This window comes from Argopecten irradians, chromosome 9, assembly GCF_041381155.1.
Source record: "Argopecten irradians isolate NY chromosome 9, Ai_NY, whole genome shotgun sequence".
Lineage (NCBI taxonomy): Eukaryota > Metazoa > Mollusca > Bivalvia > Pectinida > Pectinidae > Argopecten > Argopecten irradians.
Genome location: NC_091142.1, coordinates 34,025,023 through 34,148,842, shown reverse-complemented (window position 1 = coordinate 34,148,842; position 123,820 = coordinate 34,025,023). Strand labels below are relative to the sequence as shown.

Sequence of the window (123,820 nt, the reverse complement as noted above, 5' to 3'; positions counted from 1 at the left end):
TGATTTAGGGTTTTACTATCAAAAATACAGGAAAACACCTATCAGGCCGAAAATACCCGAAGGCTCTACAGTAGTTTTTCGAAACATCCTAATCGTCATGGCTGGTCCAGTCTCGCCGTCTATTTGAAATTGTCCTTTGTAATTTTTTTATCCGATATGAACGGTACGAAAATACACAAGTCATCCAGTGTCTGTAATTTAAAAATATAACAGATACGGTAAGTCTTGTCATCACTCTGGAAACTATATTTTTCAGCAGATTTCGTTAAAACATACATAATGTTTGCCTCAAGTGACAATAGATTGGAGAAAGTCAAATCTTACTGCGGTTGTTTAAAGGTCAAGGTCACAGTTATTTAAAATAGAATTTTCCTAAATATTGATTCTGGTCATTTATTCTGTTATCTGCAAATAAGCCCCCTACTCACAAATAACCCCCCCCCCCCCCCCCACTGTTTTGAAAAGTAATCAATCTTATGATATTAATATTAGTGTGGTTCACAAATAAGCCCCCTCAAACTTAAAGAGATCGATCACCTTGCATTTTCTTTTCCAGTGAATTGAGCAACGTACGCTTGCCCTACTTAAGACAACCTAAGACAAACTTGAGAAACTTGGAAGGACAGTTTATACCCGGTGGAAGTGTATCAGGATTCTCTTGGGCCAGATGACACCATCAGAGTCCATTACATTGGTAATTATTAATTATAAATATCATTATATGACTGTAGCCCGAGATTCGCTGGCCCTGACACCAGACTTAGACATTATGACAGATAGATGTCTGGTGTAGCCTACACCAGACATCTATCTGTCACAATGTCTAAATCTGGTGTCAGGGTCTGAGTGTCTCGGGCTATATATGACTGGTGTTATTATGATTGACAACTTCTTCGACTCTAATGGTATTAGAGTGCTAACTTAGACATTGGCTATCAATTTTAAGGTTGGTCTATGAATGTTAAAATTATTGAAGACCAAATTGTCTATAATTATACCCTTGCAACATCGTTGCCAGGGAGATATTGCAATGCGACCCTCTGTGTGTCCATAATCAAACGATGCGTACACAATAACAAGAGAACCGTTTGATGGATCTTCACCAAACTTGGTAGGATGATGCACTATGACTTAAAGATGATACCTATTAAAATTCTAGGTCGATGTAAAAGGTCAAGGTAATAACTTTTAATACATTATGTCATAATAAATTGTAAAAAATGTAATTCTAATTGTAGTTTATTTATTTTCAGGTTGGGACAAGAAATACGATAACTACGTTAAGCCGTGTGACCTTGTTAGAACTCCTTCACATGTGCCAAATGATGGGATCCTCAAACTGCTTGCAATTAATATAAAAGAACAGTTGACTGGTGGAAGCAAGGTGGACAGCTGTATAACTATCCGCGTACCCATCCACAAAGACACAGATTTGCAAGATGTAGAAGCATTTGTAAAGTGAGGAACTCACTACAAAACCTACAAGGACACGACAGTTTATAGAATTGAAAACAGAAATTCATTATGCCCTACCCTGGGTGAATCTTGGGATTATCGTGTTGTAAACAGCGCCTGCGATAACTATGATGTTAAAACAGAAACTGTTCGTTTCTACGTTAGAAACAAACGGCCGTTGGTAGACTTGATGTTTCCAGACCATACGGAGGGTCACTTCCTCCAAAGAGGAAAGGTGTTGACACATTCGTCAGATGCCCAGGTAACAAAGACTTGGTTCCGACCCTGTTGAGTGGGAATGTTATGTAGGAAGACAATGACGTGTGTAAAATGTAGGATGAACTCTCATGTCTTTACACACTTCAAAAGATAGAACATCATGTAATTTGTTGTGATCCTTATTACAATTTCGAATTCAGTGTTTGGTCAAGATGATTATTATACCAAATGTAGAGCTTTTAGATATTTTATGTGAACATTTCTGACACGATGCACTGACAAAAGAAACTGTTCTAAAGTATATTAATGTTCTGGAAGATAGACTTGGTATTTCTAATCTTATTGTTGATGATAGGTCATTGAATAGTCTGAGAGCGGCATTGTTTCGTCTCAAAAAGCAAGGTCTTCAGGCATAAGTGAAAGGGGTTATGCAATTTAAAACATATAAGGCAAAGCTAACAGAATCAAAATATAGTTGGGATGTACCACAGGGACAAGTGTTGGAGCACTGTTATGAGAAAAGTGTTGAAATGAAAAAAAATGGTATCGAATGTAAAACAAATAGAAAGTAATGTTCTCAAGTATGCCTTTTGTTTGTTTGTTTGTTTGCCTAATTATTTTAACGTCCTATTAACACCCAGGGTCATGTAAGGACGGCCTCCCATGTATGCAGTGTTGTGTCTTCTTGTATAGGGGAACTTTTGCCCTTTTTTATAGTGCTATATCACCGAAGCATGTCGCCGAAGACACCAAACAACAAGTATGCCAAACTGAAAGAAAATGAGGAACAAGCTCTCCGTAAAGAAAACAAAAACTTGAAGCTTAAGCTTAAAAAAGTGAAATAATAAAGAAAACATGCTTGGCAAGTTGTCTGTGGAGCAAACCCGAAAAGCAAGCGCAGGAAAAAGGAAAAAGAAATGTGTAAAACAATTTTGGGTTGTATTGAAAAAATGCCCTGCAGGTAGGGCGTTAGAATTGTACCTGCTGCCCCTATTACATGATCGTGAAAGGCGACTAAATTTAGGATCTTATCTTTTCTCTTCTTCCTAACTGACTTAACCCTTCCTAATGCCTCCGAGTTGAACGTTCGCCCCTGTGAGGAAGGCTCTGGGTTCTGTCCCCTGGCCGAGACACACCAAAGTCTATGAAAGTGGTAGTTTCTGCTCCTGCTTAGCGCTCAGCATACAGGGAGTGGGACGACTGGTGCGCCCGTTGTCAGTATAATGTGACTGGGTGGGGTGTGTTACTTTGTGTCTTCGGCGGCATGTTTCAGTGATATAGCACTATAAAAAGGGCAACAGTTCCACTATACAAGAAGACACAACATGAATATACCGCAGTCTCAAACACGCACCTCCAACAACATACACGCAACACACCACATACATGGGAGGCCGTCCTTACACGACCTTAGCTGTTAATAGGACGTTGATTAATCAAACAAACAAGTATTGAAAATGAAACCTGTAAAAGTAATTTTAGCAATTTAAAAATGAAAGTATTATCCATATTCCATATAGACTTATCAAGTCATTCATTCAAGTTATTCATGTTGACTTTGAAGACCCGATCAAAAGTGACGATAGGAATTTACAGGAAGTTCCTTAATTCTTCACGTGAAAAATGTTGTTCTTTGCACTTACTAAATCAGTTAAAGTACATTGTTACTCACTGGATAAGCTTTAGTTTGTTTTAGAGCATGTAGTATGAGGTCATGTTTATTCAATGTTGTTGTTAACACTCTGTATTACAGGTAATACAGATTGTGTTACAAGGTGACGGTGTAAACAAACAGAGATCAATACAAAGAGTCTTAGTGGAATGCCCATAAATGTTTGCTCGGACTACCTCAACAATAATGTGACAGTTTTATTCACAGAAAGAATACTGAAAATTCCAGTAAATTCATACTTTCACTTTTGACAATCATTATTAATACCGTAACCTGATAAATCTATGCTATATGGATCATACTTTAATATTAAATGTAAAGTGTTATACGCCCCAAGTTACAAAAAATTACAGGCAATGGTGTGTACATTTTGGAAGAAAAAACATACTTTACAAAAACCTCACTATTTTTCGGTCACTTGACCATAGATCATGGTGACCTATTGCGATAGCCTTTTGTCCGTCATCGTCCGCCGTGCGTTAATTTTTTGTTGTGAACACGATAACTTGAGTAAATGTGAACCGAGATTGATGAAACTTTGTATGTAGCTTAATATTAACAAGATCTCGGACGAGTTCGAGTTTCAGGGTTGCTGGGTCAAGTTCAAGGTCACTGCTACTATTTTTAGAAAATCCCAATCAACACTCTAGCGGCTTCATTCCTTGAGTTATTTTTTACACACTTCACACATAGACAAAGGATCATTATATCTCGGACAAGTTTGAGTGTGAAGATTGCCAGACTAAGGTCAAGGTCACTATTACTATTTTTAGATAATTTCTTTGTCAGCAATCTAGCGGCGTCATTCCTTGAGTGATTTTGATCAAACTGCACACAAATACAAAGGACTGAAAAAGTTTGAGTTTCAAGGTTGCAGGGTCAAGGTCAAGGTCACCGTTACTATTTTTAGAAAATCCTTTTCAGTGCTCTAGCGGCTGATTTGATCAAACTTCACACAAATTTAAAGCACCATAATATTTTCGACAAGATACAGTTTTAGGATTGCCAGGTCAAGGTCACTGTCATTATTTTTAGGTCACCTGACCATACGTCATAGTGACGTACTGCAATAGCCTATTGTCCATCGTGCGTTAACTTTAATTTGTGAGCATGATGACTTGAGTAAATGTTAACCAAGGTTGATGAAACTTTGTATGTAGCCTTATATCAGCAAGATTTCGAACAAGTTCAAAAATGAGAATTATTCGACAGTAACATACCAGTAATTGCCCTTTGTTCTAAATTTATCATTGTGCTTGTGAACAAGATAACTTTGGTAAATGTGAACTGATTTTGATGAAACTCTGTATGTAGCCTTATATCAACAAGATCTATGATGAGTTTGAAAAAGGGAATTTTTCGACGGGAACTATATTATAGAGTTCATGTCCTTTGTAATAATGCTATTATTGGACCTTGTGTTCTAAAGATATTGTAGTGCTTTATCAGAATTGTGAATTTTATAACCTTTGGCCTCTTTGTTTGCCCCTGGGGAGGAGGCTAAGTTTGCTATAGTTTATATTGAATACTTATGGGTATATTTTGTTTATTTTCTAATGGAAATTGTTCAAACTTTTGATTCACATTATAACCATAAGTGGACATTTTGCTATTATGTCATTTTGACCCTGTCTCATCCCCAAAGGCTGAGGGGTGGAGCCCAGTGGGGTCCAAATGGCTTAAATATTTAGGTCACCTGACCATAGGATGATAAAATTAGAAAGAAAAATAACTACCATATGTCAGTTATGATAAATTGTTCCAGTATGCAAATTCATCCAAGACCTCATTGCATACAGAATTTCATCAACATCAGTTCATATTTACTTCAGCTTCTGTGTTGAATACAGGAGGGAAAAAATTAACACACCATGTGTTAAAGTCCCTCATAGCTATTATGTTGGCCCTTAAATGACAAATTACTATTGGATGTCAGGTGACCGTTAAGGCCCATGGGCCTCTTGTTTATTTTTGTATAGTTTACATGCTCATTTTAAGGCATGTTTTTGTTGAAGTTTTTTTTACGTCGCTACATGTATTTTACTGTTTTAATTCAGGTAAATTGAAACAAATTAAATTGTGATACTCTTGTTCTAATGTCATTCCGTCCATGTTAAACATTGTTGAAATTGTCGGAAACTTTGTGCCAAGTACCAAGTGCCAGATAGGCAATTATATGCTTGTTTCTATTTGTTCCCTTTTCAGGTCACCTGACCAAATAAAGGTCATAGTGACCAATTACGATCAGCCTTCGTAGTACGAGTTGAATCTGTGCGATGATTAATTCTGTGTTATATCTTCTTTTTTTTGTCACAATCACTGCGTATTGTAGGCCCTTTTTGTTTATTTGTTTTATTTTCAATAAAAATAAACATTTAAATATATATTGTTGTGTGTACATAGATCTTCAGTAAGTTAACAGGAGAGAAAACAAATAGACAGAAATGTAACATGGCTTCAACATGCAACTTGCAATTATAATTACTAGTCTGGACAACTGATAAAAAATACAAGGTATAAAAACGAGTATTTAGAGTTGTTACGATCCGTAACAGCGAATATTTACTCAGGAATGTAAATTCATGACATCGTCATATATCCTATGAGAACAATGGAGGTCTAGCCCCGATCTGAGAATGGTTATAAACTCGGCTACACTCAATGTGATATACGTGAATATTTACAGTCAGTGGTGAATTGATAGTATAAACCCCGTTTATTTCTACCAAAGGCTACTCAACTTTATTTCACGATAGATTGAGTATGTCACGCGCAATTTGGAGCCGCGTGGATGAATTTATGATGGTCCAAATCAGAAACTTCTGGTGTTTTCAGTACCGAACGTACGTTCGATGAACATGTACGACTAGGTATCAAAATAGGTTTCAACACATATACATGTACGTGTGTAAATACAAATGTAGAAAAGTTACATTGTTTATGTCACTACCGTGCCTCTTTGAGCAATGCTTCCGTGCGTAAGCTAAATAAACAATGTTGTACAATGTACAGTTTTGCACATTCCGATGACGTCGCAATGTTTACATGTTGTGTGTCGGTGAGTCTGTGTTGTTCGCTACAACATGTAGATCTACATCCTATTTATATTTTGTTTACATCTTTGGTTGTACGCAAATGGATAATATGTCAGGATAACATCAGTCTTTGAGTTGGATAAGTTTAACCAAAACGACCTAGTACGAAAATGCATTTTTGTTCACCTCGCGGGACAGACAAGTCCTGTACGTTATCTACTCGAACTGTGAATCGGCGATAGTAGGCCCTCCTTACTTATACCTACACAATGTACGTTTGGGTGATTCGAAATATCAATGAAACGGAATCCTACAATTGTAGCTTTACAGTACTTGTAATAGATATCTCTAATATTTATTGAAGTGTTTGAAACAACAATATATAAATATAAGCTAACATTTTGAGAGCGGTAAACGTTTACAGTAGTGGGCCTACCTGTGTTTCTTCTCCGTAAAGGGAACTTAACGTTCCAAGGGGAATAACTCTTATAAAGTTTAGTTACAAAGCTCTCAGAATATGAGTGTTGTCCGTTGGCGAAAACGGGGAAACGTCTCCGTATTCGGAACACTATTTGTAGACGGAAGCACCTCTGTCTATAGATTCATTACATATTCTTAAGCTAATAATTAATGTTTATTATAACAGTTTTATATATTATCTATTTATTTCTCCATATTCGGAGCATTATACCAGTATAGATGGAAGCACCTCTATTTATGGAAATGTCCATATTCCAATAATATATTCAAGCATCTAGATCAGTATTTAGTGTAGAATGTTTGTATAACCTTGGTCAATCTCCATGTATCCAGTACCTGTACTTTGATGATTTGTGATTATAATAAATCATAAGTTGATTTTTATTCCTGACTTTTTTCTTTTATGGAGTAGTGCTAGGCTGGAACCGAATCCCTTATATATTTCTTTTACTATGCTATTGCTGAAATACGCAACCCGACTCGAAAAGTTACATTGGTGTCAGAAGTGGGATAAACTGAGTTCCAGTGTCTAGTGAATCCATAAAAAGACATTAAAATTACCATAGTTTTTGGTATATAAAAAAAATCACAAATTGAATCTGAGATATTGAGTTAAGCTTTACTGAAATCATAAAAATCTGTAGAGATGTCCGATTCAGATTCTGAAGTAACATTCCGGATAAGGAATGATGGTCTGGATACCGAGAATGAAGAGGTTGATAATAGAGCTTCTCCAGAAATGATTCAAAGTTCTGAAAATACACAAAATAGCAAAGATTTAGCTAATATTCTGATGGAGAATATAAACAAACAGTTTGATAGTTTTAGAGAAGACAATAGAAGGAATTTATGGGAACTCAATAGAGAGCTTATAGACAAGAAATTAATAGTATACATGAACATGTAGAATCTTTAGAAAATAGAATTAATCATAGTCATAGGGAAAGAAATCCTCATGAACACCAGAGTGCTAATGTTTGTAGTTCACCAGTGGCTGACATAAATGACAATAGTCGTGGATCACCTCCTTTGAACACACGAAACACTGCATACTATACAAGACAGAGTTTAAAACCTCAACAATATTCTGGTGGAGAAAATCTAGAAGGATATCTGTCCCAATTTGAAATAGTAGCAAAAATAAATGATTTTGATACCCTAGTTAGGTTACGTAATGTAAGGTTTGGGTCATTGGAACGCTCTGAAATTTACGGAGCTAGACTCCAAACAAGAGTTAAAGGAAAGGATGAGACACTTTCTGAGATGGCTCAGTCTATCCGAAAAATGACTCGCCAAGCATACTCTATGGCTGATGCATCAATGATAGATATCCTAGCATTGGATTACTTTATCGATGCTATACCAGACTCTGATACCCGGTTACGGATCAGGGAACTGAGACCAAAGAACCTTAATGAAGTCGAAACGCATGCCATCAGGCTCGAGGCTCATAGGTTAGCTGAGAAGCAAAGGAGTAAGGCAATACACATGATCTCTGAGGAAGATCGCACTGTGTGCCACACCCAAATGCTATATCCTTCTAAAATGGCAGATCAAGAGGGCATTGATATTGCGACATTAAATAAGTCCATACAAGCCCTACACAAAACTACCAAAAATTTGGTAGATCAAAGAAACTCAAGTTTCACTTCAAATGGACAAAATCCTAAACCTAGGAATAGGTGAAATGGGAATGGAAATGGTAACAACCAAGTGTTTAATCCATATTATGGAAAACAAACACAAAATGGTCAATTTACCCAAAACACAAATCAAAATAGAGTTCCAAATGTTGGTAACCAAAGATTTGATTCCCAAAATAGGAAAAATTCCAGATTTGACACACATGAATATTGTACCAGTACTGGTTCAAATTGGAACCAAACACAGAGGTCAAGGTCAAATGTCACACAAAGGTCACACAAAGTTCAAACTTCAACAACCCCTCCCACACTTCCCAGTCTAATGGTGGTAACTTTCAGTCACCTCCGATTCAGGGAAACTACTAGATACTGACTACGAGGGTCGGAATTCAGTAGAAGAGGTGGAGAGACCCACAGATATTGTTGTGAGCAGCATAAATAATGATCACACCGGTTTGTTTGTGCACAAATCAAAGACTTTGCACTTCCGCTACTAGTGGATACAGGTGCAACTGTAACCATTCTAAGCAATAACTGCTTCCAAAAATTGGATATAAAGAACTCCAATGAAGAACCGGTCAAATTAAATTTGATAACCGCTACTGGAGATAAAACACCATTTATTGGAAAATGTAAGCTTGCTATTGGCTTAGGGAAACAGAAGTTGTTACAAGAAGTCTTGATAGCAGACATTAAACAACAGGGGATCATAGGTTTAGATTTTCTGACCACGCATTCTATTGATATCTTATTAAACAAGAATTGCTTGAAAATGGGTGGAGACGAAATTCAATGTTTCCGATATCAAGCTGAAGCAGGAAAGCCAGCTTGTTGTAGAGTATCATTATCAGAGAATATTATAATACCTCCAAATTGTGAGATGATTGTTACTGGAAAATTTAATGATCCAATTTGTAGACAAAATACAGCTGTTATAGAGCCTTCACCAGGATTCATGTCAAAACATGAGGTGTTAGTGGCCAAAGCTGTTGTAAACCCTAGTATGGATTATGTCCCTTTAAGAATTCTGAACTTAGCGATAATGAACGCAGAGTGTATAAGAATTCTGTGGTGGCGACTATAGATACTATTGATGAAATTGTGGATCAAAAGCACGAGAATGTGCAAGTTAATGAAGTCACTGTGGGAAAACCACAAACTCATATTATTCCGGAACATTCAATGAGCGATCTTGTGAATATCTGAATGAGAATCAAAGTGGTCAATTAAAAGAATTACTTTTAAAGTACAAAGATAGTTTCTCAAAATCATCCCGTGATTTGGGTATGACAGATCTTGCTGGACACAAAATAAATTCTGATACCCGGTTACGGATCAGGGAACTGAGACCAAAGAACCTTAATGAAGTCGAAACGCATGCCATCAGGCTCGAGGCTCATAGGTTAGCTGAGAAGCAAAGGAGTAAGGCAATACACATGATCTCTGAGGAAGATCGCACTGTGTGCCACACCCAAATGCTATATCCTTCTAAAATGGCAGATCAAGAGGGCATTGATATTGCGACATTAAATAAGTCCATACAAGCCCTACACAAAACTACCAAAAATTTGGTAGATCAAAGAAACTCAAGTTTCACTTCAAATGGACAAAATCCTAAACCTAGGAATAGGTGAAATGGGAATGGAAATGGTAACAACCAAGTGTTTAATCCATATTATGGAAAACAAACACAAAATGGTCAATTTACCCAAAACACAAATCAAAATAGAGTTCCAAATGTTGGTAACCAAAGATTTGATTCCCAAAATAGGAAAAATTCCAGATTTGACACACATGAATATTGTACCAGTACTGGTTCAAATTGGAACCAAACACAGAGGTCAAGGTCAAATGTCACACAAAGGTCACACAAAGTTCAAACTTCAACAACCCCTCCCACACTTCCCAATCTAATGGTGGTAAACTTCAGTCACCCTCCGATTCAAGGGAAACTACTAAGTAACTGACTTCGAAGGTCGGAATACAGTAGAAGAGGTGGAGAGACCTACGCATATTAGCTGTTGCTGTGTAGACAGCCATGCTAACTGCAAATGATGATGCAACTCCAACAGTTCTGAGATGCCTGAGCCCCAGCTCAACCTCATCAAAAGACTTTCCGCACGTCCGCTACTATAATGGCATACATGTGCAACTGTTAACCACTCCTACACAATTATCTGCCTTCCAAAAGTGGATATATAGATACTCAAATGTAGAAAACCGGTCCAAAGTAAATTTGATTAACCGCTACTGGAGATAATACACAATGGTATTGTGGAATATGTTAGCGTTGACTCTATTGGCTTAGCGAATAGAGAAGTTGTTACAATAATTCCTGAGATAGACATATACAAGTAAAACAACAGGGGGATCAGAGGTTTAGATTGTTCGGAACCACGCGAGTCTATATGAAACTCATTATTATACATGTATTGATTGAAGAAATGGATTGGAGAACGAAATTCAAATGTTTTCGGATATAAATAGTTGAAGCAGGAAAGCCCGCTTTGTTTTTAGAGTCTCAATTATCAGAGGATAATTTTAATATCCTTCCAAAATGTGTGTTAATGATTACTGAAAAATATATTAGATACCAATGTGTGCACAAAAATTACCAGCTGCTTTATAAAGCCTACACCAGGATCAATGATCAAACAACATGAGTGGTTAGTTAGTCAAAGCGGTTTGTTAAACCCTAGTATGGGTTGATGTCCCTTTAAGACATTTCTGAACATTTATCGATTAGTGAACGCAACGTTGTACAAAAAATCTGTGGTGGCGACTTTAGTTGCTCTTGATGAAAATTGCGAGATCAAAAGCACTTAAGAATGTGAAAGATTTGAATTCCACTCGTTCTAGGCAAAATTCATAACTCAAATCTATATCGGACATTTGAATTCCCTCTTTGAGCAATCATTGTGTAATAAGCTCGGAATGAGAGATTCATAGTGGTTTTAAATTATACTATGAAATTATTTATAAAAAGTATCAATTTGTTAGTTTTTCTCACGATTCAGCCACTGTGAGTTGGGACATGAATGCATCATGACAGGGACACGATTAGAAATATAATAGGCTCAATCTCCATACCTAGTCCGAAAAACACCTCAGGCGTGTGTTCCTCTATCTTTGGTTAAGGAGGATGAGGATCAGTCGATTAGAAAAATGGCCCAGAAAAAGGGTAATCGAACCGATCCGATAGGTCCCCATGGAGAACAACAGTGGTCTTAATTATCGGAAAAAGGATTCCGAGCCACAAAATTTGCCTAGGAATCGTATAGGAAATTTGAATGGATGCAACGACAAAGATATGAGTCATCCAATTCCTAGGATTTGATAAGTACTCTTGACTCACTATCAGTTCACAACTGGATTTTCAACCATTTGAGCCTCAAAAGTGGCTACTGGCAAGTTAAGGTAGCATCTGAAGATAGACCCAAAACCAGCATTTTCCATAAGATACAGGGGGATGACTTTGGCAATTTGTATACAATGCCATCGTTGGTCCTTTGTAATGCCCCGGCAACCTTTGGCAAGATGTTAATGGAAAAAGTACTTATTCCACCTTTCCCACGTATATTTGCATGGTGTATTTGGATGATATAAATAGTACTAGCCAAGATATTTGATGAACACATCAATAACCTTCATAAAGTGTTTTTGGGAGGCTTCAGGAAGCTAATCTTAAAATGCATGCTAAGAAATGTTTTCCTATGTAAGAAACAGGTTTCATTTTTGGGCCACATTGTTAGTGAAGAGGGGTATCTCTACCGATCTTAGAAAAGAAATAGAGTCAGTCAAAAATTGGCCTATTCCTAATTCTGTTAAAGAGGTGAGACAATTCTTAGGGCTATGCTCCTACTATAGGAAGTTTGTCCAAGGATTTGCTTGACCATAGCTAAACCACTACATAAGTTGACGGAGCAGTACCAAAGGTTTAACCTGGTCCTTGGGATTGGTCAAAGTGCCTTTTACACATTGAAACGGGCATTGACAAAGCTCGCCGAAACTGCATCCATCCATGGTCTGAAGGTGAATTCATAATGGATAACCAGATGCTTCTGACTCAGGTTTAGGTGCAAGTCCTCTCTCAGCAGCTACAAGATGGGAAAGAGAAGGTCATATGTTACTATAGTAAAATGTTTCAGCAGATCTGAGAGAAAATATTGTGTGACACAAGGTAGAGAATTACTGGCAATAGTAAACTCTATTAAACAATTTCACCACTATCTTTATGGGCAATATTTCTTGGTCAGAAGTGATTCATGGTGATCAAATTACTTTCAAAAACCGTTGATCAATTTTAAAAACTAGATGGGACAAATGGCTAAAGATGGTTTGAATTATTATCTGCTTATCATTTATAAAATTGAATATTAGAGCAGGTAAAGCTCATGGCAATGCTGATGCCTTATCTAGGAGTCCTTGTTTAGAGGTCGAAATTGGTTAGTCATTGTGATAAAGCAGAACAAAGGTTTGATAATAAAACCTGTATTCTGATGAGACTACAGATACAATTTGTAGAGTTTACAACAAGATATATAAAACAAACCATGCCAGTGTGACTCTAGGGGAGACAAACTCCTCCAATGTCAAGTATCCAGGGGTTCTGATCCAAACCAAGATATGTCTGATATACCCAAGGCTAGCAGCTAAGGGTTCCACACCGGGACATCCGGATGTATCTGAAACAGAGATAAAAGACTATTAATCTCCTTACAAATTAAAGATAGTCAGAAAATGAGTCCAGTCCTTTAAAATTGTATGGAACTGGGTTAAAACGTGGGAAAGACCTAAATGGCCTGATATATCTTTCATTTAGAGTGAGAGCACCAAGTTTTGATTGGATGCGATTTGATTTCCCTCGCTTATAAGAGATGACACATTATGTCACAAATGGAAAACCATCCAAGGAAGACACCCTTGTAATCAAATGGTTATACCCAAATCGCCAAACAGACTTATGTGAGGAAGCAGGATACACAATAGTGTGTGACCTGGGAGGTCATTGTAGGGAGTAAGAAAACACTCATCCAAAGTGATAGAAGCGATATTTCTGGGACAGAATGTCGAGATATCAAACAGTGGATTAAAAAGCTGTGACAAATGTGCAGCTAGAAAAACACCACCAAAATGGCCCGAAGGGTCGATTACATACATACAATGTGGGTCTCCCTATGAGAGATGGGCCATTGATGTATTGCGACCTTTGCCTTTCAGCAATAAGGGGGAATTTATTTATAAACTCCTAGTAGTAGCAGATTACTTTTAACTAAATGGATTGAGGCAATACCCATGCGTAAATCAGAAAGCTAACAACAGTTGCACAAAAATTCATAGATAAGAATTGTCACCATTTTTGTGTATGCCTCAAAGCAACTTCTTGAGTTGGGTGCCTTGCTAGAGATTAATTTTTACCACTCTCGATCAACAAAATGGGAAACCATGAATCCATGACCAGAAAATAACTCAAACTCTCAATTCAATTCAAAAGAGGTGAATCTAATTTGGCATTACAATTCCTCCTAAAAAAGTGGTATTGGGCTCCTAATTACTCGGTGCTCATGGATAGGTCCATATGTCGTTATTACAGAAAATAAATGAATGTTGTGAATAAAATCCAAAAATCTCAAAAGTCAAAACCTAAGGTAGTTCATCACAATTACTTAGAAATTATATTGAAGGGGTGATGAAAAACCAAATATAGCTCAAGAATTATAGAATAGTCCTTTAAATAAATTTAGGACTATTGTCTTACGTAATTCCAATTTTTGTTTAGGTCTCATGAGCATGTCTGAACAATATAATTGCACTTTCTCTGCAATATGGATTTTGGAATGAAGTCGTAAAACCGTATACCAGTGTACCACCTATAAAAATACCTCCGGATGACGGGATACAAGCACCAGATCTAGCACCAGATGATAGGAACTCGATGGACGTGACCAGAAGACGAGGAAATTCCAATATGAGAAGTGAAATGAGGGTAAACATGAACAATTATTCCAATAATTATTGAATTAAATGAGAAGAGAATTAAAATGTTAAGTTCTGTAAAATTAATTTAATAATCGAATTATAGAGTATTATATTAATATATTTTTTTTCTCATAAATTTCTGGAGAAATTATAAGTTAATTATAACTATATTATTGATAAATATAGATACTTAGGAAGTGATATTCCTCATGTGAATTATTCATGTAAAGTATGTGTTGAATGTTAAGAGTTATTTGGTGTATATATATTGAACATTATTATTTTTTTAAAATGTATTGCCATCAGTCTGTTTATAAATTCACAGCGTGTACTATCACATTGGAATAATATGTGTGAGCAAATTATGGCTGCAAAGACTTACCAAAGTACTCACCATACATTCATTATAAATGACTAACTGGTTGTTTCTGATTCGAAACTAAACTGACGATTTGAATCTATAGCGTTAACGTCAAGTATTGAGATTCGACAAATATCGAAAATGGCACAAAGTATATATATTTTTATCAGGAAACATGTATAAATATGTTCTGTTATGTTCATGGAAGTCACCCGAACATGCTGCGAGATTGGTATGTCATAAAACGTCGTATTCTAGCCAAATCACGTCTCTGTAAACGACAGCCTGCTTTCCTGTGCATTTCGCCATTTGTTATGGTTGGATTTCGCGGATTCCGCACGCACTATGTAACAAGCGTTTTGATTGGCTCGGACTCGTCGGTATGATCACCAGCGCAGCGCTATAAAAAGGGGTGAAATCGGACGGAAAGTCAGAACTCATTTGAGCTTCCAAAACGAGTGGTCGCCTCTTCTGGCCCTAAACTTTGGAAAGCCTTGAGTCTCCTCAAACCAATGACCTGATAGTGGTTCAAGATGTTTGAGATCTTCTCCGTAAAGGGAACTTAACGTTCCAAGGGGAATAACTCTTATAAAGTTTAAGTTACAAAGCTCTCAGAATATGAGTGTTGTCCGTTGGCGAAAACGGGGAAACGTCTCCGTATTCGGAAAAACTTATTTGTAGACGGAAGCACCTTGTGAGGTTGTTTTGTTTGATTAATTAACGTCCTATTAACAGCTATGGTCATGTAAGGACGGCCTCCCATGTATGCGGTTTGTGCGTGTATGTTTTGCGAGTGTGCGTGTTTTGGGGAGACTGCGGTACTAATTCATGATTAGTGTCTTCTTGTATGTAGATGGAAGCTGTTGCCCATTTTTTATAAGGTGCTATATATCACTGAAACATGTTCACCGAAGACACAAAGCAACACTGTGTCCACCCTCACATTATAACTGACAACGAAGCCAACCAGTTTTGACGACCCACTCCCTGTATTGCTGACGCAGCAGAGCAAGAAACTAACCACTTTTAAAGACTTTGGTGTGTTCTCGGCTAGGAGGACAGACACCCAGAGGCCTTCCTCACAGGGCGCGAACGCCTCAGAACTTCAAAGGCCAAATGTGAGTTGGTGCCAAGGGAGGCATTAGGGAATAGATAAAGTGCAGATGAGGAAGAAGAGAAAAGTATAAGATCCCAAAAATGAGTCTGCCTTTTACGATCATGCAATAGGGGCAGTCAGTGTTTGTACAATTCTAATGCCCTACCTGCAGGGCCTTGGATTCATTACATATTCTTTAGCTAAGAATTAATGTTTATTATAACAGTTTTATATATTAGTTATTTATTTCTCCATATTCGGAGCATTGTACCAGTATAGATGGAAGCACCTCCATCTATGGAAATGTTCCATATTCCAATAATGTATTCAAGAATCTAGATCAGTATTTAGTGTAGAATATTTGTATAACCTTGGTAAATCTTCATGTATCCAGTACCTGTATTTTGATGATTTGTGATTATAATAAATCATAAGTTGATTTTTATTCCTGACCTTGTTATTTTATGGAGTAGTATATTCCCATAAATTACGGCGTTTATTTTTAGAAATGATCCTCCATATTTAATTAGCTGTGTATGACATCATAGCAAATGTAATAGATGATTAGTTGGCTCAGAAATTGGAAATCACCGGAAAATCCATTTGCTTCCTCGCTTGAACGGCTTTCTACTATGGTGAAATCGCTCCATACGCCTCGGATTTAACTTGAATTACGGAATTTTTAATTCTTAAATATTACTGATCGATGGTTTAAATGTTTGAATACTAATATTGGAATATGTGTTTTCTTGTAATAGGGGGTCTATGATTAGACATCAACTAAGAATAACGAATAACACCGCAGAAATTGAAGGATTTTACAGTGTGGTGTTGTGGGCATGACCGATAATCAAGGACGATAACTCTTGCGGAACATCAATTACTTTTAAAATATTATCACCATCATAATTTGTGACATCAAAGGCCATAAGATATTATCCTAAATTTAGTCGCCTTTTCATACAAAGCTTGGACAAAAGGTGAATTCTACCTTTTGTTTGTTTGTTTGTTTGATTTATTAACGTCCTATTAACAGTTATGGTCATGTAAGGGACGGCCTCCATGTATGCGGTGTGTGCGTGTATTTTGTGCGAGGTGAGTTGTACAGGGAAGACTGCGGTAATGTTCATGTTGTGTCTTCTTGTATATAGTGGAAACTGTTTGCCCTTTTTATAGTTCTACCTAACCATGGAGTATTCGGTAATAAATAAAGTTTAAAATGAAAAATGACATTTGCAACAATACTAGGTAGGATCTCCCATGCTGTATGTACGATCAGTGTAGTGCTTCAATGCCTCCTGCCGTGCGTGTGTTGCCCAACAATTGGTGACATAACCCGACCAGGTTGTGTACGATGGGATAGTTTCCCACTCCATATATAAGATTGGTCCGTACAGCCATGAGATCATCGAGTATTGTCTGGGACTGGTCAAGATTACCGAGTCTGAATGTGGACAATACAAGGAGAAAGAGAGCGTACGGTAGCGGCGGAAGTTCGAACGTTGTCATGTCTGTTTGAACCTCGACATTTAACTCCGGAGGACACAGTTTTAGTGTGGTTCGATTTATTATATAGTCATGCACAAAAGAGCGTTTGGCTTTCTGTAGAATTGTATGTCCTTTACCACACATATCCGTCATGTATTCAGCATCATCGCCTTTTTCCTGTAATAACTCTCTCTGTTGACAGGCGTACACGATATGTGTTGCCACTTCCGAAGCTTTGTTGTAGCAACCAACATTGTAATAAAAGGTGGCCAATGATAATAAACCATTAAACTCCCGTTAATGGCAGACGACAAGTGTGGAATCCGTTTGTGCCTTCTGATTTGTCGATAGGCAGTTTTATTACTGTTATCATGAGTTTTAGTTAGATCAGTAATAACGTTGTTAGATAGGTTCGTGATGCTTTTTAAATACTGTAACAACCCAATATCAAGTAATCTGTCAGTATGTTTTAGGTATACTTGGTATATTAGAGCTGTTGAAACATTGAATTAATAAGATGATTGTAGTAACACATGATACCATACAGATTGGTCCTGAATGAATTCCTGTACAATATCATTATCTGACGATGCAGGTATTGCACTACTTTCCTGTATGGTGCAAGGTAAAGTCTGAAGAGTTGGACACTCAAACAGATAGGTGTAACCCATATTCTGATATCTACTCAGCATACGGAGTAGTCTTGTCCTGTTGTCACCGGTTACTTTAGAACGAAACATGTTGTTGGTAAGTATGAAATAGTTCGGGAGGTATCCGGTTTGTACACATTCTAGGAGTATGGTAAAACAATGCCCTTCGGGCCAGGTGACCAAAAACACTGAATGATATTCTCATCCACCCACATGGATGGTCTGGAATGTTCTATAGCGTGAAACACTATTGTCTTCATGAAGTAGGAGTTGAGCAGATCTGCAACAGGCTTATAGCGTTCGCCCCTGTGAGGAAGGCTCTGGGTTCTGTCCCCTGGCCGAGACACACCAAAGTCTATAAAAGTGGTAGTTTCTGCTCCTGCTTAGCGTTCAGTATACAGGGAGTGGGACGACTGGTTCGCCCGTTGTCAGTATAATGTGACCGGGGGGGGGGTGTTGCTTGGTGTCTTCGGCGGCATGCTTCAGTATAATAGCACTATAAAAAGGGCAACAGTTCCACTATACAAGAAGACACACACGAACATTCTCCCACTACACTCACCTCGCACAACATACACCAACACTCCGCATACATGGGAGGCCGTCCTTACATGACCATAGCTGTTAAATAGGACGTTAATAAATCAAACAAACAAACAAACAAAGCTTATAGCGTTCTATGTTCTCTTTCAAGAAAATTTTCATCAATGCATATGTTTTTAGTAGTTGCACATGACTGAATGAAGCGACAAGAGTTTGTTCAGCTACTGCAAAAGAAATCCGCCATTGCAGGGCAAACATGTCAGAATATTTGTCGCCAATGGCAGCAACGTGACAGCCCTTTTTGATGATACGGTTAACAAGATGCTTCGGTGGCCATACAAAGTATTTGGTACGGCTACTAAAGTCGCTTATTTCAGTTGGCCAGGACGAGCAACGAAAACAAAGTGCATAATCAGCCTTCTTTCCGTATCTTGTAATTTTTGTTACACAAGGTCCGTGATGATAACGATTTTCTGTTATCAAATTACTAATGTAGAAAAGACCCGACAAATAATTGGATCCGTTGAAATCTGTGAGTGAATCGTTTATGTCTCCGATTGGATATATACCTACATGTAGAAGCCTAAGTAAGGTATACCCAGGTCTACAATCAGTGTTGTCCATGACTAGAATAGTTTTATTGGCATCTCTCTCTGATATCTCATCGTTTGGTTGAATCACTATCACTTTACAGCCTACCATCATTTAGTCGTCATCTGAACTAGCAAAGTTTAAACCTTCTACTTTAGAACCAGTATTAATGACAGTAAATGTTTCATGATTTCTAAGCAGTTCACCATTCAAATATTTTACGAACATATACGTCTAACATTAACTGTTTCCTCTGAACCGACGCTAGGATCACAGTCAAAATTGCCATGACACTTTCTATGTATCCATAAGGTCCAAATCAAGGAGATGACGTCGACTTCGTTCTGTCGTTGAGTCAATGTCACTCTGATAATCTGTAAACATGGATAAATGAATGCATTAAAAACTCAATATTTATATGTCAGAATGAGAACTCCAATCACATATATAAGTATATTATGTTTTGTTTTTCAAATGGTGAAACGAGGGTCTATATACAAACAAAATATGTCACGCCAACACAGCTAATAACATAACATACAAGAGTATTTATTTACATTACCCAAGATATCGGTTTCAGAAAAATAAAAATTCTTCATCAAAATCAAGCATATTATGAGCGTAAGGACTAAGTGTTTTAATCATGTTTTAGTAGTGTATACACTGATAATAATTTACCTTGCAATCCGTGTAAAATCAGATAAACAACCGGTAAAGTAAAAACTCATAATCTAATGGATTTATTTGTCCACCATCATCAGAAAGTTCTGAAGGGATCTGTCTCAAAATTCATATGTAGGTTCCCCTAGGGCCCTTGTTGTGCATATTGCATTTTCGGACCGATCGGTGAACAAGATGGCCGCCAGGCAGCCATCTTGGATTTTGATAGTTAAAGTTTGTTATCGCTATTTCTCAGAAAGTACTGAAGGGATCTGCGTCAAATTTCATATGTAGGTTCCCCTAGGAACCTGGTTGTGCATATTGTAGTAGATATACAAGGATTTAATTTAGATTTGGTATGACATATTTTTGAGGAACAAAAACGTATTTCACCATGGAGAACATTTGATTTGTATACACTGTGAACAATTCTAGAGGAAGAATATACGTACTGGATTATCGCGGGATATCATAGCTTCGTGTTTAACTTACCTTTCATACCAAACCGCCATCGATAACTTATTTATGTATCATTGATTACCAGCGAATGTGAAGCTGCCTGTAAACCGGAAGTGAGTTGCCGACTGGAATGTTATACAGAGCTAGCAAATTGTAAAGTATTTCTTTATCCATTTATAACTTAGAGGATTATATTATAAGATTTATATCAGAATTCTAGTATTAATTACTTGTTCTATTATACAATAGATTTCATCAGTAGTATGTTTTAATGATAATTTACGGAACTATATCGTTCTGACCAATTTGCTATGTTTACTAGTTTCATTACACACGTCGTCTGCTATTACTACGAGACGGCTCAGGATTTAAATACTTGTCCTTTTTATGGATATAGTAGTTTAACTTGTCCTTTATAGCTAAATGGTTTTTAAATATGTAATTATGACTAAGGACAGTCACAGGACATAATGTTAGGGTTCTCAATAGTATAAATCACTAGATTTATAATATGGAACGAGAGGAACTTTTTGTGAGAGTGAATGTAAGGCGAGTTTTGATTGGACGAGAGGGATCATGTGATCCAGTGAGAAAAGTAGAAAAGGGAGCGCGAAACAAGTTCATGTCAGACAATCCCTGTGCTCGCACGGTGTTCACGCTATACTAGTGAGCTCATATCCCGTATAACAGCATCTCTACCAAGGGAGATAATTGATTAATTTAGGTATGCTAAATTCTAGCAACATATCACTTATTTATCATAAATTATAGAAAGTGTTATTAGTATTATAGTAATCGTATTATCAGTTAGTAAATGTAGTAGAAACGTATAGTAATATGCCTAGTTCTAAATAGCTTATTTAGAACTTTATAATATTTGAAGGTTAGAGTTTTAATATAAAGTAATTTATATATTTTTCTCAACTACACTATTTGTATATTATTATTTATAATAATAGCGGCACATTATTGTCTCCCACCACCCTGACTTCTGACAGTATGAGAGTGAAACGATAGTTGATGAGTGGCAGTACCTTTGTAAAAATGAAAATGATGACGAATGTTAATAAAAACTCCATTTGAACTGTGTTTACGATGTTTGTCAACTATCTATATGAAGACCATATGATGACCAACGAGGATTGAGGCCAGGCCTGCTACAATATTGTGTCCGTGGTCCGTCGTTTGTCCGTTAACAATTTTCATTTTCCACATCTTCAAATCTGCTGAAGCAAATTCAATAAAATTTTGCACTAACCTTCTAGGGCATAAGACCAATCAAACTTGAGAACTATATGGGCCCCTACCCTCAGGGGGCCATAAGGTGTATACTTGACTAACATTATGTCTTGGCTATGTCAAAGCTCGTTTGAAACAATATACAATCACCAGATCCGTTTTTAATTCATAAACGAACAACGACGTCCAACCAGTCAACCCTCACAAACAAGAACGGCCAATGAAACGTTCGTCTCGAGAGTAAAGTATTCAACTGACAGTTTGACGATACTATAAATAACCCTACTCGAACACGAGAGTTGCGACTCGAAGGCAGCCATAGTGATTTAAAGATAATACCTCTTTTTCTCCCTATTGGTCCCCGTCAATCGTGCACAAGGGGAGTTTAAAGCCAGGATTTATAACAACATAGTTCCCCTTCCAGCAGGGATGTATCTGATCAAATTTGATCATAATTTATGTAGAACTCGCATGCTATTTGTTTAGTAATCTGACTGAGCCCAGTGGTGTATGAATGTATGCACTGTAAAAAGTTCTTGTTTCTTTGCCGTATAAGTCTTTAGATAAAAACATTCCTACAAATGTCATGATGATCATTCCAAATTAATATAACCACGGTTAAAATCTAAATGAAATTGTAGACCACAACTTAATATTAGCATGACCTGTAGTTTTGCCCTAAATGACCTTAGTTGTCGATGGGCCGTAACACTCAACCATAAAAAACAATGTACATGAAATGATTTAGGTGAGGACACCGTTTATTTTCAGTTTAGAATGAACGCACGCTCGGAAACGAGATTTTAGCATCATACTTATCATTTTGTCCAAAATAACACTTGCATTGTCACCTTTCAGGGAAATGTACGCGAAATCGCAAAAAGTCAATGTTTAATTCAGATGGAAATTAGTTTAAAACCAGGACATTTCAACAAAATTGACCGGATCCATATTGTATAATTCTTTATGACAGTCATTTGTAAAGTACTTGCCATCACCATCCTCGTCGTCAGAGACGTGATTGTCCTGATTCTGACTCGGAACATTGCAGTAGTCCAGTGTACGGGCGTCAGAGCATCCTCTATGACCCCCTAGAGAATGGCCAAGCTCTACAATCCTAAGTAGAGCCGCTTTGTTAGGACATTGGCTGTATGACTCCAAAAACGCTTTGAAAGCCTGTCGTGTGTTACCCAACAGTTGATGACATATCCCGACCAGGTTGTGTACGATGGGATAGTTATCCACTCCATATGTAGAATTGGCCCGTACAGCCATGAGATCATCGAGGATTGTCTGGGACTGGTTAATGTTACCGAGTCTAAATGTGGACAAAACAAGGAGAAAGAGAGCGTACGGTAGCGGCGGAAGATAAATAGTTTGTTCGTTAGTTTGAACCTCGTAAAATAATTCCAGCAGATACAGTTGGTGATTATATTTATGAATCATAAACGGATATACAAAAGAACGTTTTGATTTCTCAAGTAATGTGTAACCTTTACCACACATTTCCAAAAAGTATTCGTTATTCCAACTACACTCCTGTAAGAGTCCGCTTTTCTGACAAGCTAACACCACACGTGTTGCTACTTCAGAAGCTTTGTTGTAACAACCAACATTGTAGAAATAGGTGCCCAATGATAACAGTCCGTGATTAACAGTAGTAGCAGACGACACGTGAAGTACCTGTTTATGTCTTCTGATCCGTCTGTATGCAGTCTTATTGCAAAGGCAATGACTCCGAGTCATGTCAGCAATACTCTTGTTGGAAATGTTTGTAAAGACATTGATATAAAAGAGCAATGCTATATCTATTAGGTTGTCAGAATCTTTCAGAACTATGCTATCAATAAGTTTAAAAGCTTTTGCATGGTTTACATTCGCCGAATTTGTCTCCGGTATACTTCTTAACACTTCTATGTCCTGATAGAATTCTTGTAACTCACCATCTAGTGATGATGGAAATATTGAACCACTTTCTTGTATTATGGGGAGTAAAGAATGAAAAGTTGGACACTCAAACAGACAGGTGTAACCCATATTATGATATCTACTCAGCACACGGAGTAGTCTTATCCTGTTGTCACCGGTTACTTTAGAACGAAACATGTTGTTGGTAAGTATGAAATAGTTCGGGAGGTATCCGGTCTGTACACATTCCAGGAGTAAGGTAAAACAGTACCAAAAACACTGAATGATATTCTCATCCACCCACATGGATGGTCGGGAATGTTCTATAGCGTGAAACACTATTGTCTTCATGAAGTAGGAGCTGAGTAATTCCCTTACAGATGAATCACGTTCAATGCACTCTTTCAAGAAAATTTTTAGTAAGGCATACGTTTTCAGTTGCAAATGACTAAATGAAGCGACAAGGGTTTTTTCGGCCAATGCGAAAGAAATCCTCCACTGCATGGCAAACATATCCGAGCCTTTGTCGCCAATGGCAGCAACATGACAGCCTCGTCTGATGATATGATTAACCAGGTGTCTGGGTGGCCAGACACAATATTTTGTACGATTATTAAAATCGCTTTCATTTGGCCAGGTCGAACAATGAAAACAGGTTGCAGAATCCACGTCCATCTTGCCCCTTAGTGCAGTTGCTGCGCAAGGTCCATGAAGATGATAACCTTTAGACACCATTTGACTCATGAATTCCGAACTAGACAAATACTTCGATCCATTGATATCTTTCATTGCATCGAAAAATTTTCTATCAGGAACTGACCCTATATGTAGAAGCCTGAGTAAGGTATACCCAGGCCAACAGCCGGTGTTGTCCATGGCCAGAATAGGTTTATTGACGACATCTCTCTCTGATATAGCATCATTTTCCTGAACTACAATCAAATCGCGTAGTATTATCATTAAATCATCATCTGAGCCTTTCAAAACTAAACCTTCAGCCTTAGAACCAGTTAATATGATTTTACTGATACTGCTTGCAAACATTTCACCTATTAGATCCTTCATGAAACGTTTTACACAAACGTTCTCCTGAAAACCCACTCCGGGATGACAATCAAGATATCTCGATAGATACCTGGAAACCGTCGGAGTATCCAATACATCCATGCTGAGACGTTGCAGTATAGAGGACTTTCCTCCGTCGTAATTCAGTGTAAATATCAATCAGCTGTTTCGAAAACAAAAAACAAGAGTATTGTTGTGAATGGTCAAACGAAATATCATCACTTTGAGAATAATTTAATTATTGGTGCATCAGAATGTATAAGGTAAATCTGCTACTACTGTTAATCACTGGGCCTATATCGCTCACTTGGTTAATTCGGTAAATATCCCATATTCCTAGTCTTACTATTTGAATCGTCCATAGCATAGGGATGCTACTAATCAGATATTTAATAAGTGATATATTTGCTCCGTGTCAGAGACGTTCCTGTCGGGACAAATAGCTAAACTAGTCTGTTTGGCCCCGCTCAACAGGTCCCTAGGGGGTTTAAACAAATAGGAATTCTAACAGACAACAAGAGGCCCAGAGGGCCTGTATCGCTCACCTGTTTTTTTGTTAGTAATTATCACAAGAATCTGACAATTAGAAAAATAAGTAAAATTGACTCCCAAAGTTTAATTTTGAATCACAACCATACAATGATGCTATTGATACCATACAAATATGCTATCCAATACAAAGGTTCAGAGACAAAGTAATTTATATGAAAATAGTAGCCTAATTGACCTTTTTGACCTCGCATCTATTGCCGTTTAAGGCTCCGGGGGTCAGCCCTATCATTTGTACAATTTCAAATCCCAACCCTATAAGGATGCTACCATTGCATTATAAGTGCTCTTCCATTCTTAGTTGCAGAGAAGAAGTCGTTTATATGGAAATAGCTAAATTGACCCCTTTTGACCCCACCCTTCAGGCTCCCGGGGGGGTCAGCCCCATCATTTGCAAAATTTTAATTCCAAACCCTATAAGGATATAACCATTGCATTATGAGCGCAATCCCATGCTAAGTTGCATAGAAAAAGTCATTTATATGGAAATTGACCACTTTTGACCCCGCCCCTCAGGCCCCCAGGGGTCAGCCCTATCATTTGCTCAATTTGGAATCCCCAGCCTACAAGGATGCTACCATTGCATTATGGGTGCTATACCATGCTTACTTGCAGAGAAGAAGTCATTTATATGGAAATAACCAAATTGACCTCTTTTGACCCCGCCCCTCAGGCCCCCGGGGGTCAGCCCTATCATTTGCACAATTTTGAATCCCCACCCTATAAGGATGCTACCATTGCATTATGGGTGCTATACCATACTTAGTTTCAGAGAAGAAGTCGTTTATATGGAAATAGCCAAATTGGCCCCTTTTGACCCCGCCCCTCAGGCCCCCGGGGGGTCAGCCCCATTATTTGTACAATTTTGAATCCCCACCCTGTAACGATACTTCAATTGCATTATGAGTGCTATCCCATGCTTGGTTTCAGAGAAGAAGTCGTTTATATGGAAATAGCCAAATTGACCCCTTTTGACCACACCCCTCAGCCCCCCGGGGGTCAGCCCCATCATTTGTACAATTTTGAATCCCCACTCTATAACAATACTACAATTGCATTATGAGTGCTATCTCATGTTTAGTTTCTGAGAAGAAGTTGTTTATATGGAAATAGCCAAATTGACCCCATTTGACCCCGCCCCTCAGGCCCCCGGGGGGTCAGCCCCATCATTTGTACAATTTTCAGTTAGTAGCCCATAAGGATGCTACCAGTCAAATTTTATTGAAATCCGACAAGCGGTTATGGAGAAGAAGTCGATTGTTGACGGACGCCGACGCCGGACGCCGGCCGGACGCCGGACGCTGCGGTATCCTTTGGACCAGGTGAGCTAAAAAGTTGGTGCCAGACTGTCGGACAGCCGGTCGCTCAAAAGATGGCATACTATACCGAATAAGGGGGGGGGGGGGGGTGGCTATCACATTGTACATAAAAAACGTTTTGATTAAATCTATGGTATTAAAAATTAATTACATAACAAATATAATCTATGTTAAAAAAAACTTTAAAATCAGTTTACTTATCAAACATGTAATTTAAGTAGTAAAACTATATAAGGGTGATATAACCAGTTAGATATGTTCATGCGCAGCAATTGTTGCTGCAGCCTTCAGAATAGCATTGGGACCATTTTCAGAGAATGCGATAATTTTTATGGGGACTTTAAGTGAAGGAGTTTCATAACAAGAGGCCCTTGGGCCTTAACGGTCACCAGAGAAATGATTATATAGATGAAAACAATAATGAAACAAATTAAAGACATTTAAACACTTTATGCTGGGCCTTGATGTTGTTCATTGGATTTATAAAATTGTAATTTTAGACTATAAAGAGTATTTGCTTCCATCAAACCTGTGAACTTAGAGGTATTTTTTGAAATTTTAATCATTTTGACCCTGTTTGGTCCCTGCCCCTCTGGTCCCCTAAGGGGTCATCGAGGACGGATATGGATGTTAAGATGCTATATCTTAGGCTAATAATTCTAATCAAGTTTGACTAATTTCCTTTGAAAATTGGGCAAATAATGTTCACAAATATGTTTTTCCTATATAAACTAAAGTAAACTTGACCCCCTCCCAGGGGGGTAACGTGAGACCCCCAAGGTCTCATATAATTCACAATTTTATATAAAACACCTGAAGACCTTTCCATCTATAATTATTTGTTTTTGTTTCTACTATTTCCAGAATTTTAGAAGATTTTTGAAGTTTTAGCCTAATTTGACCCTTTTCTTAGCCCCCGCCCCTCTGCCGCCAGGGGTTTGGCCATGACCAATGTGGATGTGATGTGATATTAAAAATGCTAATCACGATGCAAATAAATTCAAACACAGTTTTGACTTCAATTTCCAATAGAAAAAATTAGCAAGAAAAAATAATACAACATGCTCATTTAATGGATTTATTCCGTATATAAACTAAAGTAAAGCTTGACACCCCTCCGCCAGGTGGTAACGTGAGACCAAGTGTCCATATATTTCACAAATTTTTGTAAAAAACAGCCTGGAAGACCATTCCATCCAATAATTATTAGTATTTGTGTTGTCAACTCATATCCTGAATATTAGATGATTATGTTTGATGTATTTAGCCTAATTTTACCCACTTTCTTATCCCCCCGCCCCTCTGCCCCGCATTGGGTTGGCCTATTGACCAATGTGGATGTGATATTAAAATGCTATCTCAGGCTAATAATTCTAACCAAGTTTGACTCATTTCCTATGAAAATTGAGCAACAAGAGGCCCAGAGGGCCTGTATCGCTCACCTGGTTTGTAATGCCAAATAATTTTCTGAATACAGGTTCATTGTTTCTTTTCTGAAGGAATTTTAATATTAACCTCTAAATCCACTATTGGGCCCCACCCCTCCTGCCCCCTGGGGGTCAGAGCCAAAATTTATACAAGTTCTGTTCCCCTTCCACAAAGGATGTTTCTGGCCAAATTTGGTTACAATCCATGCAGAACTCTATGAGAAGTAGCGATTTAAAGGATTTACCTCTATTTCCCCTATTGGGCCCCACCTCTCCTACCCCCAGGGGATCAGAGCCAAAATTTATAACAAGTTCTGTTCCTCTTCCCCCAAGGATGTTTGTGGCCAAATTTGGTTACAATCCATGCAGAACTCTAGGACAAGTAGCGATTGATAGAATTTACCTCTATTTCCCCTATTGGGCCCCGCCCCTCCTGCCCCCTGAGGGTCAGAGCCAAAATTTATACAAGTTCTGTTCTCCTACCCCCAAGGATGTTTGTGGCCAAATTTAGTTACAATCCATACAAAACTCTAGGACAATTAAGTAGCAATTTATAGAATTTACCTATAATTCCCCTATTGGGCCCCGCCCCTCCTGCCCCGGGGACCAGAGCCAAAATTTATACAAACTCAGTTCTTATTCTCCCAAGGATATTTCTGGCCAAATTTGGTTACATTCCATGCAGAACTCTATGACTAGTAGCGAATTGAAGGATTTACCTCTATTTCCCCTATTGGGCCCCACCCCTCCAGCCCCCGGGGGGCCAGAGCCAAAATTTATACAAGTTCTGTTCCCCTTCCCCCAAGTATGTTTGTGGCCAAATTTGGTTACAATCCATGTAGAACTCTATGACAAGTAACGATTTAAAGGATTTACCTCTATTTCCCCTATTGGGCCCCGCCCCTCCTGCCCCCGGGGGGGTCAGAGCCAAAATTTATACAAGTTCTGTTCCCCTTCCCCCAAGGATGTTTGTGGCAAAAGTTAGTTACAATCCATGTAGAACTCTATGACTAGTAGCGATTTAAAGGATTTACCTCTATTTCCCCTATTGGGCCCCGCCCCTCCTGCCCCTGGGGGGTCAGAGCCAAAATTTATACAAGTTCTGTTCCCCTTCCCCCAAGGATGTTTGTGGCCAAATTTTGTTACATTCCATTCAGAACTCTATGACAAGTAGCGATTTAAAGGATTTACCTATATTTCCCCTATTGGGCCCCGTCCCTCCTGCCCCCGGGGGGGTCAGAGCAAATATTTATACAAGTTCTGTTCCCCTTCCCATAAGGATGTTTGTGGCAAAATTTAGTTACAATCTATGTAGAACTCTATGACTAGTAGCGATTTAAAGGATTTACCTCTATTTCCCCTATTGGGCCCCGCCCCTCCTGCCCCCGGGGGGTCAGAGAGAGCCAAAATTTATACAAGTTCTGTTACCTTCTCCCAAGGATGTTTGTGGCAAAATTTAGTTACAATCCATGTAGAACTCTATGACTAGTAGCGATTTAAAGGATTTATCTCTATTTCCCCTATTGGGCCCCGCCCCTCCTGCCCCCGGGGGATCAGAGCCAAAATTTATACAAGTTCTGTTCCCCTTCCCCCAAAGATGTTTGTGGCCAAATTTTGTTACATTCCATTCAGAACTCTATAACAAGTAGCGATTTAAAGGATTTACCTATATTTCCCCTATTGGGCCCCGCCCCTCCTGCCCCCGGGGTGTCAGAGCCAAAATTTATACAAGTTCTGTTCCCCTTCCCCCAAGGATGTTTGTGGCCAAATTTGGTTACAATCCATGTAGAACTCTATGACAAGTAGCGATTTAAAGGATTTACCTATATTTCCCCTATTGGGCCCCGCCCCTCCTGCCCCCGGGGTGTCAGAGCCAAAATTTATACAAGTTCTGTTCCCCCTCCCCCAAGGATGTTTGTGGCCAAATTTGGTTACAACCCATGCAGAACTCTATGACTAGTAGCGATTTAAAGGAAATGTTGACGGACAGACGGACGGACGGACGGACGACGGACGGACGGACGACGGACGACGGACGACGGACGCCGCGCCATGACATAAGCTCACCGGCCCTTCGGGCCAGGTGAGCTAAAAATGACAATTTTGCCTGTCTAATACAACACATAACGTCATTTGCATGTTGACAATATGCTCAAATTGACCTTTTGGGCCCGTCCCTCAACCAACCGGGGGTAAGCCTGATGATTTTCCGTCCTCGTACGCCATAAGAATGTTACTATTCCAATTTTGCTTTCCAATTCCGACCAGTTAGTATGAAGTTGAAGTAGTAGAGTCATTGTTTACGGACGGAGGCCAGACGCAGCGGTATTAGTTAAACAATTTTAATTGGCTCGTGGGCATTAACGGTCATCTGACTAATGACACAATACAACAAGGTCAAATCATATAACGGCGGGAATAAAGAGCTTTGATATAATTGTTCACATTTTCTTTGGGTAACACTGCGCTATAAACCCTTCAGTAGACATCGTATGTCGAGATCATTCAAGTTAACAAACATTCTACAAGCCCAATATCTGAGACATTTAACATATTGGACCTCTGTGACCTTATAAGTAAGGACATCCTTCATTCCAGCACACCCGGGAATGTTTACAGGTTTTAGCCTATTTGACATCATGTGAATATATGGCCTCTTAAATGTTATGGGATGTTTTCAGTGCCTCTATTAACCGGAGTGATCATAAGGATCTGTATTTTAAGCAGATGTTTTTATGACTGGTAATGATTTAAAGGAAATACCTCTATTAATTTCCCCCATTGGGTCCAGAGTTCCACTATATAAGAAGACACAACACGAACATACCGCAGTCTCCCAAAACCACACACTACATACACGCAGCACACCGCATACATGGGAGGCCGTCGTTACATGATCCTAGCTGTTAATAGGGTGTTAATTAATTAAACAAACAAACCATTGGGTCCCACCATTTCTGTTATAGGTGGCAAGCCAGAGCCAGAATGTATACAGACTTATGTTTCTATTCATCGTCAATATTGTTTCTGGCCAATTGTTGTGACGTGACAATTCGTACAAACTTAATGACTAGTAGCGATTTAAAGAAACCGTACCTATTTTCTGAATGGTTCCCACCCTTTTCTCTTCAATGAGGAGGGTCAGAACCAAGTTTAATATAAACTTTGTTTCCTTCTTCTATGGATTTATCTGGGTAAAATCTAGTACAGTCCATGTAGAACCTATTGACCTCCGAACCTTCTGCTCTAGGGGGTCAGGGTCAGTATTTATCCACGTTCTGTTCCCGTCTATTCAAAGAATATTAATGGTCATAGTTAATTAAAATCCATGCATATCTTTATCACAAGTAGCGATTTTTAAAAACATGTTGACGACTGATGGACAGATCGACAGACGGACGCATTGCCATGGCATTTTGGGCCAGCAGAACTCAATGGATGTATAATTAATCAGCTATATTAAACCACCATATTCAAGGAATCTGACATGACTCCGTACTTTGTATACAATGTTATTTTACAAGAAACATATTTAGTAAAATTATTTATCATTTTTCTTAAGGTTCCGCTATAGTTAACCAAGGGCCATCCAAAATCAAAGTTTTTTGTCAGAGCTGTCGCAATAAATAAGACAACCAATATACCAAAATGTTCGTATTTGTATATGGAAGATTAATAACAGAGTAATATAACAATTCCTTCAACCAATCTTAAAACATTTACCTTTAAACCAGGTCAACTTCTTAGAAATCATATGAAGTCAGCAAAGTACAAACGTCTGCAAAGAATAGATAATATTCATCTTAAAGACATTAATAAGGTGATGGGGGGTTGCTTTCCTAAAAATATCAGTGCTACAATACATAATCTTATTTACAAAACATAAGGTCACACTTGAAAAACATGGAAGCCATGAGGACAGAACTACTTTTTCTATGAAAGTATGGAAGCTGTGTGGTGGCAAATGTATAACATAGAAACAGAAATATATTAATTAGTGCATTTGTGTGAGCTTGTAATTTTTACCTAAAGCCACAATTAAAACTCTTTTTAAGCACTTTAAAATGTGATGTTTTCATTTTTATGCTTAATTTATACGTATTTTGGAATATCATAAAATTGGAATGCATGATTGAATGAAGATTTATGTTGCAATCTACAAGCACATAGAATAACTCTCTACTCACTTTTAAATATCCATGAACACTAATGCTGAAGACCTGTAATCTTCTAGCAGGTGATCCACTTCGTATGGGTCCTCTTCTCCCTCGTACTGAACCTCATATACTGCATCAGCAGCACCATCAACACCGGACACAACACTCAAAACTGTCCCCTTATACCATTCGCGTTGGTTTTTATTTTCATCGATAACCCATTGCTGTTTTATGGTTCTTCCCACAAACTTCACCTTTGATGTGCGGGCTCTTGATAACCTAGAAAACACAAATTAGGCAAAATATTCAAACACATGTTTTTTTAGTTTTAATGAGCTAATGATTATTGTTACTTCAATTATAATTATAATACATACTGTTGAATTGTTTGTAATAGAAATTTTGCTGAAATACATGTTCTTGTAACGAGAAATAAATAATAAATTATTATTCTTAATTCCTCTTGTTTCATTTTTTAAAACAAAACTTTCACTTGATGATACCTTTGTGAGGTAGATGCTGAACTGCCAGCTATAGCTTCATTGCAAGGAGGTGCTTTGGTCACTTCATGATTTTCACTGTAATATTTCAGACATTAAATTCAATAATATATTTTGAAATAACAGTAATATTGGTATCACTCATATGTGAAATGGTTTAATCTGTTATATCTTAATAATTTCAAACTATAAGTTATAGGGGCCGCCTGGTTAATATGTGGGGCAGGTTAATAGTTTTTTTGGGTACAGTTCAGTGATTTAAGGGAGTCGCCTAGATGAGTCCTGGACTCGTCATTTTCCTGTGGGACTCACCAAAATTTTGAGAACCTTCCATATTTCTTTGTACTGGGACCCATCAAAATTTGAAATTTAGTGTGATGGACTCGCCTTAAAAAATCCTACATAAATTGCTGAGTACTCTGATTTTCCTACACCATCTAAAATGGCATGTTCAATAAATATTATTGTATTATGTACACAATTTCAATTTACCTTGGCAAAGTTGATGTATGGGATGTGGGCGTTGGAACATTACTTTTGGCTGCGGTTGTCTTGGAATGTGTTCGTCTGCTTCTTCGGGTCACATTTTTCTTGGCCGATTCATTATACTGAAAAGACAAAAAGTGTCAGTGTTAAAATTTAATTCTGTACTTTTACCATTCAAAACTTAGATACTTACCACAGAATCATGTATCACACCCTTTCAATGATTTTTCCTGAATAAGCTAACTATATAATATAAAATATTAATTATGTCATATTTAATATTAATAAGCCTATCAATTCTTCATATTCTATACATGTCTTACCCAAATTCCCGGCTCTCTGATTCCTGGACTTTTCCCTTCTCGTGGTGAAGTTAACTCTGGAAGTAGAGCTTTGTAGTAAAAGCTTTCAAGCTTTGGCAACATTTTGTTTTCCCACAACTGAATATTTCTAAAAATGCGTTGAATGTACATTTGGTATGGCTGGCTTGTGCGCACTACAAGATCAATCCAGGGCTTATCACAAATGTTCATCAATCCATGGCATTGATAGAAATAGTCATGGTTTTCTCGCAGTGTTAATTTGCCCTCCTTCAATTCCAAACAAAAGTTTTTCTGAGTTTCAGCTGCTTGATACAAATTAAGTGGTTTATTGTACAGAACATTCTTCACTTCAACCAGGCCAACTTCCCCATTTCGAACAACAACTATTCCATCCGGACTGGCACCTAAAAATTTGTTGCATCTGTCAATGACAAGGCCACTCGATTGGATTTCCATATTGATATTATGCTCAGTCTTTTTCAGTTGGTATTCTTTCAGGCTATTTTCTTCTTGCAAGAGACCATGTGTGGTGTATCTATTTCCTCTGAATTTACTGTAGAGATGTTTGCGGACTAAACATAAGACAGGTATCGATGGATTTCTGCGTATAATAGGGCCAAAAGTAGATGCTGTGATTCTCTTTCGTCTCTCTGTATGCCAGATGGATGAATGTGATTGTTGGAGGGTTGATTTTTCAATTTGTAAGATTTTGCTTTCACTGATGTTAATCTCTCTCTTTAAATACTGGTCTTTCAATTCATCAAGTGTTTTTGGTGATACATCCTCTGAGAAATCTATGGCCTCTGGTCCATATGATAGTCTAGCTTTCTTGGAGTTTGCCTGAGTTGCGCTTACCATTTTTCTCTTCCATCTTTTTTTCTTTTGTCTTTGCTTGCCTTTATGTGTGGTGGTATTTAGGTGCATCTGGTGTCTTTGCCTGTACAGTTTAGAAAACAGGAACCCAGGCTCTGTAGCTGTAGCGGATTTCCACACCGTCGGAGACCATTGTGGTCCAAGATTCATTCTTAATGCCCCACCATAGCAACGACCATGCCAGGAACCACGATTACAAAGGTTGTAGACCTTTCCTCCGTCAAATTTAGATCGAATGTGCATCCAACTTTCAGCCAGGTTGGTAGTGAGGCATCCAATCAATCGACTGCTCTTCTCTGCCAGAGGTATTAATATGTTGGTGACATCTTTAATTATGCACTGATCTACCTGGTCAAAAACTGTATAAGTGCCTTGTCTTGCCTCTTCTTGAGCCTGTAATGAGGTGCCGTCTGTCCACATGTTAACCTGCTCAGTGATGACCTCATCAACATGGGTGTTGTTGGAATGTGAGTCTGCATTATCGTCACATGGTGGTAACGTAGGAGACGTTGATTTGGCTTTACAGAAATCTGAACAGTTGGTATGGTTTCCAAAGACATGATGCACAGATTGACGAATATCCCTGGATAGCTTCTGAGATGCCAGATGTCTGTTTCCATTCTCTTCAGCTTCCCTGCTTCGCATTCGAATGGCACAACGAATGGCACTTACAATCCGGATTCTGGCTGCTTTGGTTAGATGGTGTCTACCTTTATAAGAGGGATTATCCACTACCAACTTTTCTAACTTAGATCGGACACATTTGCAGGCATGATTGCAACACTCTAGTTTAACAACATCTTTGCCCCATATCGGCACTTCTTCCCTAATCTTTGCAAATGTAGAAGAGTCCCCATCACCGATGACTTTGGTGTACCGCAGGCCATGCTTTGTTTCTGCCTGATTGAAACCTTCAACGATTATGTCCGCCTCCATGGACTGGCTGCTATCTTCCCAGTTCTTAAAACACTTATGTGGTCTAGGTACCTCCTGTTTTTGTTGTGACATATTGCAAATGTAACAGTACTTGTTACGTACTCCTATGTGTAACAGGTTTCTTTGTTTCCTGGCCAATAATTATAGCTACCCCACCCAGAGCATTATATGTGTGTTTGTGTGTTCTCTTCGACCATCCTCCGTCCGTTATGACTGTTATGCATGGTACCTCTCCATGATAATTGCCTTTACTGATCGCGATCTCTCGTTCCTCAGCACCTGCCATCAATAGTTCCGTTTCTAGGGCATCTTTCCACCACTGGCCTATTTCCTGTTCAATGGCGGAAAAGGAGGTTTGGGTCATACCAGGCGAATCAAGGGTGGCGAGGAATTCGTTCAAATGGGCTGGACCATTACCTGTTACCATGCTTCCCCACACGGCTCTCACATTGATGTCGTACCGTTTGGAGTTAGGCAGCTTTGGACTTGTCTCAAATTTGAACATTTTTTTGCAGCCTTGACACTGAGACATGTAAATTGACGCTAATCCTAACGTACGCTCCTCTGATACAAGTTTTATGGGGGCTTCACCTTTCACCGAGAGTTTTACGGCTTCATCACATAAACATGCATGCATAGTTATCGTCGATACATATTTCTGAACACATTCTAAGTTTATTACACGAAAACCATTGCCAACAACATTGTTCACTCTTTTTATGCACAATTTGATGGTACTTGTGTCAGAAACATTACGCACACTGTAGATGGGCTTCACTTTTTGATGGCTAACCAAATGCCTCCGTGTTGTGAACATACCTTTGTTGGAAAAGTTTTTTTTTCTCAAAATTCTCATGTGAATACAACCAAATGTTTGAGGTGCATCTTGCAAAGAAACTTTGGCAATTGTGGGGGCTAAACAAAATTTGTATTTGGGTCTTCCAGGTCTCAAAGTTTGACGTTTCACAGAATTTATGCCGGATGATAATCCAAACCTTTTTTTGGTGTTTTTTCTCTTTGTTCCCATGTCGAAATGCTGTTTTCTATCCCTCTCTATATAGTCTAGCACTGACGACGTGTGTATGAGTTTCCGTAGTTTTACTGACATGACATAACTTTCTTGTACGCTTTTGTAAACACTTATTTAACACTACCGTGCATCTTAATTCCAAACATAACCAACCCAATAATGCAAACCAAATTTTAATAAAGTAAAAAAGAAGAAATAATAAAATGTTGTCACCGGATGTTTATACAGTCTACTGACAGTTAGCACGTAAACAAGACTGCAACATTAATGTTTGTACTTACCTTTAAAGTCCGATCGATATTTTGTAGTAAAAGCATTGAACAAATATGAAATGAGCAAAGATTGCCACGCTTACTTACCACAAATACCTTTTGTTTCTTCAGAATTCATCTATTCGTGGTTTGTTGAATGGACCGTATCACCAACCGGAAGTCCTGTCACGCAGAAGAGACCTTATTCATAATAAAAAAAAAAACAAATAATTACCGATCGGATTTAAAAAATATTATGTTAAAAATATGAAGTCGGGAATTGTTAAACCAACAACATTTTAAACAGACGTCTAATCGGTAAATTAAAATATTTTCATTTTGTGCGGATGAGTATCGGTACTTCCTGCAAGAAGCTGAGAGGGAAATTGGAATGAAGCCGTGGATTTCTGTCGTAATTGTTGTTTATAGGCTCGAGAGTATTTACAATTGAACGTTAATTTGACAATATGATATTTGTGGAACCCGCAAAAACCCGATTTACTGATATCAAGGCCTTCGATCTTTCATAAAATCATTTTACTTTTTGTGAACTGCTGCTGCTACTGAATCCAATATGGCGACGCCCATAAAAAGATATAGCCAGACAGTAAAACTTAAGATTTCGTTTAAAGAGAAGAGAAAATCTTAAACTCGCTATCCGGAGCATGTGCTATGGATAGTCTGTATCCTATATCGAGCATATTTAGAATTGAAAAATCTATAAGGAATATGCCACATTTCTTTAAAATTATACACGTGATTATTCATATAGAGTTATTTCAATAGGGCAATGCATAGGCTACATTAGTTCTATATAATTCAATACTACATTAACAGAATACCCTTTTCATTATTTTACTAGAAATGGAAATGAATAAACCATAATAGCACTCTTTATGATAGTAAAAGTTAAATTGTTTGGAAGTAGGGTTGTATGGCCAATTGGACTATAGTGGAACCTTAATATGGTATATTTTTTGGACTATTTTTTCACTGTTTTTCTTTTGTACGGTTAAAAACTTAGCTGTTGAGTTTGTTTTTTTTTCGGATGGAATCCTTTTCGCATGGTTTAACGTATATAGCTATAGTATAAACAAATAATATCAATACATACCCATTCAGATGACATCGTCATTTGTTTATGAAACTACTTTCGTAGATATAGTATATGGGCGAGGTGTTCCGAATGACTCTTCTTCCAAACAAGGATTGCCATCGCTGTAAATTCAATAAAAACATGTTTGTCCCTACAAATAGCCAATATAATACATCAGGCCATAGGCTAACAATAAACCATGTCGAACAATCATAACTGTGCTAAACAGTCTGGTAAAATATCTCTATTTTCATTTCGCCTATTTCCATCCATAACAAAAGTGAAATTTCCAAAACACGTATACGTCACAGGGTCCCGGTGACTTCCGTATCTTATTCGTATACATATCATACGTATATTATCCAATGAAACCTGTCATGCTCTAGTTAATTCGTGTGAAAATATAATGCAGTTATTATTTAACATTATGAATAATAAATGAGATCCATTTCAAAGAGAACTAAAAGTACATCTACCGAGATGTTCTTCTTACGATAATAACCGCTCCCCAACAATATTGACACTTTAGCTACATGTATATCAACATGTACATTTAAACGCTTATATAAATATATTACAAATGTATATAGGTCCTGCACACTTCTGATATGTTATTACCAATGAAGAAATGGTATAAATACTATATATTTACTATATATTTAATAACATTTACTAGGCTGTGTGTATTGAAATTGTTGCCAACACGTTACGGTTGCATACACACGCCGAGAACACTTTCTATATACTCTCTCTAAACATTGTTCAGTTACAATTAAAGCCCAGAACATACAAAATAGGATCAATATCTCTTTCGACTATTTAAAAACGGCTGTCGGGAATTTTCGTATCGTTGATTGTGTCTGTGTATTCGTATTGACAAAATATTAAGTATATCTACATATACATTTACAAATGCATGTGCACGCTTATACATGTTTTCTACCTATACAGTTTTATGTTAAGGATGCATACCTATGAGAAGATTTTCTTGTATTAAACTTTTTCATATATTTGTTTTGGAAATAGGAGTTCATTCCATAGATGGATATGGGAAAAAAACGTATGTCCGTGTGCTCGTTTTTGAACTAATGTTACTCAAAAAATTAAAAGCTGTTGGTTTTATGAGAATTTTGCCTTTTTGACCATGTACACGATAGATTAAAGCCATGATTTTCTTATGAGATGTTTGCAGAAAAATATAGCAGTTACATGTCCATTTTTGTATGATTGATAAGACTCTTATTTTTTCTCAGAATAACAACGTATGCTACCCTTTGTTTGTTTGATTATTTTAACGTCCTATTAACAGCCAGGGTCATGTAAGGACGGCCTCCCATGCATGCGGTGTGTTGCGTGTATGTTGTGCGAGTTGCGTGTTTTGGGAGACTGCGTATATTCATGTTATGTCTTCTTGTATAGTGGAACTGTTGCCCTTTTTAGGTCATCTGACCCGAAGGGTCAGGATGACCTATTGTCTTCATATTTCGTCCGTCGTCGTCCGCCGTGCGTAAACTTTTCACATTTTGAACTTCTTCTCCAGTTCTACAGGTGTGATTTGGCTGAAACTTGCCTGATATGATCCTGACATGGTCCCGACAAAGTAATCTTATTTTTCGGGTCGATCCCAAATCCAAGATGGCCGCCACAGCCGCCATCTTGAAAACACATTTTGAACTTCTTCTCAAGTTCTACCGGTGCGATTTGGCTGAAACTTGCCTGAAATGATCCTAACATGGTCCCGACCAAGTATTGTTATTTTTCGGGTCGATCCGAAATCCAAGATGGCCGCCACAGCCGCCATCTTGAAAACACATTTTGAACTTCTTCTCAAGTTCTACCGGTGCGATTTGGCTGAAACTTGAGAAAGTTTCGGTATTAAACTTATGGAAAGTTTTTGCGAATTTATAGTTGCTCCGCCTAAATCAGGCATGGAAATGGCGGGCCGTGCGCTTACTTGTTTTTCGCACTTAGATATTTGTTATTTTTCAATATTATAGAGTAAAAATAAAAGTTTTTAATTACTATAAAATGTAAAAATGAAGTGTATCATTTCACACATTAATGCTTAATTGTATGTGCCGTATTTTCCATACAGTTACGAATCGAGATGAGCTTCAAATATGTTATTCATCACCAAAATTAAATATAACAAGATATTAAGAATTACAGTGCTTTCAATGCATAGGTTTCAATTTGAAAAGTAAAGATAAAAGATGAAAATAATTTTCGGCAGGCAGTACTGCCACAAATCATTGTTAGTGAAGTGAAATGAGTACATATCCCTTGGGTGGCCGTATTAATGCGTAATTATGCGTTTGCTCCATTTTATGCACACAGAGTCCTACTGAGACCCTAGAAAACTAAATATTAGTTATATAATTACCTTTGAACATGTCCAAATAAGTCAAAAATTGAGGTCTGAAATCTGGATTTTGTAACATAATATGGAAATGTAAGTTCATGTACTAGTGTATTCATGAATATCCATTTTCTAAATTTGTACATAAAGTCAATTTCTAAACATTAACATTTTCATATTATGTTACATACGTGTCAATGTTATAAATTATAACAATTTAGTTATTAATTGGTATAATATATCATAAATTTTTGTTTGTTTGATTAATTAACGTCCTATTAACAGCTATGGTCATGTAAGGACGGCCTCCCATGTATGCGATGTGTTGCGTGTATATTGTGCGAGGTGTGTGTTTTAGGAGACTGCGGTATATTCATGTTGTGTCTTCTTGTATAGTGGAACTGTTGCTCTTTTTATAGTGCTATATCACTGAAGCATGCCGCCGAAGACACCGAGCAACACAACCCACCCGGTCACATTTTCTAAATTATAACATTATGTAACATAATATATAAATTGAGAAAATTGGCTTAATGTACAAATTTAGAAAATGGATATTCATGAATACACTAGTGCATGAAGTTATACATGTGTATTCATGAATATCCATTTTCTAAATTTTAACATTTCCATAGTATATTACACAGTGTGTACCCGGAAACCTTGCTCCTGCTTGGCGCTCAGCATACATGGAGTGGGACGACTGGTTCGCCCGTTGTCAGTATAATGTGACCGGGTGGGGTGTGTTGCTTGGTGTCTTCGGCGGCATGCTTCAGTGATATAGCACTTTAAAAAGGGCAACAGTTCCACTATACAAGAAGACACAACACGAACATACCGCAGACTCCCAAAACTCGCACTCCACACACGCTACACACTGCATACATAGGAGGCCGTCCATTCATGAACCTGGCTGTTAATAGGACGTTAAAATAATCAAACAAACAAACCTGTCATTTTGAGCTTCATTGTCAATATACAGATATGCAGATAGTCTCAAACGATAAAGCAGATATCAAAGTAAGAGAAAATAGCGAGAAAGGGAAAAGGAAGGAGAAAATAGCATGCACACCAATTTCCAAAACAAACCAAAAAAACAAGTCCCACGCGCAGATTTCTATATGCTACGATTCGTATCTTTCAAAGCTCAAAACTCGAATGTTTGCATTCAAACACCACTAACTTCCTTCAGCATTAATATACTGTGGGAATTAAGTTCTATCCTGCAAAAACATATACACAGAGCATGATGGTCATTCAGTTACTAGGTCTTACTGATCAATGCGAAGTTATTCGTTTTGGGTCCCCGTCAATCCATGTGTATTCCATATGATTGTTAAGCGACCATTGTGATTCTTGAAATTTTCTTCATGCATGTATCTTCAAAATTATACTATATTTACCGATTAGTACACAGTTCACATCTTTAGATTGGTGCACGTCAAGTAAACACTCGGAAAGCTGGCAGACGAAATATTTGCGGATTGTCTTCTCTGCGGTTTTTATTAGTAACTTTTCGAAGCTCGTGTCAAGCTTATTAATGAGTAAAATTGACATGTGGCTAAACGAACGCGGAAACCTGCTTACGGCTCTTGTTGAAGGTGTCGCCGACAAGCGAGAGGTTATATTAAGAAAGTTTTCGGATACCATATCAAATGAAAAGAAGAAAACAAGGGAGTGGGTAAACATTACAAAAAAAGGTAAACGCCGTAAGCATATCATGTCGCACTGTGGATGACACAAGGAAAAGAAGGCAAGACTGGGCAAGTGTTGTAAAAGGAAAAGAAGCCAAAATAAAACGTGAAAGATCAGAAACCGGGGGTGGTGAAAAAATAAAGGAATTCAATATTTTAGAGGAAAAAATAATAGCAATGTTAGGAGTTGTCGCTGGCGATAGTGCCCAAAATGTCGCTGTTACAGATCCGTTCAATATACTGTACAAATGAAGATGTATAGATAATTCAATGATGCTATTTAAATCTCTGACAAAGTTAAGTATATATATATTGTATGTGTGTCCGAAGAAAATCGTTAAACCATGAATTGTATCACTTTTGACAGAAATGATATAAACAGTAAACAGTGGCGTCATATATTCCCTTTGACATTATTTAAGGATTAACTTGAATAGATTTTTTATGTTATGGAGATATAACACAAAAATCAGAGTGTACTCTAAATAAACCGCGAAGCGGTTTATGATGAGAGTACACTCAGATTTTTGTGTTATATCTCCATAACATAAAAAATATATTCAAATTAATCCTTATAATTCAATTTACTAAAGATAATCTCTTCAATATTCAAAATTCATTATGGGACTCTTTTGTCTATGAAATCATTACGCCGTCATCTCAGCCAATCAGAAGCAACGTTATAAACGGCGACGCCATTTTTTCCTTTATGGGCTGATAAAGTAAATTTTTAAGCCAATGAAAATGCTCGTAACAAGCAAAATTGAATTATAGCCTAATAGGTCAGTCATCGTCAGCATCCGGGTTTACAACTATTGACGAGGGAGTTGTCTCTACGCACGATGACAATCCAAGGGTCGAACAAATATGGGAAAGAGCTATCAGAAATACCATTGATACAAAGTCCACAAACTATGACAGTGTCAATATAAGGGATGAAATTACAGCTTCTAATTAAGATCGAGATATATCAGCTTCCATGTCTGTATCTCCAACAACACCAACGCCGTCCTAATCCATCGTCAACGTATCAAAGCAAAAAGAGATCAATGTCGGTAAAAACATCATTAGTGACATCATTAAATTACACCAATTATAATTTGTATGTGGTTGAGAAAAGCAGGTTTAATGTGGAAACAGAGAGATTTGCTGTCGAAAAAAAAATGCTTGAAATAGAGAAATTTCGTCTTAGATGTGAAGAAAGTTTCCTAAAAATTGCAAAGCTCAAAGAATACTTAATACCATACAGTGTTGATATCCAACAGTCATGTAACTTCACTTCGGCTTCGGAGTACTCTACAGCTATGGAACAGAAGTAGAAAACGAGGAGGGAACACAACCGACATTTGCTTTGCTATGATAAGGATAATAAGTAACAGATAAATAACTGAATTAATAAAATTAAATAAGAAAATATGTAAGACTGTGCTGTGTAAGTTTTTTCTAAAGTTTACACAATACTTATAGCTATAAACTGGTATTGACACCATTGTCTGCTGTTTTCAAAGTTTTGAATGTTTACACTTTCCGTGATCCGTACTTGTTTTTAAAAAGTATATTTAAATAACCTTAGGATTCAAAATATGTATTAGAAACCGTAAAGAAAATTAGAAGCGATAATATCCTTGAAAGATCACTAAGGTAAATCATGCTTTATTTTGCAGACTTTTGAGAAAGCGTGAAAGAAGTCCATACAAATACGGCTGTAATCTTCAATGATATTACGAATGTCTTTAAAATAAAAAGAGTTCATTACAACAAAAAGGATAATTTCTTGGAAGAAGATTCTGACTTCAAAATATATGGTATCTTGTTCATCAACGCCCTTATCATCAGCATCAGTGAACTCTGTATATGCTCTTGGTACTGGCCTTATTCAAGTGTCACAGTCTACTTTTTTGAAGAGAAAAGAATTTGAGGAACAAGAACATCAATTTTTTAAATCATTTTCTTTTTAAGCATATTCAGGCAATATAATCTAAGTAGGTACAAGACATTTTCATAGATAATAACATTTCTAGTGATGTTAATTTTCCAACTTCTTCTTTTGCAAGCAAATTAAGGAATTATTTGCTCAAGTTTCATTGAAACATTTGATTTCAGTTTTAATTCTTTTCAAAGAAATAAAAAACACTTTAGTTAAACCGGTAAATATTTTTGTTAGACCTTCAACATTTTATTATAAGCCATGATAAGCAACCTTACATTTGCCATTGATGCTTATTAGAGTAACAACAAATTAAAACTTCAAACTTTCAATTTATTTTTTCATTACGCAGGGGTCTATAAAGGACTTTAATATTGTCACAATATCATTGAAGATTTTGAGTTCACTTTTATTGAATCAGCCAATGTTGAAATATTTTCTGAATTAAAAATTCTAGTCAAGAAAACACCCTGTTGATGATTTCTTTTCTTACATTGATTCCATTTGCAGTATCGTCGGGGTGGTATAAGGCGTTGGCGTTTCCATCACTATCCTCATCGTCATCGCTTTCGGGCAAATGGAGTTCTTTTCCTCACAAATATTGTGTAATATTGCTGTTGCAAACACTACATTTACTGCTCTCTTTTTGGTGCCAAATGAAGAGGTCTATAGATACAGCGAAATTTCTCATTTTTTTATAAACCAAGCGCAAGCTCTATTACATAACGTATCACTTTATGGTAGATATTATACTTCCTGTAGGAGTAGCCAACCATGGTCGCAGGCCTTGAGTTGAACGTTCGCCCCTGTGAGGAAGGCTCTGGATTCTGTCTTCTGGCCGAGACACACCAAAGTCAATAAAAGTGGTAGTTTCTGCTCCTGCTTAGCGCTCAGCATACAGGGAGTGGGACGACTGGTTCGTCCGTTGTCAGTATAATGTGACCGGGTGGGGTGTGTTGCTTGGTGTCTTCGGCGGCATGCTTCAGTGATATAGCACTATAAAAAGGGCAAAAGTTCCACTATACAAGAGGACACTACATGAATATACCGCAGTCTCCCAAAACACGCACCTCGCATAACATACACGCATCACACTGCATACATGGGAGGCCGTCCTTACATGACCCTGGCTGTTAATAGGACGTTAACTAATCAAACAAACAAACAAACAAACCGTAACCACTATTGCCCAATAACCATCCATCAGTTATTTCATTAGGTTCGAATGAGTTTTTGCTTGTTTGATTGATTAATTAACGTCCTATTACCAGCTATGGCCATGTAAGGACGGCCTCCCATGTATGCGTTGTGTTGCGTGTATGTTGTGTGAGGTGCGTGTTTTGGGAGACTGAGGTATATACATGTTGTGTCTTCTTGTATAGTGGAACTGTTGCCCTTTTTATAGTGCTATACAACTGAAGCATGCTGCCGAAGACACCACGCAACACACCCCACCCGGTCACATTATACTGACAACGGGCGAACCAGTCGTCCCACTCCCTGTATGCTGAGCGCTAAGCAGGAGCAGAAACTACCACTTTTAAAGACTTTGGTGTGTCTCGGCCAGGGGACAGAACCCAGAGCCTTCCTCAGAGGGGCGAAAGCTCAACTCAAGGCCAAAAGTGTGGCGGTGCCTGGCAAGGGAGGCATTAGGAAAGATAAAGTCAGTTAGGAAGAAGAAAAAAGATCATAAGATCCTAAATTTAGTCGCCTTTTACGATCATGCAATAGGGGCAGCAGGTATAATTCTAGTTACATGCCCCTGCTCCACAAGCGTCTGTTCAATGACAGTGACAGTGCTCTGCTGACGGTCCAGGTCCACTAGTAATTGACTGTCTCATTGCTTCTTTCCTGCTCACAAGTTGGTAGAGGGTGAAGTGTAAAGTAATCAAGTTCGCATCCAGTGGACAAAGTTCCTCAAGGGATGGTTATATTGGGCATCTGACCAAGGCAGTCATAGTCTTAAACGATGCACGAATTTATTGTGGAGGCAGAAATGTCAGAGCAAGGATCATCCTCAAAAAGTTTTGTGTAGCTCCCTGCTCTTCTAGATCTGTACTTTTTTCAGATTGACAAGGAGAAAGTATATACAAATGATAACCAACGAATATCAATATAAAAGATGGATTTTCACTCTTATTTTACCTTTTCACAATCTGTTTGGCAATGTCAACCTACATGTGTACCTATTGTACGCAATTTGAGAAGCATTTTTTCGGACTTTCTAAAGGTAATGGTGAACAAGAGGCCAATGGGCATTAACGGTCACCTGACTTTGGATACAGAATGAAACAAAGACATATAAACACTATATACTGGCACTTGAAGATGGTCAGTGATTTTATAAATGACTTTTTTAATCTTTGAAGAGTATTAATTTGCTTTCATCAAACCTGTGAACTCGGAACATGTTTTGAAATTTTAGTCATTTTGGTCTCGCCCCTCTGGTCCCCCAGGGAGGGGGGTTGGGGGTGTTCACCGTCAGTGAGGACCGATATGGATGTTAAAATGCTATATCTCAGGACAATAATTCAATCTGATTAAAATACAGATCCTTATTATCACTACATTTGATAAGAGGATCTGAGAAAATCCCATTAGGGGTCATGTCCAGGTGACCTTTGGAAATGGCCAATCAAATTGCTACTTGCAAAAATTTTGACAGTGAATTTCAGGGACGAAATAGTTTGAAAAAACTGTCCGAATTATTTCGGTTTACGTAGTCATCTCGCCCAAAGAGCACAATAAAGCTAATTGTTTATTCATACTGGGACGAAATATCGTTTTCAATGGGTGTGACATGTGTGGAAAATGTATCCTATATGAAGACGACGTGGTATAAAGGTCATCTGCTCGTGCCCCGAAACGTTATATTTAGCGTCACGGCACGTAAAACTCTTCATTCATTCAAAGGTCATCTGGACGTGACCTCCTATGGGATATTGTCAGATCCTTTATATAACGGAGTGGTTATAAGGATCTGTATTTTAATCAGATTGGACAATAATTCTAACCAAGTTTGACTCATTTCCTATAAAAATTGAGCAAAAGATGCTCAGAAATGTGTTTTTCCTATATAAACTAAAGACCCCCTCCCCAGGGGGAAACGCGAGACCCCAGGGTCAAATAATTCACAATTTTTGTAAAGGACATCATATTAAGCGATTGAAGTTCATAGTCTATATGACTGCCAACTACACTTGGCATGGTTACATAGTGGGACTGCAGTGAAAATGTAAATATAACATTAAACATTTTGTAGAAAATGATGTGAATTGCGCTCACAAATTAAAATAATGACTTAACAATAGATACATGTACCTACCCATAAGGGAGCTAACTCTCTAATATGCATAGACGGTATAAGAAAACAAAAACACAAACATACTACATATACATTTTATTTATATTATATCCGGTTATCATCGGATAAAACAAAAGTAATGAATAAAACGCTCACTATAATGAATTGTACAAAGAACAAGAATACATGTAAATGTACATCACTAACAGTTTTATATTCCTTTTTTAGTTTTGTAATGGTAGTTCAAATATTATAAACACTGGTATCAAACCAACTTTGACAATAGAGATTTGATGACATCAGTCGATATTTATGATGCTGATCATGACAATATTCATAATGGCATAAGCCTTTCCTTGGAAAAGGTTTCTAATCTGAAAATAAGTATGTTGACATAAATATAAGATCCATGTTACAAAACCAGTGAATATTGATGTAAATTGTGAAGGAATTCTGAACATTAAACATAATTGACAACCTGAAGAAAATGCTTTGAAATTTTTTGAAAACTTTTTGAGTGAAAAACATTCTACATTCTGTATATAAATACAGTAAATGTGATTGATACCTTGGTCAACAATGTAAACACTCCTTTTAAGTAGCATGTGGATGAAAGCTTGTAATTTGTAATTGATCTGAAAATCAACAAGCTTAAATTACGACAGCAAAATCTTGATTACTTATACTTTTTCTGTTTCAAATTCAATCTAAAGATTTATTTATAGAGATCTATCATAAAAATGTATTTAAGAAATTATTCTTGGTGTCAAATCTAATTCAAATGTATATAAAGTGTTATCGTAGAACTGTCATAAAAATGTATTTTAGAAATTATTCTCGGTTTCTAATTTAATTTAAATTAACGTATACGTATATAGTGTAATCCTAATGTATGTGTTAAAGGAGCAGTCATAAAATTGTAATTTTTAAAGATGTAGAAAAAAGTGTGAAGTGGAATAAATTAATATATATATATAATGATAATACACATGTATATGTTTAAAAAGTAGCATAATACTGTACTAGGGATAACTGGAGGTCTACATCTCTTACATTACATGGACATCAGGTTTATAACCAAACCTTCCTGGCCAGCTTCCTGTTTTACTCATCAACATAAGAGACTGTGTATGGTCATCACCTTCAATATTTATATTACATGTTCTTTAAAAAAACAACATACAAATTTAATTGATAAAAAATGGAAATAAAGAAGGTTACACAAATCAGACTGTGCTTGTCCGTTTCAATGAAAAAAATCAATATTTACCATAATGTTCTTCCTAAAACCAAAAACAGGCGTGCATCCACCAATTTTACATATAGTTAATTTGAAACACTTTTTATAAATTCTTCGCTTTTTCGTGTAATATGCCATTTAATACCCTCCAGCAACCCTGTATTTGAATTTGTACAAGTCTACATGAAATGAGTTCTACTGCCATTTTACTTAACTGAATCAACCATTAATCTGGATGAATTTTACCATCATGTGGCTGACAACATCAAATCAAAATAAAAATATAGACATCAAATAGGTACATACATACAGCTCTAATTTCCTTCCAATGAAAATATTGCACAATGTTCACATGACCTCACATTCAACAGCCAATTAAATTCATTTCAATTGACCTTGACATTTCAGTAAGATATAACAGACAAAACCAGACCTGTATGTGATACTTAAGTACTAAATAAACTTTCCAGCACTGAATTTATTTTCAAAATTTCATTCATGTGTAACATAATATAGATGTTTGAGCTTAAATCAATCCTAACATTCTTAAAATATTTTCATTTAAAATCCTTCAATTACAATGTAACTGATCAAGTTATCCATCAAAGTAAGATAGGATCTTCAACAATAAGTTAGATTTGGATGTTCAAATCAACAGGACATCTAGAGTTCCTAGTAGTACCCTGTAAGCTATCAAACATCTATCCCTCAAGGGAGATAACTAATGCCATATAACCAAAGCTGAAATGACCTTCTCTGTAACTCACAAAGGAGTTTTTAACTTACTGAAATAAACTTGCGAGTCGATACTCCATTTCGGTACTTCACAAACGATGATTCAGTTTATTCAGTCATCAAAGTTTTTTCAGCAACACAGCTTATTTTAGGAAATGAATTTCACATTTAAATGTTCATACTTTATGTATCTTCCATGCTCTCATTGTCCTCATTTTATAAATAGTCCGAGATGAGGACGTCAGTAACAGTTATCCAATTCCCACTCAGCTATTCACGTTAACTGTCGTATGATCAATCATCCTTACGATATCAATGTTGATGTGAAAATCCAGCTAACCATTGGCTACTTTCCCGTTAGCTGGTGACTGATTATTTTGTAGTTGGGCCTGCATTTTGGCCAGCATAGCTTGCATCCGTTGTATCTGGTGGGGAAAAGATTTTTAATATAGCACTATCAATTCTAAATTAAATTTTGAAGTACTTCTGCTTTCCTTCGCAAATTAAACTAAAATATTTTGGGAAAAACATACAAGAAATTATATAAGGTTACCTCCCCTTTACTTTAAATAAATATGGACCACACCACTATTCCAATTATTATAAATACTTTTTTATCAAAACGCTACCATTGAAAAGAATTGTCAACTTTTAAAACTAAGGGGAGATAATCTAGTATTAGATTTCAGTGATTCATGAAATACTGTCTTACTCTGTACAGCTAAAAACAATGCCTCAACACTTAATAATGAATAATAATAAACAACTAAACACAACAAACCTCAGCTTCTTTTTGTTGGAGTAGCCTGTCAGTCTCAGAAACTGCATCCAAGTTTACAATGGAGTCTCGCTTCAATTTGCTGAAATATTATCAAACCACACTTCTTCTATAACAGTCTATCAATACAAAACATGCAATCAATCCATTTTTTTCCAATTAATATTAAAACTTAATTCAATTTTTATTTGAATTTAAAGACAATTAATTTAAAAATATCTGTCAATACCAGTTGGTGACTTTACCAGTCCTCTTTCTGTCAAAATGCTTTATCACTACAGGGCTATTACCGTCAAAATCTCGATTATATTTGTAGACAGTTTATCATTATATGGAAATTACCGCCACCTAAATTATACAAATTATATAGGTATCATTACCTTCTCTCCCTTTGTGAACTCTTCATCTCCTCAGCGAGGTGTTCGGCGCGATAATTCTCATAATGTAAATCAGCTGTGATATCCTTCAGGTCCTGCATGTGGGTGCTGTTATAGAAACAGTAAAGCTATTAAAATTTCAATCTATTTCTAGGAAACACTTTTTTTAAGCGATAACAGTCTGGGAACAAAGCAAATCCTAATACTAGATAATACTAAATCTATTTCTTTCTTTTTTGTGTTTTTTCTTTTTTCTTTTTGCATTTTTCTGTTTTGCTTTCAAATCCAATTTTGACTATCATCTAAACTCAAAGATACCAGATTTATACATTTAAAGGAAAGACTCCCTAACACAACAGGGTATTATACACCAAGACACAGCTATTAGATTACATGAACCATTGTTAGTAAACTACAGTCTAACAAATATTTACCTAAGATTGATACCTACCTGATCAACATCTGACGAAGTTTTCCAAAGTCACAATGTTTAGGGTTATCAACTGTAAGTATAAACAGAACACTGTTTATAACAAAACATAAACAAAAGTATACGTTATTGAGATCCCAGGACAAATCTGCCTATAGATACTAAAATAAACAAGAGCCCATACAATTTGAAATTGGATACATTAACATACTTTTTTAATTTGAAATAGTTTGACATATTTGAAATGAAATGGAGTCAGATAGTCTCCATTGTCTGTGACTGAAATTAAGATAAGATGGAATTTGTCTTTTTTCGATGACATCAATAATACCAGGTTCCACTGCATCATTATAGAATTCTTCAGCGTTTTTCTAACTATATATGATCAATATTAGGGACCGGTGACTATCGCCTGCAATTTTAACTACATGTATTGCAATATTATTGCTATCAGTGAAAAAAACTATCGTGATAATTTACTAGTTCAACTACGTCATGTTGTGAATACTGTAATTAAACCTCATTTCCATGCTTGATTAAATTTCATTTATTTCATGGATGATTGAATGTCGCAAAAATTAATCGCTGAGGAAATGTATCGGTAAATCACACTGCTGTATTTAAACAAAAGTGAAAATTTAAGTATTCAGGCTAGCAGATAGGTTGGTGTACAGAATATATAAACAATAAAATATCCATCTAATCTCATCATGACACACAGAACCCCTTCGCATATGTTCCTGTTTCCGTCTTTCTTGCCTCCTTCCCTATCCCCAGGAATACATCTGATCTCAGATTCTTGCCTCCTACCCTATCCCCAGGAATACATCTGATCTCAGATTCTTGCCTCCTACCCTATCCCCAGGAATACATCTGATCTCAGATTCTTGCCTCCTACCCTATCCCCAGGAATACATCTGATCTCAGATTCTTGCCTCCTACCCTATCCCCAGAAATACATCTGATCTCAGATTCTTGCCTCCTACCCTATCCCCAGAAATACATCTTATCTCAGATTCTTGCCTCCTACCCTATCCCCAGGAATACATCTTATCTCAGATTCTTGCCTCCTACCCTATCCCCAGGAATACATCTGATCTCAGATTCTTGCCTCCTTCCCTATCCCCAGAAATACATCTTATCTCAGATTCTTGCCTCCTTCCCTATCCCCAGAAATACATCTTATCTCAGATTCTTGCCTCCTACCCTATCCCCAGGAATACATCTTATCTCAGATTCTTGCCTCCTACCCTATCCCCAGGAATACATCTTATCTCAGATTCTTGCCTCCTTCCCTATCCCCAGGAATACATCTGATCTCAGATTCTTGCCTCCTACCCTATCCCCAGGAATACATCTGATCTCAGATTCTTGCCTCCTACCCTATCCCCAGGAATACATCTTATCTCAGATTCTTGCCTCCTACCCTATCCCCAGGAATACATCTTATCTCAGATTCTTGCCTCCTTCCCTATCCCCAGGAATACATCTGATCTCAGATTCTTGCCTCCTACCCTATCCCCAGGAATACATCTGATCTCAGATTCTTGCCTCCTACCCTATCCCCAGGAATACATTTGACCACTGATGATCCGACCCTGGATTAATTTTGCCTCCCTCCCTACCCCCAGGGATAAATCCTACACCCGATTTCCTCGCCTTCTACCCTAACCCCAGGAATACATCCTACACCCGATTTCCTTGCCTTCTACCCTAACCCCAGGGATACCTCTAATTCCAGATTGTCTTGCTCCTTTCTTTACACACATGACCATTACCTTCTACGATTCCCCAAGGGTACATCCGACCCCGGATTTTTTTGCCTCCTGCCTCCACTACTGTATTACTGCCTACTACAGCAAATGGAATGGCTGCCTATAAAAAAGTAGAAGAAAACATCAAAACTTGTCTAGGTTTAAACAGGTATAAACCTACAATGCTACAAAAATATTTTGACCTTTTGAGAACTAGATCTCATTCAGGTTTAAGACAGCTATTGTGAACTTTAGATCTTGTAGTTGACAAACCTTTGGGGATGGTAGGTTTAACTTATACATTTTATAAGGGAGATAACCTTCAATAAAAGTGTATCTTCAGAAAGGGAGGTAACCTCCCCGATACAGTCATAGTAAAGGGAGATAACTCACCTTTAAGGCTTTGTCCTGTTGTTTAAACTCTTCATCCTCGTCACTGTCACATTCAGGGAACTGGTAAATTTGTATGTGGTTCTCCTTGATTTCATCTAATATCTACAACACACCACACAAAGTTATAAATCTGTATTTTGTTCTCCTTGATTTCATCTAATATCTACAACACACCACACAAAGTTATAAATCTGTATTTTGTTCTCCTTGATTTCATCTAATATCTACAAACAATACACAAAGTTATAAATCTGTATTTTGTTCTCCTTGATACAGTACATACAATATTACAACAACTTAATGAAAAAATGTTTTGTTTAAATAATTCCTTTATTCATCAAATTTTCTCAAAAACTTCACTTCATTTGTTTCAAGTATGAAATTAATACGAATGATGTCAAAAATAATTATCTCCCTTGTATAAGCACACTTTTTAATGTTTGAACATACCTTGGCTTTTAACTTTTTGACCTCCTTTGGCGTGAGGATGTCAGACTTAGCTAGGAGAGGGACAATGTTCACTTTGGTATGGAGTCTCTTCATCACAGCTATGTCTACTGGTTTCAGACTAAAAATAGAAGAAGTCCTGGTATTGTTATCTGTGACCAATTTCAATTTCAACAAATTTTATTTCAAATAACGAAAAAGGATCAAACAACAGGCATTGCCTATATAAGTATCTGTGAACAATCAATAATAATTAAGTTGTTGATAATTTAAAGACAACCTGTATAATAGGGTCACCTATGTAAAAAGTTCATGTGTCGGTACAAAATACTTGTGTCTAGATTTATAAAGGTCATAATTAACACTTTAGAAAGGCCATCACATTCTATAAAGGTCATATAAAGGTCATCACACTCTATAAAGGTCATATAAAGGTCATCACACTCTATAAAGGTCATATAAAGTTCATCACACTCTATAAAGGTCATCATACTCTATATAGGTCATCACACGCTATAAAGGTCATATAAGGTCATTACACTGTATAAAGGTCATCACATTCTATAAAGGTCATATAAAGGTCATCACATTCTATAAAGGTCATATAAAGGTCATATAAAGGTCATATAAAGGTCATCACACTCTATAAAGGTCATATAAAGGTCATCACACTCTATAAAGGTTTATATAAAGGTCATCACACACTATAAAGGTCATCACACTCTATAAAGGTCATCACACTATAAAGGTCATCACACTCTATAAAGGTTTATATAAAGGTCATCACACTCTATAAAGGTCACATACTCTATAAAGATCAATTTAAAATGTCACCTGTCCATAATGACCATATATGTCCAGTTATAAAAAATATATAAATTATAAGATATAAAATACAGACAGCAGTGGACACGAGTGTCCAGTTACTTACCCGTGTCCAAATGGAAATATAAATTACAGACATCAGTGGACACGAGTGTCCAGTTACTTACCCGTGTCCATACGGAGATATAAAATATAGACAGCAGTGGACACGAGTGTCCTGGATATTTTTACGATTGAGTCCACTTTCAGCCTGGTAGTACTGATCAAACTGATTGTCAATATAATCTATGATGGGCGTCCAACTGGAAACAGATATATACAAATATACTTAATTACATATCCAATTAAAAAGAATTCAACTGGCACAACTTTTCACGTTATCTAGTTATATTCCAGTATTGTTCTTGGCATTTTTTTCATTAACATTTACCATCTACATGAGTAAAGGACTCCAGATGTGCACATAGGTTTATCACTTTTAAAATACTTTCTCTTAGATCAGCTGAATCCATATTAAACATTTTGTATGAACTTTAAATTGGAAATGTAAATTAGTTCAGAACTTACTTCTTTTCCCCGTTAACGGAGTCGTTGAAGCCTGGTGTGTCTACAATGGTGAGACGGAGTTTTACTCCACGTTCTTCTATCTCAAGTTGTTTCTTCTCAATCTGTACTGTCTTCTTAACAGTATCTATGATTGGTGTAAAGATATATGGTTTTATATGCGAGTTAATTAATCTAGACAATGAAACAATAACCACATCACTTAATAACACAAAACAAATATACTGATGAAATACCAAGGGAACAAATTACTTAAGGGAGATAACTGTATCTCAAATGTTGGAAATAGAAATTCTGTTGAAATAACTGTTGTGTGTTCCTAGAAAACATCCTATTTAACAGAATATGACAAAGACTAGAGATAATCCCCTGGTGTATGAGTAATGTCTTACCTTCTACGTTTGGTATCGTCCTATCCTTGTACAGGTCGGTCAGGAAGAGGCTGTTGATCAGGGTGGACTTCCCCAGCCCTGTCTCACCTGTAACGAGATACAAACAATACAGGTGATAAAGGACAGAATGATTGCTTTGGTTGTAATATAAATCACATTTATTTTACAAAAACAAATCACTTTCAATGGCCCAGATGAAAGTGTGCAAGGGGTCTTTCAGTGGAAGGAAAACTAAGTGCTTAAGAGAAAGCTGATGTGATTGGACAGGTGACCCTGACCTTTTTAACGTCCGTGCCGTGATTCGAACCCCTGCCAGCTAGTTGAAAGGCAAGTGATTGGACCACTACACCACCTGATCACCTCTAATTTGGTTTAATTTGTTGTATTTGGTTATTTTGTACTGATCGTTCCTGTTACATATGAACCAACATTTGTCTGTGACAGGGCGTGGCTAAAACTAGCTAGTAGAGGCTTTTTTAAATAAGAGTCCCAAAGGGCTTGTATTACTGGACACTTAAGCAAATATGCTAAACCTCCTTTCTAAGATGTATTACAAACACTTCCTCAGTTTTGAGAAGACATTAAAGTTAGGACTGGGTAGAAGATTATAAACCCGTCTACATGGACCTTTGGTATTTTTAACCAATTAACGACATCTATATCTTAATTTCTGATCAGTTGGGTTTTTTTTTATTTATAGAGTATTGAACCCTCTTCAGTCCTGCCCTTGTGACACCTGTGGGGATCAAGTTTGACCATTTGTACAATTTTGATTCCAAACCTTTTTGGAATGTCCAATTTTTAGTGATGTTGCTTTAATGGTTTCATAGAAGGAGTGGTTTGTATTTATTGATATAGCCAAGATGACCCTTTTTGACCCTACCCTTAGGTGAATGCTAGCTGTTATTGAATCTCAGGCTTGTGACCAGCACATAACACATGTAAACATCATATCATGTTTCTCAACAGACATCTTAAACTTAGAAATGAACTATACTCACTTCTATTACTTTAAAGTTTAATTATATATATCATTTTAGTCTCATACAAATCTCATTGCAGTCTAAGGTCGTGAACTCTGACATGGATAGAGGTCGAATTGGATCAAAGGAAGTTACATCCTCCATATACTGATAAGACTATCAGTTTTAGGTACCATTACATTTTACATTGATATATGTCAAAGTGAACAGCCATACAAATTGTGGAGTATTGTAATGGTAGCGGTTATAACAAGCTTTGTATACATACAAATGGACAGTGAGAGAGAGAGACATCTGATTATACCTACCGACCACCATAAGTCCGAACTCAAAACCGCGCTTGACTGCTTTTCTATGGACCTGGTCGGGCAGCGTGGCAAATCCGATAAACTCATCATCATCCTGAAAAATAGTAAAAAGTTGGTCAGTGGAAATTAGGTCAGAACTCTGATCTGTCTCAAATATGGTAATAGCCCGTCACTTGTCACCGAAAATGTTAATAACCACACATATCTAAGAAAAGTTGGTCAATCTTCAGTTGAAAAAATTGTTCTTCATGAGTTCAATATACTTCAGAACCTGGTGAGGGAGAAGTCTGCTTTGGTGTTGGCTATTTGCAAATCTTCTAAATACTTATTTCCTAATTCTTGTCTATTCCTTTCATTAGAAAATCGTAGAGACTTTGTAAGAGAAAAATTATTACAGGTTGCCTCTCATAATGTCAAGCTTTATTTTTCCTAATGAGAAAATCCAAAGACTCAACTTTCTTCCTTTATCCAGCCTGCAAAAATTACTTTTTCTTACAAATCTTACTAACAATATCAAAAAAAAATTTCCAGTGTGATTACTTGGGTACTTTAACAACCGGTGATAAAAGCAAGAAAATAATTTAAATTGTAAATACAAATGCACATATGTATGAAAGGAAGTTCATATAAAAATAATTTTCAACACTTCTAAAGCTCAAATCAAAATAATCTATAACCACCTATTTCTTAAAATCTAGACAGTTCTCCACCAAATAGACTTTAAAAATTGTAAAATGTTTTTTTCAAAAGTGAATATATAAATAAATAAGAAATCAAGGTCTTCACCTCATAAATAACTCCCATTTCCTCCATTATACAGACCTGTAATACTAATCTATACAGGAACACTGAACTACACTCAAAAAAACTTCCTGAGTAATGTTGTATATAGCACGAAAACCTGTCTACATGAGTGTGAAACAGGAAGATTTTAATACAAATAAATTCATTGTTCTGACTTTTTTGTGCCATTAATGAAATATTTTATTTGTTCTAAGATGTAAAGGTTTATAACCAGATAGTGCGGTACTGATTTTTCATATTTCATATGACAACTAAAACATTATATGGGGTTTACCTAGATGTGTTCACCTTGACAGTCATCAGCCCAATTCAAATCATAAAGAAAAGAAAATATTAAATAAGAAATTTTTCTTAACTTCTCTTTCTACAGAAAATCTTAAACCTTGTTTTATTCTTAGAAACTACTACACTGTATATCAGCTAGACTGTACTACTCATTTCATTCTTTCAGAATAATTTTGTCTTAAATCAATAAAACCATAAAATCATAGGTCCAGCCGAAAGGATTCGTGGTCATCCACTTTTTATGGTACCATTTACAGATGCCAGGATCATTTTGGCCTTATTGATTTCCATCAGCATCCTCTCTTGCCAAATTGGCACCAAACCATCAAACTGTCACTATAGAACCGTTGAGCCATTCACTATAGAATATCAGCTGTAGATATATTGGGCCCAAAAGACTTCTCGTATAGTTTATTCTAGGCTGATTTGCACAGTCAGTATTTATTTTTTTTGTGGGTCAATAAAAACCTAGTCATTCTCATATGTAACACTGACCAATACTAAGTATACAGTTCAGTAAGGAGTTGGTGGTGAGGCTCATATTTATGACCTGCAATTTTATAGATAACATCCCAATAACTGTAGAATATCCAGGGGAAAACCACAGACCACTGGTCAGTAACGTTGGATTTAAACTCTAAACACAGAGGTGGAGGACTGTAGTGGCACTAGTATATGTCAGAATACCTAACCATTTAGTGATGTGGCCCCTTATATCAATATACACACATAACAATGTACTTTACACATCATGCAATGTACATCATACAATGTACATCATACAGTGTACAAAGTAATTTACATAATGTAAATGTACTTAATACAATTACAATGCACTACATCATACAATGTACAGTACATCGTACAATGTACACTGTTCATCATACAATGTACATCATAAAATGTACAACACACAATTTAAATGTACATAATACGATGTACACCACAAAATATACAATGTACAAAGTATTTTACACAATGTAAATGTAGTAATGTACACAAAACAATGTAAATATATATGTAATACAATGTACACTTATACCTTACTCAAACTCTACATACACAAATTATAAACTCTAACAATACCACAAGTTACATATGTATATATATACCTGAAGCCATTATAGGTGTATTACTCACTCTAACGAGATAAAAAGCCTTTGCCAGTGATAACCATCTCCCCTTATAGATAAGTATCTACAACCCAACTTTTAGATTTCACTATTGTTAACACACTAATAAATATCCATTAACATAGAAATCATTAACAATTAAATTTTAACTTGACAAACGGTTAATGGCTACATTCTGATTTTTCTGTAACTAAAAATCTTTTAATCTAGTAAGATTTACATTATTGCTGTAACTAAATCCAAACGGACCCCTCAGAAATAATGGGCGAGTTCTCGTTAATATTACAGGTATGTTATTTACCCGACATTTCTGAAAATAGACAGATTATGAATGTTTAGTCTATATCTGTTTTTAAAGTTTTTAAGCTTTTTTACTTGAATTTTGACACCCCTCTAAAGTGGTTTTAGACTCTTCTATCAATGAATCTGGATAATGCTACTTCAAATTTAAGGGTGTAAAGAGTATCATTATTTACAAAAGAATTATCACTGTTATGAAGATGAAGGGGAATATTTACCTGTGTGATTCTCGTTTACTACACCTGTCCACCCAAGTACAGATGATAGGTAGTTCTGGTCTTTTGTAACAAAATATTCAGTAGGGCACCTTGAATATTCTCAATGACACCACACTAACAATCTACCTGCTAAGGTGGAAACTGGCCAACTTATATGTAAACTAGCTCAAATATGTAAACTAGCTCAAATCTATTTATAGGATTTTGTTCCTAGTTTGTTCACCTGGAAATATTTTAATAATTCTATGTATGTATTAAGAACTATGAAATAGTTTAATATACTACTCAAAATTTGCTATGGATCACTTTTATATTTCAGTATATCAAATTCATGTAATTGTACAATATTCATAAAAATGATTTAATGATGTCTTTAAGATGTCTAAACACAAGTTCCAACAGAAAAACTATGGATTTTTCACGAGTGCTCGATACATTACTTGTGAAACAGAGCTACCCCCCAAAATCACAAAAACGCGGCAATGGGAGCGAAAATGAAATTCGCATTAAAACAGTTTTCTCATGTAATTTTCATTTCAGCATATTGTGTGACGTCCCCTAGCTTCAACAACACTGCGACATCGCCGACGCTTGCTCGCAATTAAGTCCCGTTTCCGGTTTTGCTGGATGGATGCCCATTCCTCTTGCAGAGCCGTTCCAAGTTCTTGCGGTGACCTTGGCTGGTAAACGCGGGAAGAATTCCTGTAGCATGACCCACACGTGCTCTAACGGATTTGGATCCGGAGAATGAGCAAGCCAGTCCATACATTCTATAGTTTTCCTCTGAAGATAGGCGACAGAGACTCGAGCTCTATGTGGATGAGCGTTATCATCCATTAGAATGAATTCCGGACCGATAGCACCAGCATATGGTCTAATGTAGACATCGAGGACTTCATCGCAGTACCTCTGGGCTATCAAATTGTTGTTTGAGAAGACATGGGAGATCTGTTTTTCTTTGGATACTTATACCGCCCCAGACCATTACAGACCTGACGCCATGTCGGTCGTGTTCGGAGACGTTGGCTGTAGGAAATCGTTCATTTGGTAGTCTCCACATTCTAGCACGCCTGTCTGTGAAGTCGAGACAGAATCTGGACTTGTCTGTGAACAGAACAAGGCTCAAGTCTCTGATAGTCCATCTCGCATGATCGTGGGCCCATGTAAGTGTAGCCTGAGTATGCCTCCCAGTCAAGGGAATCCTCTCTGCAGGTCTACGGAACCTCAGTCTGTATGATTATGTACATATTGCGTAGATATTCGAGTTCCAGTGGCGTTTATGAAGTCATTTTGTAGTGACGTAGCGTTACTAAACCTCCGGCGACGAACTTCAGAGGGAAACTATCGAACGCATGGACTGGCCTGCTTGTTCCCCGGATCTAAATCCGATAGAGCACGTGTAGGACATGCTACAGTAATCCATTTCTTCCCGCGTTTACCATCAAAGGTCACTGCAAAAACATGGAACAGGCCCTGCAAGAGGAATGGGCATCTACCCAGCAAAACCGGAAACGGGACTTAATTGCGAGCATGCATCTTCGAAGTCTTAATGAAGCTAGGGGACGTCACACAATATAATGAAATGAAAATTACATGAGAAAACTGATTTAACGCGAATTTCATTTTCGCTCCCATTGCTGTGTTTTTGTGATTTTTGGGGGTAGCTCTGTTTCGCAAGTAATGTATCGAGCACCTGTGTTTCCATAGTTTTCCTTTTCCCATAGTTGGAACCTGTGTTTAGACATCTTAAAGACATCATTAAAGTATTTTAATGAACTTGTACAATTAAATGAATTTGATATACTACAAAATAAAAGTGATCCTTAGCAAATTTCGAGTAGTATAATATTTTAATAATTCTATGTATGTATTATGATTTATGAAGTAGTTTAATAATTATGTATATATGTATTAATATTCATAGATGAAGTCACAAATTAGTTCATGAATTCCAGGATTAGTGTAGTTTGATTTATTTTGCTTAGCTTCGTATCAATATCTAAGGTTATTATGGGTTGTCTCCCCTGGATATGCCTTGTGGAACTTCTGCCTGTTTATAGTGCTATCTCACCAAAGCATACTGCTGATGTCATCAAACATAACATCACCATCTCTCAGATCTTATTCTAATGATTAGTGATAAGACCTTTTAGGCTAACAATTAAAAAGCATCAGTAAATATGACCTTTATAGCTATAATGGTGTCTCGGCCACGGGACAGAACAAAGACCTTCCTCATAGGAGCAAACGCTCAACTCAATGTTAACAAAAATTGTTAAGGGAGACATTTGGAAGAAATTTAGTTAAAAAATAATATCTCTTATTCAGTCTCCTTAGTCAATCATTCACTGAGGGCATCAGGTACAAATTTAGCGACCTATCTCCCAGGCAGGGAATTCCAGGTGAAACAAAAATATAATATATCCACAACAAAAGTTAAAACAAACTAAAACACTCAACGTCATTATAGTTATGTCACATAACAAAGATGACAGCAGAATTGCCAAGTGTCATTGCTTAAACAGCTTCACCACTTAATGGCAAACCTAAAATGTTATAATTTTAGAAACATTTATTGAGCATATTGTTTCACTTAAATCAAACGAAAATGACTTAATTTAAAAAGCAATGATAAAGTTTATATATAGACAGGCAGTATTTGGTATCTTTAAAATTTCTGAAGACTCAAGTTTTCAAAAAATTAAAGCCCCATACTTATATATTCATACTCAATTAATTATAATGTGAGTAGCTCAAGATTTAAACTTGAGACATCATCTCAGACAAAAAAATGCAAAGTAATTTATGCAGGTAATTGATAGCACACGCAGTAACTGAAATATATGTATCAGAACACACAGATATGTAAATAAGTTACCAGTGCGCCTCAATTCTAAAGCTTTTAGACACTTCAGTTTCTTGATTATACTCAAATAACACATTAAAATGCACATACCAGGTATGTTAGCAAGATCCAGAAATCCTTGGAAATTTGGGGTATTTGTACTAGTAATGATTGCCAGTCTCGGTTATCAGGGGCCATATGTTTACAAGGGGCTGTATACGTATTTACCAAAAGGCTGGCTGGTCACCATTCTTTACAATATAAAAATCATAAAAATATTCTGAGTTAAAAACTAGGGGGAGATAATCCAGTGGTATGTATAAAAGTTAACGATTTGGGACTATAGTCATCTAATCAAGGTATCGAAACACATTAGCACTTATAGTCCTTCAGCTCTGGGTCAGGAGTTGGAAACCCTCAGTTACCAGATACAGGCAGTATGTCAATAGTGTTTCTACAGGAACTCTACTACTTAAGTGACCTTGGCAACCTATAATGTTTTCAAACTCAATTTTGTTTTATTGAGTTCAAGGCTCTGTCAACAAGTTTATTTTGAGGACACGTATGTCTCTTAGAGCTCAAAATATTCAACATTGTAAATAAAACTGATATGATTGCGATCTGAATAATTAAACTTCAATTATAAGAAAAGAACTTAAAAATGCCCTAAAAATATGATATAACTGAAAAATTCAATATAACTAAATCTACTTGACGATATAAACGAATGAATGAAATAGACAAGTTACCATGCGTATAAGCTTCTGGGATGTGCGTCGAGAAACTCTGGGTTTCCTACGAGGACTTGGTGTCGGCAAAGACAAGGCTTCAGCTAATGGGGTTCCTGATGAAAACGACAGCGATTTTGTTACATTTGGAGATTTTAATTCTGCTTTAGAATCTTTCTGTCTATAAGAGTTTGTCAAGTCAATGTCAACCAATGAATATTTGAGAGAGGAATTTTCTGAAAAGTTAGATTCCACCAATGGAAGCGAATTTCTACGCACCAGCTCACTGCCTTTATTAGGCGTCTTTATAAAAGACTTTGGGGTAGATGTCACAAACGTAGATGTATTTTTATGGGCTGGACTATTGAATGGAGATATCGGGGGAGATATTGTCAGATCAGACATTGTGTCGTCACTTCCTCTCATAAATGATGATGTTGATGACATGCTCAATGATAATCCTTCATCTTTTTCCTCCTTCTTTCCATCTTCATCCTTCATATACTCAACTCCTGATATGTCTAAACTGAGTGTCATTGGTTCCTGTAGCAAACTCTTTGATGTACCAAGTATTGATATACCACGTGATCTGTCCTTGTTGTGAAGAGCTAAAGATGAAGTGTGCTCTGTATAATCGGAAACTGACAGTGATTTCACTTCTTCCCCTTCACAACTGTTTTTCAATGAAAAGTCTGATGTTTGATCAGCTGTAGTTTTCACATCTGGTGTTTTTTCATCTGTCGTTTTTACGTTTGTAGTTTTCACACCTGTTGGTTTTACATTGGTAGATTTCACATTTGTTGTTCTTACATTTGTAGTTTTCACATCTGTTGGTTTTACATTGGTAGATTTCACATTTGTTGTTCTTACATTTGTAGTTTTCACATCTGTTGGTTTTACATTGGTAGATTTCACATTTGTTGTTCTTACATTTGTAGTTTTCACATCTGTAGATTTCACATCTGTCGGCTTTACATTTGTAGTTTTCACATCTGTTTGTTTTACATTCGTAGATTTCGACATTTGTTGTTCTTACATCTGTAGTTTTCACATCTGTCTGTTTTACATCTGCAGTTTTCAAGTCGGTCGGTTTCATATCTGCAGTTTTCAAACCTGTTGGTTTCACATCTGTAGTTTTCAAATCAACTGTTGGTTTTGCATCACTACTCGTCTTCACATTGGCTGTTTTCAAATCTGTCATTTTCAAATCATCTATCAATTTCACATCTGTTGTTTTTATTGTCATTCTCACATCATCTGTCATTTTTAACTCATCTTTTCTTTTGACATCAACTTTTGTTTTCACATTAAGTGAGTCACACACTATTGTTTCTTTCATTTTATCAGAATCATGTTCACGTTTTGTTGTAGTTTCTTTGACTTCCGTTTGTGAATCGGACGTCATTCTAGATTTTTTTCTCAATGATGACTTTAATGTCTTAATTTCCACTGGTTTTACAGGTGACGGGTTTTGTATTATTTCACGTTGTGTTTGAGAAATTGGTTCTGAGGTTTTGGCTCCTGGTTTTGAATCTTCAACATATATTTCAGGTAATTTTTGATTAGTTGTTTCTGATATTTCCATTTGGACATTGTCATGAGCTGATGAAACATTGGCTGCTGATTGGCTACCTTCCTCTGCTTTAACATCAATGTTAATAATCTGTTGCATTGACAAGGCTACACCATCCGAATCTTTCTGTAGAGAAATAGATTGTATCTGATGGGTTTTTATTTTGTCCTGTGTTTGAGGTATGTCTGGTTCATCAGTATCTGGTAGTGATGACCGCTGGTCTGATTCTGTCTGTCCTGTCGACAACACTAGAAAAGCAGAACTTGTAAATGTCTGTGTAGTACCGTCAGGTTCATCACATGTGACATCATCCTCACTCTGTCCTGTATTCACTTCCTGATCACCATGACTCTTACTTTCAGTTGGAATAACCTTGGACTCCATATCATCTTTGTTCTCATTAATGCTGCTAGTTGGTAAATCAGAGTTATGTCCCTTGTGATTGTCTTCAGGGATATTTGTAGTTTCTGATAAATCATTAACTGCTGACTCCTCTACTGGTTGTGGAGGTAAATCGTCTTTCTTATTTCTGCTTGAAGAAGAATCCTCAACATCATAACCACTAGTGCATGGTTCCTCAATTTTGGATAATTTATCAACATTTTTTAAGGGAGATAACCTTTTTATGTTCTGATTCTGATCAAAGGCATCCCTATTTAATGCTGTGGCTACATTTGAATTATTTGGTTCATTTTTTAGTGACAATGCTGCGACAGTTTGTGTCTCAATCTCTGATCTTTCCTCTGATATTTCTTGCTTATTGGCTCCAAATATGAGTCCTGACCTTGACCCAAGGTCATTCTGAAGGTCAATTGCTGATGACTTTTCATTCCAGATGTCTGTTGACAGCTGAGGGTTAGAGTTATTATGCTGAAGTGAAGGCTGTGACCTTGGCCTTTTTAACCATGACGATGACCTTGGATTAGAAAAATCAGATGATGTAGGTCCATTTAAAGTAGGTTTTCCTTCAGAATGTGATAAGCTGTTTGGTTGTTTTATAACTTTTGAACTGTCTGATTTATCTATTCCATAGCCTGAGTCACCATTTTTAGAATCTACCTGGAATCTTGAAAATGATGGAGAAGATCCTCTTGACCTTGAAGTAACTAGTGACCTTGATGCCAAAGATGAACCAAGAGATTTTGGTGCCGTTAGAAGTCGTGGCTTTGAAATGGAGGCTGATGTTGACAATGATGTAAATGAATTGTTTTTCGTCATGGATGTAAACTTCAAAGGAGGTGCAGTCTTACGGTTACTTGCTGCCTCAGGTTCAGCCATTTTGTTTGTTTTACAAATCCTTAGAATATTTCTTTTAAAATCTCACATTTTAAGCATTTTTATACCTCCAGCTTTGATTCCAAACCATTCCAAGTAATACACATCCATTTCACATTTCCACCGTGTTTTCTCCGTTAAGTTCTAAACAATCTTATCTTGTGAAACATTTTATCCAATTCAGTTAGGACTACATAATTAAATCAAATTCCTGTCATCAAAAACTAGAAGCAGTAAACTTAAACCTTCCTCAGTCTTGATCGTCTCATTGCCCTGAACATTACCTTCAAATCCTGGTATAGAGGCACATTTCAGAACAAATTAAGCTGTGACTCACTTGTATGTAATATATATCCTGCCGGTAAATGTCTTAATTTTCACTTTTTACCTCAATCACATATTGCCATATCAGAGTTACTCCTGAGCACAGAATTCAATCTTTCCTGTAATCCATCGAAACTTTGAAATCTACTTCAATTTCTTTTGGTTAGCGAAATTTACACTCAAATATACACACTCTATATTTCGTTAAGGTATCCTGTTACCGCGGTAACCAGTAATGTATTTCACATTTGAAATTCAATTTGTCCTCTTTTAACAATTTACATGTGTGAAATCATCAATACCTTGAATGTTTCATTCAGAATTTTTCAAAAACTTTTCACAACAAGTTCCCCAGCCAGCTTTCCTATGTCCATCACTGTCCAGTACCAATAAACACTAATTGTCTACTTTCACCTGTATTCCATATCTCGTTAGTCCTAAGCCCAGGTGAGAGGACGGATGATACAAGATTTAAACTAATGGGTCGCTTGGCTGCTTGAGAAATCACTGGACCATGTCACCTTTTAGTATATATATATATATATATATACACACTCTGTATGGCCGTAGGTTTAACAATGCCCTACATGGCTATTATATTGACACTCCCACCAAACACAATCATGTTCCTCAGGAATTGCCAAAAGACGCAGGTATCCAGACTAGAGCGTAATCCGATCCACTTCTTCTATAGAGAAGATGCTCATTTGAACAGTGACCGAAAAAACGTAAAATATTATCGTGTATGTTGGTGATATACACAGTAGGCCCTCTGTACTTCAGTACTTTCCCTGTGACCGTAATTTCAAGGTCTACCTGTTTTTTAACGTTTACTTGAATACATAAAAACACTTTCATTCCTATCTGATATATATGTTTTAGATTCAATCTATCAAAACCTTTAGCTAAATTTATTTTTTCAATAGAGTTATTTATAATTCTAGATTTTTTTTTCAGTCACGGTTGATACATCCTGTCAATCAGGGCCCTGAGGTATTTGAACCTATCAAACAAAACAAAATATTGACAGTTTTATCCAAGTGAAATTGTTTAGATGTTGTTTTCTCTTTAATTCATTTGTATGTATAAAGATCTATTTGTCTTTTAGAGATGACCGTTGGTGAATATTATCCAAACCAATTTCTTTGATGTTCTCTCTAAATAGATTTTTTTTTACAAACTTATTTTACAAAAAATATTTACAGTGTTTTCACTGCACATTTCCGACTTTTTTCTATGACATCTGCTGAATTTTGTCTATTCTTATCCTTGATTTTCTCTTTAAAATAATTATATATCCTTTTTTTCACTATAGGATCTCTGTGTTTGACAAATCCTGATTTTTCATTATGGGATTCCTGAATTCTTAAAAATCCTTATTTTTCACGAACGGGATCTCCTGAATTCTCTTTTTGGAAAATCCTTTTTCTACTATGGAATCTCCTGAATTCTGTGTTTGAAAATCCTTATTTTTCACTATTGGTAGCTCCTGAATCTCTCTTGAAAATCCTTATAAGTACTTAGAGGGAAATGATATGTTTGTAAAAGAGTTTCAAACCATTTCTCACAGTAAGGTCTTACATTTTATTTTTATGAAAATTTTCCGGTTTTTCTCAAAACAAAACATCAATTTTCCACAGAAAACATCAGTGACTTTTCTCACAGAATATCCCCAAACTCCTGACTTTTCTAGTTTCATTTTCCAAAGTGATCTCATAAAATCTTTTTTCACATGAATCTCTGACTCCTCACACAAGGACTTTCTCACACAAGTCTCCTGACTTTTCTCACAGGAATCTCTTTTCTCACACAAGTCTCCTGACTTTTCTCACAGGAATCTCTGACTTTCTCACACAGTCTCCTCTTTCTCACACAAGTCTCCTGACTTTCCTCACACAAGTCTCCTGACTTTTCTCACAGGAATCTTCTAATAGTTGATCTTCTGACTTTACATTATCACTGGTACAATTTAATGGCCAGATAATCTTACTGTAATTTCAGAGCTGAGTGAACATTAACATTCCCAATGACCAGATGACCCCTGGGGTGTCCTTAACAGGGTGAGTGGACAATACTGACCAGTGGTCCAAGAGATTAGATCATTACAGCATAACTGACCAACACTGACCAGTCTGATCATAATATGGACATATTTATAAGGTTCTGTCATGGCTGATGGTCAGATAAACCTAAATCACATTCCCAACATATTACTGGTGTGTTGACAACATCTGTCATGTTTGGTCAGCCTATCAAGAACAAATTTTAGACATCCTATTCCCAATTCAATTCAAATATTTTATTATTAAAGTGTCACATATAAAATCACAATACATTACACAGAGAAAAAAGTATTCTTATTAGACATATGATAAAGTAAAGCTACTCTAAATCAGGAATCCTTTTCAAATAATATTTGAAATAAAATTTGTTGAAATTGAAATCAGGAATGGACATATGTACAGCCATGTCTTCATGGGGATTTTTTACATTTTAACAGTCTATAATTGTCTATAAAGGCTTTATTTGGCAGTGAAGAAAACAACAACAAAACAGATCCTGCTATATACAGCTGAATTATAATCAAGGTCCATTACACTAACTCATGGTTCTGATGACAATGCAAATCAGAAAGTAGTTTCATTTATGAGTCATGACGATATAATATAACCACCCAGCCCAGGGGTGTAACAATACATCACGCTGGGATCACTGTAACATCATTATACCTATATTTTATCATCAAAATTTCAATTTGAAGTCACAATGTGCTAACTTCTGCATCAGAGTCTTTCAATTTAAGTTTAAATGAAGACATATTAAACACTTATTTGTGTGAATTTTTATGTTCAAAATTATAAAAATTACAATTATCTGGATAAAGTAGAAACCATTAACTTATAAAATGCAAGTGCATTTAAGATATTTGCTCTCCAAATGACAGCCTTCCCTTAGATTTTAGGTGATACAATTTTAATGAAAATTTACCCAATTACAACAATAAAAAAATTTATGGCAAAATTCATGATAATTGATATTTTGTATAATTTAACATGCAGTATGTCAGAATACAGCAAAAAATACTTTTAAGAAATCATTTTCGTTTTAGGCATAATCCATCATTATTTTTTATCTGAAAGCACAGGTAGAAAACCTACAGGTACATTACTACTAACACATCTACTTGGGATTTCTATCGTCAACCAAAATCAAACCCTGGGCTAGTCACCAACTAATGACCCATAACCATTAAAAAACACCCAAATTGAGAAATAAATTGCTGTGAAGTACGGCCATTTTATAGGAGGAAAAATCCCATTTACGTTCATGTGAGCAATATCCAATGTTTATTTTCTGTGGTTTACTGAAATAGTAGAAATCCTCACTGGGTACAAATCGTGCGGTAATTGACCATGAGCATTCCTTGACGGGCCTTAAGTATCACCTAACAACATGGCAGCTAATGGTGTGGTATATGTAAGTGTGTCATACCAATACATTGTAGTTTTGTTTTTATCTAACATCCCATTAACAGCTAGGATTATCTCAGTATGAGCCACGGTTTGGAGGAGGAGGAAATTCAGAGTATATACCTGTCTAAAACAAACCTCAACATATCCTGCATAACGATAATTAAGTAAATATTTCTGCCAATAGAATACATAGATACATATAGATTTATTCTGACAACACCCTTGATTGTCTAAACTTTTGATCCCCAGTTCAATCTGTCTGGATAGCAAAATTTTCAGCCTGCTGAATTCCATCTACTTGTTCAATAGGCAAATTAATTCCCTGATAGTTCTGTTCAGATTGGGAAGTGGGGGGCTAGTGGTAGAATGTCAGACACCTTAACTACTCAGCCACCATGACCCAGAGGAGGGCTAGTGGTAGAATGTCAGACACCTTAACCACTCAGCCACCATGACCTAGAGGTAGAGGTCTAGTGGTAGAATGTCAGACAGTTTAACTACTCAGCCACCATGACCTAGAGGTAGAGGGCTAGTGGTAGAATGTAGTAATGTAAGATACCTTAACCACTCAGCCACAATACCCTAGAGGTAGAGGGCTAGTGGTAGAATGTCAGACACCTTAACCACTCAGCCACCATGAACTAGAGGTAGAGGGCTAGTGGTAGAATGTAAGATACCTTAACCACTCAGCCACAATACCCTAGAGGTAGAGGGCTAGTGGTAGAATATCAGACACCTTAACCTCTCAGTCACCAGGACCCTTGGGTGGAGGGCTAGTGGTAGAATGTCAAATACCTTAACCTCTCAGTCACCAGGACCCTTGGGTGGAGGGCTAGTGGTAGAATATCAGACACCTTAACCTCTCAGTCATCATGACCCAGTGGTGGAGGGCTAGTGGTAGAATATCAGACACCTTAACCTCTCAGTCACCAGGACCCTTGGGTGGAGGGCTAGTGGTAGAATAACAAATACCTTAACCTCTCAGTCACCAGGACCCTTTGGGTGTGGTAGTGCTAACCTGTCATCATGACCAGGACCCTTGGGTGGAGGGCTAGTGGTAGAATATCAGACACCTTAACCTCTCAGTCATCATGACCCAGTGGTGGAGGGCTAGTGGTAGAATATCAGACACCTTAACCTCTCAGTCATCATGACCCAGTGGTGGAGGGCTAGTGGTAGAATGTCAAATACCTTAACCTCTCAGTCATCATGACCCAGTGGTGGAGGGCTAGTGGTAGAATATCAGACACCTTAACCTCTCAGTCATCATGACCCAGTGGTGGAGGGCTAGTGGTAGAATATCAGACACCTTAACCTCTCAGTCATCATGACCCAGTGGTGGAGGGCTAGTGGTAAAATGTCAAATACCTTAACCACTCAGCCACCATGACCAAGAGGTAAAGGGCTAGTGGTAGATTGTCAAACAACTTGACAATTTGGCTATTCCAGCCCTTATTAATAAAAATCAAGCGGGGAAAAAAAGCTTTGAAAAGAATTCTAGCTGTTATACAGTTCTTTGGTGTGTGTTTTAAATTATCATCATTTACATAAGTTTAGACCCTAACTTCTAAGATATCAATGTATACTATAAAATCACATCTGATTTAAGTAATACAATCAGAAATGACCTACTTTATAAATGAACATTTCATCCCATTCTGGTATTGTATAACTGACTTGACATATCCTCACATGATAACCTGGCACTTAATAACTAATTTCAAACTCTGAATCATAAATGTATTGATTTTTCCATAAAAAGTTTTGATAATCCAATAGTTTCAAGTCAAGAGAGAGGAAATTGAATTTCATAAAGAAATATCTAAAATGAATGATAAGGGCCAGATCAACAGAAAGCTGTGTTTTGTGCTAAAGCACAGATAAAAAATTTCATACAAAACTCGATATATTATTCAGAAGCAACTTTGTATTATATAGTAAAACCTGTCTGAGCGACCACCTCTGTATAAAAACCACCTGTTTAATATCACATATCCTGTAGGTAGTTGTTATACACAGGTTAATATCACTGAAAGACAAAATTCCTGTATACATATATGTGAGCCTATCACTACATGTCCTTTCTGTTATGAAAGCTACTAGGTCAAAGTTATTTGACTTTTTACCTGTCACTTATCAGTTTAGAATATGAAATAATCATGAGTGTAAAAATAATCTTAGCTGAAAACTTTTGTTACCCCTAGTAAGTTAACCTTTAAACACTAGAATGGACTATTCCATCAAAGCGCCTGATAAAACCACTATCACAAATAGGGGTGAGAAGGGATATGATAAATACTGGTAAAAACGTGTGAATACCCCAACGGCAACTATTATCGAGCAATTTATCATTTAGTGGATTTTAAGTTTCTATAACAGTAATGGACATAATAAAACTTTCACTAGAAATATCCCTTTCCTATTTGAATTATTGTGATCAAATCAGGTAAGTGGTATTCCATGAGAAATGATAAAACTCACGTTTTCTTATGTGTTTTATAGTTATAAGTAATGACTGTGCACTACTTTAAAATGCCTGCTTATTGCAAAATCATCAATTTGAAATTTTAATAAAATAACTAATTTTATGCTTCAAAGTTTATTTCAAAGTGGCAATTTGCATTCTTTGTATACAGTTACCCTACAGCTATTTTCTTCATTTTTTGATCAAGCAGAATTCTATTGTTGTAGCTGGTGGCTAATTCATCGAAAAGTATTAAAACAGCTTAATCTACAGAGAGGAAAATATTTCTTTTAAATTTGATTCTCAGATCCTTGAGGAAGCCAAAGAGAATTGGACTTATACTCGGAACCTTGAGGATTAAGCCAAAAGGAATTGCACCTTTGTCCCTTACTTTACAGAGATATACCGTGGTTGCTAGGGAAAAGATATCTCAATCTTTAACATGGGGGTGTAAGACAGCACACAAACACTAGACAATAACGTGACTTCATCAATACATGTGGCATAACTGCGGCGCGCATTGTAGATGACGTCATCAATTTTGAGGCATAACAACGCTCCTGCAATAATGGCGTGATGAAAAAGCTGGAAACCAAGTGGAATTTCATCATTTTTTTCTACTAAGTATGAGTGAAAAAAAAATCAAACATGGGTCTGTGAAATGGACAGGGATATCTAAACCCTCATGAAAGATTTTGGTCGTCAACCCTCAGCAATCTTTCACTCGGGTTGAGACATCCTTGTCCACTTCACAGACCCATAGAAGATTCTATTAATCTTTTAAATTGATTAAATTGACACACACAACTTTCAACCCCCTTTGCTATATAACCCATGTATCTTTCAAACCCCCTTCACTATACCCACCTACACCCCACCCATCTTTCAACCCCCTTCACTATACCCACCTACACCCCACCCATCTTTCAACCCCCTTCACTATACCCATCTACACCTCACCCATCTTTCAACCCCCTTCACTATACCCACCTACACCCCATCCATCTTTCAACCCCCTTCACTATACCCACCTACACCCCACCCATCTTTCAACCCCCTTCACTATACCCATCTACACCTCACCCATCTTTCAACCCCCTTCACTATACCCACCTATACCTCACCCATCTTTCAACCCCCTTCACTATACCCACCTACTCCTCACCCATCTTGCAACCCCCTTCACTATACCCACCTATACCTCACCCATCTTGCAACCCCCTTCACTATACCCACCTATACCTCACCCATCTTTCAACCCCCTTCACTATACCCACCTATACCTCACCCATCTTTCAACCCCCTTCACTATACCCACCTATACCTCACCCATCTTTCAACCCCCTTCACTATACCCACCTACACCCCACCCATCTTTCAACCCCCTTCACTATACCCACCTACACCCCCACCATCTTTCAACCCCCTTCACTATACCCACCTACACCCCACCCATCTTTCAACCCCCTTCACTATACCCACCTACACCCCACCCATCTTTCAACCCCCTTCACTATACCCATCTACACCCCACCCATCTTTCAACCCCCTTCACTATACCCACCTATACCTCACCCATCTTTCAACCCCCTTCACTATACCCATCTACACCCCACCCATCTTGCAACCCCCTTCACTATACCCACCTACACCCCACCCATCTTTCAACCCCCTTCACTATACCCACCTATACCTCACCCATCTTTCAACCCCCTTCACTATACCCACCTATACCTCACCCATCTTTCAACCCCCTTCACTATACCCACCTACACCTCACCCATCTTTCAACCCCCTTCACTATACCCACCTATACCTCACCCATCTTTCAACCCCCTTCACTATACCCACCTACACCCCACCCATCTTTCAACCCCCTTCACTATACCCACCTACACCCCACCCATCTTTCAACCCCCTTCACTATACCCACCTACACCTCACCCATCTTTCAACCCCCTTCACTATACCCACCTATACCTCACCCATCTTGCAACCCCCTTCACTATACCCACCTATACCTCACCCATCTTTCAACCCCCTTCACTATACCCACCTATACCTCACCCATCTTTCAACCCCCTTCACTATACCCACCTATACCTCACCCATCTTTCAACCCCCTTCACTATACCCACCTATACCTCACCCATCTTTCAACCCCCTTCACTATACCCACCTATACCTCACCCATCTTGCAACCCCCTTCACTATACCCACCTATACCTCACCCATCTTTCAACCCCCTTCACTATACCCACCTATACCTCACCCATCTTTCAACCCCCTTCACTATACCCACCTATACCTCACCCATCTTTCAACCCCCTTCACTATACCCACCTATACCTCACCCATCTTTCAACCCCTCACTATACCCACCTATACCTCACCTCTTCAACCCCCTTCACTATACCCACCTATACCTCACCCATCTTTCAACCCCCTTCACTATACCCATCTATACCTCACCCATCTTTCAACCCCCTTCACTATACCCACCTACTCCTCACCCATCTTTCAACCCCCTTCACTATACCCACCTATACCTCACCCATCTTTCAACCCCCTTCACTATACCCACCCATCTTCTAACTCCCCTTTGCTATATAACCCACCTATACCCCACCCATAACCCACCTATACCTCACCTATACCCCACCCATAACCCACCTATACCCCACCTATACCCCACCCATAACCCACCTATACCTCACCTATACCCCACCCATAACCCACCTATACCTCACCTATATCCCACCTATACCTTCCCAACCTTTCAATCCACTTCTTACCAGTACCTTTCCGATTATTCCATCTCTAATAACTCAAAACCATTGATATTTTGAGTTCACTAGTCAGAGCCATACAGAGAAATGTCCTGTTATAAACACTAATCAAACCATATATAGACATAATTCATTGTCTGACACAGTCATTGATGCATTGTACAAAATACCATCAGATAAAAGTATCTGCTACCTAAACACCAGCCAGCTCATTCATTCCAACAATGCGACAGAAAAGAGCTGCAGTGCAATAGATAAGACATTAGTGCAGCGTTGCCATGGAAATCCATGTCCAATAATGACAGATACTTACTATTTCGGGAGTAAACATCGCACCAATAAGGAACTCTTTAGATCACACCTAACAGACTCCGGCAGCAAGCCAAGCTGGCTCTCTCACACACAACAAAAGCACACTGCCATAACCCTAAATAGGCTCGGAAATCGACAACCTTCGTTTATTCTGTAATGGTTGAGTATTGATCTTTCCCCATATATTTGCTGCGGCTAGCATTTGCGGAGCCGAGGCACTGTACAAATCACTTGTGTGGTTCACCGTTATAGCTGAGCATGATCACTCATCCAAAGTAGGGAGTGAATGGTCCATGGTCGCTGAACCATGACTGGGAAATAAAGCATCATGCTTGATTTGGAATCTATTGTTTGTAGAATTCTTTAGAAGGGATTTATGTTAAAACATAATCAACATGCTGCTGGCTGATCACCAGCTGCAGTATTATGTGGAATTTAAATCTGGATTAGGAAACAGGTTTTCTTTTCAAATATCAACTGAATTTGATATTTTTGAGAAAAAAAATCTATATATCAGCTTCTTTCAGAATTGAAGCAAAATGTGTGGTATTGAAAAAAAATCAATATTGAAGCAAATGCTGACAAATCGTTTTAAATCTCTAACTATTTTGTATTCTTATCTAAATGAAGAATTTAAGAAAGAAAAAATAAATTGATAAGGAAAGTTCCAATTTTAGATTGTTTTATCAGATACATTGAAGGCTTTTCAGCACAAGTGTAAACCAAAGTAAAAATAAGAAAATTTGGAATAGGGGACTGACAACATTTTATAATGAGCTGTAAATTAAGATGTATAAATATGGGTTACTGGTTGTGGGAGCCTGTAGTAGCTGTAGACAGATGTTGGCAGCCCGAGGTATTGATCGCAGGCCCACTTTATACCACATATGACCCTAATCAGTATTGATTCACCAACATTTTTTAGCATTAGGGGAATTCCAGTTCCTGAGGATCAATATTATGAGATTTCTGTCTGTTCCTACCAAAGCACATTACACAGATCCAATATCTCCAGCTGTGCTATCTTATTTGTGAAGGTCGTGTTTAGGATCAAGTAATTGGCTTACATTCAAATTTAATATGGAAATGAGATTGTGTCTTAATTACCAGGTCTACATGTAATCAATTATCAGTTTTTTGTTAAGGTTGAAAATAATCACTTTGGCTGAAGATATACAGCTGTCAATTTGATTGTTATAGATTCTAACGAAAGACTTTCTAAATCTAACAATATATAAATCTGATTGAAAAATAGTAGTTTAAACCATACAATTAACATTTATTTCCAAATTGATTTACTTCATTTTTGTTGTTGTTTTTTTTTGTGGAAGATATTGGGAGAAATTTTTAAAAAAAAGACAACAAAGAAAATTGTATTGACATCAGGCAATACAGCCTTATCTAGTCTACTAAGTCTTATCAGTTTCATGTGAAGCAGACTTTACCACATAGCAAGGTCAGGGGACATAACTCTTCCTCTCTTGTACAACTATAATGCTTATCAACATATCATCCTGTCTGATATGATGAAACTAATCAAAACTAATCAAATATTAAAACTTCATTCATTTGATTTATAAAATTAAATGAATGAAGTTTTAATTTTTGACTAGATTTGTAGAATGATATCAATACTGGATTTGTTAGTATCTGAAATCAGCAATCTCTGATCAAGTATCATGAACTTTGTAAAGTAATTAACATATCCATCAATAGGGTAGGTTGTTAGGCTCGTAGGTTACGAGATATTAAATCAGAATTAATCTATCAATTAATCAAACAATTGCCCTTAAAGCTGAAGGACTACAACTAAGAACTACAGAACTCTTTTAACTGGATTCTTTCTCTGCATTTCCTTTTCAAATCTAGCGAACCAAGTTTGGTATTGCAGCATAATTTATTATTTTAGAAATAAATTCTGTTTTTACATGGTTATACAAAAACTAGTGTGCCAAGTGTATACAGTAGAATTGGTTAAATCAACCCTGGTCTAATCCTGATCCCTTGGTATGGCATTTCCTTCTAAAATTATAGTAATTAAAACCTGTCTAAGGCCAAAAAATAAAAAATATGTCTGTTTAAGGTTACATTGGCAAAAAAAATTGGGTCGGCAGGCCAGAAAGATTTTTTTTAGTGTCTTTCACTCTAAAATAATGGCCGGAACCGGAGACTGAGATTGAAATCCTGACTTTTAATTTTTTTGTTTTTTTTTTTGGAAAAATGGGAAAAAAAATTAGGGCCGAGGGGTAAAAAATTAGGGTCAGTCGGGTAACCCTAAACAGACATTTTATTTTTTTGGCCTAATACAGAAACCTGATTATATACTGGCCAGATATGCTGGTCTAGGTGACATTCTGTTTAGACAAGTTATATTGTATTAACACATATTAATCTGAATATCTATTAATCTAATGGAAGGAAAGCAATCTCCACACCTTTGCTTCTTGAAGCAAACTCGAGACCAAGAGAAGGAGGGCATAATTGTCTTAATATGTTGCAAAATCTGAACAACACGACCAATAAACTGGAAAATGCATTTTGAAAACAAAATATAACATTAAAACTTGTTATTAAATCAATTACGTTGAACCTCATTAACTGAAATTCATCTAATGCAAAGACCCTATTCAAATTGAGGTTTGAGTGTAAGTAAAATAGTAATATTTACCCAGCTTCTGTAGAAAGAAGGCAGCACAGTCGCCATATTTCAAGTCAATACAGTGCTTTTTAGTCAATTACATTCTTGGCCAGATCATGCCCCCCTCAGGCTTATGATGACATCCATCCAGAAACTTAGCTAATTACCACACCACCTACTTCAAAAACTTTGCTCCAGGTACCACACCTGTCAGCGACCATTTGCCTGTCATTTTTTGTGACATTTCTGCACATAATTTACAGTACATGCATAATTGGAGCTACTTTTACTGTTAAGTGTATGCCTGATCTCTCACCTGTGTGGTTTTTACCTGTGCTACATTTAATACCTGTGGTTAAATAGCTTAAACTACCCCTATGACCTTACCATAAATAGAATGCCACCCTGAGAAAGTTTGATAACAAAAATATAAAGAGCAAGTTCAGCAATTGTTTTCATCAGCGTTACTGCATACAGTAGATATCCTACAAAATTGTTAACATCTTATAATTTAATAGCACTTTAGCATGTTTGAACAAATTTATATGTTTCTTTTAAAAAAAATTAATGATAACTAATAAAAAATAGCTATATAATACATATACCTTAGAAGCTTTAATTCAAATTTACTGGTTTATTTGGTCATCTGAGGGTAAGGATGACCAATGGTCATTGTGCTTCGTCACCGTCCACCGTCGTGAGTAAACTTTTCATTAAAACAACTTCTTCTCAATAATCAAAACTCAGGGCACTGATATTGGGCCTGAAGCATGCTGTGATGAAGGGTTAACAATTTTGTCAAATTAATGACCTTGCATGACCTTTATTCACAGGGGTCAAATATGCTTAAAATTTCTTACCAATACCCAAGAGGCCTATAGACCTGAAATTTGGCTGTAGTAGCATGCTAATAAAAGTGATGGGCTACCAAGTTTGTTAAAATAAATTACCTCCATTTAAGGTCACTGAGACAAATAAGCTAAAATCTTGTTAATAATTAAGAGCCCTATAGAGACCTGAATAAAGGGCTCCACATTTGAGCTTGACCTGCATTAATTCAAAGTCCACAAACTCTGGGATGACAAAATTCTAGTTACTGACCAATATGGAAAGTAGCCTGTGAAATTGGCTACAACACCATATGATTACATTCCAATATTCAAAGTAAGCAAACAAACTCACTGATTTAAATTGGTGTGGTAATAAGCATTGTTTTTAGCTACCAGAATTCGAGGACACTTACATCACATAGTGTACTAAAGAGCACAACCTGACTTAACTCCACCTGACAAGCATTCTATTTATCTTTTCATCAGAAGCATACACATGGAAATGTAGAAGTAAGCTGTTTGTTTAACGGGATGGAACACAATCTGTTATTTGGAGGATTCGGATTTAAAAGCACGAGCAAAACTGTACACTGAATTGCAGAAACAAAGAAAGGAATTAATTTTCCAAGTTTGTATAAATCTCACAGAATTGCAGAAACAAAAGTTTGACACACAATCTCAAAGATTTCAAAGTCCCTACAATTGCCATTTGATTAGTTAAGATATATTTTAGCTTAACTGGTAGTTACATTAGTATGACATGGAAATATCAGATAAATTTATGCATTATAGCGTTACATTAATTTTGTTTTTGTTTTACATCTCACTAACAGCCATGATCCTAGAAGCATATGCCACTTAAGTTAGGCCAGAGTACCCCAGTAAAGCCACTCACCTACAGTTAGTCCCTGGCAGCTATCCCCACATTTGTGGGGAGATCTGAAATTTGGCCTGTAGCATGCTTTATTAAGTCAATGGGCTATCAAGTTGTTCAAATAAATGGCCTTGACATTCATTTAAGGTCACCAAAACAAAAAGCTAAAATATTAAAAAGACTTTTTGTCAATTAAGAGCCCTAGAGATAGAAGGTACCCAGAGGTAGAAGCCTTGGGTGAATGTCATCCAGGTTAACATATCACATACTACAAACAAAAATACACATGAAGCATTACGATTACATTAAGTAGGAGAACTGTTAGAACTAGTACATTTTATAATACACAATGTTATGAGCTGGCTATTTTTAATGGTTATTAAGTACCGGATTACTTTATAAAAAGGTTAACCACAAATACAATCTAACAACATGTCAACTTAATATGGAGATTAGAAATTATAACTAACAACATGTAGTTTAGAAATCTATTATTATCAATTAAAAATTCAATTACAAAAAGAAATCCCATTCATACAAATAAGCAGTTCAGTCTGCATTTAACTCCATGTATGTACAATATACAAACAGAATTTGGAGTGATTGATAGAGTTTTAAGTTGTGGAATGAAGTGCAAAATATTGAAGCACATTAACAACATTCCAGTAGACCTATGTCTATCATTATAGCTATGTTTGAGCCTGACTCTGATGTTTTAATGCTGCAAACGGGAAATATTCCTTCCTCCATAACTAATTATACAGTCTACTATATATATCTAGTAAATATTGATGAATAGAGTAGTTCATTTTGGTACAGCTCCTTAAATACATGTTTTAAGTGTTCATGTCAAAGGGAAATGCGCTAACTAAAATACAGAACTTAATGACCTACTTTTTATCAATTTAAAATTTTTTTCTAGCACTTAACACAAAATCTGTTATAATTTTCTTTTATACTGTGAAATTATGTCAGTATAAAATGTATAGATATGACTGATACCTCCACTTAACAAATAAATTCCCATTTGAGTGAACGTAAAATTACCAGTAATTGTACAGTGTGTTTTAATGTATATCCAAATAATTGGTACATTTTACATCTCCTAAAATACTCCTCTTTATTTATCAACTAGAGCTGAAATTAACAATTATTTTGATGTGTTGGTAAAGTTGAGACTTTTCCTTTGTCAGATAAGGTAGAGAGTTTAAGGTGCCATGTATGAGTGTTCTCTGGGTTGTGAGTTCAGAACCCACTGAGCTAGTTGCCAGGTACCACCCCAACAGAACACTGGTTTAAGTTGATGAGACAAAGCCTAGTAATAGGAAGAGTAATGTGGGTGATAAAAACCAGTGCTGACTGCTGGTCAGTGTTTGTTTCTCAGATACTCTGGCTTTCCTCCACCATTTAAACCTTAATAGGAGGTTAACTAATCAAAAGTATTATCTTTATAAATGTCCTTGTGGTAATATGAAAACTAGAATTGTCGCTATAGAGTGGACGACTAATACCCCCTGCTGCACAAATTTAGTAATAACTCCATTAATAGCGGACATTACAGAACCCTTTATAGTCTACAACTCCCCTTTATGTCAGGGTTCTGTGTACCAAATTCTATCAAAAGACGAATAGGATGAACCAGACCTGCTCCTGCGAACAATAATATAACACCAACAGACTTATCTCCCTTAGATCAGCTTAACGAATGAGTAAATCTAAAATCTTATCGCTCCTATACATGTACAGGTATGCACAGATAATGCAATATGTGTACAGAATAATTTTCTGCTTGGCTGGTGTTGTTGTTGACGCTAATTAGAGGTAACATCATGCAGGTGTAATTTGGTGCTCTCACCTGAGATAACAGGTATGGGGTACCTGAGATAACAGGTATGGGGTACCTGAGATAACAGGTATGGGGTACCTGAGATAACAGGTATGGGGTACCTGAGATAGCAGGTATGGGGTACCTGAGATAACAGGTATGGGGTACCTGAGATAACAGGTATGGGGTACCTGAGATAACAGGTATGGGGTACCCGGGTAGATAACAGGTATGGGGTACCTGAGATAACAGGTATGGGGTACCTGAGATAACAGGTATGGGGTACCTGAGATAACAGGTATGGGGTACCTGAGATAACAGGTATGGGGTACCTGAGATAACAGGTATAGGGTACCTGAGATAACTGGTATGGGGTACCTGAGATAACAGGTATGGGGTACCTGAGATAACAGGTATAGGGTACCTGAGATAACAGGTATAGGGTACCTGAGATAACAGGTATGGGGTACCTGAGATAACAGGTATGGGGTACCTAAGATAATTGGTATGGGGTACCTGAGATAGAAGGTATGGGGTACCTGAGATAACAGGTATGGGGTACCTGAGATAACAGGTATGGGGGTACCTGAGATAACAGGTATGGGGTACCTGAGATAACAGGTATGGGGTACCTGAGATAACAGGTATGGGGTACCTGAGATAACAGGTATGGGGTACCTGAGATAACAGGTATGGGGTACCTGAGATAACAGGTATGGGGTACCTGAGATAACAGGTATGGGGTACCTGAGATAACAGGTATGGGTATACCTGAGATAACAGGTATGGGGTACCTGAGATAACAGGTATGGGGTACCTGAGATAACAGGTATGGGGTACCTGAGATAGCAGGTATGGGGTACCTGAGATAACAGGTATGGGGTACCTGAGATAACAGGTATGGGGTACCTGAGATAACAGGTATGGGGTACCTGAGATAACAGGTATAGGGTACCTGAGATAACAGGTATAGGGTACCTGAGATAACAGGTATGGGGTACCTGAGCTAACAGGTATGGGGTACCTGAGATAACAGGTATGGGGTACCTGAGATAACAGGTATGGGGTACCTGAGATAGCAGGTATGGGGTACCTGAGATAACAGGTATGGGGTACCTGAGATAACAGGTATGGGGTAACCTGAGATAACAGGTATGGGGTACCTGAGATAACAGGTATGGGGTACCTGAGATAACAGGTATGGGGTACCTGAGATAACAGGTATGGGGTACCTGAGATAACAGGTATGGGGTACCTGAGATAACAGGTATGGGGTACCTGAATAACAGGTATGGGGTACCTGAGATAACAGGTATGGGGTACCTGAGATAACAGGTATGGGGTACCTGAGATAACAGGTATGGGGTACCTGAGATAACAGGTATGGGGTACCTGAGATAACAGGTATGGGGTACCTGAGATAACAGGTATGGGGTACCTGAGATAACAGGTATGGGGTACCTGAGATAGCAGGTATGGGGTACCTGAGATAACAGGTATGGGGTACCTGAGATAACAGGTATGGGGTACCTGAGATTACAGGTATGGGGTACCCGAGATAACAGGTATGGGGTACCTGAGATAACAGGTATGGGGTACCTAGGTACAGCTGTCAGAGTGATCAAGTCACTAGTAGTTATAAACTAATAGATAGTAATACAGATAGAGGAAACACATTGGTCTGTAAATCAGCAGAAACTAGCTAACTGATTTCATTGATAATGATCTAGTAGTGTAAGAGAAGTTGTTTGGAGGACAGACAGATGGACAGCCAAGCTGATTCCAGCATCCCCTGACTTCATTACATGGGTAAGGATACCTAGGTAATTTCCCTGATTTAAGATGCTAGCCAAAGATATTGTCTCTTAAGTTCAGCTATATAGCTTAATGGTCACTAAATAAGCTCAGGTAAGTCAACGCTGTATTTGATCTGATATCAGATCTCATACATTCATTGATGTTTCAAAAAAAATCAGATTCTATCCTATGATCCTCTGACAACTTAGACTGTGCACCATCTACAAAATCATCTGCTGCTCCAGTCCAAAATTGAACCAATTTCTTCAATTGAAGACTCTAGAGATTTTATATATTTTTTACACCTCCGATCTTGAAAACCAGATTTTTGTACTAATTAATTCACCAAACAATGCTTCACACCATCCACAACCAGCATTAACCTTACCTCATGGTCTTTGTTTTTAGATTCAGATGAGTGAAGAGAATATTTGTCCAAAGATGACCGCTCCACATTAGTCTTGTCAGCCTGGGACTTGTCAGTGTTAGGGATGCGGTCAATCAGGGAAATTTTGTCCGGCTGGGTGTATCGTTCAGTTCCTGATGAAGCTGAGGTGTATTTGTCAGATCCTGTATTGGCATATCTATCAGCCAATGTCTGTAGATCTACAAAAGTCACATGATATCTGTCAGCCAATGTCTGCAGATCTACAAAAGTCACATGATATCTGTCAGCAAATGTCTGCAGATCTACAAAAGTCACATGATATCTGTCAGCAAATGTCTGCAGATCTATAAAAGTCACATGATAATGTTTGTGTGCATATTTCAAGTTCAGAATGGTAATGTGTTGCTCATCTGAGCCACCAATGCCCATAAGGTCAGATGAAATAGTTATTTCAAATTATGAAATTCTTAATAAGATCTCTTTGACCTTGATTATGTGCAATGTAATTCAATATTTCATCAACACTTATAAGGTAAAAGGTTAATTAACATTCCATAATAAAACCATGAAATCTCTCATAGAAGCATGTTTTGTACCTTATGCAATGTTATACCCACTTTGCATGATCTATAAGCTAATGCAGCAGTCAGTTCCAGCTTTTGACACAAAATCTGAATGAGCTTTAAGGCCTATCAGATGAACACATTTGGAAGCAAATCCTCCTTCAACACACTGCTTACTACATATAACTAAAACCAAAGCCAAATTGACTAATTGGCTTAAAATTGACCAATCAGAATTTGAGAATACTCTACTGTTTCCTTAGTATTCCTTAGTAACAAATCAAATATAAGGCGAGAATTTATTACATGACACTAATTGATTAAGTTCATACAGAAACTGATCCTAGGTACTAATGATTTATTTTTTATTTGCCATTTGTGTTTTATGGTCTGGTTACCATAACAACCAATATTTTTTTTAAGTATATGAAACCTACCTGTACATCTATTCAATTATAACTCACAGTTAGTTCATAATTCTAAGATGAATTGTTCAGACAAAATTTGCTGACAACAGATACACTAATAGAAAAACAGGGTAATACAAGTGTAAAGGTTCTGGAAGAGCATCCATAGTGTCGGGAGATCCTCGTCATGGGATTCGAACCTTGGTCTGGTCATGCCTTCCCCCTCCCTCTCCAACTTTAGTACCTACCTGTAGTTCTGTAGTTACAGAAGTGTGCCTTCCCCCTCCCTCTCCAACTTTAGTACCTACCTGTAGATCTGTAGTTACAGAAGTGTGCCTTCCCCCTCCCTCTCCAACTTTAGTACCTACCTGTAGTTCAGAAGTGTAACTTAGTATCTACCTGTAGAAGAAGTGTGCCTTCCCCCTTCTCTCAAACTTTAGTACCTACCTGTAGTTCTGTAGTTACAGAAGTGTGCCTTCCCCCTCCCTTTCCAACTTTAGTACCTACCTGTAGTTCTGTAGTTAGAGAAGTGTGCCTTCCCCCTCCCTCTCCAACTTTAGTACCTACCTGTAGTTCTGTAGTTACAGAAGTGTGCCTTCCCCCTCCCTCTCCAACTTTAGTACCTACCTGTAGTTCTGTAGTTACAGAAGTGTGCCTTCCCCCTCCCTCTCCAACTTTAGTACCTACCTGTAGTTCTGTAGTTACAGAAGTGTGCCTTCCCCCTCCCTCCCTCTCCAACTTTAGTACCTACCTGTAGTTCTGTAGTTACAGAAGTGTGCCTTCCCCCTCCCTCTCCAACTTTAGTACCTACCTGTAGTTCTGTAGTTACAGAAGTGTGCCTTCCCCCTCCCTCTCCAACTTTAGTACCTACCTGTAGTTCTGTAGTTACAGAAGTGTGCCTTCCCCCTCCCTCTCCAACTTTAGTACCTACCTGTAGTTCTGTAGTTACAGAAGTGTGCCTTCCCCCTCCCTCTCCAACTTTAGTACCTACCTGTAGTTCTGTAGTTACAGAAGTGTGCCTTCCCCCTCCCTCTCCAACTTTAGTACCTACCTGTAGTTCTGTAGTTACAGAAGTGTGCCTTCCCCCTCCCTCTCCAACTTTAGTACCTACCTGTAGTTCTGTAGTTACAGAAGTGTGCCTTCCCCCTCCCTCTCCAACTTTAGTATCTACCTGTAGTTCTGTAGTTACAGAAGTGTGCCTTCCCCCTCCCTCTCCAACTTTAGTACCTACCTGTAGTTCTGTAGTTACAGAAGTGTGCCTTCCCCCTCCCTCTCCAACTTTAGTACCTACCTGTAGTTCTGTAGTTACAGAAGTGTGCCTTCCCCCTCCCTCTCCAACTTTAGTACCTACCTGTAGTTCTGTAGTTACAGAAGTGTGCCTTCCCCCTCCCTCTCCAACTTTAGTACCTACCTGTAGTTCTGTAGTTACAGAAGTGTGCCTTCCCCCTCCCTCTCCAACTTTAGTACCTACCTGTAGTTCTGTAGTTACAGAAGTGTGCCTTCCCCCTCCCTCTCCAACTTTAGTACCTACCTGTAGTTCTGTAGTTACAGAAGTGTGCCTTCCCCCTCCCTCTCCAACTTTAGTACCTACCTGTAGTTCTGTAGTTACAGAAGTGTGCCTTCCCCCTCCCTCTCCAACTTTAGTACCTACCTGTAGTTCTGTAGTTACAGAAGTGTGCCTTCCCCCTCCCTCTCCAAACTTTAGTACCTACCTGTAGTTCTGTAGTTACAGAAGTGTGCCTTCCCCCTCCCTCTCCAACTTTAGTACCTACCTGTAGTTCTGTAGTTACAGAAGTGTGCCTTCCCCCTCCCTCTCCAACTTTAGTACCTACCTGTAGTTCTGTAGTTACAGAAGTGTGCCTTCCCCCTCCCTCTCCAACTTTAGTACCTACCTGTAGTTCTGTAGTTACAGAAGTGTGCCTTCCCCCTCCCTCTCCAACTTTAGTACCTACCTGTAGTTCTGTAGTTACAGAAGTGTGCCTTCCCCCTCCCTCTCCAACTTTAGTACCTACCTGTAGTTCTGTAGTTACAGAAGTGTGCCTTCCCCCTCCCTCTCCAACTTTAGTATCTACCTGTAGTTCTGTAGTTACAGAAGTGTGCCTTCCCCCTCCCTCTCCAACTTTAGTACCTACCTGTAGTTCTGTAGTTACAGAAGTGTGCCTTCCCCCTCCCTCTCCAACTTTAGTATCTACCTGTAGTTCTGTAGTTACAGAAGTGTGCCTTCCCCTCCCTCTCCAACTTTAGTACCTACCTGTAGTTCTGTAGTTACAGAAGTGTGCCTTCCCCCTCCCTCTCCAACTTTAGTATCTACCTGTAGTTCTGTAGTTACAGAAGTGTGCCTTCCCCCTCCCTCTCCAACTTTAGTACCTACCTGTAGTTCTGTAGTTACAGAAGTGTGCCTTCCCCCTCCCTCTCCAACTTTAGTACCTACCTGTAGTTCTGTAGTTACAGAAGTGTGCCTTCCCCCTCCCTCTCCCAACTTTAGTATCTACCTGTAGTTCTGTAGTTACAGAAGTGTGCCTTCCCCCTCCCTCTCCAACTTTAGTACCTACCTGTAGTTCTGTAGTTACAGAAGTGTGCCTTCCCCCTCCCTCTCCAACTTTAGTATCTACCTGTAGTTCTGTAGTTACAGAAGTGTGCCTTCCCCCTCCCTCTCCAACTTTAGTACCTACCTGTAGTTCTGTAGTTACAGAAGTGTGCCTTCCCCCTCCCTCTCCAACTTTAGTACCTACCTGTAGTTCTGTAGTTACAGAAGTGTGCCTTCCCCCTCCCTCTCCAACTTTAGTACCTACCTGTAGTTCTGTAGTTACAGAAGTGTGCCTTCCCCCTCCCTCTCCAACTTTAGTACCTACCTGTAGTTCTGTAGTTACAGAAGTGTGCCTTCCCCCTCCCTCTCCAACTTTATTACCTACCTGTAGTTCTGTAGTTACAGAAGTGTGCCTTCCCCCTCCCTCTCCAACTTTAGTACCTACCTGTAGTTCTATAGTTACAGAAGTGTGCCTTCCCCCTCCCTCTCCAACTTTAGTATCCTACCTGTAGTTCTGTAGTTACAGAAGTGTGCCTTCCCCCTCCCTCTCCAACTTTAGTACCTACCTGTAGTTCTGTAGTTACAGAAGTGTGCCTTCCCCCTCCCTCTCCAACTTTAGTACCTACCTGTAGTTCTGTAGTTACAGAAGTGTGCCTTCCCCCTCCCTCTCCAACTTTAGTACCTACCTGTAGTTCTGTAGTTACAGAAGTGTGCCTTCCCCCTCCCTCTCCAACTTTAGTATCCTACCTGTAGTTCTGTAGTTACAGAAGTGTGCCTTCCCCCTCCCTCTCCAACTTTAGTACCTACCTGTAGTTCTGTAGTTACAGAAGTGTGCCTTCCCCCTCCCTCTCCAACTTTAGTATCTACCTGTAGTTCTGTAGTTACAGAAGTGTGCCTTCCCCCTCCCTCTCCAACTTTAGTACCTACCTGTAGTTCTGTAGTTACAGAAGTGTGCCTTCCCCCTCCCTCTCCAACTTTAGTATCTACCTGTAGTTCTGTAGTTACAGAAGTGTGCCTTCCCCCTCCCTCTCCAACTTTAGTACCTACCTGTAGTTCTGTAGTTACAGAAGTGTGCCTTCCCCCTCCCTCTCCAACTTTAGTACCTACCTGTAGTTCTGTAGTTACAGAAGTGTGCCTTCCCCCTCCCTCTCCAACTTTAGTACCTACCTGTAGTTCTGTAGTTACAGAAGTGTGCCTTCCCCCTCCCTCTCCAACTTTAGTACCTACCTGTAGTTCTGTAGTTACAGAAGTGTGCCTTCCCCCTCCCTCTCCAACTTTAGTACCTACCTGTAGTTCTGTAGTTACAGAAGTGTGCCTTCCCCCTCCCTCTCCAACTTTAGTACCTACCTGTAGTTCTGTAGTTACAGAAGTGTGCCTTCCCCCTCCCTCTCCTCCAACTTTAGTACCTACCTGTAGTTCTGTAGTTACAGAAGTGTGCCTTCCCCCTCCCTCTCCAACTTTAGTACCTACCTGTAGTTCTGTAGTTACAGAAGTGTGCCTTCCCCCTCCCTCTCCAACTTTATTACCTACCTGTAGTTCTGTAGTTACAGAAGTGTGCCTTCCCCCTCCCTCTCCAACTTTAGTAACTACCTGTAGTTCTGTAGTTACAGAAGTGTGCCTTCCCCCTCCCTCTCCAACTTTAGTGCCTACCTGTAGTTCTGTAGTTACAGAAGTGTGCCTTCCCCCTCCCTCTCCAACTTTAGTACCTACCTGTAGTTCTGTAGTTACAGAAGCGTGCCTTCCCCCTCCCTCCCTCTCCAACTTTAGTGCCTACCTGTATTTCTATAGTTACAGAAGTGTGCCTTCCCCCCCTCCCTCTCCAACTTTAGTACCTACCTGTAGTTCTGTAGTTACAGAAGTGTGCCTTCCCCCTCCTCCCTCTCCAACTTTAGTACCTACCTGTAGTTCTGTAGTTACAGAAGTGTGCCTTCCCCCTCCCTCCCTCTCCAACTTTATTACCTACCTGTAGTTCTGTAGTTACAGAAGTGTGCCTTCCCCCTCCCTCTCCAACCACTTTAGTTACCTACCTGTAGTTTCTGTAGTTACAGAAGTGTGCCTTCCCCCTCCCTCCCTCTCCAACTTTAGTACCTACCTGTATTTCTGTAGTTACAGAAGTGTGCCTTCCCCCTCCCTCTCCAACTTTATTACCTTCCTCCTGTAGTTCTGTAGTTACAGAAGTGTGCCTTCCCCCTCCCTCTCCAACTTTAGTACCTACCTGTAGTTCTGTAGTTACAGAAGTGTGCCTTCCCCTCCCTCCCTCTCCAACTTTAGTACCTACCTGTAGTTCTGTAGTTACAGAAGTGTGCCTTCCCCCTCCCTCTCCAACTTTATTACCTACCTGTAGTTCTGTAGTTACAGAAGTGTGCCTTCCCCCTCCCTCCCTCTCCAACTTTAGTACCTACCTGTAGTTCTGTAGTTACAGAAGTGTGCCTTCCCCCTCCCTCCCTCTCCAACTTTAGTACCTACCTGTAGTTCTGTAGTTACAGAAGTGTGCCTTCCCCCTCCCTCCCTCTCCAACTTTAGTACCTACCTGTAGTTCTGTAGTTACAGAAGTGTGCCTTCCCCCTCCCTCTCCAACTTTAGTACCTACCTGTAGTTCTGTAGTTACAGAAGTGTGCCTTCCCCCCCTCCCTCTCCAACTTTAGTGCCTACCTGTAGTTCTGTAGTTACAGAAGTGTGCCTTCCCCCTCCCTCTCCAACTTTAGTGCCTACCTGTAGTTCTGTAGTTACAGAAGTGTGCCTTCCCCCTCCCTCCCTCTCCAACTTTAGTACCTACCTGTAGTTCTGTAGTTACAGAAGTGTGCCTTCCCCCTCCCTCTCCAACTTTAGTACCTACCTGTAGTTCTGTAGTTACAGAAGTGTGCCTTCCCCCTCCCTCTCCAACTTTAGTACCTACCTGTAGTTCTGTAGTTACAGAAGTGTGCCTTCCCCCCCCTCTCCAACTTTAGTACCTACCTGTAGTTCTGTAGTTACAGAAGTGTGCCTTCCCCCTCCCTCTCCAACTTTAGTACCTACCTGTAGTTCTGTAGTTACAGAAGCGTGCCTTCCCCCTCCCTCTCCAACTTTATTACCTACCTGTAGTTCTGTAGTTACAGGAGTGTGCCTTCCCCCTCCCTCTCCAACTTTAGTACCTACCTGTAGTTCTGTAGTTACAGAAGTGTGCCTTCCCCCTCCCTCTCTCCAACTTTAGTACCTACCTGTAGTTCTGTAGTTACAGAAGTGTGCCTTCCCCCTCCCTCTCCAACTTTAGTACCTACCTGTAGTTCTGTAGTTACAGAAGTGTGCCTTCCCCCCTCCCTCTCCAACTTTAGTACCTACCTGTAGTTCTGTAGTTACAGAAGTGTGCCTTCCCCCTCCCTCTCCAACTTTAGTGCCCTACCTGTAGTTCTGTAGTTACAGAAGTGTGCCTTCCCCCTCCCTCTCCAACTTTAGTCCTACCTGTAGTTCTGTAGTTACAGAAGTGTGCCTTCCCCTCCCTCTCCAACTTTATACCTACCTGTAGTTCTGTAGTTACAGAAGTGTGCCTTCCCCCTCCCTCTCCAACTTTAGTACCTACCTGTAGTTCTGTAGTTACAGAAGTGTGCCTTCCCCCTCCCTCTCCAACTTTAGTACCTACCTGTAGTTCTGTAGTTACAGAAGTGTGCCTTCCCCCTCCCTCTCCAACTTTATTACCTACCTGTAGTTCTGTAGTTACAGAAGTGTGCCTTCCCCCTCCCTCTTCCAACTTTAGTACCTACCTGTAGTTCTGTAGTTACAGAAGTGTGCCTTCCCCCTCCCTCTCCAACTTTATTACCTACCTGTAGTTCTGTAGTTACAGAAGTGTGCCTTCCCCCTCCCTCTCCAACTTTAGTACCTACCTGTAGTTCTGTAGTTACAGAAGTGTGCCTTCCCCCTCCCTCTCCAACTTTAGTACCTACCTGTAGTTCTGTAGTTACAGAAGTGTGCCTTCCCCCTCCCTCTCCAACTTTAGTACCTACCTGTAGTTCTGTAGTTACAGAAGTGTGCCTTCCCCCTCCCTCTCCAACTTTAGTACCTACCTGTAGTTCTGTAGTTACAGAAGTGTGCCTTCCCCCTCCCTCTCCAACTTTAGTACCTACCTGTAGTTCTGTAGTTACAGAAGTGTGCCTTCCCCCTCCCTCCCTCTCCAACTTTAGTACCTACCTGTAGTTCTGTAGTTACAGAAGTGTGCCTTCCCCCTCCCTCTCCAACTTTAGTATCTACCTGTAGTTCTGTAGTTACAGAAGTGTGCCTTCCCCCTCCCTCTCCAACTTTAGTACCTACCTGTAGTTCTGTAGTTACAGAAGTGTGCCTTCCCCCTCCCTCTCCAACTTTAGTATCCTACCTGTAGTTCTGTAGTTACAGAAGTGTGCCTTCCCCCTCCCTCTCCAACTTTAGTATCTACCTGTAGTTCTGTAGTTACAGAAGTGTGCCTTCCCCCTCCCTCTCCAACTTTAGTACCTACCTGTAGTTCTGTAGTTACAGAAGTGTGCCTTCCCCCTCCCTCTCCAACTTTAGTATCTACCTGTAGTTCTGTAGTTACAGAAGTGTGCCTTCCCCTCCCTCTCCAACTTTAGTACCTACCTGTAGTTCTGTAGTTACAGAAGTGTGCCTTCCCCCTCCCTCTCCAACTTTAGTACCTACCTGTAGTTCTGTAGTTACAGAAGTGTGCCTTCCCCCTCCCTCTCCAACTTTAGTACCTACCTGTAGTTCTGTAGTTACAGAAGTGTGCCTTCCCCCTCCCTCTCCAACTTTAGTATCTACCTGTAGTTCTGTAGTTAGAGAAGGGTGCCTTCCCCTCCCTTTCCAACTTTAGTATCTACCTGTAGTTCTGTAGTTAGAGAAGTGTGCCTTCCCCCTCCCTCTCCAACTTTAGTATCTACCTGTATTTCTGTAGTTACAGAAGTGTGCCTTCCCCCTCCCTCTCCAACTTTAGTATCTACCTGTAGTTCTGTAGTTACAGAAGTGTGCCTTCCCCCTCCCTCTCCAACTTTAGTACCTACCTGTAGTTCTGTAGTTACAGAAGTGTGCCTTCCCCCTCCCTCCCTCTCCAACTTTAGTGCCTACCTGTATTTCTGTAGTTACAGAAGTGTGCCTTCCCCCTCCCTCTCCAACTTTAGTACCTACCTGTAGTTCTGTAGTTACAGAAGTGTGCCTTCCCCCTCCCTCTCCAACTTTAGTACCTACCTGTAGTTCTGTAGTTACAGAAGTGTGCCTTCCCCCTCCCTCTCCAACTTTAGTACCTACCTGTAGTTCTGTAGTTACAGAAGTGTGCCTTCCCCCTCCCTCTCCAACTTTAGTACCTACCTGTAGTTCTATAGTTACAGAAGTGTGCCTTCCCCCTCCCTCCCTCTCCAACTTTAGTACCTACCTGTAGTTCTGTAGTTACAGAAGTGTGCCTTCCCCCTCCCTCTCCAACTTTATTACCTACCTGTAGTTCTGTAGGTACAGAAGTGTGCCTTCCCCCTCCCTCTCCAACTTTATTACCTACCTGTAGTTCTGTAGTTACAGAAGTGTGCCTTCCCCCTCCCTCTCCAACTTTAGTACCTACCTGTAGTTCTGTAGTTACAGAAGTGTGCCTTCCCCCTCCCTCTCCAACTTTAGTACCTACCTGTAGTTCTGTAGTTACAGAAGTGTGCCTTCCCCCTCCCTCTCCAACTTTAGTATCTACCTGTAGTTCTGTAGTTACAGAAGTGTGCCTTCCCCCTCCCTCTCCAACTTTAGTACCTACCTGTAGTTCTGTAGTTACAGAAGTGTGCCTTCCCCCTCCCTCTCCAACTTTAGTACCTACCTGTAGTTCTGTAGTTACAGAAGTGTGCCTTCCCCCTCCCTCTCCAACTTTAGTACCTACCTGTAGTTTCTGTAGTTACAGAAGTGTGCCTTCCCCCTCCCTCTCCAACTTTAGTACCTACCTGTAGTTCTGTAGTTACAGAAGTGTGCCTTCCCCCTCCCTCTCCAACTTTATTACCTACCTGTAGTTCTGTAGTTACAGAAGCGTGCCTTCCCCCTCCCTCCCTCTCCAACTTTAGTGCCTACCTGTATTTCTATAGTTACAGAAGTGTGCCTTCCCCCCTCCCTCTCCAACTTTTACTTTATTGTAGTTCTGTAGTTACAGAGTTGCCTTCCCCCCTCCAACTTTATCTACCTGTAGTTTCTGTAGTTACAGAAGTGTGCCTTCCCCCTCCCTCTCCCAACTTTAGTGCCTACCTGTAGTTCTGTAGTTACAGAAGTGTGCCTTCCCCCTCCCTCCCACTCCAACTTAATTACCTACCTGTAGTTCTGTAGGTACAGAAGTTTGCCTTCCCCCTCCCTCTCCAACTTTAGTATCTACCTGTAGTTCTGTAGTTACAGAAGTGTGCCTTCCCCCTCCCTCTCCAACTTTAGTACCTACCTGTAGTTCTGTAGTTACAGAAGTGTGCCTTCCCCCTCCCTCTCCAACTTTAGTACCTACCTGTAGTTCTGTAGTTACAGAAGTGTGCCTTCCCCCTCCCTCTCCAACTTTAGTACCTACCTGTAGTTCTGTAGTTACAGAAGTGTGCCTTCCCCCCTCCCTCTCCAACTTTAGTGCCTACCTGTAGTTCTGTAGTTACAGAAGTGTGCCTTCCCCCTCCCTCTCCAACTTTAGTACCTACCTGTAGTTCTGTAGTTACAGAAGTGTGCCTTCCCCCTCCCTCTCCCAACTTTAGTGCCTACCTGTAGTTCTGTAGTTACAGAAGTGTGCCTTCCCCCCTCCCTCTCCAACTTTAGTACCTACTGTATTCTGTAGTTAAGAAGTGTGCCTTCCCCTCCCTCCCAACTTTAGTACCTACCTGTAGTTCTGTAGTTACAGAAGTGTGCCTTCCCCCTCCCTCTCTCAACTTTAGTACCTACCTGTAGTTCTGTAGTTACAGAAGTGTGCCTTCCCCCTCCCTCTCCAACTTTAGTACCTACCTGTAGTTCTGTAGTTACAGAAGTGTGCCTTCCCCCTCCCTCCCTCTCCAACTTTAGTACCTACCTGTATTTCTGTAGTTACAGAAGTGTGCCTTCCCCCTCCCTCTCCAACTTTATTACCTACCTGTAGTTCTGTAGTTACAGAAGTGTGCCTTCCCCCTCCCTCCCTCTCCAACTTTAGTACCTACCTGTAGTTCTGTAGTTACAGAAGTGTGCCTTCCCCCTCCCCCTCTCCAACTTTAGTACCTACCTGTAGTTCTGTAGTTACAGAAGTGTGCCTTCCCCCTCCCTCTCCAACTTTAGTGCCTACCTGTATTTCTGTAGTTACAGAAGTGTGCCTTCCCCCTCCCTCTCCAAACTTTAGTACCTACCTGTAGTTCTGTAGTTACAGAAGTGTGCCTTCCCCCTCCCTCTCCAACTTTAGTACTACCTGTAGTTCTGTAGTTACAGAAGTGTGCCTTCCCCCTCCCTCTCCAACTTTAGTACCTACCTGTAGTTCTGTAGTTACAGAAGTGTGCCTTCCCCCTCCCTCCCACTCCAACTTTATTACCTACCTGTAGTTCTGTAGTTACAGAAGTGTGCCTTCCCCCCCTCCCTCCCTCTCCAACTTTATTACCTACCTGTAGTTCTGTAGTTACAGAAGTGTGCCTTCCCCCCTCCCTCTCCAACTTTATTACCTACCTGTAGTTCTGTAGTTACAGAAGTGTGCCTTCCCCCTCCCTCCCTCTCCAACTTTAGTACCTACCTGTAGTTCTGTAGTTACAGAAGTGTGCCTTCCCCCTCCCTCTCCAACTTTAGTACCTACCTGTAGTTCTGTAGTTACAGAAGTGTGCCTTCCCCCCCCTCTCCAACTTTAGTACCTACCTGTAGTTCTGTAGTTACAGAAGTGTGCCTTCCCCCTCCCTCTCCAACTTTAGTACCTACCTGTAGTTCTGTAGTTACAGAAGTGTGCCTTCCCCTCCCTCTCCAACTTTAGTACCTACCTGTAGTTCTGTAGTTACAGAAGTGTGCCTTCCCCTCCCTCCTCCAACTTTAGTACCTACCTGTAGTTCTGTAGTTACAGAAGTGTGCCTTCCCCCTCCCTCTCCAACTTTAGTACCTACCTGTAGTTCTGTAGTTACAGAAGTGTGCCTTCCCCCTCCCTCTCCAACTTTATTACCTACCTGTAGTTCTGTAGTTACAGAAGTGTGCCTTCCCCCTCCCTCCCTCTCCAACTTTAGTACCTACCTGTAGTTCTGTAGTTACAGAAGTGTGCCTTCCCCCTCCCTCTCCAACTTTAGTACCTACCTGTAGTTCTGTAGTTACAGAAGTGTGCCTTCCCCCTCCCTCTCCCAACTTTAGTATCCTACCTGTAGTTCTGTAGTTACAGAAGTGTGCCTTCCCCCTCCCTCTCCAACTTTAGTACCTACCTGTAGTTCTGTAGTTACAGAAGTGTGCCTTCCCCCTCCCTCCCTCTCCAACTTTAGTGCCTACCTGTATTTCTATAGTTACAGAAGTGTGCCTTCCCCCTCCCTCCCTCTCCAACTTTAGTACCTACCTGTAGTTCTGTAGTTACAGAAGTGTGCCTTCCCCCTCCCTCTCCAACTTTAGTACCTACCTGTAGTTCTGTAGTTACAGAAGTGTGCCTTCCCCCTCCCTCTCCAACTTTAGTACCTACCTGTAGTTCTGTAGTTACAGAAGTGTGCCTTCCCCCTCCCTCTCCAACTTTAGTACCTACCTGTAGTTCTGTAGTTACAGAAGTGTGCCTTCCCCCTCCCTCTCCAACTTTAGTACCTACCTGTAGTTCTGTAGTTACAGAAGTGTGCCTTCCCCCTCCCTCCCTCTCCAACTTTAGTATCTACCTGTAGTTCTGTAGTTACAGAAGTGTGCCTTCCCCCTCCCTCTCCAACTTTAGTATCTACCTGTAGTTCTGTAGTTACAGAAGTGTGCCTTCCCCCTCCCTCTCCAACTTTAGTATCTACCTGTAGTTCTGTAGTTACAGAAGTGTGCCTTCCCCCTCCCTCTCCAACTTTAGTACCTACCTGTAGTTCTGTAGTTACAGAAGTGTGCCTTCCCCCTCCCTCTCCAACTTTAGTATCTACCTGTAGTTCTGTAGTTACAGAAGTGTGCCTTCCCCCTCCCTCTCCAACTTTAGTATCTACCTGTATTTCTGTAGTTACAGAAGTGTACCTTCCCCCTCCCTTTCCAACTTTAGTGCCTACCTGTAGTTCTTTAATTACAGAAGTGTGCCTTCCCCCTCCCTCTCCAACTTTAGTATTTACCTGTAGTTCTGTAGTTACAGAAGTGTGCCTTCCCCCTACCTCTCCAACGTTAGTGCCTACCTGTAGTTCTGTAGTTAGAGAAGCGCGGTGACAGCGGTGGGTTCATACTCCGGTACATAGACATGTTGATGCTGTAATTTGTCGTCTGTTTACAAATATCACAATATATCCAAGAGAATTACGTCCATGAACTGAATTATCCGATGTCCCTCCTCAGGGTCCTCCACTGTTTTTACATTGATAACAAATTCCTGATTACAGTCGTCCCATCAACACACATTGATGTTTGTACCTAATTACAATGTCTCTGTAAACAAACTCATCACTTCAGTTGGCTATAATTTATCTTTCTGACATCACTTCTTGTTACATCCATGTTTCATTCAACAAATCCAGTCACCTGAAAATATATACAGAAACTTACCAATGAAACCATCAATATACAATGCTCTAGTATAGTTTCTGCTTATGCTTCTAGCAACATTTTTTGAATAATTACATTGTAATAAGTTTAACACCTAAAGAAATCTGTATCAGCACAAAATCTTGCTGGTAACGTTTTTTTTACCTGATCTGGTTAAAATAAAAAACAGAAAAGTTGTGAATAATGTCTGCTAGATACTATCTGAATTCCACCCTTGCTGTAACTCTTTGTAAAACGCAGGTGTCTTAGTTTACAAGAATTTTGTAAATATTGAGTAGGAAATAAAAACAGTCTACCTGACGACAAAATGAGCCTGAAGGTATGGAGTAATTACAGGTGGTATTTATTTACACCTGTGGTGACGGACAGGTAGAGATGTTCATTTCACTCTGATGGTTAAGTTATCAAATAGCTCACCCGAGACCGTCACTGAAGTAAAACTATACAGACCCGTAAATACAAATAACTACAGTAACCATGTGACATAGTGTTGTTTGTATTGTCGCCTAGAACTGTAGTCCAGGAGACTAATTTGTACAGTACAACCACTCCATCCTACTCATCCCTCCCCCAATTCCCCACGTCCCCAACACTGCAGTTCCAATATTAATTACAAACATCTTCATTGTATTAAGCATTGATGTCACTATTTTTTAACTTCATCGGGGTATGAAAGAAATTTTGTTTGCAAACTGTGTGAATCTGCGTAACGACAACAAAATTTGTAAACAAAGTTTATATAATTATCCCGATGAACTTCAAAAATAGTAACATCATTGCTTATAATTAACTTTTCAGACTACATAATAACATAAAATATGTTAAAACATACTATTCCATTGATTTCCCATTTGATTATTTTTTCTAAATCAATATGCAAAGTCGATGTGATGTCATGATAACATCAGAAAGTTTGATTTAGTATGAAAACAAATCTTGTTCCGATATAGATTAAACACATCTACAGTGTACAAAGATTATTGCCACCCGGTTTTGTTGAAATCCCCTTGGTAAAAGTGGTAGTTAACCGATTGTTTTATCTACAGATAGATAGACAGACGGACAAGCCCATGTCTGCATGGTAATGACCCCATATCTGGTAATAAGCCCACATCTGGTAATAAGCCTATGTCTGAATGGTAATAAGCCCATGTCTGGTAATAAGCCCACGTCTGGTAATAAGCCAATGTCTGCATGGTAATGTAGCGGAAATGAACTGGGTTGATCATTGGTGACCAGGTAGCTCAGTCAGTAGAGCACTCGGCTAGTGTTCTGAGGGTCCCGAGTTTGAATCCCTGTCTGACGGCTACATTTTCTCCTATCCTGTTACAGAATTGGCGCCCAACTAAATAGCCTACAGTGGTGGTGTTTGGAAGGGTCTCGTATGTCTTCAAGGGCGAAAACTTTGAAAAAGGAGTGAGGAGTGTAGCAGGATTGGACTGGGTCGACCATCAGTGACCAGGTAGCTCAGCGGTTAGGTATTCAGCTAGTGTTCAAGGGTCCCAGGTTCACATGCCAGACTGGCAGCTATTTTTTCTCCTTTCCTGTTACAGTAATAAGCCCATATCTAGTAATAAGTCCATGTCTATAAAGTAATAAGCACATGTCTGGTAGTAAAATGAAACCATGTCCAAGAATGAGCCAAAATATAGTGTATTATTTAAAACAGTAAGGTTTGCCGTTTGAATACTGTCATTTTTCTGCCTTGTAAATAAGCCTAGCCCCATTCTCCTATATAGGTGATGTATATTGTCCTTAACTTTCTAGACATGCAGTTTCGATTGATATAATGATTTCACATCACAGATTCATATCAAAATCATTTTGTCTAAAGACTTTATAATTAGATCCTTTATTGTACTCAAGTATTCTTGATTTGATGTATACTCTATATAATAAGGAGGTCAACATCATATACCATGGACCAATTAATTACCAGATGTCACCAGTAGATGGAGATCTACTTATGGTTTGACCTATAATGTCAGTCAGGATGAAGTCCAACATAGAAGGTGGCATTAGGACATTTGACACAAAACATGGTGGGATATATTATCAGAGTAGGTTAGTGTAGGTTACTGGTGTCCAGTATGAGGGCATATTACTGGAGTTAATGACTATTTGACACTAACTCAGTACTGGGTAATTACCTAAGTGGAATGTTAGATATTATCATGTGACACCTAACTCAGGACGGCTAGACTTACACAAGTCCCCAGTGTCATGTGGTAGAAACTGATACCTCTAGGAATAATGTATCTTAACATTAATTTATTATATTTTATATCCACTTACATAGAAGAGAACAGAATTTTATGCTGGAAAAAATGTTCATGCTGGAAATAAGTAAGAGACATTATAACACAACTGTAGGTTTCAAACTCTAGATACCACAACAACATCTCAAAGGTAACCAATAAAATTGGGTCCATCTAAGATATAATTAAACGGATAAGACACAAAATTTTAATGAATGTGCACCACCTGTCAAAATCTCCCTCAAATGGCATATTTAGCTAGATATTATTACACAGAAATATAGACATATAGAATTAGAAATTAGACTGATCAAGTTATACAGTATGAAGCTTCTATAGTTAAAATGGTTTTAGGCAGATACACAGTCATGTATGTACAGTTACATTGTATATTAATTCATTCAAAACCAAATCACAATACTCCTGACAAATATTGCTACACATGCTGTACACACAGATACATTTACATCTCATTTTACATACACAGAATCTGTAAAGGTTATCAAGTTCTGAGAAACCAATCAGTCACAGTGAATCTAATTAAAATTAGATCAAAAACAGAAATTTAAAATGAAATATCAAAAAATTTAACTATTTACCAGAGAAGATATGTTGCCCTGGTTACTCCTGCTGTGTGTATTGATCTCTCCCTGAGTGGTATACAATTCCTATATTATACAATATCCATGTTTAACTCAGCACTGGTGTATCGTACACATCCTAATACAGACATACACTCTCTGATAACCAACTCAGTATGGCAACAGTTTTCTTATATACATACCATCCCAACAGAGCTCTGAATGGAACAGAAATACACCTGTAATTATATCTGTTTGATTTATAAAATATGTCTATTTTGCGTTGTACTTAGAACACACTCTAGTAATTGCTGAGTTGTGATTTAGTTTTTTTCCACAATTTATGTATAATTGTTATTACAGTCAAGTGACCATTACAGTTGGGTGACCTTCACCGCCAGGTGACCTTCATACTGAGGTGATCTGCATATAGTCAGGTGACCTTCATAGCTAGGTGATCTGCATATAGTCAGGCGACCTTTACAGCTAGGTGACCTACATAGTCAAGTGACATTCATAGTCAGGCGACCTTCAAAGCTAGGTGACCTACATAGTTAGGTGACCTTCATAGTCAGGTGACCTTCACAGCAAGATGACCTTTACAATCAGGTAACCTTCCTAGTCAGATAACCTTCACATTCAGGTGCCTTCACAATCATGTGACCTTCATAGCCAGGTGACCTTTATAAACAGATAACAATTATAGCCATTTGTGACCTTTAGGCAGGAGGTCTTTATATACAGCTGATCTTAAAATACAGTAGATCTTTATAGACAGGTGGTCTCTATAGACAGGTGATCTTTATAAAAAAGTGATATTTGTAAAAAAAGGTGATCTTTGTAGAAAGGTGATCTATGTAAAAAAGTGATCTTTGTTGAAAGGTGACTTTTATAGACAGGTGATCTTTAAAAACAATGGTAGTATTTGTAGACAGTTCATATTTATACCTCAGTGTTTATTATAATAACCAGGTGACATGACTGACACATTGTGTTAATTAATTTACTGACAGTATGCCTTAATATTTCCATTTAATTATCCAGAAAATGAATTTCCATATATATGATTATCTCCCTTGGCTATACAATTATCTCCCTTGGCTGTAGAGCCCCTAGCTTGACATGTGTAGATGTGTAGATAAGATGACAGGTATTGTTATACATGTATTACCGAGTTGTCATCACTATACTATACATTTAGATTGCAATAAGTTTCCTAAAACCCAGGGCTATAGGCTTTGTCAGGCAAAGTCAACATTGAAGTTTTCATTTCTACTGTGAGGAAATAGAGAATTATTAATAAATGCCAAGAAAATGGAAAATTATGAAAATCATAACCATATCTATATTTAGAATTCAAATTTATTCAATACCTTACTTGAAGTGTAAATGACATGTGATTTATGACGAGTGTCTTCTAGGGTCAATGCAGAGGGTGATGTGAAATGTAATTCTTTAAAATATGACAAAATTTATATGCGAAAGCACATCCTTCATTTTTCCATTTTATAGCTCAAATATTTAACTTTTATGGCCATAGCATTCCTCACCTAATATGATTCTTCATACTTGTGACTATTAAAATATTTACTGTAATATTTATGTATTCAACAGTTAGCATCCAAACTACCTTGTACTTCACATCTGTAAAACTGTAACTCTCAAACACTAGCTGGGATGAGTATCTTTAAGCTTTGAATGACAAAGAAATATAAACATGAGAATCGTCTTAATTCATTAACAAAAGTTTTTTTTTAAAGTTAACCTTTAATGAAAGCATATGTTGTTTTAAAAGTTAAAAACGAAGTGAAAACTAAAGCACATCACCTTGACAAATCCCAACATAAGTTTAAAACCTAATCCTTTAACCTAGATAGCTTCTGGTAATTGTTGACTGATTTTGTCTATGAATCTTGGAAGTGATCAAATTTTAGGGGATGGAACAATTTGAAAGAGCTGATCAGACTGTAACTGAAAGTAAAGATCATAGATGTAACTAAACTAGGGATGTTTTTTTCATCCAAGCACAGCCGAGATTATATTAAGTCTTTATGCCTATTTGTTACAGAAGTCATCAACTATCTACTGGTCAAAGGTGTCATTTCAGCAAACTTTATCCCAGTATATGCTACAGGCCTGAACTAGTGAAGTTCTTTTAAAAGTTCAGACCTATTTAATAATACCTTGTAAAGGCTTTCTACTTAATTCACTTGAAAAGGAAACTGGAAATCCTGTGTAACCAAAGAGGAGAAATGTAGCGGCCAGACTGGGATTCAAACCCCGGACCCTCCGAACACTATCTGAGTGCTCTACCCACTGAGCTACCTAGACACCGATGATCGACCAGTCCAACCCGCTACAATCCTCCCTCCTTTCTCGAAGTCTTCGTCCTCGAAGACATACAAGACCCTTCCAAACACCACTACAGTGGGTTATTTATTAAGTTGGGCGCCAATTCTGTAGGAGGAGAGGTTAAAATGTTGCGGCCAGACCGGGATTCAAACCCGGGACCCTCCGAACACTAGCTGAGTGCTCTACCGACTGAACTACCTGGTCACCAATGATCGACCCAGTCCAATCCTGCTACAATCCTCCCTCCTTTCTCGAAGTCTTCGAAGACATACGAGACCCTTCCAAACACCACCACCGTCGGTTATTTATTTAGTTGGGCGCCAATTCTGTAACAGGAGAGGAGAAAATGTAGCGGTCAGACCGGGATTCGAACCCGAGAGCCTCCGAACACTAGCCAAGTGCTCTCCAGACTGAGCTACCTGGTCACCGATGATCGACCCATTCCAATCCCGTTACAATCCTCCCTCCTTTCTCGAAGTCTTTGCCCTCGAAGACATACGAGACCCTTCCAAACACCACCACAGTGGGTTATTTATTAAGTTGGGCGCCAATTCTGTAACAGGAGAGGAGAAAATGTAGCGGCCAGACCGGGATTCGAACCCGGAACCCTCCGAACACTAGCCGAGTGCTCTACCGACTGAGCTACCTGGTCACCAATGATCGACCCAGTCCAATCCCGCTACAATCCTCCCTCCTTTCTCGAAGTCTTCGAAGACATAATGTAGCGGCCAGACCGGGATTCGAACCTGGGACCCTCCAAACACTAGCTGAGTGCTCTACCGTCTGAGCTACCTGGTCACCAATGATCAACACAGTCCAATCCCGCTACAATCCTCCCTCCTTTCTTGAAGTCTTCGAAGACATAATGTAGCGGCCAGACCGTGATTCGAACCTGGGACCCTCCAAACACTAGCCGAGTGCTCTCCAGACTGAGCTACTTGGTCACCGATGATCGACCCAGTCCAATCCCGCTACACCTGCTTGATTTGGTTCAATATTAGCTGGTCTCTGAAACTCTCGCCTCTAAAATTGTAAACTGGGAATGATTTATTTATATTGGACTCTTGTGTAATACCTTGTACATCCTTTCCATTTTACTTTTTTGTTGCATTATGTAACACATCTATTACCATCATTTCCATTGCTATAAACAATTGTGAAAATATGTGAGCATCACTCACCAAGGGGCTTAACTCTGACCTCTGATGATTCAGGTTAAACATGGCAGAAGAGAAACACATGTTGCCTTGACCTGGATCAGGGAATTAAAACTTACAGCAGTAATGACAGGCCATAGGCAGCTCATACATTAAACATTTCTACACTTTTAAAACATTAGAAAGTAACTTTGCCCCAAGGCACCAAATTAAAATACAAGTCCTTATAGACACCCAACCATTTTCATCTTACTGATATTAACCGTATTTGCTATACTTAGCACACAGGGCGCTTAAAAAATATAGCTGTGATTAATGAACCAAAATGTAAGATTTGGACAAAAAATTCGCAATATTTTAACTCTTTCTAACTAAAGACACATTAATCTGTTACAGTAAACATGCATATGCCTTTTAACCTTTGAGACAAACTATTATGTCATGATCCACATGTGGGGGCCGCGGTGGCCGAGTGGTTACGATGTCACAACATATTACCATAAGCCCTCCACCTCTGGGTCGCGAGTTCAAATCCCATGTGGGGCAGTTGCCAGGTACTGACCACTGGTTGGTGGTTTTTCTCCGAGTACTCTGGCTTTCCTCCACCAACAAACCTGGCACATCCTTAAATGACCTTGGCTGTTAATAGGATGTTAAACTAATAAAACCAAAATGATTCACATGTATACTCGCAAGTTCATGTAATACGGGATACAATGCTGATATTCGAGGCATCACATATGTTGTTAAACAATGTTAAATTCATTGGATGGGGGTGTTTATACAACTTCAACTCCTTCCCTAGAAGAGGGGTAGGGTGCTTATGTGATAAAGGCGCTTAATACAGCAAATACGGTATTTACAAAAAACACACATATGTGCGTGAGATAAGTTTATCACATTTATGCAAAATTACTCAATTTTTTTTATCAGTTTACTACAGGTAAGCATCACTAAGAGTGAGGCCTCTATCTGTATTCTTTCGGATCCAAGGCTGATTCCATCAAGAATTTCTACAATTTTCCATATCCTTGGACGTTGCGCCTCCACTCCACACACCCCCTCCCCTAGTGATTACAATATCATCGAACTCAGGTCCTTCTAATACAGGCCATACACTCTACTCTCACAGTCCAATTTAACGCTAGACAAATAGCTTAATATAAGTCATATAACTTCACCCATTTTTATGTCAAAAGCAATTATAACGAAGAAAATGAAAAAGGAAACCGTTTCAAAAGTCAGAAAGAGTCTGGGCTTATAAAAGCACTTACTACTCTATTGACCTTGAGTCATCAAATGCCTCTAACAATATCTGGGCGTCTTTTAAAAACAAATTTCCCCAAGTTATCTATGGGTTGCGTTTTAACAGTTGCCAAAACGGCCAGAGATCTTCACCACTAAATGATCACCATTTATTGTCAATTACTGCATTAACTACTTCACTTAAGTAAGCACACCACCAGAAACAAGAAACCGACACACGACCCCTAGTTTAATTACTAAAACCTGTGCCAAATTGTCTCCCCAATTTCTATACAATTGGGGTAGAACAAAGTTCATGTCTATAGTAATTTTGCAGAGAAAAGAATTCTATTTAGTTTTCAGTAATGTGATTTTTTTTTAAAAATCGGCATTTATTTTTCATTGTAGAATGTGTAGGATAAAGGAGAAGGTACGTTAAGACTCGAATATGGCCCGAAAATTAATTCTCAGTAAAGAACAACATATTTTGCTATATAACAGTTGAATACATTTGCTAACACATTACATCCCGAAAATATCCCGCATGTGCCAATTATATTCACTATGATGTCATCAACATGCAGTTTCCCGCATTTTTCACAAAAATCCTTGAAAAATCATACTTTTTGAGTGATTTTCACTAAAAATGAATGTGGCCGCCTTCATGGAGCAGAAAGAGATTTTCACACGTTGTGTATCGTGTATTTACGCATATCCATGCAAAATATAAAGTTGCTCCAAGGTGGCGGCCAAATCCATTTCAAGCCTTTTCTAACCTAAAGATGATGAATTTCTAGCAAAATTTGGCGAGAAGAGGAAAATCATCAATTTGATGACGTCATAGGTGGAGCACATCGTGTACATGGTTATAAAAAGTTATGTTTCGATGAATGGCAAGTATAAGAGTATTTATTAATGTGAAATTGATGTGGATCGGAGTAAATATTTTTCGGCCTGAAAAATTAAGGCCAAATACTGGTCCTATCATATCTACTCCTTTCCAATATATCTTGATAACTCATTTATTGCAATAAACTATCTTTCTTAAATTGTCTCTCTTGAACAAATGTTTATCATCATATTATGTCAATTGTTGATTTCAGAGTTTGGAGTTCAGATCAAATTGAAGGAGTTCAATTTCACAAGTAGGCTAAATAATTTGCACCCGAACTGTATTTGGGGCAAATAAATAATTTTGATTTTGGTATGAAAAGGCCTAGTCAGTAGGAACTTTTCTACCTAAGTGATAGGTATATGTAAAACTCTCTAGACATATACAATGGTAGGTATATAGATGTAAAACTCTCTAGATATGTACAATGTTAGGTATATAGATGTAAAACTCTCTAGATATGTACAATGTTAGGTATATAGATGTAAAACTCTCTAGATATGTACAATGTTAGGTATATAGATGTAAAACTCTCTAGATATATACAATGGTAGGTATATAGATGTAAAACTCTCTAGATATATACAATGTTAGGTATATAGATGTAAAACTCTCTAGATATATACAATGTTAGGTATATAGATGTAAAACTCTCTAGATATGTACAATGGTAGGTATATAGATGTAAAACTCTCTAGATATATACAATGGTAGGTATATAGATGTAAAACTCTCTAGATATATACAATGGTAGGTATATAGATGTAAAACTCCCTAGATATATACAATGTTAGGTATATAGATGTAAAACTCTCTAGATATATACAATGTTAGGTATATATAGATGTAAAACTCTCTAGATATGTACAATGGTAGGTATATAGATGTAAAACTCTCTAGATATGTACAATGGTAGGTATATAGATGTAAAACTCTCTAGATATATACAATGGTAGGTATATAGATGTAAAACTCTCTAGATATATACAATGGTAGGTATATAGATGTAAAACTCCCTAGATATATACAATGGTAGGTACATGTATATAGATGTAAAACTCTCTAGATATGTACAATGGTAGGTATATAGATGTAAAACTCTCTAGATATGTACAATGGTAGGTATATAGATGTAAAAACTCTCTAGATATATACAATGGTAGGTATATATAGATGTAAAACTCTCTAGATATATACAATGGTAGGTATATATAGATGTAAAACTCTCTAGATATATACAATGGTAGGTATATAGATGTAAAACTCCCTAGATATATACAATGTTAGGTATATAGATGTAAAACTCTCTAGATATATACAATGGTAGGTACACTGTATATAGATGTAAAAACTCTCTAGATATATACAATGGTAGGTATATAGATGTAAAACTCCCTAGATATATACAATGTTAGGTATAATAGATGTAAAACTCTCTAGATATATACAATGGTAGGTACACTGTATATAGATGTAAAACTCTCTAGATATATACAATGGTAGGTATATAGATGTAAAAACTCCCTAGATATGTACAATGTTAGGTATATAGATGTAAAACTCTCTAGATATTTACAATGGTAGGTAGGTATATATAGATGTAAAACTCTCTAGATATATACAATGTTAGGTATATAGATGTAAAACTCTCTAGATATGTACAATGGTAGGTATATAGATGTAAAACTCTCTAGATATGTACAATGGTAGGTATATAGATGTAAAACTCTCTAGATATATACAATGGTAGGTATATAGATGTAAAACTCTCTAGATATGTACAATGGTAGGTATATAGATGTAAAACTCCCTAGATATATACAATGGTAGGTACATGTATATAGATGTAAAACTCTCTAGATATGTACAATGGTAGGTAGGTATATATAGATGTAAAACTCTCTAGATATATGTAAAGTTAGGTATATAGATGTAAAACTCTCTAGATATGTACAATGGTAGGTATATAGATGTAAAACTCTCTAGATATGTACAATGGTAGGTAAATAGATGTAAAACTCTCTAGATATGTACAATGGTAGGTATATAGATGTAAAACTCTCTAGATATGTACAATGGTAGGTATAATAGATGTAAAACTCTCTAGATATGTACAATGGTAGGTATATAGATGTAAAACTCTCTAGATATGTACAATGGTAGGTAGGTATATATAGATGTAAAACTCTCTAGATATGTACAATGGTAGGTATATAGATGTAAAACTCTCTAGATATGTACAATGGTAGGTATATAGATGTAAAACTCTCTAGATATATACAATGGTAGGTATATAGATGTAAAACTCTCTAGATATATACAATGGTAGGTATATAATGTAAACTCTCTAGATTGTATGGTAGGTATATAGATGTAAAACTCTCTAGATATGTACAATGGTAGGTATATATAGATGTAAAACTCTCTAGATATGTACAATGGTAGGTATATAGATGTAAAACTCTCTAGATATGTACAATGGTAGGTATATATTACAGATGTAAAACTCTCTAGATATGTACAATGGTAGGTAGGTATATATGATGTAAAAACTCTCTAGATATATACAATGGTAGGTATATATAGATGTAAAACTCTCTAGATATGTACAATGGTAGGTATATAGATGTAAAACTCTCTAAACTCTGTAAAAACTCTCTAGATATGTACAATGTAGGTATATAGATGTAAAACTCTCTAGATATATACAATGGTAGGTATATAGATGTAAAACTCTCTAGATATGTACAATGGTAGGTATATAGATGTAAAACTCTCTAGATATGTACAATGGTAGGTATATAGATGAAGTTAAAACTCTCTAGATATGTACAATGGTAGGTATATAGATGTACAATGATAGGTAGGTATATAGATGTAAAACTCTCTAGATATGTACAATGGTAGGTATATAGATGTAAAACTCTCTAGATATACCAATGGTAGGTATATAGATGTTAAAACTCTCTAGATATATACAATGGTAGGTATATAGATGTAAAACTCTCTAGATATATACAATGGTAGGTATATAGATGTAAAACTCTCTAGATATATACAATGGTAGGTATATAGATGTAAAACTCTCTAGATATATACAATGGTAGGTATATAGATGTAAAACTCTCTAGATATGTACAATGGTAGGTATATAGATGTAAAAACTTCAAGATATGTACAATGGTAGGTATATATAGATGTAAAACTCTCTAGATATATACAATGGTAGGTATATAGATGTAAAACTCTCTAGATATGTACAATGGTAGGTATATAGATGTTAAAACTCCCTAGATATATACAATGGTAGGTATATAGATGTAAAAACTCTCTAGATATATACAATGGTAGGTATATAGATGTAAAACTCTCTAGATATATACAATGGTAGGTATATAGAGATGTAAAACTCTCTAGATATGTACAATGGTAGGTATATATAGATGTAAAACTCTCTAGATATGTACAATGGTAGGTATATAGATATAAAACTCCCTAGATATATACAATGGTAGGTATATAGATGTAAAACTCCCTAGATATATACAATGGTAGGTATATAGATATAAAACTCCCTAGATATATACAATGGTAGGTATAATAGATGTAAAACTCCCTAGATATATACAATGGTAGGTATATAGATGTAAAACTCTCTAGATATATACAATGGTAGGTATATAGATGTAAAACTCTCTAGATATATACAATGGTAGGTATATAGATGTAAAACTCTCTAGATATGTACAATGGTAGGTATATAGATGTAAAACTCTCTAGATATATACAATGTTAGGTATATAGATGTAAAACTCTCTAGATATATACAATGGTAGGTATATAGATGTAAAACTCTCTAGATACGTACAATGGTAGGTATAATAGATGTAAAACTCTCTAGATACCGGTATATACAATGGAATGGAGACAATGCTTTAATTACCCAGGAATGACTCCCATTAGGCCTATGACAACAGCTGAACACAGAGAGAACACAAGGCAGGAAAAATGCTACAAGATACCAACATGTATAGATGGAAACTATATACATGTAAAAGATGGTCTATACTCGTAAACAAAAGCTTGGTAAGGTAAGGCTTAGGGGTAACAGATAGAAAGGCAACAAAGGAATGGAAACGAAGGAAGGAACAAATATGAAACAAACAAGGGAGAAAGAAGAAGAAAGAAAGAAAGAAAGAAAGAAAGAAAGAAAGAAAGAAAGAAAGAAAGAAAGAAAGAAAGAAAGAAAGAAAAAGAAAGAAAGAAAGAAAGAAAGAAAGAAAGAAAGAAAGAAGAAAAAAAGAAAGAAAGAAAGAAAGAAAGAAAGGGAGAAAGGAAGAAAGTGTGATTAGATCAGGTACAGGAGAAAAATATGGAGCTAACACTATAGACATGAATAAAAATTACAGCTGTGTTGTTTCACATAGCACTAGACTGGTCGCCATGGAGCCATGGACCAATGACCTTGACACTTCAAAAAATATTTATATATGACCAATTTCTACTTAATAATCATGGTAAATCTGTTACATTTTTTCCAAGATTTATTTTAAGACAACAGTATCAGCATCACCTTCAAGTGATTCCAAATAAATTATGCCTTGCCAAGTGTTGAATCTGTATAATTAATACAGTACATTTGTACAATGGACCGTCCTTATTACAGTTGTAATTTTGAGAGACAAGATAAATCAGACACATCCAGCTATAATCTACATGAGCCAAATCTGTCATAAGGGACATCTTTTTATCACTCAAAGATGATGATTAAATAATGCGAAACTCTTTTGTTCTATCCCCTTTTATTACGAATATCTCTTTGAAGTAGAAATTTTACTCTGTCTTTTACAACCCTTTGGTTTCCCTGCCCTCTATATCTAAATCCCATGTTTATGACAAACACATTTCTCAGCTCATCTGTATAAAGATCACCTGTCTATTATATACTGTCCCTTTTGGATAAAGGACATCTTTCCACAACAAACATTTTCATTCTTTTCTCTCTGTATAACAGATAACTGTATATAATAAACACCTTCATACTAGTCTATTTGTATAATGGACACTGCCTATAACAGACACAAGGCCTACACTATACTAAACCTTCAATAAACATGCCACACAATGAACACAAAAACAGCTCTTAGATTCAATATAGTTTTGACAAATACACAATATCTCCAACCAGCAATCACAAACAAGATGAACCTTTGACAACTACAATATTTTGAAGATCACGACATCTTCATCGCACATGTCACCTAGCTTAAACAATATCAAGTGAATGCGACCAGTTCTGAAATACATATCACCAACATGATACCCATGATTCTTTCTTTGTTTATAAAATGTTTTGTCTGACTTGGTGTATGAGGTCAGCGCCACCTCGTCGAAGTCAAACTACATCCTATGAATGTCCTAACAGAAAATCAATTCCTCACCTCCCCATCCATTGGTGAGGACAGAATCCTCGCTAAAATCTTGTCCACACTACTAATTGATTACACATAAAAGTCACCACATCTATAAATTTTACAAACATAAAATAATTTTCTGCATGAAATGATTTTTGGCCTTTTCTTCCGTTTTAAATACATAGCTATCCCCCCCCACCCACTATTTATACAGATACTAGTGTTTCATAATAAATGGTGCTTTTATTAAGAAGAATGTATTTTTTCTTAAAGAAATAAAGAAAATAAATAGTTCCATTCATTAGCAATACTATGACTTGTTTCCTTACACTGTCAAATTATAATCCAATGTTTATCAACGACTGAATTCTAAAATAAAATTCCAACGTTAGACTTTATAATTTTGTTCAGACACATATTTCCTCATTCCAATCACTTATTAGTTAAGCTTTTCATTCCCAAAGATAACATAAAAATATCCATGAAATTCCTTCAATTTTGCTGAGAAATCATGCATCAAAGTAGAAGAGGTTTCCACACATAATTAGCAGTAATTAGTTTCCATTTCTGATAATGCAATCCTAAATGTGGGGTGTTTTTTGCGGCTACTACGGAGAGAGTAGTCCTATAACTGGGTCAGTTTGCCATGTGTACAGTCGAGCCCAGGCTGTTTAGGGTTTTAAACGCTGTTGTAACTAAAACCAACCGTGACAACTACAAGTCATGTGCATCAAGGGCCACAGCTTTTTACCCCTTCAGCACATTTTTTTGTTTGTTGTGGTAAATTTGCGTGGGGGTATGGGGGTAGGGGTAGGGAGACAAGGAATGGAGTGGAGGGGGAGGTAGGAGAATTGGGGGAGGGCACTACTTATTTGTAACTGATGGTGTATATAGCTGTTTTAGAATTAAGGGGGGGATTCTGAGTGTGATAGGGGCGAGGGTGTACACAACTCAGGTATGGTGGTTAGGGTGGGGGGTGTTAGGAATGAGGGTATTGCTAGGTGTATCTCAGGATTGTTTGGGAAAGAACGGCAGGTGATCAAGGAAAACATAAATTACATATTTTTACTTTAAAAAGAGGGGTACTGTAACGCTGATTTAGAGCTGGTAGGGTTTTTGAATAAATTAGGGATTTGAGCTTTGGTTGTGTAAAACTGGTGCTGAGAGTTGAAGGGGTGTTGTAACTAAGTATGGCTGATGAAGGAAGGGATATTATGGGGGATGGGACATTGAGTTTACAGCAATTAGGCTGAATGATGGATGTTTTGAATAGTTCTTTGCTGAGCATGTACAGTCTCAATATATGGCTGGAATTTTATAAGAATTATGAAATTTAATAGAGATCTACCAAGGAGATTGAAAGGCTATGTAGGACAGAGAGAGGGGTGATCGGTTGATAGATAGGAGCTAGTGTTAGAAGGAGTAAAAAATAAAGATGCAATAAAGAGATGTCAGCTAAAGGGTTGGTGAGTAGGGTATAGGTGACATGACAGAGAGAGGGGATGATAGATAGGAGCTAGTGATAGAAGGAGTAAAATAAAGATGTAATAAAGAGATGTCAGGGGTGGTGGAGTAGGGGATTTAGGACAGAGAGAGGGGGTGATGATAGATAGGAGCTAGTGTTAGAAGGAGTAAAATAAAGATGTAATAAAGAGATGTCAACTAAAGGGTGGTGAGTAGGGTATTAGGACAGAGAGAGGGGTGATGATAGATAGGAGCTAGTGTTAGAAGGAGTAAAATAAAGATGTAATAAAGAGATGTCAACTAAAGGGTGGTGGAGTAGGGGATTAGGACAGAGAGAGGGGTGATGATAGATAGGAGCTAGTGTTAGAAGGAGTAAAATAAAGATGCAATAAAGAGATGTCAGCTAAAGGGTGGTGGAGTAGGGTATTAAGGACAGAGAGAGGGTGTGATGATAGATAGGAGCTAGTGTTAGAAGGAGTAAAATACAGATGATAATAAAGAGATGTCAACTAAAGGGTGGTGGAGTAAGGGTATTGGACAGAGAGAGGGTGATGATAGATAGGAGCTAGTGTTAGAAGGAAGTAAAAATAAAGATGAAATAAAGAGATGTCATGCTAAAGGGAGGTGGAGTAGGGGTATTAGGACAGAGAGAGGGGTGATGATAGATAGGAGCTAGTGTTAGAAGGAGTAAAATAAAGATGAAATAAAGAGATGTCAGCTAAAGGGAGGTGGAGCAGGGGATTTAGGACAGAGAGAGGGGTGATGATAGATAGGAGCTAGTGTTAGAAGGAGTAAAACAAAGATGAAATAAAGAGATGTCAGCTAAAGGGTGGTGGAGTAGGGTTTAGGACAGAGAGAGGGGTGATGATAGATAGGAGCTAGTGTTAGAAGGAGTAAAACAAAGATGTAATAAAGAGATGTCAGCTAAAGGGTGGTGGAGTAGGGGATTAGGACAAAGAGAGGGGTGATGATAGATAGGAGCTAGTGTTAGAAGGAGTAAAATAAAGATGAAATAAAGAGATGTCAGCTAAAGGGTGGTGGAGTAGGGATTAGGACAGAGAGAGAGGGGTGATGATAGATAGGAGCTAGTGTTAGAAGGAGTAAAATAAAGATGAAATAAAGAGATGTCAGCTAAAGGGTGGTGGAGTAGGGAGTAGGGGTTTAGGACAGACACAGAGAGGGGTGATGATAGATAGGAGCTAGTGTTAGAAGGAGTAAAATAAGATGAAATAAAGAGATGTCAGCTAAAGGGTGGTGGAGTAGGGTAGGGCAGAGAGAGGGTGGATGATGGATAGATACAGCTAGTGTTAAAGGTAGTAAAATAAAGGATGAAATAAGATATGTCAGCTAAAGGTGCTAGTGTTAGAAGGAGTAAGGGTATGATAATAGAGCGCTGAAATAAAGATGAAATAGAAGATGTCAGCTAAAGGGAGGTGGAGAAGGTAGGGGATTAGGACAGAGAGAGGGTTGATGATAGATAGGAGCTAGTGTTAGAAGGAGTAAAATAAAGATGAAATAAAGAGATGTCAGCTAAAGGGAGGTGGAGTAGGGGATTAGGACAGAGAGAGAGAAGGTGATGATAGATAGGAGCTAGTGTTAGAAGGAGTAAAATAAAGATGAAATAAAGAGATGTCAGCTAAAGGGAGGTGGAGGTAGGGGATTAGGACAGAGAGAGAGGGGTGATGATAGATAGGAGCTAGTGTTAGAAGGAGTAAAATAAAGATGAAATAAAGAGATGTCAGCTAAAGGGATGGTGGAGTGTAGTAGGGTGATTAGGACAGAGAGAGAGAGGTGATGATAGATAGGAGCTAGTGTAAGAAGAAGTAAAATAAAGATGAAATAAAGAGATGTCAGCTAAAGGGTGGTGGAGTAGGGGATTAGGATCAGAGAGAGGGGTGATGATAGATAGGAGCTAGTGTTAGAAGGAGTAAAATAAAGATGCAAATTAAAGAGAATGTCAGCTAAAGGGAGGTGGAGTAGGGGTATTAGGACAGAGAGAGAGGGGTGATGATAAGATAGGAGGTAGTGTTAGAAGGAGTAAAATAAAGATGTAAAAAGAGATGTCAGTTAAAGGAGGTGGAATATGGGTAACTAGGATTAGAGAGAGGGGTGATGATAGATAGGAGCTAGTGTTATAAGAGTAAAAATACAGATGTAACTAAACACTGACACGTCAGGAAAGGGCCCCGCCGCTAAGTGTCTGACTGCTTAAGTGGAAAAAAAGTAGTATGATGACAACGAATTCTTCCGTCCGTTAGCTATATGTTGCTAATAAAATAGATTAATGTCACATTAATGGGGGAAACCTATGATGGTACATTATAATAATTCTTTGGAAAAAGTCTTCCAAGTATTTTAAAACTTGAATCCTGATTCCCAAGCCTAACATTATATTAACGAGCATACAATTAACTCAAATAAATTTTTGACCTTTGACCTTTCGACTAAGTAACCTTGGGCCCATGACCTCTACCTTTGGACAGTCAACTCCTTGAATTCTGAACAACTTTGCATCATAGAACAATAGATGTCAGGCCATAAATTTCAGCCTGAAAATTACCAAAGCAGGAATCTGTGTTAGAAGGAGTAAAATAAAGGATGATATAAAGGTGTCAATGCTAAAGGGTAAAAGGGTGGAGTAGGGTATTAGGACAGAGAGAGGGGTGATGATAGATAGGAGCTAGTGTTAGAAGGAGTAAAATAAAGATGATATAAAGAGATGTCAGCTAAAGGGTGGTGGAGTAGGGTATTAGGACAGAGAGAGGGGTGATGATAGATAGGAGCTAGTGTTAGAAGGAGTAAAATAAAGATGAATAAAGAGATGTCAGCTAAAGGGTGGTGGAGTAGGGTATTAGGACAGAGAGAGGGGTGATGATAGATAGGAGCTAGTGTTAGAAGGAGTAAAATAAAGATGAATAAAGAGATGTCAGCTAAAGGGTGGTGGAGTAGGGTATTAGGACAGAGAGAGGGGTGATGATAGATAGGAGCTAGTGTTAGAAGGAGTAAAATAAAGATGAAATAAAGAGATGTCAGCTAAAGGGTGGTGGAGTAGGGTTTTAGGACAGAGAGAGAGGTGATGATAGATAGGAGCTAGTGTTAGAAGGAGTAAAATAAAGATGAAATAAAGAGATGTCAGCTAAAGGGTGGTGGAGTAGGGTATTAGGACAGAGAGAGGGGTGATGATAGATAGGAGCTAGTGTTAGAAGGAGTAAAATAAAGATGAAATAAAGAGATGTCAGCTAAAGGGTGGTGGAGTAGGGTATTAGGACAGAGAGAGGGGTGATGATAGATAGGAGCTAGTGTTAGAAGGAGTAAAATAAAGATGAAATAAAGAGATGTCAGCTAAAGGGTGGTGGAGTAGGGGATTAGGACAGAGAGAGGGGTGATGATAGATAGGAGCTAGTGTTAGAAGGAGTAAAATAAAGATGATATAAAGAGATGTCAGCTAAAGGGTGGTGGAGTAGGGTATTAGGACAGAGAGAGGGGTGATGATAGATAGGAGCTAGTGTTAGAAGGAGTAAAATAAAGATGAAATAAAGAGATGTCAGCTAAAGGGTGGTGGAGTAGGGGATTAGGACAGAGAGAGGGGTGATGATAGATAGGAGCTAGTGTTAGAAGGAGTAAAATAAATATGATATAAAGATGTCCGCTAAAGGGTGGTGGAGTAGGGTATTAGGACAGAGAGAGGGGTGATGATAGATAGGAGCTAGTGTTAGAAGGAGTAAAATAAAGATGAAATAAAGAGATGTCAGCTAAAGGGTGGTGGAGTAGGGTATTAGGACAGAGAGAGGGGTGATGATAGATAGGAGCTAGTGTTAGAAGGAGTAAAATAAAGATGTAATAAAGAGATGTCAGCTAAAGGGTGGTGGAGTAGGGTATTAGGACAGAGAGAGGGGTGATGATAGATAGGAGCTAGTGTTAGAAGGAGTAAAATAAAGATGATATAAAGATGTCAGCTAAAGGGTGGTGGAGTAGGGTATTAGGACAGAGAGAGGGGTGATGATAGATAGGAGCTAGTGTTAGAAGGAGTAAAATAAAGATGAAATAAAGAGATGTCAGCTAAAGGGTGGTGGAGTAGGGGATTAGGACAGAGAGAGGGGTGATGATAGATAGGAGCTAGTGTTAGAAGGAGTAAAATAAAGATGAAATAAAGAGATGTCAGCTAAAGGGTGGTGGAGTAGGGTATTAGGACAGAGAGAGGGGTGATGATAGATAGGAGCTAGTGTTAGAAGGAGTAAAATAAAGATGAATAAAGAGATGTCAGCTAAAGGGTGGTGGAGTAGGGTATTAGGACAGAGAGAGAGGGGTGATGATAGATAGGAGCTAGTGTTAGAAGGAGTAAAATAAAGATGAAATAAAGAGATGTCAGCTAAAGGGTGGTGGAGTAGGGTATTAGGACAGAGAGAGGGGTGATGATAGATAGGAGCTAGTGTTAGAAGGAGTAAAATAAAGATGATATAAAGAGATGTCAGCTAAAGGGTGGTGGAGTAGGGTATTAGGACAGAGAGAGAGGGGTGATGATAGATAGGAGCTAGTGTTAGAAGGAGTAAAATAAAGATGAAATAAAGAGATGTCAGCTAAAGGGTGGTGGAGTAGGGTATTAGGACAGAGAGAGGGGTGATGATAGATAGGAGCTAGTGTTAGAAGGAGTAAAATAAAGATGATAATAAAGAGATGTCAGCTAAAGGGTGGTGGAGTAGGGTATTAGGACAGAGAGAGAGGGGTGATGATAGATAGGAGCTAGTGTTAGAAGGAGTAAAATAAAGATGAAATAAAGAGATGTCAGCTAAAGGGTGGTGGAGTAGGGTTTAGGACAGAGAGAGAGGGGTGATGATAGATAGGAGCTAGTGTTAGAAGGAGTAAAATAAAGATGAAATAAAGAGATGTCAGCTAAAGGGTGGTGGAGTAGGGTATTAGGACAGAGAGAGGGATGATGATAGATAGGAGCTAGTGTTAGAAGGAGTAAAATAAAGATGAAATAAAGAGATGTCAGCTAAAGGGTGGTGGAGTAGGGTATTAGGACAGAGAGAGGGGTGATGATAGATAGGAGCTAGTGTTAGAAGGAGTAAAATAAAGATGAAATAAAGAGATGTCAGCTAAAGGGTGGTGGAGTAGGGTATTAGGACAGAGAGAGGGGTGATGATAGATAGGAGCTAGTGTTAGAAGGAGTAAAATAAAGATGAAATAAAGAGATGTCAGCTAAAGGGTGGTGGAGTAGGGTATTAGGACAGAGAGAGAGGGGTGATGATAGATAGGAGCTAGTGTTAGAAGGAGTAAAATAAAGATGAAATAAAGAGATGTCAGCTAAAGGGTGGTGGAGTAGGGTATTAGGACAGAGAGAGAGGGGTGATGATAGATAGGAGCTAGTGTTAGAAGGAGTAAAATAAAGATGTAATAAAGAGATGTCAGCTAAAGGGTGGTGGAGTAGGTATTAGGACAGAGAGAGGGGTGATGATAGATAGGAGCTAGTGTTAGAAGGAGTAAATAAAGATGAATAAAGAGATGTCAGCTAAAGGGTGGTGGAGTAGGGGATTAGGACAGAGAGAGGGGTGATGATAGATAGGAGCTAGTGTTAGAAGGAGTAAAATAAATATGATATAAAGAGATGTCAGCTAAAGGGTGGTGGAGTAGGGTTTAGGACAGAGAGAGAGGTGATGATAGATAGGAGCTAGTGTTAGAAGGAGTAAAATAAATATGATATAAAGAGATGTCAGCTAAAGGGAGGTGGTGGAGTAGGGATTAGGACAGAGAGAGGGTGATGATAGATAGGAGCTAGTGTTAGAAGGAGTAAAATAAAGATGATATAAAGAGATGTCAGCTAAAGGGTGGTGGAGTAGGGTTTAGGACAGAGAGAGGGGTGATGATAGATAGGAGCTAGTGTTAGAAGGAGTAAAATAAAGATGAATAAAGAGATGTCAGCTAAAGGGTGGTGGAGTAGGGGATTAGGACAGAGAGAGGGGTGATGATAGATAGGAGCTAGTGTTAGAAGGAGTAAAATAAATATGAAAAAAGAGATGTCAGCTAAAGGGTGGTGGAGTAGGGTATTAGGACAGAGAGAGGGGGTGATGATAGATAGGAGCTAGTGTTAGAAGGAGTAAAATAAAGATGAAATAAAGAGATGTCAGCTAAAGGGTGGTGGAGTAGGGTATTAGGACAGAGAGAGAGGGTGATGATAGATAGGAGCTAGTGTTAGAAGGAGTAAAATAAAGATGAAATAAAGAGATGTCAGCTAAAGGGTGGTGGAGTAGGGTATTAGGACAGAGAGAGGGGTGATGATAGATAGGAGCTAGTGTTAGAAGGAGTAAAATAAAGATGTAATAAAGAGATGTCAGCTAAAGGGTGGTGGAGTAGGGGATTAGGACAGAGAGAGGGGTGATGATAGATAGGAGCTAGTGTTAGAAGGAGTAAAATAAAGATGTAATAAAGAGATTTCAGCTAAAGGGTGGTGGAGTAGGGTTTAGGACAGAGAGAGGGATGATAGATAGGAGCTAGTGTTAGAAGGAGTAAAATAAAGATGTAATAAAGAGATGTCAGCTAAAGGGTGGTGGAGTAGGGGATTAGGACAGAGAGAGGGGTGATGATAGATAGGAGCTAGTGTTAGAAGGAGTAAAATAAAGATGAAATAAAGAGATGTCAGCTAAAGGGTGGTGGAGTAGGGGATTAGGACAGAGAGAGGGGTGATGATAGATAGGAGCTAGTGTTAGAAGGAGTAAAATAAAGATGATATAAAGAGATGTCAGCTAAAGGGTGGTGGAGTAGGGGATTAGGACAGAGAGAGGGGTGATGATAGATAGGAGCGAGTGTTAGAAGGAGTAAAATAAAGATGATATAAAGATGTCAGCTAAAGGGTGGTGGAGTAGGGTTTTAGGACAGAGAGAGGGGTGATGATAGATAGGAGCTAGTGTTAGAAGGAGTAAAATAAAGATGAAATAAAGAGATGTCAGCTAAAGGGTGGTGGAGTAGGGGATTAGGACAGAGAGAGGGGTGATGATAGATAGGAGCTAGTGTTAGAAGGAGTAAAATAAAGATGAAATAAAGAGATGTCAGCTAAAGGGTGGTGGAGTAGGGTATTAGGACAGAGAGAGGGGTGATGATAGATAGGAGCTAGTGTTAGAAGGAGTAAAATAAAGATGAAATAAAGAGATGTCAGCTAAAGGGTGGTGGAGTAGGGTATTAGGACAGAGAGAGGGGTGATGATAGATAGGAGCTAGTGTTAGAAGGAGTAAAATAAAGATGAATAAAGAGATGTCAGCTAAAGGGTGGTGGAGTAGGGATTAGGACAGAGAGAGGGGTGATGATAGATAGGAGCTAGTGTTAGAAGGAGTAAAATAAAGATGAAATAAAGAGATGTCAGCTAAAGGGTGGTGGAGTAGGGATTAGGACAGAGAGAGGGTGATGATAGATAGGAGCTAGTGTTAGAAGGAGTAAAATAAAGATGAAATAAAGAGATGTCAGCTAAAGGGTGGTGGAGTAGGGTATTAGGACAGAGAGAGGGGTGATGATAGATAGGAGCTAGTGTTAGAAGGAGTAAAATAAAGATGAAATAAAGAGATGTCAGCTAAAGGGTGGTGGAGTAGGGTATTAGGACAGAGAGAGGGATGAAGATAGATAGGAGCTAGTGTTAGAAGGAGTAAAATAAAGATGATATAAAGATGTCAGCTAAAGGGTGGTGGAGTAGGGGATTAGGACAGAGAGAGGGGTGATGATAGATAGGAGCTAGTGTTAGAAGGAGTAAAATAAAGATGAAATAAAGAGATGTCAGCTAAAGGGTGGTGGAGTAGGGTATTAGGACAGAGAGAGGGGTGATGATAGATAGGAGCTAGTGTTAGAAGGAGTAAAATAAAGATGAAATAAAGAGATGTCAGCTAAAGGGAGGTGGAGTAGGGGATTAGGACAGAGAGAGGGGTGATGATAGATAGGAGCTAGTGTTAGAAGGAGTAAAATAAAGATGATATAAAGAGATGTCAGCTAAAGGGTGGTGGAGTAGGGTATTAGGACAGAGAGAGAGGGGTGATGATAGATAGGAGCTAGTGTTAGAAGGAGTGAAATAAAGATGAAATAAAGAGATGTCAGCTAAAGGGTGGTGGAGTAGGGTATTAGGACAGAGAGAGGGGGTGATGATAGATAGGAGCTAGTGTTAGAAGGAGTAAAATAAAGATGAAATAAAGAGATGTCAGCTAAAGGGTGGTGGAGTAGGGTATTAGGACAGAGAGAGGGGTGATGATAGATAGGAGCTAGTGTTAGAAGGAGTAAAATAAAGATGAAATAAAGAGATGTCAGCTAAAGGGTGGTGGAGTAGGGTATTAGGACAGAGAGAGGGATGATGATAGATAGGAGCTAGTGTTAGAAGGAGTAAAATAAAGATGAAATAAAGAGATGTCAGCTAAAGGGTGGTGGAGTAGGGGATTAGGACAGAGAGAGGGATGATGATAGATAGGAGCTAGTGTTAGAAGGAGTAAAATAAAGATGAAATAAAGAGATGTCAGCTAAAGGGTGGTGGAGTAGGGTATTAGGACACAGAGAGGGTTGATGATAGATAGGAGCTAGTGTTAGAAGGAGTAAAATAAAGATGAAATAAAGAGATGTCAGCTAAAGGGTGGTGGAGTAGGGTATTAGGACACAGAGAGGGTTGATGATAGATAGGAGCTAGTGTTAGAAGGAGTAAAATAAAGATGAAATAAAGAGATGTCCGCTAAAGGCTGGTGGAGTAGGGTATTAGGAAAGAGATGGAGGTGATGATAGATAGGAGCAGTAATTAGTTAGGAAGACTCGGCCTTCTAGCTGGCTTTGGTTTTGACATTATCATAGAAATTAACAAGAACAGTACATGGACCGGTCAAGTCAGGGAGGGAGCTGTGGTGTTAATGGTAATACAATTGACAGCGGCCCTACTGATGTGAGGAAGGCTCAGCTGTACATCTTTGTACATCTACAGTAGCTAGATACCCTTTCTAGTATTTTTTCAATAGCCATGATCTTAATATTCAGTAAAACACAAATAGTATAACCTGTACAAACCATCCCTTGCATAATCTTGATCCTTGTCTGTTTTGGTAAATTTTATATTGCATTTTCCTTGTTGATGATTACCTGTATGGTCCAGAACCTGTCTATACCAGCCAAATATGCTGGTCCCACTGACATCCTGTTAAGATAAGTTATACTGTATCCTTTTCCCTTTTTTTAGGCTTCGATCAATTTCACTAAATTCAAATTAAATGCAGGCTGAAAATATGAAAACTTTGTTGGTTTCCTTACTGGTTTCTTTTCCAAATTGATTTATGGAAGCCATTGATCAAACAAGGAAAATGCAATATAATAGATTAATTTTATGGAAAGCTTGTCCAAATTTGTTTCTATTAAGCGCCCCCTTATTTCCTTTAATTTTTAAGCACCATGGGCGTGTATTAGGTTGAATATACTGATTTAAAAGATAGTTTCAAAATCTTGCTGAAGCATTATAAAAGTCAAAATACCTAAGGAATTTAAAAAAAAAAATAACATCCTCTGTTGTAATTGGGAAGTGATAATTTTTTGAGATTACTGAAAAAAATCCAGTATGTAAGGAGATAGGAACACTTGTCCTAATTAACACACTCAGATAAGTCAGAATGGCGTAGTCTAGTCAACTTAAATATATATATACTTTCTTGGGTTTTTTTCTTTGAGAGAAATAGAAAGTTGTGAATCAATATGAAGTTACAATGAACTTCAATTTTCGGTTAAAATGGTGTAACTTCAAACATTTCATATTTATATTTGCAGGTTTTTGGTATAAATAAATTTGATGGAATAAATACACATCAATCTCAAAAAATAAAAATTATTTAACAAATAGGCCAAGAATATGAAATATCAGTTATAACGGTTCAGGTTATCAACATTAAGAAGAATGATATGGGTTTGTAAACAGCATACCATATTATTATGTGCCAATGTGTATTTAAACACCTGGTACATTTCTTTAAATGTGTCAATGTGTATTTAAACACCTGGTACATTTCTTTAAATGTGTCAATCATTTCTAATCAATTCTCTCTCATGCCGATAAAGGTTAATATTGACAAGTAAAAAATGACTCTGTGCTGGTGTATTGCCAGAAATGAAGTGTTTTATTCTAACATGTAAATTTATAGAGAAACTTATTAAAGTGGTTATATAAAGAAATCTATTATTATCTTCATTGTAACACAAGATTAGCTCTAAATAGAGATGAGGGGGCCCATGTATTTTATTTAAATCTGTTAGAACTAAAAACTTTTACATTTTCATTGTGTACATATATATACTAAACACAATCTTATTCAGAATGTTTCTTTAGCATCAATAGGACATTGAATGATAGAACTGGTAAATCAGTTCATCAATTGATTCTTAATTAGTTCCTCTTCATCAATTCCTCTCAATTAATTCTAATGAAGTGAAACCAATAGTGACTATCAAATATTAATGAAAGTATGGATATTTACCATACCAGATGAAACCTAGTTCCCCTTTTCAGAAAAAGACAATTCACTTTCTTTTACAAAATCTCTGACACCCTTAATTGGTGAAAGTAATCATCTCTATTTTACTGCACTATGGCTATAGTTTTTCATATCTTCCAAGAGATTGATGTACTATATGCATGCTTTGGTACTGGTACAGTTGTAAAGTTCACTTACATGGTAGGCGTATTTCTAAAGGTACTCTGATAGTGTAATCACTTCCATTATCTTAAATCTACCTTTAAATATCTTTCTAAGCATACAGTTTAGGATGAACTTAAAGAACAAAGAAAATCGATCTTTACAGCACATTATGCAAGCACAATCCTATTTTTAGTAATGCAGTAAAACAATGGCGACACATAATCACAAAAAAAAAATCAAAAATATAATTAATTATAAGTTATTCTATGTAATTAGCGTACATACCGTTTGCATCTCAAGCTGTGCCCTCTGCCCTTGTACTTCATCTAGATATTCACGTGAGTTTTCGTTTGTTTTGGAGAGAAAGACAGACAGACAGATTGGCCCTGCAACAAAGGGACATTATTCTTATTCACACGATGTGATATCATCAATTAATCAAAATCAATAAAAACAGGGGCCAGAGACGTTATCATTATAATCAATATCTGGTGAGGTCACATACCATGGAAACATGTACCCACACATCAGTCGGCAATATAATCCAGGTACACGACGGGAAACCCACGTGCACAGTGACGTTTGTAAATCGATGAGCAGCCAACAATGACATCACACGCCAGTTCGTGAAACTGCAGCACACTGCTGGACGTGAGGCCTTGCTAGGGGGTTATTTCACTCATTTGACGTTATTAAAGACAAGTGTTTTAAAAATTCAATAATCCGAAGGTTCAATGAATATCATTTAGCATATATTCTCACTTTTAGCGCCCTACCTCTCAGTTATCTGACATCTCCGTAGTCCGATGTCTCATCAGTCCACCCTATTCGTAATCCGATGCCTAATTACTGTAATCCGACATCTCCGTAATCCGACGTGGTACTAGTCCGACATTTCCATTTCATCATCCCGAAGTTGCGTCGTGTTCTTGGTACAAATAATAAATTGTAGTCCACTTGTCCGAAGACTGGATATGCACGATTTCTTCGTGGTAGGTAATTAAAATAAGTAGGCGGGACGTCATAGTCATTCTAAAATTGTGCCAGTGATAAAACGGAACCATTTTCATGCATGGTTGAAGTTTTTGATAGATCATTTTGCAATAATGAGCCCCGTACCTAAAAGTCTGGACAATGTTCGAAAGTCTATTTGTTCGAAGGCCGGACAGTCCAAAACTAAACCCATGAAACCAATTGTAAAAAAAAATAGTGTATTCTAACTTGAAACGGACTTTTATAAAAAAAAAAAAAAAAAAAAATCAAATCAAATGAAATGATTTATCGCACAAAAAATTAGAATCTCATCTTTTTTTAGAACATTTTGATATCGTCCAGTCAATCATTCTGTCCGGACAGGTGTATTATTGATTCTACAAATAATCCTAATATTTCAATTGCCTTGTCATGTATGGTGAAATTCTTGTAAAATATTGTAAACCCCGTTGGGTACCCCTGACATTCCAAACCTAACTAATCGATAAGTCTGCTTCAGTCGATTGTGCACCAGAAGTTGCATAATGCATGGTGATACACAAAGCGATATGGAGGAGAAATCGCTGACGTAGCGACTATATTCTCACCCGGTATCGTCAATGTTTGGTTTTTTTCGGGTGGAAGAAATGATAGCAAATAAAAACGAAAAAATATATATATATTAATCATGACGCAATTTGATTACAACGCTTTGCTAATATGCACGTCTTAATGACAATTACCTTTGACCAACCAGTTCATTAACACGCACATATACACACACACTTTGGCGATATTTTTCATAGTAAACTTTTTCTTTAGAAACTCATTTTATTTTATGTGCATTCACCCATTAACACCTTGTGATGC

The 123,820-nt window shown here is 38.0% G+C and overlaps 2 protein-coding genes, 1 long non-coding RNA gene and 2 pseudogenes across 8 annotated transcripts; all 5 read right to left on the bottom strand.

Moving 5' to 3' along the window:
- Positions 1-17,215: 17,215 nt before the first annotated feature.
- On the bottom strand, positions 17,216-17,937 carry LOC138330724 (uncharacterized; annotated as a pseudogene).
- A 773-nt stretch (positions 17,938-18,710) lies between these two features.
- Positions 18,711-20,371, bottom strand: LOC138330722 (uncharacterized; annotated as a pseudogene).
- Positions 20,372-22,307: 1,936 nt separating this feature from the next.
- LOC138332137 (uncharacterized) lies at positions 22,308-37,803 on the bottom strand. Its single transcript, XM_069280119.1, has 2 exons — positions 37,509-37,803; positions 22,308-24,706 (listed from the first exon to the last, which is right to left on the bottom strand). Exon 2 carries the CDS (start codon positions 24,643-24,645, stop codon positions 22,483-22,485), a length of 2,163 nt encoding a protein of 720 aa, XP_069136220.1. The 5' UTR covers positions 24,646-24,706; positions 37,509-37,803; the 3' UTR covers positions 22,308-22,482.
- On the bottom strand, positions 31,393-36,633 carry LOC138332136 (uncharacterized). Its single transcript, XR_011209782.1, has 6 exons — positions 36,503-36,633; positions 32,988-33,103; positions 32,499-32,573; positions 32,026-32,274; positions 31,562-31,616; positions 31,393-31,452 (listed from the first exon to the last, which is right to left on the bottom strand). It is a non-coding gene; the product is annotated as an uncharacterized lncRNA (long non-coding RNA).
- Positions 37,804-46,855: 9,052 nt separating the features above from the next.
- On the bottom strand, positions 46,856-122,618 carry LOC138332131 (septin-2-like). Of its 6 annotated transcripts, XM_069280103.1 has the most exons (15): positions 122,484-122,618; positions 122,264-122,364; positions 95,621-95,960; positions 82,876-83,093; positions 56,001-56,094; positions 54,710-54,796; positions 54,321-54,444; positions 53,921-54,055; positions 52,932-53,049; positions 52,482-52,583; positions 52,113-52,209; positions 50,356-50,407; positions 49,908-50,012; positions 49,531-49,609; positions 46,856-49,174 (listed from the first exon to the last, which is right to left on the bottom strand). In XM_069280103.1, the coding sequence occupies exons 3-15, from the start codon at positions 95,682-95,684 to the stop codon at positions 49,085-49,087; spliced, it is 1,365 nt and encodes a 454-aa protein (XP_069136204.1). In that variant the 5' UTR covers positions 95,685-95,960; positions 122,264-122,364; positions 122,484-122,618; the 3' UTR covers positions 46,856-49,084. The 6 variants fall into 6 exon arrangements, with proteins under 6 accessions (XP_069136204.1, XP_069136205.1, XP_069136207.1 ...); XM_069280104.1 differs by lacking the exons at positions 122,264-122,364; positions 122,484-122,618 and adding an exon at positions 98,842-98,982; XM_069280106.1 differs by lacking the exons at positions 82,876-83,093; positions 95,621-95,960; positions 122,264-122,364; positions 122,484-122,618 and adding an exon at positions 77,192-77,310.
- Positions 122,619-123,820: the final 1,202 nt, after the last annotated feature.

Excerpts from the sequence above, each read along its gene's own strand:
- LOC138332137 (XM_069280119.1), bottom strand. The coding sequence starts at position 24,645 with ATGGATGTATTGGATACTCCGACGGTTTCCAGGTATCTATCGAGATAT.
- LOC138332131 (XM_069280102.1), bottom strand. The coding sequence starts at position 63,336 with ATGTCGAAATCTACGAATGTAAAACAAACAGATGTGAAAACTACAAAT. Across the intron at positions 54,056-54,320 it reads TCCGTTAACGGGGAAAAGAA|TTGGACGCCCATCATAGATT; the intron begins GTAAGTTCTGAA and ends ATCTGTTTCCAG. Across the intron at positions 49,175-49,530 it reads TCCAACAAAAAGAAGCTGAG|ATACAACGGATGCAAGCTAT; the intron begins GTTTGTTGTGTT and ends TTTCCCCACCAG.